This window comes from Mus musculus, chromosome 13, assembly GCF_000001635.26.
Source record: "Mus musculus strain C57BL/6J chromosome 13, GRCm38.p6 C57BL/6J".
Lineage (NCBI taxonomy): Eukaryota > Metazoa > Chordata > Mammalia > Rodentia > Muridae > Mus > Mus musculus.
In genome coordinates, this window is record NC_000079.6 from 3,535,273 (window position 1) to 3,679,451 (window position 144,179).

Here is a 144,179-nt window from a genome sequence, read left to right on the forward strand (position 1 = left end):
AAATATATATAAATATATATATAAGTGTTAGTCAAATCAGAGCATTCCTATACAAAAGAAGGGAATGGTCAGGTGTAAAGTACTGGGTTTGTTGCTCAGACTTTTCATTGTTTCTCCAAAGAAAATTTCAAGGAAGCATTGATTGATTTCCTTTTCCATTGTGTTCATTACTATTGTAAGCATGTTTTTGACCTTGCATGCGTGGCTGTGCACGGAGGCCAGACGACAACTGTGAGGTTGACTCTCTTCTTTCCACCTTGTGGGTTCTGTGGAGCTAGGTTGTCAGGCTATTGTCACAAGCATTTTGACCACAGAGCCACCTTATCAGCTCACAGCTTCTTCATCCTAATTAAAAACAAGACGTATTTACACAGGGAATCTGAAAACAATTATTTGTTGTAGTGCTGGGGATGAAATGGGTATTCCAGCCAACCAGGCCAGGGCCTTGTGCATGCTAGGTAGTAATTGTTCTAGGTAACAGCCCTTCCATTTGTCAAGGTTGATGACTTTATTTCTTTTTTTTTTATTCCAAGTATGCCTTTATAAAAATCCTCTTTTCCATTGTGGCCACTGCTTTTCCAAGGCATTTGTTTAACCTATGTCCTCAACAAATTATACATAGTTTGGGTTTATGATTTTAGCAAATGAACTTTAGCTGGTGTCCAAGGAAGGAAAGACCTGGGCTTCTTGAATTGGAAAGAACTTTTGTAAAAATAATTATTGCTTCCCAAATTAAAAAAAAAATCAAGAAAAAGTATCTGTCAAGGCTCTTACATGGATTCATTCCTCTTAACTGTACTTTCCAGTTTGACTCTTAAAATTGTTATGATTTTAACCCAGCTAGCAAATGGGACCACTTAACTAATCCGATTTAGTAAAAGTTGGGGGTAAAGGAAAGACAAAAAAAGCTGGCTGAGATTACATATGGTATGTATATAGTATGTTAATGTAACTTGTTTTTTGTTTGTTTGTTTTTTCAAGACAGGGTTTCTCTGTGTAGCCTTGGCTGTCCTGGAACTCACTCTGTAGACCAGGCTGGCCTCAAACTCAGAAATCTGCCTGCTTCTGCCTCCCAAGTGTTGGGATTAAAGGCGTGCGCCACCACACCCAGCTTCTTAATGCAACTTTTATTCTCCTGTGTAACTGTCATCTGGGAGACTTACTGCTCCTTTCTGCCAATGTAGGCCTAGTCGCAGAAGCTTCCAGCCTCCATACAATCTAATGTAGCCCTAGAATGTTTTCAGCCTCTGAGACTTACTGCTGAATAAACTCACCCTTTCTAGTTCTTTCTGAACTCTGGCTGGATGGTTCAACTCAGCTGTTCTGGTTCAAACTCCTCTCCAAGCTGACTGATTCAATCTGGCTCCTCTCTGCTTCTTCCGAATTGCTCTGCTTGACCTTTAACTATAGCAATCTGTTTTGGTTTTTCGCCTCTTCTTTGACTCATTCTGTCTTTACTTGTGTCTAATTTGTCCTCTCTGCAACCTGTCCCTTTATAACTGTCACAGTAAAACTGCTTCCTCCTCCTCTTCTGTACTGCCTCTTAAATAGCTTCCCTTCCCTCTCTCTTTTGAGAGCTGGGTATAACCTGGCAAACCTTTCTCTGATTCAGTCAAGCCACTCAATTAGACATCACTGTTAAACATGGGTGCTTCCTTCTAATAAACTAGTTTTACCTTTGGAATCAAAGGTGTGCACTTAGGGTGTGCCTGTATTCCAGCAAGATTAAAGGTGTGTGCTAAGGGCCGAGGCACAGCACAGCTAGTTCAAAGCCAGTGGAGCTTGATGTCCAAGGGGCCTGCAAATGTTGCTTTAATGGTCCTGAGGGTTACTGGAAGGTCTACTTTGCACCCTGACAATTCTGTTGTCCAAACAAAACAAAACAACTCTGAAATTAATTAGATTCAACAAAGTTTTAACAAGGATCAGGATCCAGAACCAGGCAGCACACCAAAGATGGTTCAGAAGCCCCACCTCTAGTGTGGTAATTGCATGTAGAGGCTGAAACACAGCAAACATACAAAATATAGTGCAATTCAGCATTTGCCTTTATAAGCACATTTTGGCAGCCTTCAGCCTGAGAGACTAGTTGAAGCCCAGTTGCTTGGGTACCAGGGTTATCAACTCTTAAATTTATAACCTGCTTTGCATCACAAGCTAGAATGCGGAGCATTATATAGGAAAGCCATTCTGGACCACATTTTACCTAAAGCATGGATACCAGTTTAGAACACATTTATTTGTTCGAACAGAACCATACAAGTTTAAAGCAGGGCACACAGAATCCTGAGGTCTTCCCAGCCCCGCGCGGGCAGGGGCAGGGGCAGGGCCAGGAGCCAAGCTGCAGAGGCAACGAGGCTGCCAACCTTCGGAGAGGCTGGCGTCCTCACGACTTGGCCCCGCTCGGCCAGGGCGATGCACGTACACCTCTCAAAGTCCCAAGGGCGGAGCTTGGGCTCCGTGGCCCGAAGCCTAAACAACCGTGCTCCATCTCACACCTTGGCGCGAGAGTCAGGCACGTGGTAGCCCAGCTGCAGTTTCCGCCTTGTTCCTCCTATTCAACTAGACCCTCAGCTTCGCATGTCGCCGCCCATACCACAGGAGCACAAGACGGGTGAAATTTAAAAAAAAAAAAAAAAAAAAAGCGCAAAACCGGAAGCCAAGATGGCAGCAGTCCGCCCTTCTCTCGCGAGAGGGGAACGAGGGGGGGAGAGGTGGGGTTAAGGAAATTCACCAATGAGAGAGCAGGATCCCCTTGACTGACGGCGCCGTCGGCCTCTCGCACGCCCCGCCCCGGCGCCGGAGCTCGCTCTCCTCACCCCGCGCTCTCCCCGCCTCCCCTCCCTCCCCTCCCTGCTCTTCTCTTCCCGTTGAGGTGGCGGCCGGCCTCTCCTCCTCCTCAGCTCCGTTTTTCCTCTCCTCGCTTTTTCCCTTTCCCCCCGACCCCCGGGGCCCAGAGCGGCCGGACTTCTCGCTCCCTTCTCTACGGCGGCCTCCGAGCCCCCGCGTGCGCTCCTTTCCCCGCCATGAATGAGGAATACGACGTGATCGTGCTGGGCACCGGCCTGACGGTGAGCTGCGGCGGGCTGCGGGGAGACGCGGCCGGCCGGCCTCCGCCGGGCCCGGGGGCGAGGGCGGGTCCCATCGGTGTGCACGAGCCTCGCCCGCGCCCGAACTGCCGGTGTCTGCGCCCCCTTGGGGGCCGTCCCCACTCGCCCGCGTTGAGTCTGGGATAGGGAGGTCGTGGCTTGTTGGGATGCAGTGATTTGAAGGCGTCGGTAGTGTGTTAGGGAAAACCAGGATGTGGAAGCCGGGACGTGTCCGTGGGAAGCCTGCCCATTGGGAAGTTGAGGGCAGAACCGCCCAGCAGCCGGAGAGAGACAGCCTCGTCCTCCTGCAGGAAGGAAGAGGACCGGGAAAACAGCTTGTGCTCCTTGCACTTCCCCTTTGGGTGAATGACCTCTCCCGCTTGGAAGCAGGCAAGCCCTGGACCGAGCGGGAGGGAGTCGCTGCTGGCGCCTGCACTTCCTATGTAAGTGGCGAGTAGCAGCAGCAGCAGCAGCAGCAGCAGCTTACTCAGCTAGTCTCAGGGCGCAGAAAGCCAAACAGAAGGATGATCGCTGATCGATAATTTGTCCTAGAGTTTGGCCAACTTAAGTTTCTAGAGAAAATCATGAAACGAGTTTCTTTAGGAAAAAAACAAACACCCTTTTTCTAATTGCTTCACTGCCCTCTCATCCACTCGCTTGAAATGGGAAATGAATTTTCTCAAAACTTGTCTGTTAAATACTTTTCACGTCCGGCCCGTGCTTCCCTTTTGTTTGGTTTATTGCGTGCCGCCACAGTTTCTTGAGAAGGGGGAGGCTAAGTTCTCTGTACTTGTTACACTTCTGGGAGGTTAGAAAATAAATGCGCAGTGTGAATGTACTGGTATGTAAATGTAAGGCGGTCCCTAATGCTCCAGTACGTTTTCGTCAGTATCTATCTGCTTAAATATGGGAAAAATATAGACAGGTTTTTATACTTTGTGCTTTCCCCCCGGCCCCCCACTGTGACAAAAGGGCTGATCTTTTGCAAAAAGGAGTTGGGAAGAGAACCGACCATTTTGAATATCAATTGCGGTGTGTGTGTGTGGGGGGGGTATTGAATGTGAAATTATGGGTAAATTACTTCATCTGGAACATTGATGTATGGATCCCATATGTCTATCCATCAAATGTCCAAGTCATTTAATAAGAGCCCCACGGCTTTCGACTTTGTTGAAATGCATTGGCATTTCTTTCTTTCTTTTTTTTTTTTTTCCTCGAGACAGGGTTTCTCTAAGTAGCCCTGGCTGTCCTGGAACTCACTTTGTAGACCAGGCTGGCCTCGAACTCAGAAATTCGCCTGTCTCTGCCTCCACCACCGCCCAGCTTGCATTGGCATTTCTTAGAATCAAATTAATATCTTTAAGATAAAATACTCGGAAATAACTGTTTTAGAGAAAACCTTCAAGATTTTTTATTCTACTTTTTTTCTTTTAATACTTTTAGGAAAAGCTTATTTTTCTCTTTGAAGTGATGAATGATTGCTAGAAGAGATTATTGAATTCTGACAAGTTCTCACCTTGTAGCTCTGGTTGTCCAGGAATGCAGAGCTCTGCCTATCCCTGCCTTCTGGGTGTTGGGATGAAAGGCAAGGCCAAGATGTTCTGCTCAAGGCTCAGTAACATGTGACTGCCCAGAGAGTAGACTGGAGATAGACATCATTGCTCACCTACAAGGCCATCTACTTAACTTTGAATGAATGACTGAATTTCTTTTATTTTTTTGAGGCAAGATCTTTCTCTGTAGCCTAGCTATACTGGAACTCCCTATATAGATCAGGCTGACCCTGAATTTAAAAGATATTTCTACCTTCTAGCCTTCCCAGTAGTTGGTCAGTGCTTGGATTAAAAGGCACATACTGTCACACCCAGCCATTGGAACACCCACCCCCCACCCTCAACCCCGTCAGTTGGGGAGACTTGAATGGCTAAATTAATCACTACCCAGGGCTCTCTGCAGGTTGACCTTTTTTAGTGCCTAATTGGGGGTTCCGGGCATAGTAAGTAGTTTGTGATGGTGGCCTGTTAGTGGGCCCTGTGGCTGCCAGCATATTGTGAGAGCCAATTATTTCTCTTTTATATTGTCATTGCTAATACTTCACATTTGCCCATTAATAGGGTGGGTTGAGTGTAGCTAAGTGAGCCCAGAGGCTTCCTGCAGGCTTCCACAGGCCTAGTTTAGAAGCATCATTTTGTATCAAAGATAGCACAGTCTGTTTAACAAAGTAACACCCTTTATTTAAATTTTCACTTGAATTGTGAATTTCTTAATGGGTAGTGGATACATAAGTAACTAGAATTTAGAACAGTTTCTGCTGTCTTACAGCTATGCTAACCTTGTTTCTCACTGGGCCTTCCTAGATCTATACTGGGAAATGTTTTAGAATTGTATCAGTGTAGCTTGTGATCATCATAGGACCATCATTAATAGACACAGTAATAGCAGAATGATGTTGACAATAAGAAATGACATTAGTAGAACTTGGGTGAAATCTTGAGTTAGGTTAAATCTTGAAGAGACTCCCAGTCAAAGTTAAAAGCCACAAATTAGATGTAACTTTGAATATCAGAATGTACATGGCATTAATGTTTGGCTTGTAGACATTTAGTGCTGGAGATTTCAGAACCTAGTAAAAGGGTGTATACCAAATGTATATTATTGTTATGTCAAGGACTTTGAGTGAAGGAAACTTGTTACTTTAGTGTTGCTTGGTGTTGGCATTCTTTTCTATCAGTTAACTTCACATTAATCCTCACGCATTGAAAGTTACTTTAGTAAAGAAGACCTTTAGTTTTCTATGAGAAATGGCAGATTCTGTGTAATTATCTAACATTGAGAATTATCACTTTAAAGGCTATGAGGTCATGGTACACACATTTAATCCCAGCACTTGGGGAAGAGGGGTGGGCACAGACACAGATGGACCTCTGAGTTGGATGCCAGTCTGGTTGACAGAACTTAAGGACAGCCAGGGCTACACAGAGGAACCCTGTCTGGACAAAGAAAAAAAAAAAGTAGTAGTGCTCCGCCCCCCTCCAAACCTATAGTTTGTAGACAAGCCTTTCTACTGACACCAGAGTAAGGAGAGTGACTGTCTTGGTAAGTAGTGTTTTGTGATGACTAATTTTTGTGCTGTGACATTTGAATGCATTAAGTCCCAGTGAGCTTTGTGGGGCCTTCAGCCCCTTTAACTAGGCTCAGGCTGCTTTGCCTTCTGAATTATTCAGTCTCATTTTTGCTTCCTATCCCTTCTTTGTTGGTTGGCTGGCAACTTCTGCATTTCTATGCTTTGAGCATGTGTAAGCAGACTTTTACCACATAATTGGCACACAACTCATATGGGCTTGGTAATAAATCGCTGAGTTGTGCTAGAATTACTTATTTGAAAAGAGCTGGCTCTACAGCCATTTGTGTTTCCCAAGGCTTTGTTCTTTTTTTTTTTTTTTTTTTTTCTACACAGTAAGCCTACACATTTGAGCAGAAACATGTACTTTGACATATAAACAACTCATTCTCAGCATAATATGTTTAAAGATTATTTTACATCCCAGAATATGCTCCCTATCATTTCTCTTTATTAAAACATACTTATCAAATACTAGATTTTTGTGCTTGATTTGAGAATCCTAAACTGTAATTTAAATTTGCTCAGACTTAGATTTGGTCTTGAAAACCTTTGCCATAGCTTCGAGAGGTATAAACACAGGACTTTGTATTCCTTGTGGTAGTGGTCATAGGACCAAGGAATTCAAATTCTTTTTTTTTTTTTTCTTTTTAAAGTTGAATGTTCCTAGTCTAAAGATGTTTAATTTAGAGTGCTCCAAATGAATCTTTTCGAAGCTCCAGTATAGTACCACACATGGGAATCCCATCCTGGACATTGTGTTGCTGGGTGGTTGACAAGGTGCAGGCTCACTAAATGCTGTATTAAGGGAATTTCAGGCTAGCCTAAGGAAAATTTATGTTTAGGCTTGGATCCTATTCCCAAGAAACTTTGCTATGGTTTGGTGACACTTAATTTAATCCGAGCATGTGGGTGGCTCAGGAGGTTGAATCAGACAGAATTTGAGACCAGCTTGGTCTGTCTACCTACAGAGTTCTAGGCCAACTAAGGCTACACAGTGTGACCTTGTCTAAAAAATTAAAAACAACAACAAAAACCCCATATGTATCAAATTTTTCTAAAATGGAAAAAAAAAAAAAACCAGACATTTAAAACACCTGTTTCAGGCATTTTAGATCAGGGAAGCAGCTTGTGTTCGCCTTAGATGTGTTTCAAGGACTTGAGGTTCACATATGCTTTTTAAGCATGCATACATATAGGTAAAGTTGGGTATTTGATTCAGCTGTGTTAATTTTTGTCTCATTTCAAGTGGCTTCTGATTTGAAAGGCTACTCTGGGTTAATGTGGGTTAATGTTTTCAAACATTCATCCACTCACAGGATGAGCTGCTATTATCTCTCCTCCTCCTTCAGGAGACTCTCCTGATTGAAGACTCAACTTGAAGTAATTATTTGTCCTATTTCAGTTATTTAAACTATCTGTGACTGTTGCAGTCTGTTATGGTAAATGAAAAGGTAAACTTAAAAGCTTCCTGTATTGCACAGATGCGGTAAGTAATAGGAGTGCCTTGAAAACCTCTGCGATAGGTTGGAGAGATGTAGACAAAGGACTTTGTATTCCTTGCAGTAGTGGTCACAGGACCAAGGCTTTCAAATTCTTTTAAAAAAAAAAAAAAAGAAAAAAAGTTGAGTATTCCTTTCTTAAAGATGTTTAATTTAGAATGCTGCAAATGAATCCAGACACTCAAGTTACTCTGTGGAAGAATAAGAGTAAATGTAGACACCGAGGGGTATATGCATATACTCTCAGTAGTGAGGAGCCAGAGGCAGGAGGTTGGTGTTTGTAGCCAGCATAGGCTGCATAGTGAGACTCTGTCTGACTTAAAAAAAAGAAAAGGGGAGCATGAGAAGTTCACATAGAATCCTCAGAAACTTCATAAAAGGAGGTTAACTGGCTTAAAAAGTTTTGGTAAGCCTGTTGTGATGGTATACTCCTCAGTCCCAGCACTAAGGAACTCTGAATTCAAGGCCAGCCTGGTCTACGTATTGAGTTCCAAGATAGCCAAGTCTACATAGAGAGATCTCATCTCAAAACAAACTAATAAAACAAGTATTGGTAAGCTTTTCGAGCAGGAGGAATGCTTTTCTAGTCAAAGAGAACACTGTAAGATGGGATTTATAAAAAGGATGTAGGAGCTAGTAGAATAGATGGCTTAATGGGAAAAGGTGCTTGGTGCCGAGCCTCAGGACTTGAATTTGATCACTGGGATCCATGGGTTATGAGACCAGTTCTCTACTTTCAAGTTTTTCTCTGACTTGCACATTTGCCCCATGGCATTCATGTGTACACATACCCAAGTGTCAATACAAAAAGTGCAGGACTAGGAAAATCCTACCAGTATGCTGCTTGTGGAGAGATGAGGACTTCCAGATCCCACATTAAAAAAAAATAACAAACCAAGGAGGTATTTGTTCTAAATGATTCCTTTGAAGGCAGTTACTGTCAGCTGTTTGACAAGTTTTTAAATTAATAGGCCCCTTATTTTGGTTTTTAACCTACATGTTTTAGGGCTATGGTCATGCATATTTGTAGGAGTGTGAAGAGTTAGGTGTAGATGCTATTCAGCAAAGTTTGCTGTGATTTTTGTTTTAGAAATTGAGCCCTGAAGTCTTGCTTTTATTATATGAGAATGTGATTTTTGGTCATACTCTTTAAATGCAAGAGCCTGTTATTCCACTTTCATATATGCGTTGAGCAATATATTTTAATATGGCACTAAAAGAAGCGAGGGAGCTGGGTGAAGTGGCCTACACATGTACTCCCAGTGCTGGGAGGTAGAGGGAGGCAGACCTCTGAGGCCAGCCTGGTCTACATGATAAGATCTAAGACAGCCAGGGCTACACTGTGAGATCCTGCCTTGAAAAAAAGGAAAAGAGAAACAGAGAGACAAAGGAATTGTTCTTAAGTGATATTAGGGCTGATTATTGTATTTGTAAAATACTTTCAATTCTGTTTATCAATATGACATTAAGAGAGTGAATAGGTAGACACAGGATGGAAAATGTTTTGCAGTACATATAAAGGACTTTACATTCCTAAAATATATAAAGACCTTTTTATAAGGTGATACAGAAAAGACAGAATTCTATTTAAGAAAATGGGTAAGAGCTTGAGAGGTGGGTCAGCAGTTCTGAACGCTTGTTACTCCTGCTGAGGACCTGGCTTTTATTCCCAGCACCCACATTGTGGCTCACAACCATCTGTTATAACCCCAGGTCCAGGAATGCACATACGTACATGCTGGCCAAACACTCCTGCACATAAAGTTAAAAAAGTAAAACAAAAATAAATTTAAAAATGTGTTTAAAAAATAAGTCAGTGGAACCAGTAGCTCACCCAGAAGGCTTTCTAGTCTCCAGGTGGCTTACAGTGACCTGCCTCTTCAGCTACAGGGGTCTTCTGGGCACATGTACACAGACACACATAATAGTATGTGTAATTATAGACGACATGTTTAAAAATTCAAATAAGGGGGGGAAAGGCTAAAAGTGTGATTAAATCCTAGCTGGTTCTGCCAATCATTACTCAGTCATAAAGTGTTCTCAGCCTCATTTAATCAGGATCGGTGAGGAAACCACACCCTAGTCAGAGTGACTAATGGGCCTGAAATAGGGACTTATATACTGTCACAGCTGTGAGTTTGCAGTTATAGTGGAAAGCCAGTGAGCACAGTCACTTTCTATGATGCCGACATAACAAATGGTGTGCTCGAAGTGGCCACAGAACAGTATTTTTAACTAATAAAGCACTGGCAGTCAGTGCCCACCAGGAGGAGAATGGCTACTCACATGAGCCCCAGGTGACTGTCACTTGAGAAATGCTACTCTGGTAGACGCTCTTTGGACATCAGTCCTGGACCAGCTTCTTCAACTATCCCCTAGGAACTTGTTAGAAATGCAGGTTTTCATCCCCTTCCCTTCTCTTCCCAAGCAGCCCAAGAGATGGATCTGTTTCGTTTTATTAAACCTTTGGGAGCTGTGGGTTCAACTCGAGTACGTTTCTTAACAAGACGGCAGATTATGGCAAAACAGGAGCCACACTGTGAGATCCTCTGTTTGCAGGCTTAGACAGGATTTCAGATAAGACATACTATTTTAGGTTTTGAAGGCCATGTGGGCTCTGTCACAACTGTTGTGTCACTGGGAAAATAGCCACAGTTTACATACAAACAAGCATTGTGATACCCCTGTAAAATTATTTGCAAAGCAAGTGTGCCTGCTAGATTGGCCATGTACCCAAGAGGCCCTGTTCTGTAACAAGAACAAATAAATGATTCCTTGTAAGACTTCAAACAAGTTGTATATACCTTTGACTCTAGCACTTACGAAGCAGATGGAGGCGGATCTCTGATCCAGTGCAGCCTGTTTTGACACTGTGTCAGAAGGCAGAGCAACAACAACAATAACAACAAGAAAGATCTTATTTTGGGGTATGTGAGAGGAAGACCTAGGACAAATACACTGTCAGCCCTTAAGCGCTGTCCACCAGTTTTGAGGTAGGTCTCTCACTGGCCTCAAGTTCACTGAGTAGAGTAGTCTGGGTAGCCATGGAGGCCCAGGGGTCTGCCTGACCTGACGCACCAGCACCGGGATCACAAACCTGCCACCCTGCTTGACTTTTTCATGTGGGCCTGGGGCTCTATCACAGGTTCTTGTTCTTGGAAGGATTGTGAGCCAAGTTGTCTCGTCAGCCTATCTTCTAAACACACTTGTGTTAGACTTCAAAGCAGGTGACAGACAGCACAAGGGGTAATTTATTTAGCTCTTACTTCCAGAGGTTTCAGCCATAATGGCTGGGAGGCTGTAATGAGGCAGAGCAGCCCACATACTGACCCAGAGAAAGAATGAATATCTGTGCTGGAAGGCTATTCCTCCTTCCATCCTAAATGCCTGCACCATCATTCCAAACGACAAGACTGCTGCTTTTAGCTTAGGTCTACCCCTAGTTACACTTAGGAAGTCCTAGTTTACTCTAAATAATACAGATCTTCTGGATGCTGGTATGTTTCACTTAATATGAAAAGTCTCGTCTTGTAGTATGGTGTGTTGGAACATGCCAGCACCTCAGGTATATGTGCCAGCCTGGTAGTAGGAGGACTCAGTCTTAACATAAAAATAGAAGAATCGGGTGTAAATGTAACTTATACTCTACTGTAGTCATTGTCGTCTTGAAGCCTTACTGCTCCAGTCTGCTAACCTAGGCCTAGTCCTGGAAGCTTCTAGCCTCCATGCAATCTATTCTAGGCCTAGAATGTTTTCAGCCTCTGAGATTTAACTAGTGAGTAAGCTCACCTCTTCTTGTTCTTTCTAAACTCTCCCTGACTGGTTCAAAACAGGAACCCCCTTCAGAGTTCTCTCCATCTGATTGATTCAAGCCGGCTTTTTCTCAACTATTGCTCTTCTTGGCCTTAAACTAAGTCTAGCAATCTGTTGTAATCTTTTGAGTACTTCTCATTCTCTTGCTTGCTCTGTCTTCACCTGTGTCTAGCTTGTTCTCACTCTCTGTAATCTGTCTCTGAACACCTGTCCTGGTAAAACTGCCTCTTTCCTTTTTCTCTCTTTTTCTGCACTGTTCTCTTAAGTAGGTTTCCTTTCCTCTCTCTCGTGAGAATTATTGTATTCTATTCGGTCAGATTTTTCTCTGATTTATCACTCTATCTGCTACTCAGTTAGACCTCACTTTCAAACATTTCGAACTTCTTTCTACAAACTAACATTTACCTTCTTTGTTTGAGGTTAAAGGTGTATACTAAGAGCGTGTCTATATCCCAGCCAGAGGAATTAAAAGGTTTATTCTGAGGCTGATCCAGACCACAACAGAAAAACCCCTTTTTCAATAAATAATACAATCTCGGGGTTTACAGTGTGATCAAATACGCTGCAGCAGTCAGGCGGACTAATAACCCTTTAAAAGTCCCTGTAGGTATTGGGTCCTAGATGGTAGATGAGCTTTCCAACATTGTTTTGCATTCATGAATTGTATTTTATTAGTAACAAATGATGGGGTTTTATTATCATTATTGTTTTATGTTCATCATCTTTTCCCTCAGTGTATGTTGTACACCCTGTACTGGCCTGGTGCCCGTGGAGGCTAGAAAAAGGTAATCGTAGCTCTTGGAGCTAAAGTTACAGCCTGTTGGGAGCTGCCTTGTGGGTGTTGGCAAACAACCCAGGTTTTCTGGAAGAGCAGCTAGTGTTTTTAACCTCTACCATCTCTCCAGCACTCAACTGCTGCATCCTTGCTGGGTTCCAGGGCTAGATCTGAGTGAGGTAGTTGGTGAAGGAATGAAGAAAAGACAGTCACACAGATAGGGTGGCCGGGGCTTTCTGCTAGAGAGGCTTCAGCAACCTGGAGCTCAGTGTGTGTTTTATATAGAGTTAAATAGAGATGGCCATTGCATACATCTGAACAAGGGGACCTGGTTGTTATTCGGATAAACAAGGAAGCAGCATTTACGGTTATTGCCAGACCAAGGAGACAGGGTTAGGGAAGCTCTGTAGGAGCAGCCTTTGTGGGGAACAGTAGCTGGTGGTGCTGGAAGGTATGGTGGACATTATCTGCACAGTCAGCATTACACACTTAGACAAGGAGGGAAGGCAAGGCGTTGCTATTTCCCTGAGTCTATCTGAGAGGGAAGTCCCATTAGCAGGGTCATGTTCGTCAACAATACACACCCACTCAGGACTCACTGTGGGTTTCCTCATTTCCCGCACCTAAACTGTTCTTTTTTTTTTCCAAAGATTTATTTATTAGAATAAGTTCACTGTCGCTGTCTTCAAATGCACCAGAAGAGGGTATCAGATCTCATTATGGGTGGTTGTGAACCACCATGTGGTTGCTGGGATTTGAACTCAGTACCTTTGGAAGAGAAGTCAGTGCTCTTACCCACTGAACCATCTCACCAGCCCTAACCTGTTCATTTTTAAGAGGTTCATTTCTGAAAGAATTTACCAAAGGCAAATAGTCTGTTTGTCAATTCTTTCAAATAAAGATGGTAAATCATGTAACAGGTTTTTTGTTCAACACTAAAGATTTGAGCTGGATTTTGTCAATGCAGTGTAAAAAAGGTGGGTATTACTAGTATGCTGTTAAGATAAATTTCAATGCCTCATAAAGGCCTTAGTGAATGCTTAGAAAAGAGAAACAGGATGCAGGATGCCTCTGCCTTTGCTCTGCCTGCCCAGTAAATAAACAATCCTGGTGTTGGAAATCTCATTTTCGCCTTGGAGCTCCCTGGAGTGCAGGAGAGGCCTTTTGTCATGGTGAATGAGTATTGTGATTACTAAGAAATGCTTAGTGAGATTACCTTTTTTATAAAGAAGACATTTAAGCATGTTTCGTGTGTCTTTTCTTCTTGTAACAATGCATGTTTACCTTTAGGAATGTATCCTGTCGGGGATAATGTCAGTGAATGGGAAGAAGGTTCTTCATATGGATCAGAACCCATACTATGGAGGAGAAAGTGCGTCTATAACACCGCTGGAAGATGTAAGTCTCTGACGCACACGCTTACATGTTGGCTCATTTGGGACTGTCCACTTTTGGACTCGCTCTTGGTTTTGGCTTCCTATTACTATATTTTTTTGTAGGGTAGGAGGAGGGCTTGAGACAGAATGTCTTTCTACCTAGTCCTGGCTGTCCTGTACTCTATACAGACCATGCTGGCTTCAAGCTCACAGAGCTCCCCACCTGCCTCCACTTCTGTCAGGGCTGGGATTAAAGGTGTGGAACACCTCCCCTGGCAGTTTTGGCTTATTCTGTTTAATAAGTTGGCGGCTTTCTGATTTTTTTTTTTAGGAGCTTCTAGTTTGGGGATTGTAAAATGTTAAGTGAGGACAAGGAAGCAGGGGTGGGTTGTGCCCAGTGTGCCAGAAGATGCCATTGCTGATACCTGGACTGATTATTGCCTTAGTCTCCTATTGTCCTGTATTCTTCATCGCTGTTAAGTCAGAGCTGGGACTCCAAGCTTAATCCTGTTTGCTCCGGTGTCTTTTTTCTTTTCCCTTTTTTCTCCTCCCCCTTTTGGATACAACATATGAGTCTAAGTGAGTTTCTAAATTTATCTGGAGCTTGTAAACATTTATATATATAGGGAGTGACACTTTTTTTGTGAGAATAATGTACACTTTTCCTGGAAAAATCATTGCCTGATTAATTTAATACATGTATCAAATAGTTTTTTCTTCCCTTTAGGAATATAGAAGAGTTGAAAGTATTTTATTACCAGTGTAGCAAAACCTTCCGTCTGAATCTAGCAGTTAACATTTTGGTGCAGTTGATTTGATTTGTGGGGTTTGTTGTTGTTAGTTACTTATTACTGTATTTTATTAATTTACAAGGTTTTGTTATGTAGCCCTAGCTGGCCTTGAACTCAAGATCTCCCTGCTTCCGGTGTGCTGGATTATGGGTCTGTGCCACGAGACATTACTTTATTGTGATTTTGAAACGTTGGAAGTAATAAAGACATTGTGGCACTTGACCTAAACATTTCAGTTTCCATCTGTTAAGGATGATGTTTTCTACATCATAATGAAACATTTATGAAAATTTACACTATTTATAATGTATTCATATTTCCAGCCATCAGAGTGGTATTTCACTCTTCAGTAAACTTGTTTTTAAAACCAGGATTACGGAGGGGGGGTTGGTTGTGGGGGGACTGGAGAGATGGCTCAGCGGTTAAGGGCACAGGCTGCTCTTCCAGAGGTCCTAAGTTCAATTCCCAGCAACCACATGGTGCCTCACAACCATCTGTAATGGGGTCTGGTGTGTCTAATGTCAGCTACAGTGTATTCATATACATAAAGTAATTAAATCTTTAAAAAAACAAAACAAAACAGGATTCCCTAAAGGTTTAAGCATCGTATGTGTGTTTCTTCTCTGTTCTCCGAAGCTACAAGTCTCACCACCTTTCCTTTTATCGTTTTTTTAATCTGGAGGAGTTCAGACTATGAATCTGAAAAACCTTGTTGCTAACTTCATACACTATTATACTGGGAGGCATTCATTGGAGGTGAATGTGTGCATAGTGTTCTTTGGTGATGTAATCATTGGTATGTGCTTATGTTCACACTCAACACTGCAGTTTTATACAGCAGTTGTGTTTCAGTAAAACCTCAGAACTACAAGTTAACAGGAATTAGTTCTAACTTATCTTTTCTAGTTTTACAATGTGTAACATTTATTTTTCAACTTGTGTAGCTGGAGAAGCAAAATTAGAGGGAATTGGTTTAAATGAGTCTATAGTAAGTGGGAAACAGACTTCTGCGGTGCTATTAATCTTAGCATTAGTTCATAAATTAAATACTGTGTTTAATTACATAATATGTTGAGACCTAAAAGACTTCTATGACTAAATAAACGTTTTATCTGACTCAAACTAAACTGCCTTGTGCTTTAACTCTTGGAGTTGTGTTATACCACAACCTCTGGATCTAAAAATAATTGATAACATTTGATGTAAATTACATTTTGTTACAGTATTGGTATTTTTGTTCTGCTTTTAGTTATACAAAAGGTTTAAATTACCAGGACAACCGCCAGCATCAATGGGAAGAGGAAGAGACTGGAATGTTGACTTAATTCCCAAGTTCCTTATGGCCAATGGTAAAGATACTAATGTAATTTATGACAGTGTGCTGAACCTGATTTGAAAGTAGAGACTATTACCCTAGGTCTGATGCCCGGGGGCGTGTTTATGTCAAAAATAGTTTAGTAATATGTTCCATTTAAGAATGGAGGGAAGGGGGAATATAAATAGCTCTGGAAAGAAACAAAATCATGATGTGACACAGTGCCTACCAAAATTGAAGATTTCGTAATATATAGAAACTTAGCAGGAAATTATAGACATTTCACACTTGGTGCAAGTCTGGTATGGTGCCGTACAGACCAAAATTCTAAATACAGTGTCTTAGGGTTTCTATTCCTGCACAAACATCATGACCAAAAAGCAAGTTGGGGAGGAAAGGGTTTATTCGGCTTACACTTCCATGCTGCTGTTCATCACCAAAGGAAGTCAGGACTGGAACTCAAGCAGGTCAGGAAGCAGGAGCTGATGCAGAGGCCATGGAGGGATGTTCCTTACTGGCTTGCCTCACCTGGCTTGCTCAGCCTGCTCTCTTACAGAACCAAGACTACCAGCCCAGAGATGGTCCGACCCACAAGGGGCCTTTCCCCTTGATCACTAATTGAGAAAATGCCTTACAGTTGGATCTCATGGAGGCATCTCCTCAACTGAAGCTCCTTTCTCTGTGATAACTCCAGCTGTGTCAAGTTGACACAAAACTAGCCAGTACATACAGTAACACTGTAAATATTTGTAACAGATTTCCTTCTTAATGCTTACCTGATAATCTAGATGAAACTGAGTCTTTCATGCCATTTAAAGGTTTTCTAGTTTGTAAGCTTTTGAGATTAACTTTTTGCATTAACATTCTCAGTATTTTAGGAGAGTAAAATATCTTGTAAAAGTTCTGTGGTATCTTTGTTTTTTTCCTAAGATGGTATTGAATAGTGCGCCAGGCATAGCGGTGTATACCTGTAATCCCAGCATTCAGGAAGTTGAGGCAGGATTGCTAATAGTGTTAGGCTAGCCTGTGCTAAAAGTAAATTCTAGGTCGAGCAAGTCTCACAGTGGGAGGTCCTGTTTGGGGAAAAAATAAATAAAACAAGGAAAAATTATTATTATTATTATTATTATTATTATTAACAAACTTATTTCCCATGAGATAAAGTATATGTTACTTTTTTCCCTTTTTTGAGTTCTTTATACTTTGTATTAATAAAGAGTTTATTTTTCTTTTAAATTTAAATAATAACAGAATACTTCTGGGGTAAATTATCAACAAGTTTGTATAATCTAGGTAACATTAAGTAGAAAGGGAATAATTTACATAGTCAGAATCTCATCCAGATTTGGTTTTACAGTGCTAGTGATTGAGCCACCATTTGACTTAATTATGCTTAATACTTTGATGTATAAGATACATCTATGTGCATGTGTGTGTGGCTCCAGGAAGCATGTCGTTTTCAGCCTTTGCACACAGTGGTATCTGTCTTCAGTTCACACACTTGTCCTCCCTCCCCCTCTGTTGTACTCCCTGTATACACATTCATACATGGGAAGCATTGTGGATCTTTTCCTGAAGGCCTTTGCTGCTTATTGCACGTGTGGATTTGCCTTTCCCAGTGCCTTTATTAACCTAGTATTCATTTTGTTTCTGCTGCTTTGTTATTGAAAAGTGAAATTTGGATTTTTAACATAAATCTATTAGAAAGTGGGGTGAGCTTTAGTTATTTATCAGCTTTCCTGTTTACTGATGAATTGGCCAGTGTAGTGCTCGGCATGTTCATAAAGTTGTGTTCGCCCTGCAGTGAACTCTGTACAGATTATTGCCTATCTCAGGACATCAGAGCAGCCTTCCAGCCAGCCTCTGCTGTACAGCTCTACTCCATATGTTTTCCTGAACAGAGCATTCACTGGTCTTTTCCACTGAGTTTTTGATTGTAATGTTTCCTGTGCTTAGTATACTCACTATTTTCTTTTTAACCACATGATTCTAAGAATAACAGTATTTGCGGTTAGTGATTTTTTTTTTATAGTGTCATTTTATTGCCATATAAAATTGCCTATTTACCATATAACTACATGAATCTATGGTGTGAAGTTCACCTACTTTTATCTTCCTTGGAAGTTTACCTTTTCAAAGAGGCTTGTCATTTGGCACTCATACCATATATTGTTAACCATTTTGACTTGACTTTTTATTCTGTTGAGTTCATATGCTTGGTCGCAGTGGTTTTGAGATGGTTTTTGCTAGCCTAGGCAGCATGGAGCATGGGCCTTCTTCCTCAGCCTTCTGACTTGGGTTGCCTGGCAGGCCATGGTGAGCTATATTCAATTTGTAATCATGAGTCCTAATATTGGAGCCAGACAAGTGTTCACGTACTTAAACTCTGCTGCATGAGTATATCTTCAAACTCTTCTCTTTTTTTCTTTTTGATTTTTTTGAGACAGGATTTCTCTGTGTAGCCCTGGCTGTCCTGGAACGCACTTTGTAGACCAGGCTGGCTTCGAACTCAGAAATCTACCTGCCTCTGCCTCCCGAGTGCTGGGATTAAAGGCTTGCACCACCATGCCCAGCTTCAAACTCTTTATTTCTTAAAATTTTTTTTTTTTTTAAGTTTTGGAGTTTGAATATAGTGTCTCATAAATGATAGACTCTTCCATTGAGTTATGTCTCCAGCCCTAACTTAAAAAAAGATGTTGTAATTATCCTTTCAGATAAGCATTAAAATGGTTTTGGTCTCAAAAGCTTTTGATGATTGGCATAGGAGCTAACAGATAGGTGATACTCCTAAATGTAGTTCTTCATCTGTCTGATGTCAATATTTTCTAATAAATATAGGTTGATTTTGAAATATTTGAGCCGGCGTGGTGGCGCACGCCTTTAATCCCAGCACTCGGGAGGCAGAGGCAGGCAGATTTCTGAGTTCGAAGCCAGCCTGGTCTACAAAGTGAGTTCCAGGACAGCCAGGGCTATACAGAGAAACCCTGTCTCGAAAAACTTTAAAAAAAAAAAAATTGAAATATTTGGAATTGTCTGTGTCTGATGTAGAACAGAGGGGCAAAGTTGCCTGAATTCACTTGTAGTAAAGCAGACCTCTTCTCACTGCCAGTTCACATTTCATGGTCTTTGCACAGCCAAGTCGATGAGATTCATTAGCCTACAAGTTGTAGCACTGACCTTCAGCGTGTATGTAAGGTATGTATTTTAGCGGCACCACCTAAAATGAGGCATTGCAAGTTTCTGGTAAGACCTGCTATACAGTGTTAGGACAAAGTTGGGAGTCTTTAATGGCAAGCTTTGCTTCTTTTTAAAGGTAGTAAGGTTTGAGTGACAGTTTGCATTATGTGGCTTTTCAAGGTCAGTTGGTGAAGATGCTGCTTTTCACAGAGGTCACTCGTTACATGGACTTCAAAGTGATTGAGGGAAGCTTTGTCTACAAGGGAGGGAAAATCTACAAGGTTCCTTCCACTGAAGCAGAAGCCCTGGCATCTAGTAAGTAATTCTCATTTTATTTAACACAATGATGAGATTTTTCTGGTGAAAAGGAATCACAGACATCCATTTATCTAGTCACAAATACTTACCAATTATGTACCAGTTAACTTTAATGTCTGTTCCGTTTAGAAGAGGATGGGAAAGGATATAAAACTAGGAGTTTTCTTATCTTTATCTTTCTTCCAGCTGTGTGTTAGTAGGAACACTGACTCAGAGAGAAAGCTTAGGGTTTGCATATATTGCCCTGTCTCTCTCAGCCTCTCTGTGTACATCATACACATTATTTTTTAGACAAGGTTTTAGGATGTAGCTCTGCTAGACCAGGTTGGCTGAAAACTCACAGAGATCCACCTGCCTTTACATTCAAGTGCTGAAATTAAAGATTTTTTTTTTTAAGTTTTGTTTCATTATTTGCCTGTATATATGTGTGTGCACCACATGTGTGCCTAGTGCCCATGGAGGCCAGAAGGAGGCATTAGATCTCATCAGCCTGGGGTTACAAATGGTTGTGAGTGACCATGTGAGTGTTGTTAACTGAACCTGGATCTTCTGCAAGAGCAGCAAGTGCTCCTAACTGCTGAGCTCTTACACACGTTCGCGCGACCGGCCAGGAAAGACGCAACAAACCGGAATCTTCTGCGGCAAAAGCTTTATTGCTTACTTCTTCAGGAGCAAGCGAGAGAATGGCGAAACCCCGTCCCTTTTAAGGAGAATTATCCTCCGCCTAGGACTTGTCACTCCCTGATTGGCTGCAGCCCATTGGCCGAGTTGTCGTCATGGGGAAGGCAGAGCACATGGAGTGGAAAACTACCCTTGGCACATGCGCAGATTATTTGTTTACCACTTAGAACACAGGATGTCAGCGTCATCTTGCAACGGCGAATGTGAGGGCGGCTCCCCACACTGAGCCATCTCTCTAGGCTGTGTAGAGCAGTGCACTGATTGTTTAAGATTTCATTAAAGTAAGTGACATACAGTGCAGTCACTAAATAAGTTGTGGCTAATTCTTCCTTGGTGTCTTGGTCTTTTCCCATGAGGTCTAAGTGTGTTGTAGCATTCGGAAGAAAGAAAGCAACATTCATAATTTTGGGAACTGGCTGAGTTACAGATAAGCATCATAGAGGAAGAACATTGGTATAGATGCCTTTGGAGCAATTTTTTTCAGTGTTACTTATTTTGTGCCTGATAAGATACAGAATTCAGGCTGGTAAGATGGCTCAGCGGTTAAGAGCACTGACTGCTCTTCCAAAGGTCCTGAGTTCAAATCCCAGCAACCACATGGTGGCTCACAACCACCCGTGATGAGATCTTCCGCCCTCTTCTGGTTTGTCTGAAGACAGCTACAATGTACTTATGTATAATAATAAACCTTTGGGCTGAAGCGAGAAGGGACTTGAGCAAGCAAAGTTGACTGGAGCGAGTGGACTTGACCGGAGCAAGTAGAGAGAGGTCCTAAAAATTCAATTCCCAACAACCACATGAAGGCTTACAACCATCTGTACAGCTACAGTGTACTCACATGCATAAAATAAATAAATAAATCTTTAAAAAAAAAAAAGATACAGAATTCAACTCTGAAACTATGTACCATTTACTGAGGTTCTGCTGTGCAATTGAGTGCTGTGAATGATCTGTTTAGAGAGTTGTGCAACTAGAGTCCAGGTTTTGTCATGTTGAGTCATGACATTGGTGTTTAAAGTGCCTCCACAGTCTTACTTTCTCAGTGTCTTATTCCATGTGCTTTTTGGAAAAAATATTTTTCAGGCTTAATGGGACTGTTTGAGAAACGCCGTTTCAGGAAGTTCCTGGTTTATGTTGCCAACTTTGATGAAAAAGATCCTAGAACTTTCGAGGGTGTTGATCCTAAGAAGACCTCCATGAGAGATGTGTATAAGAAGTTTGATTTGGGCCAAGATGTTATAGACTTTACTGGCCATTCTCTTGCACTGTACAGAACAGATGAGTAAGTAGGCTAATGGCTCTCATCACCTAGCTGTGCAGAGGCTGTGAGCTATTGTCTAGCAGTGCTAGGAGGTGTCTTCCTGCATGTGGCTTTAGGCAACTTTACAGTTCCTGTATTAGATCAGATATTTATTAGAGAGTATCAACAGCAGAAAAAAGGGTGAGGATTCCAGTCAGGAATGTTTGGTTTTCAGATCTGTGTTTTTCTTTAAACTTTGAACTCTGAGACTGTTAAGTGTGAAACTTAGGACTTGTATGTTGCTGTCTGGCCCTGGGAAAGAGGGTCTATTTGCAAATGAGTCTAAGACTGTTTTAATTAGGGGATAGTCCTTTGAGATTACTGCAGGAAAAAGAGTTTAAAATCAATAAGAAGTAGTGTTTTTCTAATGTTCATTTGCTTTTTTTTTTTCCCAGCTACTTAGATCAGCCGTGTTGTGAAACCATTAATAGAATTAAACTTTACAGCGAGTCTTTGGCAAGATACGGTAAAAGCCCGTACCTGTATCCGCTTTATGGTCTTGGAGAATTGCCGCAAGGATTTGCAAGGTGAGTACCTATTTTACCCATTAGCCCTGAAGACCTTAGATTTCATCCTGACTGGTGAAGGCAAAAAATGTCTCTCAATAATGAAATGCTATTTGCTTGTTTTCTATTTTTGAGATTTTTTATTCTTATTAAAATTAAATAAATTTATGCATAATAAACACAAAGCTTCAGTTAAGTGAAATATAGTTTGAAAAGTATATAGACTTTATAGACGTGTATCATCAAAAATGGTTTCCAGCCGGGCGTGGTGGCACACACCTTTAATCCCAGCAATTAGGAGGTAGAGGCAGGCGGATTTCTGAGTTCGAGGCCAGCCTGGGCTGGTTCCAGGACAGCCAGGGCTACCCAGAGAAACCCTGTCTCGAAAAACAAAAACAAGACAAACAAACAAAAAACATGGTTTCCTCCCCCACAAAGTTACCTTAGGTCAATCGTAACTAGTCCCCTTCCACATAGAAAACTACATTCTCTGCTCATTCGCCTCTGTGGCTTCTTTTTGCTTAGCAGTGTTGATGAGATGGCTTTAGGTTGATGCATGAGCTGAGGACCCACCTATATTGAGAGTCACGATACTGTGTAGATTACATGGTTATACCACACTCCTTGCTTGCGATGTCTAGGTTTCCAGTTGGGAGCTATTATAAATGAAGTTTTTATGAGAGTTCTGTGTACAGATAATATTGCTGACTGATGTTGAAAGTAAGATTTTAAAAGTAATAAGCCACTGCTTTTCTGAGCACTTGGGCCATTTTTATACACACAACACTGGGAATTTTATTTATTCCATACTTATTTGGTACTGTTTATTGGCATTAAGGTTATATTTATTAATATATGTGTGTGTGGGTGTACGTGTGGGATGGACATGGGTTCTTCCCTACGTAGTGGGTCCTGTGACTTGAACTTGATATCAGGTATATATAGTAAGTGTCTTTATCAATTTTCTTTTTTAATTAAAAGGTTTTTGTTGTTGTTTTTGTTTGTTTGTTTTTGAATTTTTGAGACAAAAGTCTTTCTATGTGGCCCTGGCTATCATGGAACTTACTTTGTTGATCAGAGTGGATTTGAGATACATTTTCCTCTGTCTATCATGGTCTAGAATTTAAAGCCTGGGTTACAGAGCTCAGTTTTATCTTTACCTTTTTTGTTTTTGGGTTTTGTTTTTTGTTTTTGCTTTGGTTTTTTTTGGTTTTTTTTGTTTTTTTTTTTTCCGAGAAAGGGTTTCTCTGTGTAGCCCTGGCTGTCCTGGAACTCACTCTGTAGACCAGGCTGGCCTTGAACTCAGAAATCCACCTGCCTCTGCCTCCTGAGTGCTGGGATTAAAGGCGTGCGCCACCAAGCCTGGTTTATCTTTACTTTTAATCTATGTTTTTGCCAGCAGTGGATATTGAACCTATGTTCAATTTCCCAGCTGAGCCATCTCACAGGCTCTATAGCTTGATTTTGCATGTCTAGAAAACTAATCTTTATCACCTTTTCATGAGCCATTTGTAATTTTGTGTTGTGATTGTCCAAGTCTTTTGCCTAGTTTTAAAGATTTGGGTAGTTTTTTGTTTTTGTTTTGGGGGTCATCTTGATGTTCCAATCTTTTGTCAGACCCGACGTACTACAAGTATTTTCTTCCAGTTGGTGGCTTGCCTTTTATAAGAAGTTTTACATTTTGTAAAGCTCACTATGTCAAACTTATTTTACATGTGTTTTGAGAACTATGAAATCTTTGGGTAGCCCAAGGACACAAAAGGCTGCTTACAACAGTTTTGCCTTTTCATGTAACTGTAACTGTTCTCATTCACTTTGAATGAGTTGATGCATAAGTGTTGGAGGGCTTGGGCCTCTCCCCAGGGCCCTGGGATGTAGTTATTCTAGCTGTGTTTGTGTGTGTGTGTGTGTGTGTGTGTGTGTGTGTGTGTGTAGCTGTGGGTTTTTCTCTTCTGTCAGTGATCTGGCTTTCCAGTTTTCTTCAGTTTTTGACAGTCTTGCTCTTTGATTATTTAGATTACTTTTAAAAGAGCCAAAATCAGAATTTTAGGTCATGATTTCTTTGGCTACTTGGTCACAGTTTGCTCACATGAGCAGTAATCTCTCATGTGCGGTCCTTGGAGTTAACCGTGTTTCCTGAGGTTGGATGATGTATTTTCATTTGTCATAAATTTCATCACGTTTTTGGGTCCCCCTTTTTTTATATAATACTGGGAATTGATCCCAGGGCTTTACTATAGGTTACGCAAGATTTCTACCATTGACTTATTCCCTTTCTGTGTGGTTCTTTTTTATATGAAAGAAAAAAGAGCTGCTTTCCTCTTGTGTTCCCAGTAATCTCTCCTGGGTTTTCCTTGCCCATTCAGTCCTCCTCTCCCACAGAGACCACATTCTACTTTGATATGGCACACATGTACATTTTTTATCTATTAATATGTCACATTATGTATGAAATATATGTATGCACATCTAAGTCCTCTGTTTGATAACTGTGATTTAAGTCTCTATTTTGCTTAACATGATTTTCAGATCTCTTTTTATACTGATACTTACATTTTTATCTACAATCTGTCACCCTTTTTTGCCTTTATTTACCTCCCAATATCTCCTTTCTTCCCACCTCTCAAATCCTTTCTTCCCAGCAATTCTGTCTCATACTTTCATATCCTGTTTGTTTATGGCCCACTACCTTTAATTAGTAGATACTATAGTTCATCTAGATTTAAGAAGGGAGATTTTAGCGGGGCGGTGGTGGCGCACGCCTTTAATCCCAGCACTTAGGAGGCAGAGACAGGTGGATTTCTGAGTTTGAGGCCAGCCTGGCCTACAAAGTGAGTTCCAGGACAGCCAGGGGTATACAGAGAAACCCTGTCTCGAAAAACGGAAAAATGGGGGGGGGGGATTTTTAACAGTTCTTATAATTGTGAATATAATTGATGAAAAAAACTTTTTTAGGTTAAGTGCCATATATGGAGGTACCTACATGTTGAATAAACCAATTGAAGAAATCATTGTGCAAAATGGAAAAGTGGTTGGTGTAAAATCCGAAGGAGAGGTAAGTAACTATTGTGAAAAAATGTGCTAAACAATGTGGTGTGGACATTGATATTACATGTTGGATATACACATGTGTGCTCTCTGGGTCTGTCTGATTGTTTAAAGTTCTTTTTTTTTTTAACTACAGTTTTTTGTTCTTCCTTCTATATCTTCCCACAGGTGTCTTTAGGAAGCTTCAGGGTTTTGATACAAAACCGAAGTGGCTGTAATACATTTGTTGCATAACTAAGTCTTAAGATGATGGCATCATCTGTTTACAGTGCTGTGCCATACTACTCCCTGCTAGCACACATATGGCAATCTAATAATGATCTCTTGAATTACTTCTGATTACCTTGCAACTGCCCAGGGAAACTTATTATTTGCAAAGCTCATTTAAATGCTTACCTGTATTTCAATAATTATGAACTTATTATGAAGAGATATAGTTGTTGGCTTGGAGATTGGTTTTGGTGGTGCTTGGGGTAGAATCTAGGACCTTATACTATGTAGACTCAGTCCAGTATTGTTTTAAAAGAAAAAAGTATAAACACTGGTTAAATTATAATTTAGCCAAATAGTTATTTTGAGTAACACTCCAGCGAGCACTGGTGTACAAATAACTATTTTCAAAACTTGCCGTCAGTTCTTTTGGTTTATATTTCAAGAGGCTGAACTGCTGAATTAAATAGTAATTTTGTTTGTTTGTTTGTTTGTTTATTGATTGAGAAATTGCCATGCTGTGACATCAACCGTATTATGTTCCATTCTCATGAGTGTGCAAACCCTGCCATCACGTTCTGTTTTGGTAGTAGGCATCTTAATAGGGGTCTTATGTTTTTAATTTGCACATTACTGGTGCTTTTAGTGATGTGCTATTTAGCTATTCTTTACCCTTTGTTTTTGTTTGAGGCCAGCTTTCTCTATATAGCTCCGGCTGTCCTGGAACTTGCTTTGTAGATCAGGTTAACTTCAAACTCTGAGATCTACCTGTCTCTGTCTCCTGATTGCTGGGATTAAAGGCATTGCCATCACTGCCGGTCTGTCCATTGATTTTACTCGGGTCTTTTTTTAAAATTTTTATGAATTTTAGCACTTCTTGATAATACGTTGACTATTACTCCCTATCAGATATATTATTTGCAAATATTTTTTGTCATGTTTCCTTTTCTTTTAACTGAATTAAAAATTTAATACATACTGATATACACAAATGTGTCTTTGATGTGCTAAAATTTCACGTCATAATAAATGAAGCTTTTACCTTATATCTCCTCTCTTCAGAATTTTTGGAATTTTAGTTCTTTATGTTTTGGGTTAAGTTTTAGATTTTGTTAGGGTATTAATAATAGTTTTACAAGGGCAATGTTTTTTTTCTGTGTTTTTGGATCTCATGCAGGTAGCCCTTGCTGACCTAAAGTATAAACAGTTTGTCCTCTAAATTCTGTTCTACCTCTAAGTGCTGAGATTACAGGTGTGCACTACAAGTTTTTTAAATTTGCCATGTCCCAGAACTGGTTTGTGAAAAACCACTTGAAAGCATGCACATTTATTTCTAGCTTCTCTTCTCTGTGTGCCAATACCAGGTACCACACTGTATTGACTGCTGTAGGCTTTAAGGGAGTCCTTAACATGTGTTCTTTTTTCAAGATTGTTTTATTGAGTTTAGTCTTTAGGGTTCAATATACATTTCAGGATTGATTTAGAGAGCTTAACTTTCTCCATGAATTTAGGACATACATATTGCTATGTTTCCACATCTTTACAATGACCCTTTAAATGTTTTGTCACAGATTGCTCGCTGTAAACAGCTCATCTGTGATCCCAGCTATGTAAAAGATCGGGTTGAAAAAGTGGGCCAGGTAATCAGAGTGATCTGTATCCTTAGCCACCCTATCAAGAACACCAACGATGCCAACTCCTGCCAGATCATCATTCCACAGAACCAAGTCAACCGCAAGTCAGGTGAGTTTTGAAGGACAGATGAGGGTAGAATTTGTGAACTGTCTTAGTGTTTTCATCCAGATTTCCTGCCTTTACTCTGTACTAGAGACCTTGTTGTGACATGGGAAGCAGACCTGGGAAGGGAAGCCAGGTGTGGTCTAATACAAGTGCACTGAATCCACTTGTGAATCCACTGCCTGGAATGTCTGCTTCATGTCTGGAGTGCATGGATGAGTCCTGTGGGCTTCCAGCTTTGTTAGTTCACTTGTTCTCTGTTGTAGCCAAGTCTGTGTCCCTGGGGTGTTAATGATTATATTTGTTTTAGCACTGTGCTAGAAAAGAATGTCATTTCTCTGATTCAAGTCAGGACTTAACTTACTTCATCTGAAATTTCAACTCCAATTTTGATTTAAGCAGTGCTTTTTTTCAATACAAGGTTTGTGTATTTTGTCTAGAAGCACCACATCTCAGATTTCAGTCAAATGTGGTTTTCAATGGGTTTATTTTTTCCTTCCACATAGAAACTAAACCTTGTAACATTTTTACTAAACTATTTTTTTAAAATGACTCTCAAGGGCTGGAGAGATGGCTCCCTGGTTAAGAGCACTGAGTACTCTTCCAGAGGCCCTGAGCTCAATTCCCAGCAACCACACTGTGGCTCATAAACCATCTGTATTGGGATATGATGGCAAAAAAAAAAAAAAAAAAAAAAAGACTCGCAAGCAGTTTCAGACCTGTAAAAACTTAAAAATTTCAACATTTGAAATTGTACTTAGTGGTAAATACATTGAATCTAGTTTATAAGCGTAATTCAACACAAAATAGTTACATAATCTATAAATATAGAATTTCCAAAAAATAAGATTCACCTGGGGAAGATCTTATAAGATGGATGCATGGTACCTGAGCACAGGTAACCAGCTATGTGGCAGAGTGTAGGCTAGAATAAATGGGATATAATCTAGTTAAGAGATGAGCCTACCTGTATGGTCAAGGTATTTGTAAATTTATTTTGAGTCTGAGTCTTATAACTGGGAGCATGGGGCTGGAAGGAAGAACTGGACCAAACTTCTGTGATGCTGTTATGAACCCCGAAAACTAAATGTAAAAATTAATGGGAGTGTCTGCAGACCCACGGCCTCCTTCTGTATGTCTGCCCACTGTCTGGAGAGGAATAACTGATAAAATAAGTGTTTAGTCATAGTCTGACCTTAAGAAAAATGTTAAAAATAATAAAACTCCTGTCTCTTTGTGGCCTATGTAAAATGCTTAAGATTTAGCTGACTTCAGACTCACCAGAAGAGGGCATCAGATCTCATGATGTGTGGTTGTGAGCAACCATGTGATTGCTGAAATTTGAACTCAGGATCTTAGGAAGAGCAGTCTTGCCCACTGAACCATCTCACCAGTCCCAATGCTTAAGTTTTTAATATAAAAATAAGCTTTTAACTATTTCTATCTTAGAATAACCTTGACTTTAGTACAAAACTACCATCTAAAATCCTTTCTCATGGGAAAGCTTTTGAAAATTTAATCATTATTAGATATATACACTATATAACTTTTATATGCATTATCTTGATTAAAATATTTTAAATTATGTAAAAAAATAAATGAGCAAATCAATACTTAATAAGTCAGCTTAGTGCTGGATGGTGGTACACATGGCCTTTAATTCCCGCACTTAGCAGAGGCAGGAGGTTTTTTTTTTTTTTTTTAGCTGAAGGCCATCATGGTCTACAGAGTAAGTTCTAGGTCTTCCAGGACTACACAGAGAAATGCTGTCATGAAAAACAAAATAAATCCTCTTAGTTATTCAAAACCTTCCCAAATGCAGGCTCTAGAGTGGTAGAAAAGTCCCTTAATTTTTTTTTTTTTTTTTTTTATTTTGAAACAGGGTCTCACTGTCTGGCCTTGAGCCCCATATATAGACAAACACACCCAGTTACTATGATTTTTTTTTTTATATTTGATGTGAGCCATACTTGGGGCAGAGTTTAGCATTTCATAGTCACATACATCCTAAGTCTCTTAATGTTTTAGTTGAGCATTTCTATGGGAAAACCACCCCAAGGAGGAGAATTTTGCTCACGTTTTTAGTCTGTGGTCTGGTGACTCAGCTGTCATTGGTCTCTGTGGTCATTAACTTATGTCAATATGAATATGTGGCAACAACTGCTGCTTATCTCAAGGAAACTAGGAATGCAAAGACAAAGGGTCTTGGGCAAAGATATGCCCACTAGATAATTACAATAGAATTTGTAACAGTGGGCTGGTGAGATGGCTCAGTGTCAAAGGTCTCGAGTTCAAATTCCAGCAACCACATGGTGGCTCACAACCATCCATAACGAAGTCTGATGCCCTCTTCTGGAGTGTCTGAAGACAGCTACAGTGTACTTACATATAATAAATCTTTTTTTTAAAAAGTTGAATGTTAAATTTACAAGGCAGAGAAAACGTGATACTTAAGTGTCCTGATGTCCAAAGTTTACAAGTGTCAGGTATGTTGTTATTTGCTTCTAGATATCTATGTTTGCATGATCTCCTTTGCACATAATGTGGCAGCACAGGGCAAGTATATTGCCATTGTAAGTACAACCGTGGAGACCAAGGAACCAGAGAAAGAAATCAGACCGGCTTTGGAGCTCTTGGAACCAATTGAACAGAAGTGAGTATTGTGCTTATTCATGTCCACTAAAATCAAAACTGAGATGTTGGTATCTGTTGCATGGTCACATAATTCTGAGAACAAGATTGCCATTGGATGTTGTGGATCTTTAGAGTGCTTCTGGTGTAGATAATAAATCAAAGCTGTGATACTTATCTGTTTTTCCCCATATAGATTTGTCAGCATCAGTGACCTCTTTGTACCTAAAGATTTGGGAACAGATAGTCAGGTGAGTGTGATGATCTAAAAAGGATGTTACTAGTCTTTACTGAGCAATGTCCATCCCTAAGTAGTCTAATTCTTACTTCCAGATCTTCATTTCCCGTGCCTATGATGCTACCACGCACTTTGAGACAACCTGTGATGACATTAAAGATATCTACAAGAGGATGACAGGATCTGAGTTTGACTTTGAGGAAATGAAGCGCAAGAAGAATGACATTTATGGAGAAGACTAACAGCAGTACATATTATGTAATAATTAGGACAAACTTAAAATTTGGCAAATAATGTATATTGTATGAAATCAATACTGTAAGCCCTGCTTTTATGATCAAAATGGAGATTGAAGAGTGCTATACCAGTGAATGCTCCTTCACTTTCTAATATCATGTATTAACTTGTTTTCATGGAATGGCTAGTCAGAATTGGTTGGTTCTGTTCAGTTTAACCAGACTGCATTTTGTTCTAAAACAAATATTGATATCGATAGAGAACTTGTATCATTTAATCAGTGTAGCCTTTGCGATTGTGTGATCCAAGAGCTGGATCCATACAATTTGTGCCACCCTGAAATTGGGACTCTAAATTGAGTATCCTTTGGTTTCTGAAGACGTTCAACGTTTTCTCTATTTTGTTATGTCAAGTATCACAGCAGGGCCAATAGAAGAGAGCCACATGTTTTGTTTATGAGGGTAGCCAAACTTCAGACCTACAACAGTTGCTGAGAAAAGGAAAGGAGCCTTAAGGTAAAGCAGGTAAAATACAGGAGCCCCTTTTATCCCAGACACGGCTCCTCCCCCGGACCAAGCTGCAATGCAGTATTAATCTGACAGAGCCTCAATGTCAACGATGCCTGTTCCAAAATGGCTCCAGATGATTTCTGTACTGCAAAATAAAGCCAAACTCTGGAAACCACTCTTGGTATTGAGTGTCTGTGTCCTGGACTAAAAGAACTGCTGTGCGCTAAGATTTTGGATGGGTGTCATTTCCTGGCTTCAGTTTAGTAGTCAGTGATCTTCAAATACCAGACAAGAAGCAACCTGTGTTTGTTTCATGGTTTGAGTGTACAATTCTTTCTTAAAGGTATCCTGGTGATGGCCTAAATGTTGCACACAGACTACAAATGACTGCATTTTCAATTCTTTATTTAAAAAAAAAAAAAAAAGACAACACAAAACAACAAAAAAAACCAAACTAGAAACTAGGTATAAAAGCCTAAGTATACAAATGGTTTTTTTCTTGTTTGTATTTTAAAGATTTAAGAAGTTTCTAATATCATAAATAAAGGATTTCTTCCTCAATTGACTTTTGTAGTGCAGCATTAAAAAACCCAAGTGTAAAAATTTGTCATTTACAAAAAATTTTCTTTATCTATGTAGTGTTTCTTACGTAACAGCAAATAACCATTACAGATTATACTTTCTACAATGTGGTAAAACCTCTCAAACATGCAGTTCTTAATCCTCTGACCATATGCAAAAACAGCTATTTCTCAAAATAGACTTAGCTTTAGCCACATAAACGTGAGGGTCTCAAGTTTTAATATTTAGATCAATTAATAGTTCTGAACGCATTATGTTTAGGTTGAAAATAATTTACAACAATATTCAGCATTATAACCCAAAGCTAATGCTTTGATGAGAAGCAAAACATTATTCAAATGACAGTTGTTTGTATGTATGTATTTGGAGTTTTTTAGACACAGGAAAAATATGAAGTTCTTGTTGATGTACTCCATGTATAGCCAACTCCCAAAATTACCTGTAGGAACACAAAAATGGTAAGAAAATGAGCAAGAAATACAACTGGGACAATAGGGGGGAAAGGCCTATGTGTCATATATCAGTTTACCAGGTCAACCCAGACTGGCTACAAGTGACATCACTGGACAAAGTTAAAGCTGGCTGATTAATCAAAGAGCAGTTTTTGATCAGCATTTTCCCCCCTCAGTGGCAGATACCTGCTGCCAATAACTCCAGTTTCCAAGGGGAGTTTTACAAAAAGTTCTTACCAATAACTACTCCTAAATGGAGCTGCTATCTTTTGTATATTTTCAGTGAAGTAGTTTACATCTGTAACAAGGATTCCATTATTTTCAAAGATTTCTGTGGAAACTGTGGGCTTGTCTGTAAAGGAAGGGGAAAAAAAATCTATGATAAAAGGCCAGGGTTTTTCATTTGTTCAAGGTAGCAGAATTCATTAAAGTGAGAAGAGAAATGAAGACTTCAGGGCAGGATGGGTAGAGGGAAGGGATATAAGCTACAACTGTACCAGCTTCAGAAAGCCAGACAGTCCACCTAAGACTTAGAAGATGTGATATAGTAAAACATGCATATGTAGGACCTGATAATTAGAAGAGTGTTAACTAGACAAACACTCCTTGGCAAGCATCCTCTGGACTTACAAGCATTTGTCAAAACACATGCTACTAGCTAAGGCATTCAATAACTAATTAGGAAGGATATTTCTACAGCTGTCCTGGGGTAGCATTAACTGAGTAGTGAAGATTACAATTTAGCTTATATTTACCTGTTAGGAAGACAGCAAACCTGGCACTGATATGTTGAATTTGCAAGTTTAACAAGCATTTAAAAATTTCAGCTTTTGTTGATGATGGAGAATCACAGTTGTGATAATGAAGTAAGTCAATGATATTTACACTCTGATATGACTTTAGAATTAGATTCTTTTTATGTGCAATTGAATCTACCCTGTAATATACAAAGAAATGTTAGTACCTTTTCTTGCTTAAAATTCATTTTAAATTGTGTATTTGAGGTTGAAAAGGTATACACGTGAATGTAGGTACCCTAAGAGTCCAGAAGAGGGTGTTTGCTTTCCTGGACCTAGTTTTAGAAGCAGTTTAGGCCATGCTGGGAACTGAATTTGGATCATCTCTCTTAACTATAGAACCATCTCTAACTGTCTTTCATTTTAAGTAGTTGTATTAAAACACTTGGTCAACAAGCCTGTGCTTTTTTCTTAATGATCTTGTATTTAATGTCCTGATTAGCTGCCTCTAAACATTATATAATAATTATATAATAATGACACCTTTGAAAATAGATTGTAACCTTGGGCCTCATTCCAAGGCCCAAGTCACAACCCATGTAGCTTCTGCCACTTCAACCATTTATGTTAGCAACTTCAAAGTTCTTAGGCAGTCATACAAATAGAACCACTTTCTCACTAGACTTAGTGGACGTTTCCACTTATTATATCAATGCTAGGGATATGTGGTGGAGTCAGTCAGCAAAGAACCTGCTGGGTAAGCATAAGGATGTGACCACAGAAAATGCCAGGTGTCATAGCACACACCCAGGGTGACAGGCTCACTGGCTAGCCAACCAGCCTGCTGCAATAGATGAGTTCCATGGTTAATGTGACCTCTCAAAACATACATTGGACAGTGACAGAAGACATCTGATGTAGGCCAAGCTCCATGCAACCTACACAAACACGGGCATATACCACACACATATAACAGATCATTGCTTTAGATTAAGGTGACTTGCCTCCTGTTAATCTGTTAAACCCTGACAACTCAATATATGACTAAGTACCCACAAAAAGCACTAGCACTAAGCTTACTGCTCACTATGTCTGCAGCTTATGGCAGCAGAGCCTGACTTAACTGTGGGTGTTAATCCTGACTCAAAATGTTGCTATAAATACTTTGCACTGAATGCCCTACTATAAAAACCAAATCCCAAAGCTAACCAGCAGACATAAACCTTAGGAATGTGACTCCCATGCTAACACTACTTTCTGGCTGTGGTGCTTGAATTACACTAAGCACAACAAACATTGGACCAGGGGCTCCTGCACCCTTCACACACACTGACCTGACGTCTTCCTTGAGATTTTTACTTTCTCTGTAGTGAAGCAGCCACTTCCATTTGCCATTTTCATTTAGTTTTTCTAGGATTTTGAGAATTTCCTTCAGTTGAACTGCAGAGTAAGTTAAGTATGAGAAGAAGTATCTTAGTTTTTGTTGCAAGGTCCATTGCCACTTATGAACAACATTTGTCTCCACTGGCAACATCAGTGACTCCACAAACTATTCTATCTGGTCATGCTATAATGGCAAAGATCATTTTATAACATGATCAGTGCACATTAATGCCATTAGGGAATAGAGATTGCCACCACTTTTTCAGATTCACTGCAGTACAGAACAGCATTCATCAGGAAGCCAAATGACCACAATACAAGCATGTAAGTGAGGAAAAGAACCTTCACTCACTGGGGAAGGAACTGAAATCTGAACAATTTAATAATTGGTCTAAATTTCTCTGCAAATTCTAGAAATATAGTTCCCAAATGAACCAGCTATTATACACCAAGGTTATATATGCAAAGCCTTGGTATCTAGCTTGTGTTACATGTTTATTGGACTCTGTTCACAATAGCTATGAACATAAATGTCCATCAATTGAATTACTATAGTAAAAGCATGTAGTGCAGCAATTGGCACAAATTAAGCCCTCAATATACAGTAAGTGATTTCTTTTTGATGAAACAGTATGTCACTGGAAGAAGAGAAACTGAACTAATTAGATTTCAAAATTAAAGACTAACCTAATGTTAAACTTTCTAGTATGACATCATCTGATACCACAAAGCCGCCTGATCGAAACAGCTCTTGGTAGGTTTCATTTACAATGTCTTCAGGGCTGTCCACTCCAGCAAAGACGACACTGGGGAAATGCTTTAGCTTCAGTAGAGAAGGAATCTGTTATGACATAAAGGGACTTCCATAAGGAAAGGCACATGCAGGCAACAATTAACATTCCCATGGATTTCAATGACCCTGAACAGCTGAAAATAAGGTATCTTCAGCCAAGATCACTAACCGACAACTTTGAAACAAAGAGTGGTTCTGACCTTCTCATTAGTGGCCATTTCTTCACCAAAATTAATTAAAAAGAGGACTTTAGAAATGGTTCATGAGAGAAGAACGTGACTGAAGTTCAGGGGACCTATAAATAGCTAGGTCATTCAAACTCACTCTGCTTCCAGCTTACCTGTGGTGCCAAACCCACAAGGCTCATGTCACTGCCTACTGACAATAGAAATATGTACCTATCCACTGTCCACAAAGTGCTTCTTGGGCAAACAACTATTTGTCAACCAGCAGGTAAACATTACAGAAGTCCTTTCAAAGCATGATTTTCTTACAGTCAGACATGAAGTACCTCTTTTCATAGTTCTCCCTCAGTTAACACACTATTAACCTGCCCTACAGAACCTGCATGATTCTATAGAGTTCCACCCTGTACTCTCAGGGATTATCTTCCCACTAAAGGATCAATGGAAGTCTGTCGGCTATACCTCTACACAGAATAGCAATGATGACTTATGATACTACAGAACAGTGTCAGTGCCTAGAACACAAAACTTACTTGATGCAAATGTGAAATGATGTCTTCATTTTTAATGATAACTAATAGTGTCTCATTTTCTCTGTGAAACGCTTGACAGAAATCCAGAAGTTCAATTTCTATATGGCCTCCTTTCTTTAGAATGCTCTGAAAAATTTACAAACAGCTGTTATTTAAAAAGGATACTTGTACAGAACTTTTTGTTTCTAGAGACAAAAAGTCTCTCTCTATAACCTTGGCTGCCCTGGAATGTACTATGTAGGCCAGGCTGGCCTCAAATTCAGAGATCCAGCTGTCTATGCCTCCAAGTGCTGGGATTAAAAGTATGTGCCACTATGCCCAGGTACAACTATTTTTATATATTAAAATCAAGCCACCAGCTGGGCATAGTGATGTATATATTTTTGGCACTTGGGAGACTGAGGAAGAATTATGAGTTCTAGGCCAGCCTCAGCTACTTAGGAACACATCTCAATACGAAGCAGACAAAAATATTTAACAATATGTTTAAAAAAAGGAAATCCTATTTCTAAGGTAGCGCAAATAGCTACTGGTCTTATTACTAAATAAACACACACATAATTATGAACTGGATTTCAGTTTTTTTTTTTTAAGATTTTTTAAAAATTTATTTTATGTATATAAGTACAGTGTGGCTGTATTCAGACACACCAGAAGAGGGCCCATTACATTACCATCAGACCCCATTACAGATGGTTGTGAGCCACCTCTCCAGCCCCCTGGATTTCTCTTTTTAGTTCAATTATTAGTGTTTTTGTGTATATATGTAAACGGATGCACACACACATGCCATGGACTGCATGTGGAGGTCAGGTGGTAACTTTCAGGATTTGGTTCTCTCCTACCACCTGGGTCCTGGGGCTCCAACTCAGGTTGTTAGGTGTGGTGTCCGGTCTCTTTTCTTACTGAGCCATCTCAGCAGCCCAAGCAAGAAGTTCATTTTAGTGATAAAAGCAGTTTATAAAATATCATAGGCTGCTTTAAAGAAAAAGTCCTTAGCCAGGCGTGGTGGCGCACGCCTTTAATCCCAGCACTCGGGAGGCAGAGGCAGGCGAATTTCTAAGTTTGAGGCCAGCCTGGTCTACAGAGTGAGTTCCAGGACAGCCAGGGGTATACAGAGAAACCCTGTCTAGAAAAACCAAAAAAAGAAAAAAAGAAAAAGAAGTCCAAAATAGTACGCATACATGAAGTTTCACATTCAAGGGAGTGAGACTGGACAGGTTTGCTAGGTGTTTACATAATGCTGTTACGTTTACTATATACCGAGAATTTTAGCAACATACCAGTAATGAGAACCAACTTGAAGAGTTAATTGTTCCTTGGCTGTCCATATCTGAATAAAAGGGTAATGCACTTTCCTTAGCCCCATCCTCCCTTACGCCTCTTATGTAATGCTTTTGCATGAAGGATTACGGCTTGCCATTGGACACCCCAACTATACTCCACGTGCAGTCAGAATGTTTATTGTCTTTGTGATGTATTACTTTGTCTGCTTTGGATCTCCCAAACAGGCAAACTGACTATTTTATTATCACGCAAAAGGGACAATATAATTTTTAATCAAGTTCTTTTAATAGTCTACTGAAATATTTAAGATTGATCTGTCACTGTTTGCAGATCCTCATCTTACAAACAGTCCTGCATCCCAACACTAAAGAATAGTTCACAACTTGCCAGAGTTATTCAGAATGTTTCCAAGTCTTATAGAACTCTGTGCTGTGAGAGTCAGGCTTCAAACCATCTGTAATTCTCCCATCTCAGTCAGCCAACTGCTACCACACCCAACACACATTGTGCTCTTGAACACATATAAATCTCAAGTTAATTTTAGTATGTGTTCATTTCTTCACTTGAAAATTGTACCTTTGTACAAACATGTTACTCTTTATTATAAACAGTGGGCTCATGGTGAAATATTTTCATTATTTTCAAACCATTCAAAAGCCGGTGGGCAGTTATGAGTTACTGGGTGGGTGCTGGGAACCAACTCCAGGCCCTCTGCAAGAATAGCCAAGTATAGCCGGGTGTGGTGGCGCACGCCTTTGATCCCAGCACTTGGGAGGCAGAGGCAGGCAGATTTCTGAGTTCGAGGCCAGCCTGGTCCACAGAGTGAGTTCCAGGACAGCCAGGACTGCACAGAGAAACCCTTTCTCGAAAAAAACCCCCCCAAAAAAAAAAAAACAAAAAAACAAAAAACAAAGCAAGGAAGCAAACAAAAAAAAGAATAGCCGAGTATTATAACTGCTGGGCCATCTGTACGATCCCTGCTAATACCTTTAAAAAAATATTAGTGAGTCCTTTCCTAGCATGGTTCTTTCATGTGTCTCCAAAGTCATCTCTTGACAGTAACCTATGTCCAGTGATGTTGACCAGCCTGTCATCCTTGCAAGCTGGGTTCTTGTCCCTTCTGTTCCCTCTGTTTTACATATTTTGTTTTTTGCTGCCTTGTTTTTGTCTGCATCACTAAGCCCTTTGTAGAATATATCTGAATTAGTATAAAAATTACTTTTCCCAAAATGTTACCATGACAGACATGCCTTCATTTCAGAATTTATTACCTACTTCCCTCCAGTGTATCATCAATGAAAAGGATATTTGGTGTGTGAGTTCTGTGTAAAAATGAATGTGGGCACCAAGGTTGGTATTCAGGTGTCTTCTATTGATCTCTACCATATTGATATAGGGTTTTCTACCTATCCCAGAGCTATTTGACTAGAATGGCTGGTCAGCAAGCCCCAGGAATTCACAAGTGTTTGGATCACAGACCACATACACAGCTTTTTGAATGAGTGCTGTGATCAGGCCTTCATATGCTGACTCACATTTTACTGCCTTTATGTGACATCATCAAAGTCCTGGAATATAATTTTTCTCTTAAAAAAAATTTGAATGGTAGGTAAGAATGTGGTCACTGTAAACTAATGTAACCATGGTCAAAGTCTGACATTTGGGGATGCCATCATTTGTTTTGATTCACCATTAGCCTTTTCACTTTTGCCCCATTGGAATTTCTGTTCCATTTGAGTTATTGACAACACCTGCCACGTAGCACACAGGATTAAAAACTATATATCCCATCCCATCCCATCCCTTTATAAGCCCAAACTTCCAAGTTTCTTACTTCTAAAATAAACTGAGAAGATAATGCAGTATATAGAGTAAGCCAGTACTTTACCTTTGTTCTTAAAAGGAATGACTTATCTTCTGTTTCAACGAGGTAGAACCAGAAAGGGCTCTTACAAGCCTCTCTCACAACTCCTTTTAGTTTGACATGCAGAGTGGCACATAAGTCTGTGATCACATCTTCGTAGGATACTGGCTGTCTTGGCTGGTATGCCTCCTGGAACACAGCTTCTGCAGAAGCTACATTTAATTCTTCATCTTGGGAAACAATTTGCTTGCTATTCATCATTATCTTATTAAATTCAGCATATTCATTTAGAATAAGTGAAATATCATTTCTAGATTCTTTTAAAGTACTGTTGTATTTCAGTTTATTGAGGTGGAATGGAACAGTCTGACTTCTTTCAGAATTTTTAAGATTTCTACTTTGGCTACATTTTTTCTTCCAAAAAGAGGAAGAACCGTCGAGACTGCTGGGTGAGCAGCCTCTTCTGTGATGACTCTGCTGCCTCGTGTCTGCGCGTACAACTGTCACCAGAATGGGGCTTCTGCTCTCGGGTGGAAGATGTAGACCTGAGGCCTCAGATGTTTGTGTGGAAGGGGATGTTCCACTTGAGATTTGGACGAGCGATTCCTTAGGGAAGGAAGATTGTTGAGAACCTCCCTTCTTTATTTGTTTTAGCTTATGATCAAAACGCAAGTACTCTAGGTCTAATGTATGCTGAGTAAGGTCATCTGTCACATGCCAGGTACTAGTCCAGGAGCTGAGAAGGTTGCAGTTTGCACTCAAATTCCGATGCCTCTTCAGGCTATGCAACCTTCTTGTGGTATCTTTGAATTCTTTTGTTATAGTAAAGTTAGCGTAAGTCTTGGGGATACCATGGGAATCTGGGATCTGGATGTAGCGTGGTATACACTTATTTGGTGAGATAAGACGTGGCTCTGTTTCCTGATCTCTGGGTGGAATGTGTGTCTCAAGCGTTGAAATTTTGCTAGAACAGGCCCAGGTGTCATCACTGTTGTTTAAGCTTGTGAAAGAGTCACAGCTATCTTTTACAGCATCTTTCTGGCTTTCGTGATTACCTCTCAAATTCTCCACATCGAATTTGCAGCTTTTACAATCATGAGAATCCTGAACATAGGCTCCAGAACGTGGTCCACAGAACATGGAAGCATTTACACTTATCTCTGTATTCCTGCTCAGTGTTTCAGCATCTGCCTTGGTTTCATGTACCATGTTAGGGCTTTCATTGAAAGTATGTTCTTTGTAGACGCCACAAATAGCATCAACAAATTCTGGGACAAAGGAAGCAGAAGGCTCTTCACTGATACTTTTACTGAAGTCTACTGTATTTTGACAAGAATGAGCATTTTGGGAGAAAACATCACCATTCAAGAACTCTTTTACTTCACATATTGTGTCCTGCAGCACATGCATTGTTTTTTGTTCATCTTTTGCAGACATGGAGTTAGACTGAAGTCCAGTAGCACTGAGATCCATCTTTTCTTCATGTAATTCAACTCCAATATTCTTAAGTAAGCTGGCCATTCTGACTACTGGTATTTCCTGTGTTTGAAACCCTGGCTCTACACTTACTGGTTTTGCATGATAGGTGCACTGAGCACTATCAGAGGAAGAAACAAACTTTGAGACTTCTGGATGAGAGTATGCCTGAACATCAGTTTTGTCAATCAAGGCAGAGTTCACTGCCTCAGTCTGCATATTACTATCAGCCTCTGTTTTTACATCACTGTCTGTTTTTACATCACTGTCACAGACATTTTTCTTAATGTTTTTAGAACTAGTCTGTTTTAATGACATATTCACTATTCCACTTGTAGTTATAGAAACCAATGTGTCAGTCAAAGATTTATTTTCAACAACTTTTCTAGGACTACATGAAGGTACACTAGACTCCAAGGCCAGGTGTTTTACGTCCACGTTTCTGTTCTCCATACAACCTGCCTCCAATGAATTTCCTGATTTCTCAAGAGGCTTAAAATTACCTCCATATTTGGCAGGTAGGGAAAGCTCATTTAACTCTGTATTGCACTGTACCTTTTCTAAGAAAGATAAATTCTCACTATGCTCACTGGGGACACTGACCTTAGTTACTTTACCAGGCATATTAACTCTGCCTTCTACTTCTGCATTAGTTGTTATCTGTAGCATTTCTGCTGAGATCTGTACTTGTACTTCAGCTAACTTATCTTGTCCCTTTGGACTCTCAGGACCAAGAAAAAGACTTTCTTTTTCTGGTATAGTTACTTCTCCTGACTTAATCTGGGAGAACTTGTTAGTTTTTTCTGACTGTGAGCTATGGAGTTTTAAACAACATGGAGACGACGGTCTGTCTCCAGGCTGTACTATGGGATCAGGACTTGAGGCTGGTGACACTTCTATTAGAGGTCCAAAGGGAAAGTCCAAGGTGACATTAACTTTCTCTGTAACCTCGGGGGTACAATTTTTTAGTAGTTCTCTGGATTCCACAGGATACACTGACATACAGCTAGCTGAATTTATTTCTCTGTTTCTTATGAGTCTCTCCTCCTCTTCTGGTTCAACCATTTCTTCAGATCTACTCTGTTGCCCTACATTTGATACTGGGGTCTTCTGGAATTGTTCAATTTCACCAGCTGCTATCTCCTCACTGGGGCTTGTAGGTGGTGATATTGTTAGAGTTAGATTAATATCAGCCTCTTCCCCTGACAACTCCATGCTAACCTCTTCCCTCTTCAGTGAGAGATCAGTTTGTTTGGGAAATACTAAACTAAATGTTTGTAAAATCTTTTCTTGGTTTAGACTACTACTGCCACTATTCATTATTACTGTAGAGGCACCTGCTACATCACTCATCGCTGGAATACAGTTAGGGGACGGCTGTTCCCTTAAGGTAACAGAGGTTGATGAGACTACATTAACTTTCGATGGTTCTAGAACCTCATCTAAAGACATGCTCAAGCCATTCTGAGTCTGTAGAGAGTCATCTTGTGGGCACTTTGTTTTATCACTGGCTAATGAATAACTAGAACTTTTAACTAAGGAGAGTGCCTCCATTATCAATCCTTCATCAGCTGATGATGTCAGAGGAGGAATCTCTTTCTGTAATAAACACAGGCTCTCAGGAGGCGTTTCCTTTTTTACTGAAGAGGCAGAAAGGCACTTACTATCTTTATACTCTGACATAGCAAGAGAAGGCACATCCCTAGAACTTTGTGTTTGTACCTCTTCCAGTGCGGACATAGGATACTGAACACTCGAGGCAGGGGATACTCGTTTAACCAGCTCGATATTAAAGCCTGTAGGTTTGTCAGTTGTATGTACTTCTGTATGTATTGGTACACTGGCATTTTTTTCAAAAGCAAGAGTAACTGGATCAAGATTAACCATCATACATTCCACATTATCTTCCCTCTTTTCCACAGAGGGCTGACATTCGTTATTTATGTGGCTGCTATGCTGGATAACATCCTGTACAGCATCTGTTTTTATCAGCGGTGATGGGTGAAAACTATCAACTTTGTTTTCAAGGTTGTCGAACACAGACTTCTGACACATCAATTCACTGCTGGCCTCATCATAAGCTGTGGTCAAGGTGGCTTGTGTGACAGAATCATTATAAGAAACCATCTTTGTGCTCTGACAGGTTTTATCTTCACTGGGAATACAAGTACCATGACTTTGGGCACTTACAACACCAGACAGCACAACATTAGACGTCTCTAGTTTATTTGATAATTCTTGTTTGGTTTTACCTCCAGTTACCTGAAATGACAAAAATTATTCTTTTAAACAAAGAGTTCACAGATTAAGAAAAATTACATATACGAAAATGACAGAGGGTAGAGCTACATAAACCCACCCCAGTAGGGATGTGTTGTTTCCTTTTTTTTGTGGTGCAGTTTGAACTTAGATCCTTGTATATATTAAGTGAGCACTCTACCACTTAGCTATACTCCAGTGGGGGTAGTGGCATGTCACTGTAATTCCAGCATTCAGGGGGTGGAATAAGAAAAGTTCCAAGGTACCTGGCTATAAAGTATGTTTCAAATAAAGAAACAAACAAGCATGAAAAAAAACAAACATCAATGACCAGAATTCTGTATTTTATTAAACCAGTCAACTAGATCTTAAATGTGCCAGGTGTACTGAGTACCTTTAACACTTGAAAGGCACAGGCAGGCAGGTAGGCAGAGAAGATTTCTGTGAGTGGGAGGCCAGCCAGGTCTGCATAGACCTTTCTTAAACATGTACGCACACATCCTACTCCCAAATTTAAATGTCCATCTGTCATTTAAGAAGTGGAGCATTAGAAAAGTAATTTTTAAATTTGCTGTTAGTGAAAAGGTAACATTTAAAGCCAAAACTAATCTTTTCTTCAATAATTTCCAACTACACCATACAACCACTTGACATCTTGTACTTTCCCACAAGATAGTAAATAATTACTATCCCATGTACTCTGAATAACTGATAACTGATAATAACTGATGCTGTAATTAGGGTAAGGGTCCCTCCTCAATTCTTAAGTATCTTAAGTACTTAAGTATTTAAGTAACCAAAATTCTAAAACACATTATGCATCTTAGTAAAATGCTAGCTGCAACAGTCTTGATATTTTTTAAAGCTGGAGAAGATTACTTTTCACTTCACTGCCTCTTATTCTATAAAACAATAGAAAATTCATCAATATAACTTCATGTGATAAAAGGACTGAGTTAGGGGCTGGAGAGATGGCTCAGCGGTTAAGAGCACTGACTGCTCTTCCAAAGGTACTGAGTTCAAATCCCAGCAACCACATGGTGGTTCACAACCATCTGAAATGAGATCTGATGCCCTCTTCTGGGGTGTCTGAAGACAGCTACAGTGTACTTACATATAATAATTAAAGAAGAAACAAAAAGAAAGAAAGAAAGAGAGAGAGAGAGAGAGAGAGAGAGAGAGGGAGGGAGGGAGGGCGGGCGGGCTGAGTTAAACAGCATTAAATGGAACTTAGATTAATATTTGGAGTATCATGCAGACAGACTGCCATGTCTAGAGGCATATGATGGAAGTGAAGATTTCTGTTTTAAATATCATAAAAACACATTTCTGACACAACCAAAGAGATAACAACTTGAGTAATCAGGAACTATGATGTCAGTTTTAAAAGGAGAACGTGAGAGAAAAGTCTTGGTGACAAGAAACCCGAGAACTTTACTGCAATCCTCCCAATGACACTGTGCCTGCAACCAAAATTCTAAAACACACTATGCATCTTAGTGAAATACTAGCTGCAACAGTCTCTAAAATATTTATTATGTTATTACAAATATATCTAAATATACATTTAATAAACATATATTTGACTACAGGTACAACGGACTATTTCTAAAATAATACCTACTTAAAAACTGGCCAAGTATACACCTAACCACAAACAACATGCTATTGGCTTCTAGTTGTCCATTTATGGAACAAGGGACGGCTATAGATCAGTCACATGTTTTTCATATGCAGGCCTAATGCTCAAGAAAGAGCACTACCCCACCTCACTCCCAAGATTCTTAGAAGCATAAGCTCGAGCATCTGTCATCTGAAAATCTAGAACCCAGAATGCTGTTATGAAAGCCTTCTAAGTGCTGACATGAGACTTAAGCTTCATATATTGAATTAACCCAAGTGTGGGGTTTTCAGTGATGGTCAATGAGTAAAGCCTGAGCAGTATGCTAAAATCTGAACATTTCTTAGTATTTAACCAGTATATACTAAAGATTATTAAAAACTACTCATTTTAATAATCTTTTTCTCACCAAATAGTAAATTTGCTAGTAAACAGAATGTTCTATAGAAACATTTTGAGTATAATTTTACTTAACTCTTAAACTTTGAAAAATATATACTATTTTTATTCTTTAATTTCATATGCATTTTGGACATATTTAGCCCTTAGTTCTCCCCTCCCCTCTTTGAAGACAGGATCACATGTAGCTGAGACTGGCTTTGAACTCCTGATCCTACTGTCTTTACATATCAAGTGCTGGGATTACAGGCTTGTGCCATGCCTGGTTTACACTTCATTTTTATAATAATAATAATAATAATAATAATAAATTATTCCTTTTGTCATGGTTCATATATGGAAATAAGAGGATAACTTCTAACGAGTTGGTTTGCTTTCCACAGAGGGCTCTAGGATCAAAGTTAGGTTGTGGGACTTAAGATGACAAATATTTTTACCTGGTGAGCCATTGTAATTAGCCTTCTTTATATTCTATTTTATGTTTTGAAAAAAAAAAATCACTCCTAAAATTAAGGGTGGTAATTGTCTCATTAAATTATTTCTGTCAAATCAAGTCCTGGTGGCACACGCTTTTATCCCAGCACTTACATAACGGGGCAGGGGCTGGTAAATCTCCGAATTTAGGGAGAGCCTGTTCTACAGTGATTTCCTGAATAGCCAGGGCTACACAGAGTCGTGGAACCACATCACGGAAAAACTGTAAAAACAACAAAAAATGATTCTGCCTTAACAAAAAGGCACTTCATAAGAAACTAATATGAACCTACATAGTGAAATCTGCCTAAGTATTCTGTTATTCTAACATACAGTTGCTCTTAATCCAATTTTATTTATATCCTTGAAAACAGGACAAAAATTTTGAAACTAATTTTCAGAAAAAAATGTACTTATATAGAAAATATTCATCAGATGTGTATATAATTATATCCAAAGATACTGACACAGAAACAAGTAGATTGTTTGGATCTAAATCTTGGTTTTGCAACTTATAATGTACATTAGACAATTTCTTTAGCCTCAGTCTCTTGATCATAGTTTACTAAGTAAGCTAACAGCTCTTTTATTCATTCATTCACTCACTCATTTATCTATTTAATTTGTGTGTATGTGTGTATACACCAAGAGTTCGGTGGGAGAGCATCAGGTGTTCTTAACCACTGAACCATCTCTCCAGCTCAAGCTAACAGTTCTCACTTTACTTGCCTTGTTTGAAAATTAACGGAGTTTCTGTGAGTAAAGGGCTTGGAACACTCCCCAATGTGAAAACAAGTTCTGTAGGTGCCGTTCAAGCTCTGTCATTCTACACTAAACCTGGGTCATGAGCTTTAGAAAATTTCTGTTACCACTTTCTTACTTATGATAGATAAAATGTGGATTATTTGGCCTGGCTGAAGGAGAAGGAGTAAAACAAAGTATGCTTTCCATACTTAGAAAATAATTACCCCTAGCTGGGCGTGGTGGCTCACGCCTTTAATCCCAGCACTTGTGAGGCAGAGGCAGGCGATTTTCTGAGTTTGAGGCCAGCCTGGTCTACAAAGTGAGTTCCAGGACAGCCAGGGCTACACAGAGAAACCCTGTCTCAAAAAAACCAAAAAAAAAAAAAAAAAAAAAAAAATTACCCACAAATGACTTTTCTTTAAAGGTGTGGTATGGTAGAACTCAATTATCTGCTTTCCAAACCAATTCAAACATAGTCCATTTTAGTCTGCTTTATCAAAGTCTACCAAAGCACTACTAATATTACTAACATTTGATCCGTGATATCTAAGTTATCTGTGTGTGTTCCTGTGGTGCATGTGTGTAAGTCCGAGGTCAATTTTAGTTGCTGTTCTTCAGGTTTTATTCACCTTGTATTTTCTCTCCCTGGCTTGGAGCCCACTGAATATGCCAGGGTCAGTAAGCCCCAGGGATTAATCTGTCTGTACCCCTGCCTATTCACCTAGTGCTGTGGTTATAGATTCACAGTACCATGCCTGGGACATGGGTGATTTGAACTCAGATTTGAACTCAGGTCCATATATTTACAAAACAAGCAATTTATCTACTAAACTATCCCTAGTTAGTCACTTCTCTTAAAACAATTTCAGAGTAAGTACTTTGCCCCAATACTACTACTAATAAGTGACTCACGCCTTAATGGGTTCCTACATATTGGATTCCTTTTTCTTAATTAAGATGGTAGATAAAACCTAGCTGTGAGCCGGGCGTGGTGGAAGCCTTTAATCCTAGCACTCGGGAGGCAGAGGCAGGTGGATTTCTGAGTTCTAGGCCCCCCTGGTCTACATACAAAGCGAGTTCCAGGACAGCCAGGGCTATACAGAGAAACCCTGTCTCGAAAAAACAAACAAAAACAACAACAAAAAACCTAGCTGTGGACAATGAGAGAACACTTTATAAAGACTAAGTTTGGTGAATTAAAATACTTAGTTGGAAGACCCATTTTTTTCCCTGAAATAATATCTTGAACACATTTACATATAAAATGAAAATTCATCAAAAAAATTAATACCAGCATTTAAAATATAGCATCTCACCTCAGTATTACAAGAATAGATGAAATTCTGGTTTCCTGAAGTATCCAGGTGACACTCCCCTGTAAATACTTCTTTCTGGTCATTCTGTACACAGAGTTCCAAGTCTCTGGTAGTTGGTGGATTAATAAAAGGAAGCACGCGGTTAGGTCCAGGAAAGGTCATATTGGTGGCATGACCAATGTGTGTTTCCTTAGTCTCCAACAGAGGGTCTACAGACCCTTCAACAGAGGGTCTTTCCACATTGGAAAAGGCCTCAATTTCACTGTGATCCAAAGATTCTAAAGACCTATTTATGCATACATATTTTGCTGGGTTTTTGTGTTCTACTACCTTTCGAGGTGACCCGATGACTTTGTTGTTTTTGCTGTAGAACAGAGCTACCCATATATGAAGTAAAAGCTTCACATCGTCCACATTTTCAGGCAAATCAGTGTTCCAGGGTCTAAGATGTTAAAGAAAATGCAAAAAATAATGCTACTTTTAGCTAACTACCATAAACAAGTTCCTTTATCAATAATTTTTGTGCTCATTTTTACATTCAAAATTACAAATATGAAATATAAGAGTTAATTTAACAAATAATTATGAAATATAACCCATTCACTTTAAAGAGAAGAAAACCAAGGATCAAGAACATTAAGTGACTTATTTCAAATCACAAAATTTATATGGAAGAACAGCTGAGTCTCTTGACTCTAAGTCTAGCATTTGTCTTTCATACCACCCAAACACAGTCTGGAAACAGTCTTTCTATTATGGTACTAATAGTTATAGCAACTCTCCAGATTCTTATCACTTTAGTTTGGCTGACAATGGCTAGTTCACTTAGTTGTCATTTGTGTCTCATAAAATAGTTGGAAAAGTATAATGATTACAATATTCTTTGGGCAATGTAGTAAAAACTACATTATTTTCAGATTTTAGTTCTAAATAGTGTTGTGAAACTACAAGGAAAGATCAAAACATTTCTGGCCTTAGGCAAAAGACAGCAGAAGGCTGAAGTAGGCTGAACTGGAGTTAAGAGAACTGCATAGTTACGCTACAGTTATACAGGATTCAGTCTAATTAGGAAGTCAACTACCTGTGTGAAACCATGAGAAGAGAGAAATCTGGTAATGTGGAATGCCATTTAGTTAATATAAAATGATTCACAAATGCTGAATGACATTCCATAGTGTTAATTCTTCTTGCTAATAATGGCTATAATTTATTATGGTGGGCAAGTCATTGCAAAAGCCTAGTAATATATTAATAACCCTCAGGACATAGCTTCCATTAAGCCCATACTCCAAAACCACCATCTAGGGGCTGGTGAGATGGCTCAGAGGTTAAGAGCACTGACTGCTCTTCCAAAGGTCCTGAGTTCAAATCTCAGCAACCACATGGTGGCTCACAAACATCTGTAATGAGATCTGACTGCCTCTTCTGGAATGTCTGAAGACAGCTACAGTGTACTTACAAATAAAAATAATACAAAAAAAAACAAAAACAATTGAACAATTAAAAAAAAAGAAAAAAACCTACTATCCAGACCACCACTGACATCATGAAACTTGTGATAGAGACCCCAGAATGAACCAGAACCTGCAGCTCAATGAGATTTCTAAGTGAGCTGTATGTACAATGAACTGAGAATCACTACCTAGAAGCACATACTTATTCCAGGTCACAAAAGGAAGTAACTAAGAAAGCCATTTTAATTTAAGCTCCAGAAAACTGTAGTGCTAGAGACAAAGTTTGGAGCTGAGATGAAAGGATGGACCATGTAGAGACTGCCATATCCAGGGATCCACCCCATAATCAGCATCCAAACGCTGACACCATTGCATACACTAGCAAGATTTTATCGAAAGGACCCAGATATAGCTGTCTCTTGTGAGACTATGCCGGGGCCTAGCAAACAGAAGTGGATGCTCACAATCAGCTAATGGATGGATCACAGGGCTCCCAATGGAGGAGCTAGAGAAAGTACCCAAGGAGCTAAAGGGATCTGCAACCCTATCGGTGGAACAACATTATGAACTAACCAGTGCCCCGGAGCTCTTGACTCTAGCTGCATATGTATCAAAAGATGGCCTAGTCGGCCATCACTGGAAAGAGAGGCCCATTGGACACGCAAACTTTATATGCCCCAGAACAGGGGAACGCCAGGGCCAAAAAGGGGGGGTGGGCGGGTAGGGGAGTGGGGGTGGGTGGGTATGGGGGACTTTTGGTATAGCATTGGAAATGTAAATGAGCTAAATACCTAATAAAAAATGAAAAAAAAAGAAAAGAAAACTGTAGTGCTAATAAATCTATTATTGTTGCCATGACTCCATCCTCTTTTTTGTTTTGCTTTGTTTTTTTATGGCAGGGTTTCTCTTGTTGCCCTGACTGTTCTTGAACTTCCTCTGTAGATGAAGCTGTTTTTAAACTTAAAAAGATCCACTGGCCTCTGCCCCCAAGGTGCTGGGATTACTGATGTGTGCTACCATCACCTTCTTAGGGAAGACTTATAGAATCTTTCATTTAAAAATAATTCACTATTTGATTAACAAACATTGTAAATGAAAATCCATTTACAAGATTAAATTTAAAGTTCTTCATGTGGTGGTCATCAACAGTGGCAAAACCTGAAATTGTCAACTCTCAGTAAAGACACTTGACATTATATTATGGCTTTATAATATTTTATCCTTCCCCAAAGTTAGCCATTAGTCTTACATCTTATTACAGATGTCAACAAAAACCTGTATCCCACATACTTACCCATGTAATGCTCTCAAAACAGTTTTCTCCAATGGGTTGCTGGTGTATTTGCTATCTAAGCTGAATACATATTCTCCTTCACATTTGAAAGTAATTTTAAAGGAGCCATCACATTTAAGAACAGTATGAGAGCAAAAAAACTCTTTAAGGGTGGAGGATACAAACAGACTTTTGTGCTTCATCAATGAATCTTCAGAATGCTTTTGTAGAGGGGAGGTGTTCTGTAGATGCCGAAATGGCATGACCTTTCCTACAGGTGTTCCAGCTTCAGGGCCCTTTATCCCATTCTTTACAAAAGCAGGGCTTGGTAGCTTTCTCTGATGCAGATGTTTCTGTGACTGCTCAGCAAGGAGCAGGGCATAGGAATGCTCCACAACAACAGAGTTCTGACTTGCATCTGACAATTCCCGGGCTTCTGAATGGGGTGCTGGCTGGGCAATAGGAAGAGGCTGAGCACAAGGTACCAAGTTTTCTTCTTGGCTACGCGTTAAATCTGACTCTGAACTAATCTTCTCATCAGAGTATGGTTTAGGCAGTAGTACAGCTTTTTGACTTTTAACTCCCTTATGATATTCATGGTCAGAGGCACCAAGCAATGGATTTTCTTTAGTGAGTAAGACATTGTTTCGTGGCAAATCAGAGACGCAGGGAAGGTTCCTGGGCTTACAAGATGGTATAGAAGCAGCAGCAGAACTTAATGCCAGATCAGCTAACATATTTAGGGCCTGGGAGTCACAGCTGATAACTGAGTTTTCAGGAGGACCTTTAGGAATCATTGAAATACTTTCTTGTTGAGATGTACTTAGGTTAAGTCCATCTTTTTGGCCATCTGATGAAATTTCTGATTGAAGATGTAAAGCAATTTCTTTTTCGGCTTCAGAATAAAACATAAAAGGACAGATGTAATGTTTGTTCTTCTTAGAATAACCTGCATATTCCTATATCTTAAGTGAAAATTAATAGTCAATTCAACAGATTTACGGAAAGATGGAAAAACAAAATACCAGAGTGTCCTCAATGTGCTTACAAATAGTTAAAGTGTAATTTAGAAATTTGAAATATAGTTTGCTAGCACAATTTCTCAGAAACCACTTGCCAAAAACCGAGTTCAAAATAGAGATGTTTAGCTTTATGATAGGTATAAAACATTACAAAAGTGGTGAGTAGTCTTCATTAATTTTACATTTAAAACTTTACTATTAGCAATCAAGGCATTATTAACTGCAAAAGAGGCAATTTCCTAATAGTTTTCTTTCTGGATGTAGAGAAAAGCCAAATGAAGTCTTTATCCTCAATCACAGGAGATGTGAAATGAATCAACAACCTGCCTACAAAAGGGCAGTTTATACATTTAATTAAGTATTGCATTTAAGGAGAGAAAAACCTCTGGCCTACCATGTAGCATTTGGAATGAGAAGAGTGTTGGAGGAAAAATTTATCAAACACAGCTTAGCTGTTTAAAATTTAAAAACACAAAACAAAACAAAAAAACCAGCCGGGCGGTGGTGGTACACGCCTTTAATCCCAGCATTTGGGAGGCAGAGGCAGGTGGATTTCTGAGTTCGAGGCCAGCCTGGTCTACAAAGTGAGTTCCAGGACAGCCAGGAATATACAGAGAAACCCTTTCTCGAAAAACAAAAACAAAAAAACAACAACAAAAAAACCTAAGAGTGCTAGGGCAGAAAGGGGGCCAAAGCAGAGAACTTTCCTGATGGCTCTCTAGATACATTGGAAACATTAAATTTATTTTATGACCTAATGTACTTAACTGACACTGATTTTGGTCTACTTCTGTTAACATTATAGTTTCTATATACTCATCCATTTCTTATATAGAGTATCACCTATAAGTTATGGCCAGTATGATAATGACTACTGATGATAAGAATAGTATAAGAATGTATTATTTAAAACAATTATTGACTTGTTACATAGTCTCAATCAATTAAAAATATAACAATGGCTGGGTGGTGGTGACCCACACCTTAAGTCCTAGCACTTGGGAGGCAGAGGCAGGTGGATTTCTGAGTTCGAGGCCAGCCTGATCTACAGAGTGAATTCCAGGACAGCCAGGGCTACACAGAGAAATCCTGTCTCAAAATAAATACATACATACATACATACATAAGTGTGTGTGTGTGTGTGTATATATATATATATACACATACATACACACACACACATACACACACATATATGTATAAAACAATGGGGGTGAGAAAAATGGTTCAAATGTTAAGAGCATTGTCTACTCTTCCTAGAAAACATGGATTCAAATCTAAGCACCTACATAGCAGTTTACAACTGTATATAACGTCAGTACCAGGAGATGGATGTGATGCCCTTTTCTGTCTTCACTGAGTACCAGACATGTATGTGAGACACAGTTACATACGTTGGCAAAACACTTACACACATAAATTTAAAAGTGCAACAATAATAATCTGTATTAAGACAAAGATAATAATACTGCCAAGTAATAATTCAGGAAATAAAAAACTGTATCACAAACTTTTAAAAGGATAGAAAATGAAGGGAAAAAAACAAAAAACAAAACAAAAAAACCACCAAACAAACCTGACTTGAGCATTTATTTTATTCAGACAGTGAAAAGTTAAAATACTATAGATCAGCCCAGTCCTGTTTCAGCTGGCTTTTATTTTTTTGTAGCAAGAGGGAGGAAAGGAGGGAGGGGAGGGAAGGAGGAAGGGAGGGAGGGAGGGTGGGTCCAAGAAGTCCCTTTTATAGTGGGCCAGGCCTACATTGCTGTTGCCAGGTAACTGTAGGGAGAACCAATTTTTTTTTGTTTTGTTTTGTTTTTCGAGACAGGGTTTCTCTGTGTAGCCCTGGCTGTCCTGGCACTCACTTTGTAGACCAGGCTGGCCTCGAACTCAGAAATCCGCCTGCCTCTGCCTCCCGAGTACTAATTTCTAGCAGATGGAAATATAGGAATAATACACTCAGCTTTTAGCTTATGTACATAAGTTTATCAAAAGTAAAATACCTTAAAATTCCATCTTTTTTTTTTTTCTTTTTTTCTTTTTTTTCTTTTTTTTTTCGAGACAGGGTTTCTCTGTGTAGCCCTGGCTGTCCTGGCACTCACTCTGTAGACCAGGCTGGCCTGGAACTCAGAAATCCGCCTGTCTCTGCCTCCCGAGTGCTGGGATTAAAGGCGTGCGCCACCACGCCTGGCAAAATTCCATCTTTTAAAGAAATAGTTTTGATTACTACTTATATTTATTTTCAGACACCCTTATAGCCTTTTGTAACTGATTATAAAACACTAACAGATACTTGCAAGCATATTTAGTCATAAATATGGATGTTTATACTTTATAAAATTCATGTTTAAAATTAAAGTAAAGGCTACTGTCTGAATCTTAGTTTTCTAAATTAAAGAGTATTTTGCTCAAACCTGTCAACAATCTAGTGGTGCAAAAGAGCAGCAATTTAACTTTAAGTTATCTTACTTTTCTTTTAAGTAAATAGTACAACTAAGAAACAGGGATAGGGATAGCTCAGTGGTTCAAAGCACGTGCTGCCCTGGCAGAGAATCAGTTTCTAGCACCCACATGATGGCTCACACATATGGCTAATTCTAGTTCTAGGGGACCAGACCCCTTCTTCTGGCCCTCACAAGCAATACACACACATGGTGCATAGACATACATGCAAATAAAACACTTATATGCATAAATCTAAAACTTATAAGAAAAAAGAAACCAAATTATTTGCAATGTGGACTGAAGTTATTGGGGTATTTCAACTGCTATTATATATTCCAAGAGGGTTTCTTACCAGGTTGGAGCTGCTTTCTGGTATTCCGACGGCCTCTTGCTACATTTACCTTCCGTTTTTGTGGAGACTTTTTCATGGGTGGCTTAGGCTGTGAGGCAATTCTACCTGGAGACTTCTCTTGTTTCTTTGCCCTTTTAGTATTTGTAGGCACTGGAGCATCTTTAGATACAGACGCTTCTTGTTTTTTTCTCTCTAGTCTGGTTTTCTGTACAATTTGTGCCGCCAGCACTTCTGCACCTTATGCAGAAAAGACAGTTTTAAGTGCGTGTGTGTAGAGTGACCCAGAAACTTATCAGCATAACCCTTCCCTTTATTTTCTTTGAGGAAGGTCTTAATAATAGGAAATAAATTAGAGAGTTCTGGGATACCATTAAAAGATTTCAAAAATAAAGTACAAGGCAGAGAAATGACTAGTGGTTAAATCACAGGGTCCAATTTAACACTCAGATCTTGGTCAGTAGTATATTCTACACGCTTTTTTCAGGCATTAACATTCCCTTAAAAACAAAAAACCAACCAAAGATTGGCAAACATTTTCCGTCAAGGACCAGAAAGTGTACTTCTGGCCATATAATCTCTGCCTTAAGTTTTCCAAGTCTTAGAGTGCCAGAGTCAGAGATGACAGATGTATGTATGAGTGGGAACCTTAGGCACATAGTGTGTTGGTTGACCCCTTTGCTTAGGAGCTCTCATAAAAAATACTATAGTTCCCTAGTTTTGGAGAAAATATAGTAAACATAACTTGAGATGATACCATATAAGTTATATAATTGGCTCTGCGGACTGAAGTGTATCTGTTTGTTACTAAGTGGTGAAGACGGAGACTTGGCACACCAGTATTGGATTCCCAGCATCTGGGTAACAGGTAGTTCTAAGTGTCCAGAGTCTGATGTCATCTTCTGGTTTCTGTGGGCACTACCCCCAATTAAATTTAAAACTTCAAATAACTTTGAAAAATGATTTTCAATTTTAAGGGGTACCAAAACCACACATGAAGTTCTGTTTGTTTCTAGGCCACAACATTTTAGCAGTTTATAAAATGCGAGTGATCCTTTAAAAACCGCTAACACAAGCTGGGTGTGATGGCATGCGCTTTTAATCCCAGCGTGCAGGAGGCAGCCTGTGTTTGAGGCCAGCCTGGTCTACAAAGAGAGTTCCAAGACAGCCAAATCCTGTCTAAAAAGACAAAAAGCAACAAAAACCAAAACCAAGCCAAACAAAAACCCAGTAACACAAAGGACTAGAAAGTGGGTTCTGGACCATTTCAAGGTGCTTAGGCTGCTGGTTACAAATGAATGCTGCCAGTGGCATGTCTGTTTTTAGAAGATCCCCTTTCTCCTACCACCTGCCAGAACAAATCAGTCACCTTTCTAATATGTGAGAATCATCTTTACTAGAGAAATGTTAACTTCCAATAGGCAAGCCTTTAAAATTTTTCTTCCTTTCCACCCCCCCTTTGGTTTCCAGCTTTTATCTAGATCACACTGGCTTACTAGTTTTCATATACATACAAATTACTGGGGGGAGGGGGGGATGGCATTTCTAACCAACTTGTAACCCACTGCTAAGTTCTAGTTCACATGGATAGTCAATAGGGTTTGTGGTAAAGTTGTAATGTTAATAATCACATACATCATTCTTACCTCTTTTCCTCTTCTGAGGAAACTGCCCTTTAACTAGCTTTAGAGTTGGGTTACACGACCTGTTGTCAGTTCTGGGTACAGTTCTTTTAGAAGTCGGGCGGCCCAGGCTCACCCGCTTACTTGGCAGTGTAACAGCTGTCGTGCTAGCCTTCCTCTTCGGCTGAACTCTCTGATTGGAAGAGGGAGTCACAGCTTTCTTCTTCACTTTCAACTTTCTCCCAGACTTTTCTGCTGTTTCCGTTTTTCTTATTTCCATCTCTGAGTCAAGAAATTCAGGATCTGGTGTCATAACTAAAGAAAATCCAGCATCACAAACCCCGTCTGCAATGCAAGGGAACTGCGGATGCTCTGCCAACAAGTCCAAAGCAGCAGACAGATCCAGAGTATAACCAGCAGGGTCTGAAAAATAACACTTCAGGTGAGTCAAGGACTCTGAAGGGCACGTTTCAAGCGGGGGAGGCAAGTCAAAAGCATGGGACAGTTTCCCAGTGGATGCAGTATCTTCCACTCCATCTTGAGGAGGGGCCATCAAAGAAAGGCTTTTGTCCACTTTGTAGAGCTCTTGGAAACTATGCTTCACTAAGATGTTTGGAGGGATTCCTTCTTCAGAAAGTGATTTCTTTGCTTCTAAAAGTGCATAACTAAGGGCAGGTAAAATAGGTATCACTTTCAAAGAGATGCCATCTTCAACTTTCAAGTCCTTTGCTCCTAAAATACACACACACACACATTAAAAATGCAATAGTATTTCAAGACAGATAAGGGAAAAAAGCTATAGATTTCAAATTTATCACCAGTTTAAATATGCTACATTATTGAAAATGAAAACATAAAGAGCAACTAGTAAGTTTTATGTATTTATTTAACGCGTATCTCCATGTATTTATATCACACAAACACATACACACATCAAAAAATGATTTGATATGCAAGTAACTGTTACAGTTATTAAAATACCTGTTAGATTACAGTTATTACAGTGAGTAAAATAGCTGCCTCAGGCTCCATCTCATCTGCCACCGTGTTCAGACACAGCCCAGTGGCCATTCACAGTAACAGCAATGCCCTAAGGACAGGAAAGCTGCTTCTATTCTTTGAGACACTACAATGAAAAGTGAACTGAAAAGTGCAAATGGCCTTAAGCCTCAAATGCCACTGAAATAACAGCTGTTATTTTATTTCTCTATATTTTACACATATTTTAAAAATTAACTCTACTCTGTAATCTGTATTTTACCTCATTTCCCTTCTTATTCTTTAATTTTCCTTTTTTAAAAATCAAATAACCTTACAAATGAAAAATGTCAGTTCTCTATGAGCTAGTTAACAAAATTCTAGAACATTTCAGTTACCAGTAATACAAACTTATAGAAACAACTCTAGTGCCTACTAAATGTAAATAGGAATTATATCTTTTTAAAAAGTAGTTCCAGAATTGTGAAATAACAAATTAGTCTTAGTTAAACATAATAACACTGCAGCAAATATTAGAAAGGGCAAAGGGTCTAATAATAAAAAGGCAAATGTAATTAAGTAGTAAAATAAAGTTTATTTCTTCAAAGCTCAGAGTATAAAAAGGAAAAGAAATATAGAAAAGGTATGTATATATGAACAGAGCTGGTCCCCAGAAGGGTGGCTTACCTGAGCTGTGGGGAAGTGCACCCAGAACTCTGTTAGGGCTAGGGCTAGGGTTACTGCTTCCCCTGGGCAGTGGTGGTAGCACACCTTTAATCCTAGCACTCAGGAAGCAGAGGAGGAAGATCTCTGTGAGTTTCTGGTCTACACAGTGAGTTCCAGGAGAGCCAGGGCTACACAGAAAAACTCTGTCTGGTGGTGGCAGGGGTGGCAGAAACAAGAGAAACAAGCAAGCAAAAAACTGAAACTGTCTCAATGAGAAAGGTATGAAAAAGTAACCAAACACTGTTTTTATTCATTCATACAGCATTCCTGTGTTTTTCCTGGGTACAAGTAATGGTTCTTATCCGATCCCAAGAGGAGAAATGAGACTGGGGAATTAAGTCACTAGGACAGGGCTTAAGAAGCATGAGGAGGCCCTGGATTCAATCTCCAGCAGAAAGGAAAGAAACCAGGGGGAGATGACAAAAGTGAAGGATATAACCATAAAGCTTTTAAGATTTTTGTAGTTTGTATTTGTGTGTGTGGTTACACACATATGTACAAGTGCTGGTATTGAACGCCTCTGGAGATAAGTTATGGGCTGAGCCACCTAATGTGGGCTCTGGGAACCAAACTTGGATCTTCTAGAAGAGCAGCAAGTACTCTTGCCCACTAAACTATTTCTGCAGCTCTAAAAAATCTAACAAAAAATAAAGTAGCATGGTATGGCAGTTGAGAGCCAGCCCTGGAATCAGGTTAATTTTGCACTCATCTTTGAAATGGTTATAAACAAAATGTTAAGGATTGCTAATCAATTATCCACAGAAAAATACATAACACAATAAATGTGAATATCCTTTATCGCTGTTTGTATAATTTGTTGTTTTAGTTGTTCCAAAGTATCAAAAAGTACTGTTCTCTTCTTTGATCAACACAATATAAATATATTTTTAAAAGTCAACTTTAAGGTGCTGTAGAGATGGCTCATGAGTTAAAAGCAGCAGCTGCTATTCCAGAGGGTCTGAGTTCAGATCTCAGTACCCAAAGAATCTCAAAACTATCCCAAACTCCACTTTCTGGGGTCTCAATGCCTTCTTCTGGCCTTCAGGGTCACTTCACGCATGTGGTGCATACATACATACATGAAAGCAACATACTCATACATAAAGTAAAATCTTTCAAAATACCAACTTTGAAACATTTCTATACTGGCTTTAAGTTTAAAGAAACACTAATTTTAGCATTATCCTTAAACACATACAGACTGATTTAAACGAAAGTTGCCTTGTTACAAATTTATCTGTTCACGCTTATTTTTTCCAGATGTCTGGAACACATATGTTCTGAGGATATATACAATGCAGCCAAGGTAGATGTGCTGCGAATGCAGCCCAGTGGTAAACTGCATACTCATAATCCCAGCATCACAAATCAAAAGCCAAACCAAGCACACTAATATATTTGTATATCAAACACGCCCAGATGTGGTGGCATATACATACCAGGTAATGTAGTCCTCAGGATCAAACCCAGAGCTTTATGCTTATGAGACTAGCACTCTACCGACTGAGTTATACCTGCATTCCACAAGTACTCTAACTACAACATCACACATGCTGCAACACTGTACGGCTGTTTAGGTACTATGTGACTTGACTTGTGGTAGTCTGAATGAGGATGTCCTTGATAGGCTTACATGTTTCAATGTTGGTCCCCAATTGATAGCAGGTGCTTGGGAGGTTTGAGGGTGTGGCCTTGCTGGATAAAGTATGTCACTGTGGGCAAACTTTGAGGTTTCAAAAACCCCAGCTGGGCAGTGGTGGTGCATGCTTTTAATACCAGCACTTGGAAGGCAGAGGCAGGCAGATTTCTGAGTTCGGGGACAGTCTGGTCTACAAAGTGAGTGCCAGGACAGCCAGGGCTACACAGAGAAACCCTGTCTCGAAAAAACAAACAGAGTAAAAAAAACCCTGTGCTAGTACGTTCTCTTGGCTTGCAGTTCCAGGCCCCATGCCTGCTGCCTCTACTCCAGCACCATAGGTCCTAGAGCTCTCTGGAATTGTAAGCCCAAATAGACACCTTTTTTCTATGTTGTCTTAGTTACAGTGCTTTATCATAACAATAGAAAAGTCACTAATATATGATTAATGTTTTTTTTTTTTGTCCTCAGGGTCAATACCATGTTGGGAATACATGGTCCAAACACAAAGTTGTAGTACATAGATAGCAAGAGTAGCCATGAAAATCCCCAGTCATAGCTTTTTGAGACACTGTGGGGGAAAAGTATGTCCTAGCTACTGTTGATTCAAATGGATTTAATTTTAGATATGCTGAATTTTTGGAAGTTTATATTATGCCAATGATATGTCAGTATGTGGAGACACAGGTCTGAAGCTTAGAGTCCACTTGCAAAGGAGGTCAACTAGGAAGGTTAAAGAAAGACAGTTGCTTGAGGAAAAAAACACAGTTAACAAGTGCTCTGTGCTAGTAAGTTGTTGGGTAAGAAGATAAGGACTGGACAGTACGCAAACCCCACAGGATGAGGGAACTGGGTAGTACTGTAACCTCCTCACCTGCTGTTTGCGGCGCATGGAATAAATGTAAACCGTGTAGGCCCATCTGCTCAGCTCCAAAACCTGTAAGAGTCAGGAGAAAAAAAGGAATGTAGGTTCATGATCTTATGAAACAAAAATATATACTTTAAAATTTTTACTCCCCAAAAAGCCTGTCCTTACCTGGTTCTGGAGTTAAGGCTGATGATGTAAATAAAATGAAAAAACTCTTATCTTCTAAGCATTTGATGAGTGCCTTAAACATAAAAAATACAGTTGTCATCCATACCATTTCCAGCTACTGAGGGTTCCACATTTTATAAAAACTGTTCTAAAGAAACTAGAGTGATGGTCAGGAGGGACTCTGCCTCTTCCCACTCAACTGGAAAGGAAGCACGTGATCCTGGCTGGAAGCCATAGGACAAACTATCACCCAGAAAAGGGCAAAGCTGGAAGGAAGGGGTCCTGAATAGCATTTAAATCCTGTCTTACTACCTAGACTGAGAAAGTAAGCTTATAGAACTCTCAATGATTAAGGCTAGCTTAAATTAATGTTATTTGCCACTTAAGAGTATTTTAATCAACACTACCATTAAGGCAGGTCACTGTCCCAAAACACACACATGCATGCCTGGTCTATTTTACTTTACTTATGTATCATCTATTATAGGAAAAAACATGAGCTGGCTTGCTTCCTTACTGTCAGTCAACATTTGCATCATTTCCTTTGGAATATTCAGAGCTTATCTTAAATGGGTGAAGCATCTATCTTCACACAAAGAACCCTGGCTAACATGACAGGCTTTTTTTTCCTTTTTTTTTTCTTTAAAAAAAAAATTTATTTATTTATTCTACGTATATATGCACACTGTTGCTGTCTTCAAAAATGCCATAAGAAGACATTGGATCCCATTACAGATAGTTATGAGCCACCTTGTGGTTGCTGGGAATTGAACTTAGGACCTCTGGAAGAGAGTAGTCAGTGCTCTTAACCACTGAGCCATCTTTCCAGCCCCAACAGAATTCTTTAAAACAGTAGCTATTCCCGAGTCTCATTTCTTCTGTTATGAAAAAGAAACAGCTTGTATAAACCCCTGGATAATGGTTAAAAGTGGCTTTCAAAGAAGCATCTCAGAAGTGGTATTGTGACTAATGCAAATGTACTAGATATTTAATGTTATCAAGAAAACAAAGACTTGTTCTTTTAGTTAGGAATATAAAATGACTATAAGCTGAGATGTAAGGAAAATGAAAATGTCAGTTACAATAGTATGTATGTTAATATTAACAGTGAAAACTCTCCTGGTAAGCTAAATAATGCAGTGAACACTTAGGTACCAACTTCCTATATAAAGGAAAAAATGACACTTGAAATTAGTGATCTTACCAATTCCTTATTTTTAACATATTCCATTAGCTTATCTATGTTTTCTCCTTGTTTGTTTGTCAATTCAACTTCATATAAGTCAAAGCATAAATCTTGACAACAAACTGTAGAGGAAATTAGAAAGATAAGAACATTTTAAATTTTAATTAAAAAATTCCAGTTATATCACATTTTGATCACATACACTCCCACTGCCCTTTCTTCAGGAAAAATACATATGTACGTACACAGGGTTTCACTATGTATTCTTGGTTGGCCTACAACTTGCCATATAGACCAGGGTGACCTTGAACTCAGAGACCTATCTGCCTGTCTCCTTACAGTTGGGATTAAAGACACATGCCACCACACCTTGCCTCAGAACTTATATTTCAATTCTCTAAACAAACAATTTTCAAAATATTTATTGTTTAAACCCTTCTTAAAATGTACTTTAATCCTAACACTTAAAAGACAGGCAGAAGCAAGAAGATCTCTGGGAGTTCAAGGCCAGCCTGGTCTACATAGTGAGTTCCAAGGCAGGCAGAATTATGCAATGATACCTTATCTCCAAACAAGATATTCTCTCTTACACTGCTACAAAATTAACAATAAATACTAGACAAAATATCAGTGCTTCATGAATTACGTAACAAAATTTTCTCATATATTTTAATTTTTGTTATTTGTTTGGAGAAAGGGTATCACAATGTTGCTCTGGTTGACCTAGAACTTTCAATGTAGCCCAAGCTGGTCTCAAACTAATAGAGATCCATCCGCCTGCTTCTGCCTCCCAAATGCTGGTCTCATATAACTTAACAATACTTAAATTCAAAACAATAAAAACTGTTGTGCATGAGAGGAATTGGTCTGAGTTTTCAGATACTTTTTTAGTATATCTGTTCAATTCTCTAAGCACTCTGTATTAAAGATAAAGTTTTTTATCATCTTTGATGAATCTGCCGGTTTGTAACTGGCTTCCAGGCAGTGGATGACATGATAACTCAACAACTTCCTCAAAAGACCTTTGTAAGAAGTATTTAAGGAGCCGGGCGTGGTGGTGCACAACTTTAATCCCAGCACTCGGGAGGCAGAGGCAGGCAGATCTCTGAGTTCGAGGCCAGCCTGGTCTGCAGAGTGAGTTCCAGGACAGCCAGGGCTACATAGAGAAACCTGGTCTTGAAAAAAAAAAAGAAAAGAAAAAAAAAGTATTTAAGATGTAAATGAATGTATGGGCCACAGAGTGGGCAATAACTGAAGAAAGCCCAGTATACAGAGGGTGCCATTACATTTCAACAGACCTTTCTGCTCCAAGTAACTCCGTCTTCTAAAGGCAGCTTCTGGTAGACTTTCTTTCAGAGAAGACACGTCCATTACATACTTAAAATCTAGTTCCCGGGGCCTAAAAAACAAAAACTCATAAAACAGTGTAATAAATACCGACATAAGCTTATCACGTTCTAATGCAAATGCAAACAAAAATATAATTATAAAAAAGTCCTTAAAAGGCTGGAGAAAGGGGGCTGGTGAGACGGCTTAGTGGGTAAGAACACCCGACTGTTCTTCCAAAGGTCCGGAGTTCAAATCCCAGCAACCACATGGTGGCTCACAACCATCCGTAACAAGATCTGACGCCCTCTTCTGGTGTGTCTGAAGACAGCTACAGTGTACTTACATATAATCAATAAATAAATCTTTAAAAAAAAAAAAAAAAGGCTGGAGAAATAGTTAAGAGAGTGTGTGTACTGCTCCTATCTTACTGAAAACATGAGCTTGGGTCCCCCACCTATACTGGGGAGCTTAGGACTCCCTCTTCTGGCCTCCTGGCATTGCACATACATGCACATACCCACAAAAGCATACATACATGCACAATTATTTTTCAAGTCATTAATTTCTGGGTTAGATTATAATACATAACATGTATTTATATTTATAGACAATATAGATTCTCACACATATGACCCACAGATGATGTATACAAACATGTTCACATTTTCTGAATATATGCATTTTTAGAATAGCCAAAATGTGTTAAAGATGTGTTAAAGAATTACATATTCTAAAACTGAAATTTTTCAAAAATTATAATAAGTTAAGATTCTCTGCAATACTGGGTTATATCATAGAATGAGTCATCTGCAGATCTTCATTCTATCATCTCCCAAGTATTTTTTCTTTATAATTTATTTTCAAATAGTATCAGACTTATGTAAAAGTTGTAAAAATAGCACAAAAAATTCCTATTCTTTATTATGCTGCTCTCTGCGTGCTTTGGTTTAATAAAAGAACTTTCTGCTTGAATATCATAAACAGGATTAAATAAAGTCAAACAAAGGTCAAGAGATGGAGCAAGCAACCAGTTGACAGGAAGTCAACATAGGATTATGAAAAGAGACACACAGGAAGTGAGAAGGAGGGACAAGGAGTTTTACGGAAGGTTTGGAGATGATCTAAGAGAAGGCACTCCTGAGACGCTGCTGAGGAGCTTCATCAGCCTCTCTCAGCAGGCTCCTAACATGTGGCTTCTGAGTTTTCACTAGTAAAAATAGAATGATTGGGGTTTCCTTAAAAAACAACACATATGGGGCTGGTGAGATGGCTCAGCGGTTAATAGCGCTGACTGCTCTTCCCGAGGTCCTGAGTTCAAATCCCAACAACTACATGGTGTTTCACAACCACCCGTAATGAGATCTGAAGACAGCTAAACTGTACTTACATATAATAAATAAATAAAATCTTTTAAAAAACAATAGGAATCAAGAAAAAGCTGCTGATCTATTTAAGGAAGATGTGGAAGAATCTTGAGGGCAGGGAGCTGGAAAGGGCTGGAGAAAAGTGAGTTCTATTTCAATTAAAAGCACAAGTAGAGCCGGGCGTGGTTGCGCACATCTTTAATCCCAGCACTCAGGAGGCAGAGGCAGGTGGATTTCTGAGTTCGAGGCCAGCCTGATCTACAAAGTGAGTTCCAGGACGGCCAGAGCTATACAGAGAAACCCTGTCCCAAAAAACCAAAAAAAAAAAAAAAGCACAAGTAAAAACTTTAAAAAGTTGGGTGATGGTTATTTAGCCTTTAATCCCAAAACGTCAGGAGGCAGAGGTCACCCTGGTCTGCAGTGCAAGTTCCAAGACAGCCAGGGCTACACAAGAGGAACCCTGTCTCAAAAAAATGAAAGACCAAAACCAACCAAACAAAAAACTTAAAAAAATACATTTTCAGTTGTCTCTTCTGCAAAGTCTGCCTTTTTAAACCTTATGATTAATATGCAAGTTGTAGGAAAATACTGAAAAATATGCAAATAACGAATTTCACCTGTTTAATCATCTACTTAAATACTATATGCCATCATTTTTTGTGTATTTAACAACTACATTGTATGGCAAGAAAGAGCTTTTCCATCTTTTAAAATTATTTTTCACAAAGTTCTTACTTGACTAATCATGAGCTATACTAACCCTGCTCTCTGTTCTTATAAATAGTCAAGGGAAAATGAACTCTGACAGAAATCCAATTATCATTATGTCAAATAAACTGCATCTATGCTTTAGTGGTAGGGAATACAAAGTATGAATAGACCAAACAAAAAGATTTCTTAAAGACATCCTTCACAGTTCCTCAGGAGAAAACAAAACAAAATAAAACAAAACTTCATTATCATAATTTATCATACTACAAACAGATTTATAACAGCTTTTAGCATTTTTTTTTCAAATAAGGGGGTCGTGTGACTATTAGAACATCAGATACTATTAATCTTAATGAGTCAATAATAGAATCGAAGGGCTATAATTTGCTGTATTATCTGACCTCTAGACAAATCTGATTTGTTTTAGAGAAAAAGCAAACTTGTAATATACAATAATCTGGTCAGGCATGGTAACAGATATAAGTAGCCCCAAGGCTGAAGTCTTGAGCCCTTGAGCCCTTAAGTTCCAAACCAACCTGGACCATATAACAAGACCCCATCTCAACTACAGCAATAGAGGTACTTTCTCTTTAAGGATTAGAATTTAGGTGGTTTGTGAACTTCATACTCTACACAATCAAAAGCATCCTAGTGTAAAACCAAGTAAAAATCACTGTATTTCACACCAATCCATTACAACATTAAAATCAGTACCCAGCAATGGAAAAACACAACATGTATAAAGGATGACAGCCAACACAATACTTACAGTTGTAGTGGAACCACTGTGCCATAAGTAGACCAAAGAGTTATATCACACAGCAAACAACCCTGAATAATAAACTGCCCTTTCCATGGAGAGATGAGAGCTTTAAAAAATGAGGACAAAAAGAAGCTGATTACATTGTGAGACATTTACTAAAACAGCAAACCCCACAAGAACTAATTTCTTACCATTTTTATTGAGCTCAAGTCTAGAAAGAAACAAAGAGTTTTTATTAGAGAAAGAGAAACAAATGAAATAAAGTATGCATTTATTATTTCATTATTACTCACATGATTTTAGAAGTGGGTGCTGCCATCTTTTAGGATCCTTGTGCTGAAAAGCTACAATTATATAAGGACAGGTCTGTCTGGGTCATTTAATAACAGTGTTGCCTGAAAGTTCATAGAGGTAATACTGAAAGAAGGAAAATAAGTATTATTAGCACTACGGAACTGCTATGAATTAAGTTTATCCCAACCTCAGCCAAATCTGAAACTTAGGACATTGGATTAAGAAATACTTTTTTAGGTATAATTTACTCACAGTGACTTAGTCTGAAGGCACAAAAATGACTTCTTTTGTAAGAAACATTGTAGGTATCTGCATCCACGTGGCAGTCACAGCCATAAGATGGCCTAGGGTAGTTAGTTACCTGTATAATTCTCAGACACAAACTTCAGCTTTCCCTAGAATCAAAACGTAAGAGTCATCAGAAATCTTCAAATAGCAATAGTCTTAACAGTAAGGTTTATTTTAAAAGTAGCCTAATAGGGATGCAGATTTTTTTTTTCATCAGTAACCTGTGCAGTAGTATTCTCCCATTTAAATGATATGGTCTGTCTGTCTGTCTCTCTCTCTCTCTCTCTCTCTCTCTCGTGTGTGTGTGTGTGTGTGTGTGTGTGTGTGCTCGCGCGCGCTCAGATATTCAGATTTGTGAAATTGCCACTAATCTAAATAGTCTAGTTGAATATTTCCCACTTTTTTCCATCTGTCTATTCAAGTCATGTAAATAGGATGTACAGTATACGGGTCTTTATTTTGTGTATGAGTGTTTTGCTTACACATATTATTTGTATACTATATTGGTGTGTGCCTAGTGTCTGAGGAGGCCAGATCCTCTGGAACTAGAGTTACAGTCAGTTTCTAGCTATTATTTGGGTGCTGGAAATTAAACCCAGATCCTCTGGAAGAGTGGCCAGTGTTCTTAATCACTGAGCCAGCATCTGGTCTTTTTTATTTAATACAATATTTTTATTAATTCTTTGAGAATTTCATATAATGTATTTTGATATTTACTCCTTTAAATATCAAAATACATTATATGAAATTCTCAAAAAACTGACTGCAACTCTAGCTAAGAACCCCTCTTAGATTCCTGCTACTTTGGGCTACATATGCTGCTCCACTTCCCCATTATCTAATTCCTTTAATGCCCCAAAGATTTTGGCCATCTACTCTTTCTATACCATCCCATATATTGATTTCATGTAATAGCCCCAACCCTGGTTTGGGTGGATCCCACCCTAAATTATTTTTATTGCTTGAAAGGCTTTGCTTCAGAAATGTAAATAAAAGGCTTAATGTTTCTGTAATTCAGGTAAGTAGTACCAGTCCACTTCCTGAGAAATTACTAAGTGTAAGCTCCTTGGCTAAGGACTTAAATATCATTTAAATCTCACAGTAATGCTACAAAGTTAACTATTTTCCAAAGGAGAAAATTGAAGCATAAAACTTTCCTGTTAATCCTGTTTAATCATTACCTATTTATATTCTTGAATTTATTGGCTTCCTTTCTCCGCATAGTACCAGTGCCATCTGGTGAAAGCCTTATATTCTCTTTCTTACCTAACATTCCGCAGTTGTCAAGTATGTTCAGATCTACATGTTCTCTATTCTTATGTCATAATGATGGTAGGATGGTATAAAAGATCCTTATAAAAGTAACAGTCTTTTGGCATTTAAAAATACCTTATTTTATATTCAACACTCAATTACATATAAACTTCTAATTGAAAATTATGACCTGCTCAACACTAATGAATCTGGCTTTTATTATAGTCATCTCAGGGAATTAACTAAACCTTATTTTATTTTGTAGAGAAGAAATTCACTTTCCTCAGACCTACATCTGGCTGGATTGCTCAAAGGGCTAACAGTCCAACAATAAAGCTATTTTGATTATATATCTTAAAATGAAATATTTATTCTATGTTTATTATAAATCTTTAAATGAAAATTATAAATCTTAAAATTTCTATAATCTATAAAGCAATATACAATTTGGTCACTGTATTCACGGTTCAAAACAAGCTCATGTAGAGCAACTATGTTTTAATTGATGATGGGGAAATTTTCATAAAGATTTTTTTATCATTTCTATTAACAAAGATGTTACAAGCAAAGCCAAACTTTCTAAAAGAAAAATTAGTATAAGTCCGTTGTACTTTTTGTTCCTATTTAGATGATTAGTTTAAATAGTAACAGGCTTTTCTGTTGTTGTAGCCCTTATATGTTAGCTCTAATTTTTAGGTTAATTCTCTCTTTGTTCCTCATAACAGTTCTCTTTTACAAAGGACCCAGACTCAATTCTCAGCATCTATTTGGTAGCTCACAACTGTCTATAACTTTAGGGGACCTAAACTTCTCTTCTGTGGACACTAGTCACACATGTGGCACACACATATATATGCAGGAAAAACACTAGAACATATTAACATACACACCCCAATCCAATTCAAAAACACAAACTCAAAGCTAGGCATGATACACTTGGCAGAGAAAGACCTGCAGTTTGATGTCAGACTCAAAACACAAACTATAAAAATTTGAATTACAAATATAGTAATATATCTTTTTTTTTTTTTTTTGGTTTTTCGAGACAGGGTTTCTCTGTATAGTCCTGGCTGATCCTGGAACTCACTCTGTAGACCAGGCTGGCCTCGAACTCAGAAATCCACCTGCGCCACCATGCCCGGGTTTATGATGTAATTTGAACACTACTTAGACTAAAATTCAGTAAGTTGTAGCTGTGGACAGTCCAATTTAAAATTTTTTGCTATATACATCTAAATTATAACTGAAATTTAATTATTGTACTTTAGACCTGGCATACTAATATTTTATCCTTGTATTATTCAAATACTCATTTCTCTGCCCCAATATCTGGTTACTATCAGGACATGGTACTGTAATGTGTACTCCAAGTATCTCCTGTCTCAGTATTGTATAAACACTGCTCCTCATTCATTTTCTACTTTGGGGTGGGGGGGGCAGACAGTGAGGATGCTGAACAACCAATGACTGAGCAGAGGTGAGAATAGGGCTGGACTTCCAATTCCAGTGAGAAGACGGATAAAGGAGATTTGGCCATGAGGTGAGGGACCAGGTAGCTACTATGAGAAAATGAATGAACCATAGAGACAGATCAACACTAAAATGCAAGTACATCAGAGATGTTGGCTCAGAAGCAGATCTATTGTTTAGAGGATTAGAACAGAATAATACTTGCTCACTTACTGTGTTATAAAATTTATTTAACAAAAATAGTCTCTGTCTCAATTATTTGGGAGGTAGTTGGGTTAGAGAAATGACTACCACTACTAAATTTCTTACAATATAGACTCAATCAGAGCTTATAACACTTAGTTTAACTGTTCTGATTTGAACCCCATCTCAATCATCTCTATGGAAAGCTAGAAAGATGGTCATAATTTATTTCTACCTTCAATTTTTGACATAGTCCTGTTCCCTGTTAATGTCAAAAATTCTAAAGTGAAAAGGGCAATGATAAAGTGAACAAATGTTTACCAAGCATCTAATTTGTATATGAATAAATCTGTAAAGTTTACATTTCTTCGAAGTCTTGGGTATGTCCTAGCTTTTGCCAATGCCCAGGAAGCTGACATCTATTCAGTTCATGCTAGGTGGTGGGAAATGCCTTTCTTTAATTCCAGCACTTGGGAAGTAGAGGCAGGTGGATCTCTGCAAGTTCAAACCAGCCTGGTCTACAGAGTGAGTTCCAGGACAGTTAGGGCCACACAGAGAAAAACCCTTCCTCAAAAAACACAAACTCAAAGTTCATACGTGGACAACTAAATTGAATTCCCTCCATTGTACTACATTTATGGATTTTGTGTTTGCTACACTCAGTTAACTCTGGTATACTGAGCCATTGGGTCAGACAAGCTTGTTCCACAGCAAAATACTAATTTGTTCTAAAAGCAGTAACATACTGAAATGCTTTTATTCCAAGTCTTTAACTACTAATAACACAGAAATTATGCTTACAGGAATAATTTTCTCTGGAAAAAAAAATCTTTTGAAACAAAAAGCAGAAATCATGTAACTGCATATTTACTTCAATAGAATAAAAGTAAAATACACTCCCTACCCTAGATTAGTAATTCATTCATTTAGCAAAATAGTCTCTATTGTAGAGAAATTAAAGGAACTCAGATTATAAATCAAAGACATGAGAACAAATATCAGTACTATAAATGTGAAGGAATATGTAGACCAAGAAGCATATTATGTTGTATTTACTATACCAAAGATCATTTGAACTTGCTAGCAAATTATTTAAATTCATACAAAATTATGTAATTATGTGCTATTTCAAAATAGCAAATAGACTTAGACATTTCCATTTATCCAGTGGCAGTTGCCTTTTTAAAAGAGGAGGAAGAACTGGAAAGTATTTCCACTGAATTAAAAAATTATATCTACAAATTATGACTTATTCATCTGACTGCAAGTTGGTTAGATTGGGTTGAATATTCAACCTTAAAAATAAATAACTTGGGGCTGGTGAGATGGCTCAGTGGGTAAGAGCACCCGACTGCTCTTCCGAAGGTCCAGAGTTCAAATCCCAGCAACCACATGGTGGCTCACAACCATCCGTAATGAGATCTGACTCCCTCTTCTGGTGTGTCTGAAGACAGCAACAGTGTACTTACATATAATAAATAAATAAATCTTTTTAAAAAAATAACTTTATATCCATTTTTCATGTGTTTTTATGTGTTGTCTCAGGCATGCTGTGGTAATATGTTAGAGGGCAACCTGAAGGAGTTGGTTCTCTCCTACCACCATGCAGGTTCAAGGAATCAAACTCAGAAAGGCCCACCAGGTTTGGCAGTAAGTGAGCTATCCACTGAGCATCCTCACACCCTCTTTCTTGATACAGGGTTCCTCTTCTTCAGCCCTACCTGGCCTTTGAACTTGCAGTGATCTGTCTGTCTTACCCTCTTAAGTGCAATATTTAACTTTTGAAGATTGTTTTTAATATTCCCCAAATTTGATCTTCTACAAAGTTTCTGATCAGCTGACATTTACAATTTTTAAAATAATTTTTTGTTTTGACATGATGCCCAAAAGGTAAATTGTTCAAGATCATGTAGTTTTGACTATTATTTTAAAACGTATCTAGTGTGATACTAGGGATCCATCATGCTAAATAAATGCTATTACTGAACCACAACCCCTAGTCCTTTATTGCAACTTTTTAAAGACATCCATATAAACTCTGTGACCAATGTTCTAACTTATCAAATTGGGTTTATGAACTTTAATGCTTTAGCATTAAACTACTAATTTTTGTGGGGGTTTTTTTGGGGGGTGCCGTTTGTTTTTCCAGACAGGGTTTCTCTGTGTATCCCTGGCTGTCCTGGAACTCACTCTGTAGACCAGGCTGACCTCGAACTTAGAAATCCACCTGCCTTTGCCTCCCAAGTGCTGGGATTAAAGGCATGTGCTACCACCACCCGGCTAAACTACTAATTTTCAATTAAATGTCTTTACCAAACTCACTGGCATGTTGAGTACCTCTCAGAAAGATATTAAGTGGTTTTTCTCAGAAAATATCTTTTTTGTTTTTTTTCCCCCCCAGGAACAACTACTTTTTAATGTCCATCTTTGATTCTTTCAGTAATTATATCTTACAAAGCAAGGGGCAGAATTAAATCATTTTTAAACTGCTTTCATCACTGTGTGTGTGTGGGGGGGGGTGTACTAAGAATTGAATCCAAAGTTTAATACAGGCCAAGCTACCCCTGAGCCATATCCTCAGCCCTGTACTTTTATGTTTTAAATAAGTACCTCAAATGCCCTGAGTATAGAGGTGAAATAGGTCCTATAACCAAATGAACTAGGCACCAAGAGCTGGTTCTCTCCTAAGGGGTCAAATAGCTCTTCTCCTAAGAGAAAGAAGCTATACATTAAAGGTGTATTTCATCAAGCAACAGTGTATTGACAATTAGCAAGAGATTTAATTGTCATATTTTACTAAATGAAAACAGAAAGTATGCCCTAGGCACATTTCTTATGACAAAAGCAGTAATTAAATCAGAAACCAATTTTAAAAAGACAAAATGAAAAGCAAAAGACAAGAAGAGAATATTGTCAAGGAGCTTAGCACCAGGCTGGGTCAAGACTTGGTTTATGGAGTGCTTTCTATAATAACATATGCCTATCTTGACTTTAAGTTACTGAGGCCAGAAGCTCAGAGCTTGGTCTACTGACACTTGTTGCTAACAGCTGAGTGATTAGGTAAAGAATTTATTGCTATTGCTCCCTTCTCTGGTCAGGCATTCAGAATCCCTTTGTTGGCCTGGCTGGTTAACTCTTTGTGACCCAGACAGGAAGGAAAGGAAAAGAATTAAAATTCTTTATACAAATATGCACAGACGTGGCACACACCTTTAATCCCAGCACTTGGGAGGCAGAGGCAGGCAGATTTCTGAGTTCAAGGGCCGCCTGGTCTACAAAGTTAGTTCCAGGACAGCCAGGGCTATACAAAGAAACCCTGTTTTGAAAAAACAAACAAAACAAAACAAGTATGCACAGACACACATATATTCATATACACATTTATATTTTTATTCACATTTTCATTTACACATTAACACAGTTAGATTTTTATGGGCCCAACCACCTGTCTCACACACTCCGCAAGTATTCATGCACATTTCCATACACACTAATACATATACACATATACACATATAGACAAGACATACATTTTAAAGCTTCTTTTTTTTTTTTTTTTATTCCAGCTAGTGGAGAGATGGTCAGTGGTTAAGAACACATACTAATTACTCTTGAAGAGCCCCAAGTTCAGTTCTTAGCACCCATGTTGGGTGTAGCTCCAGATCCATCCTCTTCTGGCCTTCATAGGTACCTGCTCTCAAGTGCACAAACCCTCACACAGATACATAACTTAAAATAAATGTAAAATCTTTAAAAAAAAAAAATTCTAGCCAGGCATGGTGGAGCATACTAGTAATCCCAGAAACTCGTGAAACATGGCAGGGAAATCCTAGGTACAGGCAGGATGAGTGACATAATGTCTCAAAAAGAAGCTGTATTCTAACAGATATTCTTTTGTACTTATTACTGGTGCTAGGAATTAATCCAAGGTGGCCCACATACTAGGCATATATTCTATTACTCAGCATTTACAGCCTTTAAAACATAAAAGTACAGGGCTGAGAATATGGATCAGGGGTAGCTTGGCCTGTATTAAACTTTGGATTCAATTCTTAGTACCACAAAATAAACACACAAAATACACAAGTGTATATACCATCTACTTATATCAAAATAGTTTAGTGAAAAATTAAAAACAAACATATTTTTCATTGGTAAAATTAATATAAATGATAAATTAGAGGTAAGATAAATCAAAACCAGTTGGGCAGTATTAAGAAATAGTCAATAAAAAATGTAAAATATTTAAATAGTAAGAGGGCACCTATAATAACTCTGACAAATACTAAGACAAAGTCCTAAAAATCATATGGCAGAGTCCTAGAAAAATCTAATTTAATAAATGTGACACCCTGAAAATATATATATACACACACACATATATATGTATATATATAAATATGTGTGTGTGTATATATATATATATATATATATATATAAACTATGTATTACTATTAGTATTAATATGTTATGTATAATAGTTACAATATGTTATGTATATATATACTTACTATTTGGAAGATCTATGCAATTTAGAGAAGCGGTATTTTCCAATGACTACTACACAAATGAAAGCCCTCTGAAGAACAAGCTCGATAAATGCAAACTATTATCAAAATTGATGAATAGCAAAAACCCCACAACTATAAGAAAATATTAATATGTCCTTCCTTTTCCAACCAGTGGACTAGCCAATAACAGACAATTTTGCCATATATTTCAACTAAAACAATCTATACAACAAAGTACAGAACTTGAACAATTAAAGGTGACATGATGTATTTGCAAACACATTGTACAATATTACTCTTATCACTAATATATTCTGGAAGGTAAATAGCCATTTTTCACCAAAAATGTTATTTAAGTCAAGATGTAATTGGTTTAGTTTTTAAACATACTAGTAGTCAATTTAACATCTAATGTAGTATGCAGTATTTTTACACCTGTAGATGTATTATAACTGGAGACTCAGTATTTTTACACCTGGGGATGTAGACCAATGCTTGTCTACAATACACAAAGCCCTGTGTCAATCACCAGCACAGCATAAATCCAGCGTGGCAGTGTGTTTGTAATCCCAGCATTTTAGAGGACTCAGTAGGAAGATCAAGAGTCCAATTCCAGCCTTTGCTACATACCAAATTCAATGGTGGCCTGGGCTATAACTTAGAGGGGGAAAAATGTGTAAAGGAGCATGGACACATGCTATAACATAAAATTTGGAACATAAAACAAAATATGATTATAAAGTATGACTTCTCTAAGTTCAAAACAGGTGAAAATATGTTAGTTAATGAAATAAAGACCATGGTGAAAGTTCAAGGAATACTTTCCTTCTAGAAAAGACACACACAATCTTATTTCTAGGTACCTGTAATGTTCTATTTAAAAAGGTGCAGAAATAGCCTGCTTGCTTTTGTAAACACATTTTCACACATAGTAAAAATATATTCTTAGAAGGAAAAAATAAAAACAATGCCTTTTCTTAAATGAATCTATAAATGTAATGAATAAGCTATACAATGCAAAAACAATTATCCCAATGTGGTTTTCCTATAGAGATTGAGATGCTTCATCTGGAAGAAACAAAGAAGGATCCTGAGCTTTCCCTGGTCCTCCCCCAAAAGAAAGTACTAATATATATCATAAAGCTACCATAGCTAGCAGGGCATGGTGGTGCACACCTTTAATCCCAGCACTCGGGAGGCAGAGGCAGGTGGATTTCTGAGTTCGAGGCCAGCCTGGTCTACAAAGTGAGTTCCAGGACAGCCAGGGCTATACAGAGAAACCCTGTCTCGAAAACCAAAAACAAAATTTAAAAAAAGCTACCATAGCTAAAACAGTATGGTAACTGTTAAATAGGGCAAAGCAGAGAGTATTCTGACCCAATTTCATAAACAAGGGATATCGGACTGCCCAAATGTTTGACTTTCTTATTCACTAGGAAAGATTAAAAGTTAAAATGAGGGGCTGGGGAGATGGCTCAGCGGTTAAGAGCACCGACTGCTCTTTCGAAGGTCCTGAGTTCAAATCCCAGCAACCACATGGTGGCTCACAACCATCTGTAATGGAATCTGATGCCCTCTTCTGGTCTGAAGACAGCTACAGTGTACTCACATACATAAAATAAATAATTCAAAAAAAAAAAAGTTTAAAAAATTTCCCCCTATTATTGGATGGGTTAAGATGTTTAGAAAACAGTGCTACCATCCAGTAGCAGAGTAATAAAAACCATACCTAAGGGGAATGAACATTAAAAAAATAAAATCATCCCAAGGCATTTAACAGTGTGTCTAGAATTATCATAAGAATTTAATTCTACAGTTATCATCACCTAAACCCTGCTTACAATAGCTGCAGGGGAAAAACACAGCTCTGTAAAGAAGAAAATCTTAAAAATGTCCACTGACAAGACACAAAGGATAAACATATCCAATAATATTTGTGCTAATCAGATATGCTACAGGTAACAAGTAGTATCAGGCAAGTTTCCTGGCAGTTTTCAAATTTCAATTTACTTAAATGTTTGAACCAGAGAGATGCCATTTATCTTTCTTATTTAAAAAAAAAAAAGTAGGAAACAAATTGGCAACACACTCAAACATCATCTTCTTTAAAACTAATTATTGACAAATATTCGTGTTTTTTTTTTTTCTAACTTGGGCTCGCTAGGTATTGATATACACTGGTAACACTGGAGCTACCCTTTACCAAACAATTTCCCAATACGGGAGGTATTCGCTTACACTATCAGGTATATGTGCTTTGTCCTAAACCTCTTCGGTAGGATTTCCAACAATCTCAGATTCTATACTATGACATATTCACCCCGCCTTCCTTTTGCTCTTCTAAGGGGAAACACTGTTGAGTCCTCAGGTTGTTTATTATAGAGATTTAGGAAAGACTTTCATTCGCTTCCCAGTTCTAAGTTTCCCTTCAGAAAGAATACAGGGGGGAGGAGCTTAACAAGAGGCGCGTCAAACTGGTAAACGGAGATTAAGGGAGACTCGAGATCTTCCGAAATAGCTCCAGTTTTGAAAGTTAAGCCACGGTTTCCTACCAAGTGCCGGTTGGTGCTCCCCTCTAACCAACCTCGGGGCCAGCGTACTGGCAGATCCCTTCACCGCTGCTGCAGCCGTCGGCTGCTGTCTTCCATATGGGCAGGCCCACTTATACGTAATAAAGAAGTTAAACCATGCCGTGCGTTGCCATAGATTCTACAGAACCCCGAACTCCGACCTGAGGGTTTCCCCAAAACCCCTCAGGGGGATGAGCTAGGCCAACCCCAGGCAAGGGAAAACTTCAGTGCAGAAGGATCCCATCCATCCCTTGGGGGGATGGAGCTGCTCTGTGACCGGTGTCACAAAACAAACCGCGCCGGGCTTTCCGCCTCGGAACGCAGACACCCATCCGGACGACCGCCACGGGCTCGGTGGAAACCCCGTCTAACCTTAGCTTCTGCAAGGCGGAGCTGAGCGGAGGAGCGGGGGTTGGGAGGGTCCCGCATCCCGGGCGACCGAGGCGTCTGCCCAGTGGCCCCCCGCGCCGCCCTGCCCGCCCACCAGTACGCGCCCCGCGAGCCAGCCACGCTCTTGCTTCCCCACGGGGGTCCTCGCCCCGGACGCCCCAACACCTGAGGGAAGGAGCGTTACCTGTCGCCGGCGCGGCCGCCTTCCCTGAAGAGACGAGCTCACCACTCGGTGTCCTCCTCATGCTTTTCCAGCCCGTCCCTTTCTCCTCCTGACCCCTCGCTCCGCCGCGTCTCCCGACCTCGCCTCACGAGCCCGGGTGTCCCGGGCGCGCGCTAGCCCCGGTCCCCTCACTCAGCCTCACAAGCGAGAAGCCGCTTCCGAAACAAGCCAGGCGCGGGGAAGGCGTCCGCTCTCCAGCCCCCGGGGAACCAGCGACCGGAAGTGAAACCTCGTGCGCACGGAGAAAGAGAGCAGGCTCCGAAGACAGAAAGTGAAAACTAAAGCGCCGTGCTCGCCTCGCCAAGGCCAATCACAAGGAGCACAGCGACGCGCAGGCGCGACCGCCGCCAGCATCCACGTTGCTCCTGCTTTTCCAGTAGGCGCAGGCGCAGGGGGGGGAGGGCAAAGCTAGCTCCGGATTGGACGACCCAGCCTTCCTTGGCTTCTCGCGAGATGTAGGCGGCGGGATCTAGAAGGCGTGCACAGGAAATGAGGCTCCTCAGTCGGAACCTCTTCTAGTGTATTGTGGGTTACTCATGGCCGCTTTTCTGGCTTTTTCTGTACCAGGTGCTGTAATGGGACAGGGCAAGATAGTACAGAGACGCTTCCATCTTGTCTCCTTGCTGAGGCCATTTTAGGTTTAACTAAAAATGATTTTCTTGATGAAAAATTACCCAGATGTTCTTGACTGGAAGCGAAGATGTCACAGCTAACTTACTTTCTGTCAAACTGCTTGCTGGTCTACACCTCCTCCTGCAGCTCCTGAGTGCGATCCAGGATGTAGTTTTGCCTTTAAAAGCCCCTTGGTGTAAGGAAGGTGTAAATGCTCAGGGCTACACTTCGTCCGAAAACCTGAGTATAGTCCTAGCTGGCAGGAGTAAAGACAGTTAACTAGCTATAAACTGAAGGTCATCTTCAGTGACTCTGGTGATGCTGGTTGATCTAACCCAAGTGCCACATCTCACTGCTGTTTGATTTTGCGGAATGTTAAATCCATACAAAACTTAAGTTCATTGTGGGAGTTCTCCAGACGAACTTGAAATTTATTATTTATATGAGTGTTGAGGTGACTATAAGTAACAATTCAAGTCTATCCTTTCTATAGATAAGAACCGCTGAGAGAAATTAAGCAGTACCAAGGACCTTGTGCCACGGTTGAAATTTTGTTACGATGAGATTTAGTCATTCAGTGGGCGAGTATACTTGTGGCTAGTTCCATATTAAAAACTGGGATTGGAGAGATGGCTCAGCAGTTAAAAGCACCGACTGTTCTTCTGAAGGTCCTGAGTTCAAACCCAGCAACCACATGGTGGCTCACAACCATCTGTAATGAGATCTGATGTCCTCTTCTGGTGCATCTGAAGACAGCTACAGTGTACTTAAAACATATAATAATAATAATAATAATAAGGGCTAGAGAGATGGCTCAGTGGTTAAGAGCACGACTGCTCTTCCGAAGGTCATAAGTTCAAATCCCAGCAACCACATGATGACAACCATCTGTAATGAGATCTGATGCCCTCTTTTGGGGTGTCTGAAGATAGCTACAGTGTACTTACATATAATAAATAAATCTTTTAAAAAATAATAATAGGGGTGGGTATGGGGGACTTTTGGGATATCATTGAAAATGTAAACAAGGAAAATACCTAATAAGAAAATAAATTAAAAAAAATAATAATTAACTAAAAATTATGGTCACCAGCAAGGTAAAGACAGACGCTACTCATATCTGAGTTCATTGTAAAGGTGAATTAAATTATAAGCTACCACAGTTATTTCAGGTAATAACATGGTGCGAAAATGAATGAAATGCTAGTAAATGAAGTTGGAGGTGGAAGACAAAAGGAAAAACACAAAACAGAAGGAAAACACCAAAGATTTAACAAAAAAATGGGATGTTTAAAAAGTCAAAATCCAAAGATGAAAGTGAACCTTGGAGGTGGAGCTTTATGAGCAGAATGGAAAACAAGTGGAAAGCACCCCATCTGTGAAAATGTGTTCAAGATTTCAGTAAGAACTGGCACAGGACTGTGGTTTCCTCGGCCGAGGAGGTGGTCGCAGTGGGCTCCCTACCTGTCTCTGCTACCGCGTGGCAGAAGCACTTTCCCTCAGGGCACCAATGAAAGCCTGAAGAAAAAATAATTGCTTCCTTTAAAGCCATGGCATATCAGTTGTACAGAAATACAACTTTGAGGAACAGTCTTCAAGAGAGCCTTGATGAGCTCATACAGTCTCAACATATCACCCCCCAGCTTGCCCTTCAAGTTCTACTTCAGTTTGATAAAGCTATAAATTCAGCATTGGCTCAGAGAGTCAGGAACAGAGTCAATTTTAGGGGCTCTCTAAATACATATAGAGATTCTGCCATAATGTTTGGACTTTTGTATTGAATGGTGTTGAATTCAGAGAGGTGACAGAACTTATTAAACTGGATAAAGTGAAAATTGTAACCTCTGATGGTAAAAATACTGGCTCCGATACTACCGAATGAGTAGAGAAATGTGGCTTTTTTATGCCACCTTCTGTTATTTTCATCGCTTTTTGAAGAGAAACATAGAAGAGTCTTTTTATTTATTCTCACGATACAGAAATGACAACACTGTGCTATATATACTACCCAAGAATCCCACAGAGAGAAGCATGTGACTCTGTTCTCTTAAATGACCTTTAGTACACAGCATAAAGAAATGTAACTTTTTTTAATGACAAATCAAAAGTGGTTGCCTTCATAAGAGTATTCTTCAAAGCTGGGCATGGTGGCGCAAGCCTTTAATCCCAGCACTCGGGAGGCCGAGGCAGGCGGATTTCTGAGTTCGAGACCAGCCTGGTCTATAAAGTGAGTGCCAGGACAGCCAGGGCTACACAGAGAAACCCTGTCTCGAAAAACCAAAAAAGAAAAAAAAAAAAAAAAAAGTATTCTTCAATAAACTCGTTTTAAAACTTAAAGAAAAAAAACTTCAATAAGAGTGCTCTGAAAGTGAAAAAAAGCAAAGAATATTCATAGTATCCAAGAGCTAAGAAGAGTCAGCAAAGTGCCTATCAGACAAGCATAAGGACCTGTGTTCTATCCCCATAACTAATGTAAGGTGGAAAGGTGGCCCAGTCTATAATGCCAGCACTGAGGAAGAGGGAGCAAACAATCCCTGTCTAGTCTACTTGTGAATCTAAGGCCAATGAGAGACCCTGTCTTAACAAATAATTTGGACAGGTCCTGAGAAATAACATCCAAGGTTGGCCTCTGATTTCTACACACATTACACATATGTACCCACAGACTTACAAACATGCACATCAACACATATCTCTCACATACACACTTACACACATTATAATACCCATTCTTAGTCATTGTTCTATTGATGTGAAGAGACACCATATTTTAGAGTTTTACTGCTGTGAAAAGATATGACAAAGGCAACTTTTTTGTTTATTTTTTCAAGACAGGGTTTCTCTGTGTAGCCCTGGCTGTCCTGGAACTCACTCTGTAGACCAGGTTGGCCTCAAACTCAGAAATCCGCCTGCCCCTGCCTCCCAAGGGCTGGGATTAAAGGAATGCACCACCACCACTCCTCAGAGACAAAGGCAACTCTTTTTTTTTTTTTTTTTGAGAGCCTGAGAGATGGCTCATTGGTGAAAAGTGCTTAACTGCTCGTGCTGAAGTTGTTGTTTTTTTTTAAGATTTTTGTTTATTATTATAAGTACACTGTAGCTGTCTTCAGACACACCAGAAGAGGGCGTCAGATTCCATTATGGGTGGTTGTGAGCCACCAGGTAGTTGCCGGGATTCGACAGGATCTCTGGAAGAGCAGTCAGTGCTCTTACCTGCTGAGCCATCTCACCTGCCCCAAAAGACAACTCTTACAAGAATATTTAATTGAGGCTAGTTTACAGGTTCAGAGGTTCAGTCCATTATCATCAAAGTGGGAACATGGATGGCAGCATCCTGTCAGGCATGACACAGGAGGAGCTGAGAGTTCTACATCTTCATCTGAAGGCTGCTAGCAGAATACTGGTTTCCAAGCAGCTAGGATGAGGATCTTAAAGCCCAAATCCTAGTGTCACACCCACAGTGCCAAGACTACTCCAAGGCCACCCCTACTTCAACATCTAATAGTGCCAATCCCTGAGCTGTGGGAAGCCGCCTTCACATTTGCCATTATAAGATGGCGCTGACAGCTGTGTTCTAAGTAGTAAATAATCTGCACACGTGCAGGGGCAGTTTTCCCGCCACATGTTCTGCCTTTCCCGTGATGACAACTCGGCCGATGGGCTGCAGCCAATCAGGGAGTGACACGTCCTAGGCGGAGGATAATTCTCCTTAAAAGGGACGGGGTTTTGCCATTCTTTCTCTTGCTTTCTTGTTCTTGTTCTTTTTCTTGCTTTCTTGCTCTCTCTTGCTCTTGCTCTTGCTCTTGATCTTCCTCTCTTGCACTCTTGCTCTCTTGCACTCTTGCGCTCTTGCTCTCTGGCTCCTGAAGATGTAAGCAATAAAGCTTTTGCCGCAGAAGATTCCGGTTTGTTGCGTCTTTCCTGGCCGGTCGCGAACGCGTGTAAGAGTTGGTGCTGAGACCTGGGACGAGAAGACCTGGGACGAGAAATCCCGGGACGAGAAAACCCGGGACGGAATTTACCATCACCGGCGCAAGGAAGATCCCTCATTCCGGAACCAGAACTGCGGGTCATGGTAATGAAGTGTTCCCGTAAAACAGACTGTTGAGAATGATCCAGCCTGGATTCAGAACTCCTCAGCTGGGGAACGGTGGTAATGAAGTGTTCCCGCAAAACAGACTGTTGAGAAGGATTCAACTGCGTGAATTCAGAACTCTTCAGCTGGGGAACAGGGTACCCGTAAGTATAGCTTTACAAGGTAAGTCTGGCCTTGAACTTTCTAACGAAATTCAAGACAGTCTATCAGAAGTAAAGTGGGAAATAGCTTTACAAGGTAAGTCTGGCCTTGAACTTTCTAACGAAATTCAAGACAGTCTATCAGAAGTAAAGTGGGAAATAGCTTTACAAGGTATGTTTGGCCTTGAACTTTCTCTAGTGTTAGGAGCCTTTTTGTTCCTTTTCACATGTTATCAAGTGGTTAAGGCAGGGCTGAAAATTCTGGATGAAATTCAGGGCAATCTATCAGAAGTAAAGCGGGGAGAGAGAGTAGGAGCAAAGAGGAAATATGGCGCACAAAATAAGTATACAGGCCTTTCCACGGGTCTTGAACCCAAGGAAAAGTTTAGGTCAGGTAAGAATACCTGGGGAGAGATTAGAAGGAAGGAAAAGAAAAAAGATCAATTAGCGGAGGTCTCTAGGAGAAGGAGCCTAACAAAGATCGTCCAGAGACCTCAGGAGTCATTCTCAGATTTTGTGGCCAGAATGACAGAGGCAGCAGAGCGTATTTTTGGAGATTCAGAGCAAGCCGCACCTCTGGTAGAATAGCTCATTTATGAGCAAGCCACACAGGAGTGCCGAGCGGCCATAGCCCCAAGAAAGAACAAAGGTTTACAAGACTGGCTCAGGGTTTGTCGGGAGCTTGGGGGACCTCTCACCAATGCAGGCTTAGCGGCCGCCATCCTCCAATCCCAAAAACGCTCCATGGGCAGAAATGATCGGAGGACATGTTTTAACTGCGGGAAGCCTGGGCATCTTAAGAAAGATTGCAGAGCTCCAGATAAAAAGGGGGGGACCCTCACTCTGTGCTCTAAGTGTGGCAAGGGTTATCATAGAGCCGACCAGTGTCACTCTGTGAGGGATATAAAGGGCAGACTCCTTCCTCCGCAGTCAGAGAGGCGACCCAGGAAGACCCACAAGGGTGGACCTGCGTGCCGCCTCCAACTTCCTACTAATGCCTCAAATGAGTATTCAGCCGGTGCCGGTGGAGCCTATACCATCCTTGCCCCCGGGAACCATGGGCCTTATTCTCGGCCGGGGTTCACTCACCTTGCAGGGCTTAGTAGGCCACCCTGGAGTTATGGATTGTCAACATTCCCCTGAAATACAGGTCCTGTGCTCAAGCCCTAAGGGCGTTTTTTCTATTAGTAAAGGAGATAGGATAGCTCAGCTGCTGCTCCTCCCTGATAATACCAGGGAGAAATCTGCAGGACCTGAGATAAAGAAAATGGGCTCCTTGGGAAATGATCCTGCCTATTTGGTTGTATCTTTGAATGATAGACCTAAGCTCCGCCTTAAGATCAACGGAAAAGAGTTTAAAGGCATCCTTGATACCGGAGCAGATAAAAGTATAATCTCTACACATTGGTGGCCCAAAGCATGGCCCACCACAGAGTCATCTCATTCATTACAGGGCCTAGGATATCAATCATGTCCCACTATAAGCTCTGTTGCCTTGACATGGGAATCCTCTGAGGGGCAGCAAGGGAAATTCATACCTTATGTGCTCTCACTCCCGGTTAACCTCTGGGGAAGGGATATTATGTACCATTTGGGCCTTATTTTGTCCAATGAGAATGCCCCATCGAGAGGGTATTCAGCTAAAGCAAAAAATATCATGGCAAAGATGGGTTATAAAGAAGGAAAAGGGTTAGGACGTCAAGAGCAAGGAAGGACCGAGCCCATATCACCTAATATCTAATGATTGGGCAGTTTTAGTTACCTCCTTTTCAGGACAAATAGATAACCATTATCCAAAACATCCAATTTTACAGTTTGCCCAAAATCAATCTGTTGTGTTTCCACAAATAACAGTAAGAAACCCACTTAAAAATGGGATTGTGGTATATACTGATGGATCAAAAACTGGTATAGGTGCCTATGTGGCTAATGGTAAAGTAGTATCCAAACAATATAATGAAAATTCACCTCAAGTGGTAGAATGTTTAGTGGTTTTAGAAGTTTTAAAAACCTTTTTAGAACCCCTTAATATTGTGTCAGATTCCTGTTATGTGGTTAATGCAGTAAATCTTTTAGAAGTGGCTGGGGTGATTGGCAGCTAATTTGTCAAAAAGTCTTTCTCAGTATATGTTACAGAATTGGACAGCTGAATTTGAACAGACCCTTCGGGAATTGAGAATTGCCATCATTCAAGTCAACTCCACGCGCTTGGACCTGTCCCTGACCAAAGGATTACCCAATTGGATCTCCTCAGCATTTTCCTTCTTTAAAGAATGGGTGGAATTGATATTATTTGGAGATACACTTTGCTGTGGATTAGTGTTGCTTCTCTGGTTGGTCTGTAAGCTTAAGGCCCAAACTAGGAGAGACAAGGTGGTTATTGCCCAGGCGCTTGCAGCACTAGAACATGGTGCTTCCCCTGATATATAGTTATCTATGCTTAAGCAATAGGTCGCTGGCCACTCAGCTCTTGCACCCCACGAGGCTAGTCTCATTGCACGGGATAGAGTGAGTGCGCTTCAGCAGCCCGAGAGAGTTGCACGGCTAAGCACTGCAGTAGAAGGGCTCTGCGGCATATATGAGCCTATTCTAGGGAGACATGTCATCTTTCAAGAAGGTTGAGTGTCCAAGTGTCCTTCTCCCCAGGAAAAACGACACAGGACCAGACCAGGACCCCTCTGGGTGATGAGCCTGGAAGGAGGTTATGTGTACGGCTCCTTTACCTGCACACTGGGGATTTGACCTCTATCTCCACTCTCATTAATATGGGTGGCCTATTGCTCTTATTAAAAGAAAAGGAGGATCTGTGGGAAGCCGCCCTCACATTTGCCATTATAAGATGGCGCTGACAGCTGTGTTCTAAGTAGTAAATAATCTGCACACGTGCAGGGGCAGTTTTCCCGCCACATGTTCTGCCTTTCTCGTGATGACAACTCGGCCGATGGGCTGCAGCCAATCAGGGAGTGACACGTCCTAGGCGGAGGATAATTCTCCTTAAAAGGGACGGGGTTTTGCCATTCTTTCTCTTGCTTTCTTGTTCTTGTTCTTGTTCTTTTTCTTGCTTTCTTGCTCTCTCTTGCTCTTGCTCTTGCTCTTGCTCTCTTGCACTCTTGCTCTCTTGCACTCTTGCGCTCTTGCTCTCTGGCTCCTGAAGATGTAAGCAATAAAGCTTTTGCCGCAGAAGATTCCGGTTTGTTGCGTCTTTCCTGGCCAGTCGTGAACGCGTGTAAGACTGAGCCAAGCATGTACAAGCCATCATGCACCCATACTGAGGAAGTATTTATATAATTGAGGTCTTGCTCGTAGTTCCCTTCTCATCAAGGCAGGGAGCATGGTGGTATGCAGGCAGATGCTGGAGACGTAGCAGAGAGGTAAGTCATGATCTTAGGCAGGGAGAGAGAGGGGAGGGCTTGTTGAAACCTCAAAACCCACCCACAGTGACATGTCATTCCACCCTTACCAAAGACATGCCAGATTCAGAACTGGTAGTAACCAGTATTTCTCTAATTGGATTTAAGGCTTTCTCAATAAGATTAGTGCTCATGACTGGTACTGGAAACCTAGCCAATTACTAAGGGCTGGTGATGTCATGGATCTTGGAGAACTGAAAGACCTCCAAAGGGAGACTCTCATTCAAGTCTCGGGATAATAGCGGACCCCAAGAACTCACGAGAGACCAAGCTTGATGCAAAACACATGAGGCTTTATTCGGGGAAAGCCAGAGCTCTGGGGATGACTCATATCCCACGCAGGGGTAGAGGAGTCGACCACGAGGGGAAAGGGGTCCCAGTTTTTATAGGCCCTCAGGGGGGAAAGGAGAAGGGGGGAGTAGGGGATTTCCAGATCTAAACAATGTAGAATGATTGATTTCTCAAGAAATGGGTATGGGAGGGAAACAAGGAAAGAGCCTAATGCAGGTGCAGTAACTCCAGATTGGCCCTGGCTGTGGTTGCTGGGGAGATTTTCTGACTCTATCTTAGTAATCAATATCATAAACACCTGGCAGTGAGGTGCAGCAGTGGGCACACACCTGGGTTCGAGGAACGGTCAAAACACTGGCAGACACACGGGTTCAAGGAGCAGCCAGAGCATTGTGCACCTCTATTTTTCTAAATCAGTGAAGCTACTTCTACTAACAATGAAATCTATTTTGCCAATTTCAGGGCTTCTGTGACCTTTTACTTTCTGTCAGGATCTTTCAGAACTATAAGCACCTCGTTACCAGCCCAATCCCTAACTACATTCTAAATATTTATTCCTATACCTCCCAGATAACTGTAGTCCTCATCCCATATCAGGAAAACCTTTCTGTGCAACTGATAGAGACCATTACAGAAGATCACAACCAATCAAAATGCAGAGTTTTGAAGCCCTGTCTCAATATACAGTCTCTACAGTACAACTCTAGCACCCAAGACTCAGGGAGCATTGCGGAAGAGTGGATGAAAAGACTGTAGAGCTAACACGAAAGTAAGAAATCCCAGGAGGCCTCAACTGTACAGGAAGGATTACAGGCAATGAAAGAAGACTGAAATCAAGAGATATTGTTTTCCCTGGAAAGATCACACCAAATTGGTTATTCAATAGTATAAATGGTCATCCCTGAAAACATATAAGTAACATACAAAAAGGGAAGGTTGTACTTCTGTATTTAGGAGTGTGTGTGTGTGTGTGTGTGTGTGTGTGTGTGTGTGGTGTATATGTGTATGTATGTAACAATAGTTAAAGAAAAGGCAATGAATTAGAAAAAGCAAGGAGAAGTGTTGTGTCCGGCCAGCAGATCACAGCCTGGGTTCTAGCCTGGAAAGGCATTTAGGAAACAAGGAAGAGAAGAGGGGCTAGGTGGCGAGAGAAAGAAATGCAGCTAAGACAGACATTCTGATCAAAGCTCAATTTTACTGTTCCGCACGCAGTTATGAAGCAGGGGAAGGGGGCCCAGTTCCTACCAAATAATCTCGGGGTCCAGTCGCAAAGCGGCAGGTTCCAGCAGTGGGCGTGGCAGAACGATTGAACGGGAAGCTACACCCCTGAGCAAGCAGGTTTCAGGCTGGGGGAAGGGAGACTACAGAGAAGTATAGGGGAGTGGTTGGAAGGAGGAAAGGGAAGGGGGAAATTATATAATGATATTATTCTCCAAAGAATCAATGAAATAGGTGGGTGTTTTGTTTTGTTTTGTTTTGTTTTGTTTGTTTGTTTGTTTTTGAAAACCCTCAGCCAGGCAGTGGTGGCGCATGCCTTTAATCCCAGCACTTGGGAAGCAGAGACAGGCAGATTTCTGAGTTTGAGGCTAGCCTGGTCTACAGCGTGAGTTCCAGGACAGCCAAGGCTTTACAGAGAAACCCTGTCTCGCAAAACAAAACAAAGAAAGAAAGAAAGAAAGAAAGAAAGAAAGAAAGAAAGGAAGAAAGAAAGCAAGCCCTCAGCTGGATGTGGAGGCAGAGGCAGATGAATCTCTGTGAGTTCAAGGTCAGTCTGGTCAGTTCCAGGACAGCCAGGGCTACACACAGAAAAACTCTGTCTCAAAACAAAAGAAAGAAAAGAAAGAAAGAAGGAAGGAAGGAAGGAAAAAAGAAAGCTTCCTGGGGGTCTGGAGGACCCAGGTTTTATTTCAAACATCCATGTGGTGAGCATGTGGTGAGTTACTGAAAGACCCACAATGTGAGGACTCCCCCACGTTCTGACTCGGAGAGGTGATACCCCAAATCACTCACTAGAAACGGTCTTGATGCAAACTGTAAGAGGACTTTTACTTCAAGAGTGCTCTTGAGCCCACAGTCACACACCACGCAGGGGTAGAGGACCATGGCCCATGCAGGTAGCTGGGTAAGGGGGTATTTAAAGGAAGAAACTGGGGCTGGAGAGATGGCTCAGAGCTTTAGAGCACTGACTGCTTTTTTTTTTTTTCCTTTGGTTTGTTGAGACAGGATTTCTCTGTGTAGCCCTGGCTGTCCTGGAACTCACTCTGTAGACCAGGCTGGCCTCAAACTCAGAAATCTGCCTGCCTCTGCCTCCTGAGTGCTAGGATTAAAGGCGTGCACCACCACCCCTGGCCTGACTGCTCTTCTAGAGGTCCTGATTTCAATTCCCAGCAACCATATGGTGGCTCACAACCATCTGTAATGGGATCTGATGCCCTCTTCTGGTGTGTCTGAAGACAGCTATACTGTACTCATATACATAAAATAAATAAATCTTGCCGGGCATGGTGGTGCATGCCTTTAATCCCAGCACTCATACAAAGAATCCCTGTCTCGAACCCCCCACCCCAAAAAAGGAAGAAACTACAACTCAAGGGGGTGGGGAGGGCGTTGTTGGAAAATACCAAAAACACCAGTTAAGGGTCACGAGGAAGTGCAAAGTCACATGAGTCACAAGGAATACTGGTAATTGTGTGGGTTATTTCTCAAGACAGTTTCTATAAGCCCCTAACAATAGCACATTTGCATAGCGGGTTCCATGAATGGTCAGGGTGGTTCTTTTGAACAAACACTCCCTGAACCCAGGAAGCGGATGGGTGGAGGATCTTGGCTGTCCTGGAACTCACTCTGTAGACCAGGCTGGCCTCAAACTCAGAAATCTGCTGCCTCTGCCTCCCGAGTGCTGGGATCAAAGGTGTGCATCACCACGCCTGGCTTCAGGTCTGTTTAAATACAGACTGCACAGTTAAAGCTGGATGCTAATGATCAATAGCACTGTCTACTTTGGGCCATTCTCCGGCCCATATGTTTAGTGGTGGTAGGATCCTGAAGAACAGGCACTGTCATCTGTCAGGCTGGCCTCGAACTCAGAAATCCACTTGCCTCTGCCTTCCAAGTGCTGGGATTAAAGGCGTGCACCACCACGCCCGGCTTTCATTTTCACTTTCTCTTTTCTTTTCTTTTTTTTAAAGATTTATTTATTATATGTAAGTATACTGTAGTTGTCTTCAGACACACCAGAAGAGGGCGTCAGATCTCATTACGGATGGTTGTGAGCCACCATGTGGTTGCTGGGATTTGAACTCAGTACCTTTGGAAGAGCAGTCAGTGCTCTTAACTGCTGAGCCATCTCACCAGCCCCCATACTACACTTTTTCACTGCAACCTTCTACAACTCCAGTTCCAAGGGATCAGATGCCTTCCTCTGACTTCCAAGGACACTAGGCACACAAGTGGTGCACAGCCATATGTGCAGGCAAAACAGATACATAATTTTTTTTAAACTCAGGTCTCCTGGTGAGTCCAAGAAGTGACTACAACAAAGTAAAGCAGTATATCAACAAAAAAATTTAGATCAGTAGCAAAAATATGGCTGATGTGTAATTATCACATTATTGGAAAGTAAAAGAAAGGTAAAGTAGACAGAGTCTTAAGCTATAGTGTAAGAATCAGTCCTACCAGGGAACAGATTGCTCATTTTTCCTATTAAGAACAGCTTATGCAGATCTATAATGAAAAGGAGAAAGCTGAACAAAGTGTAAAAACAAAAGAGGCTCCAGAAGAAAGGGCCAAAGTCTGGTTGGAACCAAGCCCCTAGATCATGGAGACAAAAGTTTAAAGAAAAGCCTGATTCTAAATAAAGGAAGTGGTGACTTCAGGGCAAAACTCCACCCAGCCAAGCTCCCAAACTTTGAAAGGATCAAAGCGAAGCTTAAGCTGTGATGGAAATCAACAGAAAGCTCATTCAAATCAAACTGTGGGAGGGGTTCAAGCCCCATCAGGTAGCTGGGCAACTTCTGGGAGAGATGACCTGAGTTTTAGGAGATTCCGGGTTTATGGACAAAAATACAAGAAAGGGGTTGTGGAATTTTCCTTTGCAGCTAAGGAGAGCTGCTGAGGCCAAGCCTGCGTCAGGAGTGTCCCTTCTCGGAGGCGCAGAGAGGCCACTCTGTAACCTGAGAAGCTGAATACCTAGTGTGTTAGAGATCCCAAGATGTTGGAGATGCCAGACTTAGGGGATACCGGCCCACTGAGCCCCAGGAGAGGGGTTACAGTCAACAAAGCTGAAAAGAGTTGGAGAGCTGAAGAGCCCTTGAACCTCAGGCGTGAAGACTCAGAATTTGGGGTTTGCCCTGTTGAGGTGACATCAGTGCTTTAGGCCCCTTTTTTCCAAAACAGATGAGGAAAATTTTTCAAAATTACATTATCATTAACACCTGATACCAAGGCAAGTGAGTCAATTAACACTTGGTATTGAAACGTGAGGACTCCCCCACATTCTGACTCAGGAGAGGCAACACCCCAAATCACTCACGAGAAACGGTCTTGCTGCAAACTGCAAGAGGACTTTTTTATTTCAAGAGCGCTCTCGGGCCCACAGTCATACACCACACAGGGGTAGAGGACTGTGGCGCCCCGAGTAGCTGGGTAAGGGGGTATTTAAAGGAAGAAACCACAACTCAAGGAAGGTGGGGAGGGCGTTGTTGGAAAATACCAAAAATACCAGTTAAGTGTCACAAGGAAGTGCAAAGTCACAAGAGTCACAAGGAATACCTGGTAATTGTGCGGGGGGGGGGGGGGGGGGGGAGGAGTGGGGGGGGTCATTTCTCAAGACAGTTTCTAAGAGACCCTAACAATAGCACATTTGCATAGCGGGTTCCAGCAATGGTCAGGGTGGATCAGGGTGACTTTCTTTGAATGAACACTCCTTGAACCCAGGAAACGGGTGGGTGGAGGAATGTCGCTATCTGTTTTATGATTAGCATACCTTGGAGCATTGAGTCACAGAGGTCACATTCTCAAGCCTGGGCCTAAAGGCCTAGAATTTTGCTTTTACGTTATACTTTTTCAGTATCAGGTGATACCAAGACAAGCAACTATAATAGGAAAATTACCGACCACATTTCTTATAAGAAAAGATTAAAAAACTCACAAAACAAAACACCATGGCAACTTGTAGCCAGTGTCACATGAAAACTTAAAAAGACCAAACAGCATAACAGAATAAATCAATCTTATTGCAAGGGCATTTTAGTACCAATGGCAATCAACACGATACCAAAGTACAATGTATGGTTATTACAACCAATTCAAAATGATGTACTTGGCAAAATACATCCTTTCATGATTAAAAAACCTAAACAAAGTAGGAATACTAAGAAACTATAGAGAGATGTCCAAAGTACTCCTTCTAACAGGCTTTCTGGTGAACCAGTGAATGTCTTCCCATTCTGGTCAAGAACAATCTGTCTGTTCCCAAGAATTCTCTTCAACATTGTATTATAACTTAAAGCAAAGACAATTTGGCAAGAGAATATAAAGAAATGCATTTATATGAGAAAAGAAGTAAGATACCTTTATTTGCCCTATTTGTATATGCCCCAAATCCTACAGAATGCATATGAGTACAACCACAATTAGAACTAGTAAGTGAAATCAGTGAGGTTGTAGAATACCAGTATATATTTTTTTAATTTTAAAAAGATATATTATGTACATTATAGCTATCTTCAGACACATCAGAAGAGGGCATCAGATCCCAATACAAATGGTTGTAAACCACCATGTGGCTGCTGGGAATTGAACTCAGGACCTTTGGAAAGCAGTCAGTGCTCTTAACCTCTGAGCCATCTCTCCAGCCCTTCCCCTCCTCTTTTTATTTTCGAGACAGGGTTTCTCTGTGTAGCCCTGACTGTCCTGGAACTCACTCTGTAGACCAGACTAACCTTGAACTCAGAAATCTGCCTGCCTCTGCCACCCAAGTGCTGTGATTAAAGACATGCACCACCACTGCCCCCCCTTTAAATTGTTTATTTGTATGAGTAAGTACACTGTAGCTGTCTTCAGACACACTGGAAGAGGGGATCAGACTCCACTATGGATGGTTATGAGCTGCCATGTGGTTGCTGGGAATTGAACTCAGGACCTCTGGAAGAGCAGTCAGTGCTCTTAACTGCTGAGCCATATCTCCAGCACCCAATATTTATTTTAAAATCCATTACCACCCGGCGTGGTAGCTCACACCTTTAATCCCAGCACTTGGGAGGCAGAGGCAGGCGGATTTCTGAGTTCGAGGCCAGCCTGGTCTACAGAGTGAGTTCCAGGACAGCCAGGGCTATACAGAGAAACCCTGTCTCGAAAAAAAAAAAATCCATTACCAATCATGGTTTCTACATTTCATACCGAAGAACATTAAATTTAAGAAAGCCATTTCCAACAGTCTAAAAAACTAAGGTATTTAGAAATAGGTTTCATAAAAGAACTGGAATACCAAAAGCTACAAAGCAATTTTGAAAAAAAGTAAGACAAATAATTGAGCAGTTATCCCAATGTCAAAGGCTGACTTTTACACCACAGAATTACACCTTTTAATCCATGAAGGCAGAGAGGTGCAAAGTCGGTGACTGGGGTCAGAATGGCACTGACAGGAGTCAGAATTAGAAGGACATATGGAGAGCATTTCAAAGAGCAATCAACAGAGGGCTGCTGCCTATGGAAGCTAGTGATTAGAGAAAAGAAAGACATTAGAGAAAAATCACACACACACACAAGGCAATCTCCAATAACTTCACACATACAAATACATACATACAGACATATAGATAGACTGATGGACAGACAGTGAACGGATGGAGCAAAGCTTCAACAAGCAGGCTCCAACCATTTTACACATTCACATGTATACATCATATATACATGTATACACACTTGATGAATGGAACAAAGCTTCAACAAGCTCCAACCACTTTACACACACACACACACAATTTGGTGTATGGGTGGAACAAAGCTCCAACAACCATTTTTAATCCCACAATTTATGTATCCCAGTGGAATCTTTTAAGTAGTAGAGCATTCTGTTTTTCCTCTAGTGAATGACTATGAAAGGACATTATGTTTCCCAATACCTATACATGAAAAAAATTACATAATAATGGTAAAAAAAAATCATTCCCAAGAACCTAAGAACATTCATAACCAATCAACTTGCTACAGATTAACAGAGTGTGAGCAATGAAGGTTATTTTCACAACCAGTTTTTCTTATTGGCAGGCAGCAATTTGCAATAACTAAGTGTGGAGCTCCCAGCTTGGGGAAATAAAGGGGTGGGAGAGAATCCTAGTCCTGCCAGAGTTCCGGTGCTCTGGGCTGGCAGACTCGGGGACTTCTGTGCGCTCTTCATACAGCCCAGGGTGTGTGTGGGGGTCTGGCTGTGGAAAGACACTGAACTTCAGTCCTTGGGGAAGGAGAGGGAGCAGTTCAAGGTCTCTGGACCTCAGGGAGGCCAGAGATGACAGGTTCTCGGTCTCAGACATCCCAGATGTTGCTGTACATCGAGGAAGAGCTGAGAACAAAGTGGGAACCCTAGCTCGATCAGTCCCCGGGCCAAAGGGAGAAGGGGGCGGGGGGGGGGTCTCGTTCCCTCTCAAGCAAAAGTCCTTGGTCCGGGTTGGTGGCTGGAACACAGGAAGGCCTTCCGGCGGTAGATTAGACACGGTTTTTCAGAGGAAAGCCTGCTCTGTTGCCCCAACACAAGGAGTCTCAATGAGCAGAGACAGTTCATGGTTTTAAAGCGTTATTGTAGAAAGGCAGAGAGAAAGAGAGAAGGTAGGAAGAGAGAGGCCAGCCATGGCCACATGGAGAAAGTGGGTAAGGGTGGGGAAGAAGGAGAGCTGGAGATGAGAATAATAGAGGTGAGAGCTTAAGAGAGGAGGAGCCAAGCAGCCCCTTTTATAATGGGCTGGACTATCTTGCAGTTGCCAGGTAACTATAGGGAGGTGCATACCTGGCTATTGTCAGGTAACTGTGAGGGTGGAGTTTAGCCAGAATGCCAGGAGCTTGGGACTTTGTCTTTGTGATATATAGGATTATGGCGTTGGGGGCTCCGTGGTGTCAGGCTTGGAGCATGTCTGTCCCTTGTAGAGTTTCTATTGGGTCTCCAGAGTATCTCTCTCGACCAGAAAACAGGCTGCCTTTCACAGTTTAAACTAAGAAAGGATTAATTTTTTTCACTTAAAAATTAATCTTATAAAAATCTTAAAATAATCATAAATCTGAACTTTCATATATATAAAAAAAATCATTGCTACTTTAAACCTTCAGAATGCACATGTATTCGTTAGCAGTTCTTATTAAATCCTATTAGGAAGCTGAGGGCAAGAATGGGTTGAAGGAGTCAATCGTCACCAGTCCAGCCTCGGTGAGAGTCACAGCAGCCAATGGCAGCAGCTAGACTGCTACTGTCCTTGTTTCCTAACCTCACAAAGGCCCTAGCTCAAGGAATGAGAGGACTTTTTTTCTGAACTTTAAATTGCTCTCTAAGATTTTCTACATTAGAGCCAGTAACAAAAATATCTTAACCTAGCTTCACTAACAATTTTACTTTTCCAAATGCTTTCTAAGGCTGGTGGTCACAGCTGACCATCTACATCTCTGAGTTCTTTCCTAGGGTGGTGACTGAATCACAACTAGCTCCAGCAGCAATGCCTGAAAGAGATCAACCATTATTAGTGTGAATTCCAGAGATACTGCTGGAAGCCCCTTAGAGTTTTCATACAGTTCTTAGATTAAGAGGGATGTGAAGGCAAAAACACAGGAAAACCCCACAACAGTTTTCAAGAAGTCTTCAGGACATGTAGTCTTCCACCCCCACCCCTCCCCCCACCCCTCCGTGCCGGTCTAAGGCACACCCATAGTGATTGAGCTGGGCTGCATTCCAAGAGTTGTTCCTCCTGCATGACCCTTGACACTCCTACTTTGGTGCAAAACATTGAATACTCTTAAGAAGACAGTGCCTCCCCACCGACCTATAGGTTGTTAAATGCACTCTTGAACAAAATCCCAACTGATTTTTCTGATGGTCAAAATAAGCAATCTGATCTTATAATTCAGGTGAATGCTACAGTTCTAATATAGCTATAAAAACGTCATGAAAGAATGAAGTTGACTTGCATTTCTTGATTTCTGAATTTATTACAAAGTTATGGTAGAGAAGGAAGTAAGAAAGAAAAGGTAGAGGAGGGGTGGAGGAAAGGAGGTAGGGAAGGGAAGGAAGGAGGATTGGAAGGATGGAGGGAGAGATAGAGGGAAGGGGAAGGGAAGGAAGGAAGGAAGGAGAAAGGGAGAAAAGGTGGTAGGGAAGGAGGGAGGGGGTAAGGTGATATGGAAGAGGAAGGGAGAGAAGAAGGGAAGGAAGGAGGAAGGGAGGTAGCGAAGGAGAGAGGGAGGGAGGAGGGAGGAAGGACAGAGGGATGGAGGGAGGGAAGGTAGAAAATGAGGGAGACAGGAACTAGTTCAAGGATTATTACATCATTAAAGTCTACAAGTAAAACCATGGAATTTCATAAAAGATTTCTGCTACTTTCATAAATGCATGACTAATGGAGAGAAAGATAAGATTCTAAATTAGTTTTAAAAGGTTTGAGGGGAAGTGTTTCAGGCTTATACAACCTTTTTAGCATCAATTTTGTTGAATGCAAAAGAAGCCCCTGAATTTTGGACATTTACATATTTCAGAAATCTTACATTTAATGCCTGAGTGATGAGTATTTCCGTTTTACAGAAGAAAAGCTCAGTAAGATTTGATCATTAAAAACATACAGTGTGGTCTCTTTTGCCTAAAGCCTGCTAATACCTTCCATGGCAGTTGGAATGAAGCTCAACTTCTTTTTTAAAATCACATTTCTTACATTTACCTCTGAGGAGTGGCCCTTGTCTACAGTGACCCGCAAGGATTTATCAGTACATTAGACTTGAGAGCTGTACCATTCTGAGTAGCCTTTCTGAAATCACTTGTTGAATAAATTATCAGTTAGATGCTAGCTTCTTGTCCCCTTTTCCCTTTCTGACAACAAGAAGTCAGCCATGATGTGATAAATGCAGGACTTAAAGCTTTGGAGTGGGAGAGAGAATGTTGTCCTGGAGGCCACTCTGGGAACTGATCTGACTCAGCTTCGTCAAAGTGGTTTATACTCATTCATCCTTTAGCCAGTTATACATAACAATTAATTTCTCGTGTCCTTGCTATACCCTGTTATTGCCAAACTTTAACGTTGGTGCCAAGTAGACAGGCATAAAATGGCGTCTCATTGGCCAACCAAACATCATTTCTTTCTCTGAGAATTCCCATTTCTATGTGTTGATTAACAGTGCACAACCTTCCACCCCCACCCACTGCTCTTTTGTCTTTTTCCCTCACTGTTCTGGAGACCTTAGCTTAAGGCAGGGCTCAGACTGATGCTTATCTCATGCCCCCAGGGGCCTTCTTTCTTTTCTTCTAATGATTTATTTATTTTATGCATATGAGTACACTGTAGCTGTCTTCAGATACACTAGAAGAGGGCATCAGATCCCCTTACAGATGGTTGTGAACCACCATGTGGTTGCTGTGGATTGAACTCAGGACCTCTGGAAGAGCAGTCAGTGTTCCTAACCGCTGAGCCATCTCTCTAGCCCTATGCATGCATTCTACCTTTTTACTTGTGTCTTTTGTCCTTCAAAACCTTCTGGTTGTAGTGTAGCTAAAGTAACTAATTATTCCCTCTCTGCCTTTGTATTTGTGTGTCTTTTTTTTTTTTTTTTTTTTTTTTTTTTTTGGTTTTTCGAGACAGGGTTTCTCTGTGTAGCCCTGGCTGTCCTGGAACTCACTTTGTAGACCAGGCTGGCCTCGAACTCAGAAATCTGCCTGCCTCTGCCTCCCAAGTGCTGGGATTAAAGGCATGCTCCACCACGCCTTGTGTATTTGTGTGTCTTATATAAGAAATTTTTATTATGGTGACACAACAATCTTCTATCATTCCATTTTCTTGGAATTTCAGGTTTTTCACACCTGGTTTAACCCACCTGGAACTAATTTTGTGATATAAAATTTTTATCTTTTTTAGTATAGAATGGCATTGAGTTCAGCAGAAGTTGTTGATTGAGTCCTTTTTCTTTACTTGTTAAATGTTTTCTGTTAAATGACAGTTCTTCCATGTGAGTTGACCTATTTCTAGGCCCCTCTCTCCAGCATTCCATGCTATCATACTGTTTCAGCTTCTGTGCCTCAGGGTAAGTTTTGGATTCCAATACGCAACCTAGCCCTTCAAGATATCTCAGTTCTGGGCAAGCTAGTGCATGCCTGTAATCTTTTAAACTTGTGAGGCAAGGAGGGAGTGTGTGTTTGAGATTAGCCTGTCACAACACAGTGATATAGTGCCTCACTGCAGAAAAACAAAATGCCAACTATCCCTCCAAACACCAAACCTTAGTTCCCGATGTGTGGGAGTCTCTCCAATTAGCTGCTATCATCTTTTCAAAGTCTTGCCACAGAGGTATGATTTTGAAAAACGCATAGAAAAATAACGGGTGTGCTGTATTGTTTTAGCTTTCTATATTTGTGACAATACTTGAGAGGACAACTTAAATGGAGAAATTGTTTTGGCTCATGGTTTCAGAGGTTTCAATCCATGGCTTGTTGGCTCCATTCCTCTGGGCACAAGGCAAGACATTCAGGCCATGAGGATACAATGTAGAAGAGGAAGCTATTCACTTCATAGTGGACAGGAAGCACAGAGACAGAAAGTGGCAAGGTCCAGGGCAAGATGGATACCAAGGACAGTTCCAAGTGACTTATGTCTCTAGGTAAGCTCAAGTCCTTGTAGGCAAGTCCAGCCTACGGCCATGGGCTGCATGGGACCAAAATATAAATGTGACCCAACACAAAATAATAAACTTAGATACACCATTATGAATATTTTGAGACTTGATTTCACAGTTCTGGGGCATAAACTCTATATGACCTTGCTATATTTCAGTGTGAAAAGGCTGGACATTTCTTTGGGTTTCTAGCCCTTCTCCAAATAATACCATCAGCTTGGGACCAGGGTTTTAGCACATGAGTATGTGGAATATATTTTATATTCAAATCCTAAAAGTAGTTAATTTAAAAATTCACTAACTTATTCAATAAACGACTGTGCTAAATGAATATTAGATTTTTATTAATATTGTACAGATACTTTAATAGGTTAAAAAGATAATGAGTTTAACATGCAATTAAAGGAGATTAATTAATACAAACATGGATAAATGGGTTACTATTTAGTAAATATTTTGGGAATAATTTCCTTTCAGTTCAGAGAACTCTTAACTTAAATCTTATATTTTCTTTCTTTACAGAATAACAAATTTCAAGTCAGTCATTCCGTCAAAGAATATAATGAAAAAAAAACAGCATAATATCCATATTTTGGTCCTTGATGAATATATTTTGGCTGTTGAAGAAAAAGGACTGTGGTAGTTTGAATATGCCTAGCCCAGGGAGTGGCACTATTTGGAGGTGTGGCCTTGGAGTAGGTGTGGCCTTGGAGTAGGCGTGTCACTGTGGGCTTGGGCTTTAGAACCCTCATCCTAGCTGCCTAGAAGCCAGTCTTCTACTGTTTGCCCTCAAAACAAAATGTTGAACTCTCAGCTCCTCTTGCACCATGCCTGCCTGGATACTGCCATGCTCCCACGTTGATGATAATGGACTGAACCTTTGAACCTGTAAGCCAGCCCCAATTAAATGTTGTCTTTAAGTTGCCTTGGTCATGGTGTCTGTTCTCAGCAGTAAAACCCTATGTAAGACAAGGACCTATTTTAGAGAATGTACTTTTGAATATGTAAACACTTTAAAAAAGGGGGTGGCTGCTCATGCCTTTGATCCCAGCACTCGGGAGGCAGAGGCAGGCGGATTTCTGAGTTTGAGGCCAGCCTGGTCTACAGAGTGAGTTCCAGGACAGCCAGGGCTACACAGAGAAACCCTGTCTCGAAAAACCAAAAAAAAAAAAAAAAAAAAAAAAAAAAGAAAAGAAAATGGAAAAAAAATGATTGCTTAGGAAACCTATAACAAACATTTATATAACACATGTACAATATACATGTATATATTCATATGTGTTCGATATAGCCTATATTCACATTTGCAGAATCCGTGTCAGGAAAGAAATGCTGAAGAAAATACAAACATGCAGACCTACCACACAGACAAGAAGGAATACCGAATCACAGAATCTCACTGCAAATGTGTGAAAATGAAGCCTATTTTTATCTGCCTAAAAACGTAGAAAACTTGCAAAGAAGCATGTGCAAGACCTGAGAGATGGCTCGGTCGTGGGCTTGCTGAGCCATCTGACAGGACCAGAGCTTGGATTCTCAGAGCTCAAGAAAAACTGGGCAATGTAAGCTGTCATTCATAATTCCAGCAGTCTTGCACCGTGATGGGAGGAGGAAGTGGACGGCTCTCTGAGAGCCCACAGGCCTGCCAGGTGCAGCGGTGAATAGGAGACCCCGTCTCAAACAAATCAGAAGGTCCTCAAGGACTAACACGGACTGTATCCTCTGACCTGCAAACACACATGTAGTCACATACACTCACATATACATCAAACAAAGCAAAACCAAAACAAATGCCCCTGCAAAACAAAACAAACAAAAACAAAACCACAAGAGCCAAAATTTGATAAACAAATGGCCAAATAGATACAGATCCTTTTACTAAAAGATTTGGAATTTTATTCCAAGGTTTATTCCAGAAGTTCGGGTTCCCAACAGATACCATTCAAGGTCTCCTAAACCTGTGGTCCAAGGTGCAGATGAAGTTTCCGGCCATCCAAGCATCCTTACCTCAAAGGATGACTTCTAGTGCTATTTCCAGTGATTCTGATGTTATCATGTTCAAGTCACGTTGTATTTCCTCCGTGAGCCTCTGTACTGGTCAAGATGAGAGTGTCTCCCAAGTATCTCACGTTTTTGGTTGACCTGGAACCCCCTGGGAAGACTGGTTTCTCCTTTCTGCTAGGTTGCTCATAGAGCTCCAACTCCTTCTGCTAAACTGGTTAGTGAAACACCTGATTAAAACCATTCACCAAGAAACGTGGTTTTCTTCAATGAATACCAGCTATTTGAAAGTTAAGATTTATTTTGAAAGAAAGAAAGAGAGGGAGGGAGAGAGGAAGGGAGGGAGAGAGAGAGAGAGAGAGAGAGAGAGAGAGAGAGAGAGGAAAGAAAGAAAGAAGTTAGGCATTTTGATCACCATCTTCAGTGAAAACGTTTTCTTCAAAGTTTCAGGCATGAAGAGACTGAATACTTTGCTCAGCGGGATCAGTGTAAACCACAGAAGGCCAGTTTTGGCAGCTAAACACTTTTTGCACATGGGCACGCGTTTGAGGAGCTAAACATTTTGCATACGAACGTATCTTTTAGCTAGGACACCGGGATTTAAGCTTTTCTGCCAAACACAGGAGTTGTTAATGGACGTATATTCACTGGTGTCAACACGGACACATATTTTGCACTCTTCTGATTTGCATGTCACCCTTCAGCAGTGACAGCGGAGTGGGGACGCTCAGGTGGCACGCGGCGGATACAGAAACTACAACTCCCAGCGGTGGCCATGGTAGCAATCAGGCCCCGCCCAGCGGCCTGCGCTCCGGGGTAGGTCTCGGTTTAGGTCCCGGCTCAGGTCCCAGAGCTCTGAGTCACAAGGCCGGTAGACAGGGGAGCCCAGCGGGCGAGCAGCATGGAGCCGCGCGCCGGGGACGGCTGCTTCCTGGGAGATGTGGGTACGTGTTTCGCGCCGCAACCGCCAAGGACACCACACCGGGGCTGGAGTCAGGACCAGGAGATCAGCACTTGGGGACAGAGCAAGCTCATGGGTGGCCTTTGTCCCAGAGATGGGCATCGCGCGCCGTTCCAAGTTGGTGGTCAGAGGCGTTGGGGTGGGGTGTAGTGATTCGAGTAGGGCCCGGACGATCCTGGTCATCTCAGACCGACGTTTAATGTCTGTCGCCCTGTTTCTAGCCGGTGCACTGTGCAGCTGGTCTTCTCTGTGATGCACCAGGTATGGGATTCAGAACCGCCAGTCTACCAGAGCACCGCACACTTTGGGGAGCATGCGGGGTCGTTGCCCAATTCACCCGCAGAGTCTGGAAAGTGTACACTGGTTGGCAGCCTCATCCGGAGCCTACTGCGGTCACTGCACCACGTTTGGTGCAGTGAATTGCTTGCGGGGCTTAAAGCATCCTACACATACCCTGTAGGTTGCAGCAGCTGCAACCAGGGAGTCTGCTCCAGAATGAGGTCATGGCCCAACACTGGGACATACCTGGTGCTGAAGAAGTGTCCTCTGTACCTTTGGGCTGTTTTAATCCATAAAATGAATTTGAAGGCAAAGGAGCATTCTTTGGAGAAGTACATTTTTTTTCTTGTTTACAAAATAATAATATGGTAAATAGAAAGGACAATGACATTGTGCTTCAATAGCTTGAAAATAAATAGAAGAAAGAAAGCCAAAATGTTCCTTTATGTGAGTTAAAAAAAAAGTAATGTAAGCCGGGCATGATGGCGCACGCCTTTAATCCCAGCACATGGGAGGCAGAGGCAGGAGGATTTCTGAGTTCGAGGACAGCCTGGTCTACAAAGTGTGTTCCAGGACAGCCAGGGCTACCCAGAGAAACTCTGTCTCAAAAACCAAAAAAAAAAAGTAATGTAAAGAAAATCGAGTTAATTTAGCTGCAATTTATTATGATTGTAATTACAATCATAACAAGGTAGATAGATCTTTTAATTGATTTCTTCAAAACAAACTCCTTCAGAACAATCAAAGCCTCTTTAATAAGCACCTGTTTTTCTTGGCACCCTTGGCTGGCACAAGACTTTGACCCTGATAGCGTGGTCACTATTTGATTCGTGTGACTAGGCAGTGGATGGCTAACCACAGAAGCCTACTAAGCATACATTTTTTTGTTCAGATAGGGGTTAGTCTGGCATCAGAGCCTGGCATGAGGGCTCTTACCTGTAATCCTAACCCTCAGAAAGTAGAGACAGTGGGGCTGTGAGTTCTAGGCCAACCTAGGCTATATGTCACAATATTTTCTCTAAATATTTTTTAAAAACACCACTCCCAAGTATATTTTCTGCATAGCTTGTGGAGAAATCTTTTTTTTTTTTTTCCTAGACGGGGTTTCTCTGTGTAGCCCTGGCTGTCCTGGAACTCACTCTGTAGACCAGGCTGGCCTCGAACTCATAAATTCGCCTGCCTCTGCCTCCCGAGTGCTGGGATTAAAGGCATGCGCCATCACTGCCCAATGAAAATCATATTCTTGATTAGCGGGTGTTAGGGTTCTTGGCTATTTTTGACACTGTAATTTAAAAAATTTAATATGTGTCCCCAAAAATGTGCCCTGCTGGTATTTGTATTTCTGGCTTAAACTGAAGGTGCTGGATCCAAAACAGTACCACTGTTCCAGTAAAAGTGGAACCCACCACAGGGAACTTTAACTGTAATATTCTGACTTCTAATATTATATTCCTGCTGAATGGTAACCAGAATATTTATGTATAGCACTTTTAGATTACTTTCATTTGCTTATGTAATTTTCTCTCGATTTCATGAGGTCTTTTTTTTTTTTTTTTTTTCCTCGAGACAGGGTTTCTCTGTGTAGCCCTGGCTGTCCTGGAACTCACTTTGTATACCAAGCTGGCCTCGAACTCAGAAATCCGCCTGCCTCTGCCTCTGCCTCCTGAGTGCTGGGATTAAAGGCCTGTGCCACCACACCTTGGCTTCATGAGGTCTTTGGAGAGAAAGGAAAGAAAAGATCTTCCATGTGTTATTAGGAACCCTCTGGCTTTACCATTTTTATCCCTGTGACATGTTCAGTCTTAGCAAGGATTCAGGATGCTTTTCAAGGCTTAGAATGAAACTTTGAATGGTTAGAATGAAAACGTGGGGCTGGTGAGATGGCTCATCGGTTAAGAGCACTGACTGCTCTTCCGAAGGTCCTGAGTTTGAATCCCAGCAACCACATGGTTGCTCACAACCATCTGTAATGAGATCTGACTCCCTCTTCTGGAGTGTCTGAAGACAGCTACAGTGTACTTACATATAATAAATAAATAAATCTTTAAAAAAAAGAAATTGTTTAATAAAAACAGGAATTCAAAGAGAACTTGTTGACAAACAAGCTTGAAAGCATACCGGAGGCCGAAAAAGTTTAAAGAAAATAATAGTCAAGTAATAAACACGTTTATGAACAAAACAGCACGTTAATATCTTTTCTGTAACATGGCCCTGTGAAAAGTCACCTCCTTCACAAGAAAACTAAGGTGGCTGGTTGCCAATGAAGCCTTTTCTCAAGTTCTTCAGAATGAAGAAAATAAGCCAGGCCTGAAAGTTCTTACTGGTAATCTCAGCTAGGTGGCCCAGATACGCTGTGAATTTAAGGCCAGCTCAGGCTACTACCAAGGACCTCTCTCAAAAAGTAAAAAAACAAACAAGAAAAGATACTTGGCTTGAAGCCCAGGCTCGCTGTGTTTTGTGATCGAACTGTGGGAACTAAGGGAGTGTACCCTCACTTAATAAACATACCAGGATGACTAAAGGCAGGGAAGGAGGGCGATCACGTGTTCTAGGTGTTCTAAGTGAGCTCCTTTTCAGCAGGGAGAGGAGTCGCTCTTTCTGCGCCCCGCCCGCCTGTCCGCCCGGTTTGGTTTCCTTGTTCTTTTAACTTAGTTGCCAATCTGTTTCACTTTCCCCTACTCTCTTTCACTTTCTTTTCTTTACTTAGTCTTTCAAGTTGCTGCTCCCTGCCCCTCTTTGAAGGCAAACATTTTATTTTATTTTTTACCTCATTGTATGTTTTTAAAAAAAATATAGACTGTGGGAGTAGTTGGGTTGGTCAGCAGGGGGAGGGGGAGGGGGAGGGGATAGCAGAGGGGATAACATTTGAAATGTAAATAAAGAAAATATCTAAAAAACAACATAGACTGAAACAATAAGGCAATATTGCCCCCCCCCCCCTTACATTGAGTGCCTTTTAAAGTCACATCACAGGTCATTTGTATCGTGTTTTATTTTGTTTTGTTTTGTCAAAGACTATTTTGGAGATTCATAATTAAAACATCTAAAAAGATACGCTTGAGAACTATCTTAAAAGCTAACAAAAGCGCCCACATTTAAAGTAAGGCAGGGTTTCTCTGTGTAGCCCTGGCTGTCCTGGAACTCACTCTGTAGACCAGGCTGGCCTCGAACTCAGAAATCTGCCTGCCTTTGCCTCCCCAGTGCTGGGATCAAAGGTGTGCACTACCTCACCCGGCTTCAGGTCTGTTTAAATACAGACTGTACAATTAAAGCTGGATGCTGATGATCAATAGCACTGTCTACTTTGGGCCGTTCTCGGGCACATATATTATGTTTAGTGGTCGTAGGATCCTGAAGAACAGGCACTGCCATCTGTACAGTGGGGAGGAGGGTAAACCCTCAGTGTACAGAGATAACCAACCTCAGGAAGAGGCTGGTCTGTTCCTTCGCCTGTACCAATGCTTGTGTTCTTTGACTGCCTTTGTAAGGAGGTTTGGGAAAGTAAAGGGGTCATACATTTGGCTCTCCCTGCTGTGTGTGTGTGTGTCAGTTGTATAATATCTCTGAAGTCCTCAGCTCTAGAATTCATTGTTAGTGACACAAATCTTAGTTTTCCAAAGCTTTGGGGATAAGTCACTCAGGACCCTGGACTTTTCCCTGAGAGCTAAATAAAGATAAGTGTGTCTTGAAGCATCCCCTACAGCATCTTGTTCCCAATCATAGGCATTCAGTTCTTTCCTGGTGGTATCCCCGCATGTGTAGCTGGCCCCTTCTGTATCTATATTTATTTATCTTCATTTGCTTATTTGTTTTTCTAGATAGGATTTGTCTGGGTAACAGATCTGACTGTGCTGGGAACTAGCTCTGTAGATGAGGCTGGCCTTGAACTCACAGAGATCTACCTGCCTCTGCCTCTCAAGTGTTGGGATTACAAGTGTGTGCAGGCAGACCCCCTTACCCCATTAAATACTTTTATTTTTAGTTATTACATGGTGCGTGTGTGTGTGTAAATTCAATGCCTACATCAGACCTCCTGCTGTTGGAGTTAAAGGCAGTTATAAGAGACTTGGGAACCAAACTCAGGTCCTCTGGAAGAGTACTATGTTCTCTTAACCACGGAGGCATCTCTTCAGATCCAAGCACACCCTGTTTTATGCAATGCTGGGGGTTAAGCCAAGCTTTGTGCATGTAGTCAAGCTCTCTACCAACTGAGCTTCAACTCTAACCTTCACATCCCCTTCAGTGACTTACTTGGAATAAGATTGCTGATTCATATCACATCGAAGAAGGCATCCCTGAGGTTTGACCCCCATTCACAGTCACAATGATGGAGCACTTTGCCCTGATTATGTCCTTGGTGGGTTTGAAGATGCTCTCTTTTTGGAATGGGCTGCTTCCTACTGAGAGATGACAGGGCTGGAGAGAAGCAGTTTCAGTCACAGCCACGATCCCTGTCAACGTTAAGGTCAAGTCCAGCCCAGCACTGGACATATCTATAGTATATTGTGAAGGAGGGTCTCTAGAAAGTTGGCTTGCTCTGCACCAGGCAGGATGGGGAAGGGCAGCTACAATCCTAGTTTTCTTGGACAGTAGCTGGGCCTGGACTGTACAGATTCTTCTTGAGCTCATGCAATTAAGCCCTATGTAATTAAGTGAGATGCTAAAGAAACCAACAGGGAGGAAGCAGGTAAAGAAGAGACTCTTTTGCTGCTTGTCCTGGTATGAATGCTCACACCACAGCTGCCCGGTCAGAAGAGTCCCTGCTGTTTATCTGGAGCTCACCATTTGTATGTAAAGAGTGTGGACTCCATCTCAGAGGACCAGGACCCGAGTAGATAAACAGGGTAGGAACTCAGTCTGCCAAGGACAGTGGAAGCCAGAGACAGTGATACCTATGGAGTGCTTCTCAGAGATTTCCCACTAAGGTAAAGCAGGGATTCTAGAGGAGTCAGTATGAAGTTTGCTAAGTTGAGCCAGTTGAGGTTTATTAAGATGTGATAGAATATGTTGGCCAGTTGGTCTGTCCTGGTTGGTGAACTCCAGTTTCAATGAGAGATTCCATCTCATAAGACAATAGAAAACACAATTAAGGAAGACACAGGGGATCAACCTCTGGCCTGACATACATGTGCACATATGTACACGTGAACCAGCAGCACACATACAAAAAAAATAGAAGTCCCTGGAAGACTATGACTGAAGTCCCACATGGCCATCTTATTATTTGACTCCCTAAGGAGGAGGGGAGGTGGGAGCAAGCTGGTAATGAGAGAGCAATTATATAGCAAAGATTGAGGACTGAGCCCCAGCCCCAGAGGGAGCTTGCTAAAACAGTACAGGGGCTCAGGTTTCCAATGCAGCACTATATTGAAGGGCATAATGCTGAGATTCAGAAATGGAGCAATTTATCATAACTGGGTTCTTGGCTCTGGGTTGGACCAGCCTGAAGTGAAGCCTAAGCAGCCAGCCAGTTTCCAGTTGACTGTGTTTTCTGTGTGCAGTCTTCAGGAATCTATTTAAGGTTCACATCCACATGTTATCTTTACCATACTTTTCCCCTTACCCTTCCTGATGGTTGTTACTGGTCTTTATGAAGAGAATGTCTTATTCCTCCCTGGTTTATGAACCTGGAGGAGACATCAGTGGTTCGGAGTATCTGGTGAAGCCTAGATGACAAATGTACTTCTCGGCTGTAATGCTATCTTTGTTCTGATGTCAGCGAGCGTGTTCTTCTCTGGCTTGTTGTTACTGAAGAGCTACTATTTCTTATTTAGACTCGGAATAATCTGGGAGATACACCTCTGGGTATTTCTGCGAGAACCTTTCCAGGAAGGTACAACTAAAGAGGGAAGACCCAAATGAATGTGGGTGACTCCAGTCCACGAGCTGGGGGTCCCAGACAAAATGGAAAAGAAAAAAAAAAAAAAGCAGAACGTGAACTGATGCCTAGCATTCATCTCTCTCTGCTTCCCGACTGTGCACACAGTGTGTGAGCTACCTCCTGCTCTCAATGCATGCCTTCCCTGCCAGCATGGCTTTCCTCTCTTACTCTGAGCCAAATTAAAGTCTTCCCTCCTTAAGTAGCTTCTGTCATGTGTTTTGTTATTGCAGTGAGAAAAGGAACCAATACAGTTACTCTTAAAAAATTTAAAAACATTTTTTGCTATGAGTGTTTGACCTGCATGTATGTTTGTGTACTACATGTGTTCAGAGGCATCAGAGGCTGGAAGAGGGTATCCGATCCTTCAGGGCTGGAGTTAACATGATTATGAACCCTCCACGTGGGAGCTAGGAATTGAGCCCAGGTCTTCTGGAAGAGTAGCCAGCACTCTTAACAGCCGTTCCATCTCTCTAGCTCTCCTCTAAACACTTGAATTGTGGTAAAGAGCATAGAGCTAAAGGCTACCATCTGGACATTTTCAGATGGAGAGTTGTTTCATTACGTTACATTGCACAATGAGCACAGCATTTATCATGCTTCACCCACAGAGCTCTTCATCCTGCAAAACTGACCTCGTATACCCATTAGATGTCATATAACTCTCCATCCTCCTTGGTCCCGTCATGCTGCTTTCTGTCTCTACAATTGTGTTTACTTTAGATATCTTGTGTGAGTGGAATCATACATCATATGGCCTTTTGTGACTGGCTTATTTCACTTAACATAATGTTTTCAAGGTTTATCCATGTCTGCTCCTATCTTCTCCCTACGTAAAGCTAATGTTTGTATAGCACATTTTGCTTATCCACCCATTTCTTGCTGAACACTTACTTGTATCATTTCTATATTTGTTGTGTTTACTTACAGGAGTGTGGGTGAAGGATTACTAACAGAATCAGAGATAACTCAAAGGCAGTTGCATGTTGACCTGGGCATGGGTGATAGCATTGGAAAGCTACTACTACTCTCCTCCTTTTTCTCTCTCCACTACCCCAACATAAACTTAAGATTTACCTTATCTTCTTTTTTTTTGTTTTTTTGTTTTTTTGTTTTTTTTCGAGACAGGGTTTCTCTGTATAGCCCTGGCTGTCCTGGAGCTCACTTTGTAGACCAGGCTGGCCTCGAACTCAGAAATCCGCCTGCCTCTGCCTCCCGAGTGCTGGGATTAAAGGCGTGCACCACCACGACCAGTTCCTTATCCTCTTTTTAAGGGTTTCATGAAACTTCTCTTACTTGGGGTTTTTCACCTCTCACGTTGACTTTAAGCTGTTAATTTGCTATTTTTCACTATCCCCTCAAATTGTATATTGCCACTTATGGAGCACTTCCCTTTTGGTAAGGTACAACATACAGAAGTACACATGTGGAACTGCTGGGTGCAGCAGTGAGCTATAAGGCATATAGCTGTAAGAGACCAGGGGCAAGAGATTGGCTCACAATATGAGCCAGATTCATAGCGCAGACACCCTTATATGCCCTAGCAAGAACTTTGAGCTCCACCCTCTAGCTAGTGGGGGTTGCTTATGGATTTTAATAAGAGCATTGGGACTAATTACATGATTACATGTGGTGTCTTGGCTGCCAATGGGCCTAGGAGCCTTTGTTTTGATGGAAGCAGGAGGGTCTTAGTAAGGATTCTGTTTCCTCTTTAGGTTTCTGGGTGGAGCGCACGCCCGTTCATGAGGCGGCTCAGCGGGGTGAGAGCCTCCAGCTTCAGCAGCTGATTGACAGTGGAGCATGTGTTAACCAGGTCACTGTGGACTCGATCACACCCCTTCATGCAGCAAGTCTGCAGGGCCAGGCCCAGTGTGTGCAGCTGCTGCTAGCAGCTGGTGCCCAGGTGGGTGACCATTCGGCATTGACAGCCACCTAGTGGCAGCTCTGGGGGTTGGTGGGACAGGCTCAGTAGAGCACTAAAGAAAAAAAAGACTGTAAGGTGTGCAAGGATACGGATAGACAGGTTGCTTAGGGTACTGAAAGCCATGGGAGGAGGCGGGATGGTTGTTATTGACCAGAGCAGGTTCATGGATGGGGCACTTTTAGCAAAGTGGTTTAGCACAACTCTGCTCTCAGATGACCAGGTAGACTCTTTTGTGATTGCCTGGGCCCTGGGCTGAACAGCTGCTGTGTAGGTTTGGTTGTGTTTGTTTGTTTAAGGAGGTCGACTAGTTGTCCTTTTTATTAAAAGACGAGTAAGTGCCAAAAGGTGGCCTGTTGCTTTAAGAAGCGTAGAAGGAAGGAATCCCTGTGTAGGTTTAACAAACAGAGTTCTTAACTCCAGGATATACAGTGTGAGATGCTGACATAACCTCTGGGGTGAGGCAGAGAAAATAAGTTAACAAAACAAACTTCTGACCTGGCTGCCCTTGCCAGTGTGCACATTCACAGCACAGGTAGATTTTGCTGCTGGTGGTTTCCATTCTGCAGGTTATCTGCCTGCTTAGCAGAGCTGGCGACATCTTCGCTGTCCCATGTGCCTATGGAGAACACAGGACTCTGGTCTCTGAGCTCACCATGTGAGGGCAGAGTGAACACAGCACACCATGTACCCTTCCCCGAAGCTTGGGATGGAACAAATGTCACAGTTTTCATTGTGAACCCACAGAAGCCTAACTTGGATAAATTCTAAGTGTGTCTTTCCAGTTTAGGGCGTTGGCTTCTTCCTGGCCTATGGTTTTCCATGCTAAGCAGTCTCTAACATTTTCTTTTAGTCAAAGCTCAACTTAAAATCCATCTTGAATCTTGCTTCCCCAACCTCAGGCTCTCCTTTCTGCCCTATGTTTACTATTTGCTTGGGGATGGTAGTGAGGGTGAAGCAGAGTTTTATCCTGCTCTGGGCAGGAAGAGACACTCCAATGAGAGATTTCTGTGTTTAAGAGGCTCCTACATTCCTACCCCAATCCATGCACCTTTCTCTTTGAACTTCCTCCCATGGCTTGTTTCAGACCAGTGAACTGATAATTTTAAGATATCTTTGCAATGATGGACCTGCATAAAGATTACAAAGTGTCATTGCACTCATTTGCCTTACCCTTTGACATCTGCTTCTTCTGTTGTTTGAGGTGGACGCACGCAACATTGACGGCAGCACCCCTCTTTGTGATGCCTGTGCCTCAGGCAGCATTGAGTGTGTGAAGCTCTTGCTGTCCTATGGGGCGAAAGTCAACCCTCCTTTGTACACAGCATCCCCGCTACACGAGGCCTGCATGAGTGGTGAGTCCCTATGTTAGAGACCAAAATTACCCAAGTACAAAGCGCTAAGAGCCCAAAGGAGGAGGCCTGTATAGATACCAGGTGTCACCAGTAGATAGAACCAGTACAATCTCTTGGTTCTTGTCTCCTTTTTTTTTCCCCCGTTAAAGATTTATTTATTTATCTTATGTATATGAGTACACTGTAGCTGTACAGATGGTTGTGAGCCATCATGTGGATGCTGGGAATTGAACTCAGGACCTTTGCTCACTCTAGCCCAAAGATTTAGTTATTGTTATATGTAAGTGCACTGAAGCTGTCTTCAGACACACCAGAAGAGAGTGTCAGATCTCATTTCGGATGGTTGTGAGCCACCATGTGGTTGCTGGGATTTGAACTCAGGACCTCTGGAAGAAGAGTCAGTGCTCTTAATTGCTAAGCCATCTCACCAACCTCGGTTCTTGTCTCCTTGAAGAAAATAATTCAGTCAAGAGACATAAATAGTTTAAGGAGAAGTTCACTTATCAAAGCTAATTGAGAACAAACACTCCACAGAGAGATTGGAATGTGCCAGCCCAAAGTATAGGCAGCCCAGAGAATTCTGAGGTGTGGATCTTAAAGACGGTTTTTATGAATATTTGTGAGGTAGGTGGCATATTTTCCTCCTAAACTATGGTGAACCGACCATACTTTTTATTTTAGGATACTTCTCCGTATGGTCCCCTAAAGGGGGGGAACCCACAAAAGAAGGGCCATGAAGAGTTACCAGCCACTTCATATATTGAGATATAGCTATTTGCCCTTGGTTTCTTGATGGGCCAATGTACTGGCTGGTTTTGTGTGTCAACTTGACACAGCTGGAGTTATCACAGAAAAAGGAGCTTCAGTTGAGGAAATGCCTCCATGAGATCCAACTGTAAGGCATTTTCTCAATTAGTGATCAAGGGGGAAAGGCCCCTTGTGGGTCGGACCATCTCTGGGCTGGTAGTCTTGGTTCTATAAGAGAGCAGGCTGAGCAAGCCAGGGGAAGCAAGCCAGTAAAGAACATCCCTCCATGGCCTCTGCATCAGCTCCTGCTTCCTGACCTGCTTGAGTTCCAATCCTGACTTCCTTGGTGATGAACAGCAGTATGAACGAACGTGTAAGCCAAATTAACCCTTTCCTCCCCAAATTGTTTCTTGGTCATGATGTTTGTGCAGGAATAGAAAACCTGACTAAGACAGCCACCTTTTCAACTGCTGTTCATCATGGCTACCATTTCCAGTGTGTGTATTCATGAACGTCTTCATCTTTTCCCCCACTTTTTTCAAGGGAGTTCTGAATGCGTGAGGCTTCTTATTGATGTTGGGGCCAACCTGGAAGCCCACGATTGCCATTTTGGGACGCCTTTACATGTTGCCTGTGCCCGGGAGCATTTGGACTGTGTCAAAGTGTTGCTCAATGCAGGTATGTTGCTGTTTGCCCAAGCTACTATTTACCTGAGTGGATAACTTAGCTGCACCATACTAGCAGATGGCTGGGTAGCAAAAGCAGATAGACAGGTTCTTCCACTTCACAGGGAGACCTTGGCTTTGGCCTCTGTGTCTATGAAACTGGAAAAGTAAAACTTATTTTCCCATATGTTGGGAATATTCTCAATGTTTTTATAGTGCCTGGTATACAGTCATTGCTCAATAAATGCATCTGATTACTGTCTGTCTGTCTGTCTGTCTGTGTCTGTGTGTGAAAGAGAGGGAGGGAGGGAGGGGTGGAGAGAGGGAGGGAGGGAGGGAGGGAGGGAGAGAGAGAGAGAGAGAGAGAGAGAGAGAGAGAGAGAGAGAGAGAGAGAGGTATACGGGTGCCTGCAGAGTCCAGAAGAGGGTATTAGGTCCCTGGAGCTGAGTTATAGGCAATTGTGAGGACAGCATTTCTCAGTTCGTCAGCACATTACACTTTAGGGCTCTTTGGTAGCTTTTTCAGAAGAGGGAAGTCTCCTTTCCAAGTGTCACCAGTGTACCTCCCCTGACACTCCACTGGCTTAAACTAGGTCTTATCCTTATAGTCCAGCTTTGTCAAATTTAGAAGGAAAGAGATTGTACTACCCTGGAGCTATGGGTGGGTCTGTCTTCTCACCCTACCCCAACTTTTTCATTGTGTACTTTTTCATTGTGAAGTATTTCCATCCTGTATAGAAGCTGAGAGAAGTAGCATGGTCCTGTGGACTCACATAATAAGCTTTACAAAATCAACGAGATTCTAAGCTACTGAGGCTGAGCCATAAACCTGTTGGAGAACCTAAGAGAGTCACATTCCACATCTTCCGGAAAACATGCGGCAGGTGCTTGTGCAGTGAAGTCAAAGGTCCTGGCTCTGCTGGCGGATCTATGACATGTATGAAGTGGTCATACTGTACTCCACACGTGGACAAAGAGGTGGCTGCTCCTTTTCTTTTTGTAGGTAGAGATGCTGAGTTAAGGAATTAGATTGTGTTTGCAGAGGGAGAGAGCTGGTGGGATCAAAGTCCACTTGCTATGGTTAAGTAACTTTTCACCTGATCACTAACAGTAAATATTTAAACTCTTCTGGAAGGGTCCAGAGGTGGCAGATGTGGATTAATTACACTTCCATCTCCTTGGCAGAGCCCATGTTCCTGGGCACTGGGTCACTTGTGCCGATGGCCCAGGTTTGTGGCCATTTTCAGCTGTGTGCTAGGGTGTGTTAGGGCAGTCCTCACCTCTCTGGCTTCTGTTTTACTCCAAATCTCATTAATCCTATTTTGTTTTGAAGTAAAGATTTTGGTAATGAGCCAGCTTTGACTTCTTTCTCTGAAGCATGGAATTGGCCAGAAGGAGCTGGTTGTCTTTGATATGTTAATTAATGTCATATAATATTAATCTAGAAATATTTTGAGCGGATAGACCAGACAGCAGACCAGGCCAAGGTGGTTCTACATGGGAGAGGTTTATTGAGCAGGGATAGGGGGGTGGCGAAGCGGGTAGAGGGCAGAGAAGAAGAAAAAGAGAAAGAGGGGGTAGAGAAGAAAGAGGAGAGAGAGAGAGAAGAGAGAAGAGAGAAGAGAGCAAGGAAGGGGGGTGATTCCCTAATTTATACGGAAAATGACGTCACACCTGTGAGGGTGGGAACTGAGCCAAGTGGATTGTGAAATTGAGGGTTGTTGTCCTGGTAACGCAGGACAAGGGTCACATAGTTAGGCCGGGGCTTGGAGTGTCCTGGTGCTAACAGTCCTACCATCTCCCTGCTTGGCCAAGACACGAAATGACCATTGTGCAGGGTTTGAGTATATGGGCTATTGGAATGCCAAGATTCCAGGAGACTGTTTCCTTGAAACTCTTTGCTTGTGACTGCTTCCAAGCTTTTAGGCCTGTAATGCGTGTCACTACTGGTGTGGATGTAGCAGTCTCTCACTATTCCCATTTTCATTCAGCACTAGTTGGGCCTAGACGCATTGCTGTGTGCACACTGGAACTGATGTTTTCAGTCAGTTTCCCTCCTCATTGACCCTCCTTTCTATCCAGCCAAAGAGTGCCAAGAGTGGTGCTGGGGCTGGAGAGATGGCTTAGTGGTTAAAAGTATACTGGCTGTTCTTCTAGAGGTCCTGAGTTCAATTCCCAGCAACCACATGATGGCTCACAACCATCTATACTGGGATCTGATGCCCTCTTCTGGCATGTAGGTGTACATGCAGATAGAGCACTCAGATACATAAAGTAAATAAATCTTTCCTTTTTAAAGAATTATTTACTTTGGGAAGGCCACTTTGGAAGAGTCCAAAAACTTATCAAAGAGCCATGGTAGCCAACAGCAAGGAAGGAGAGGTGGATGTTCTAGATCTTTCCTACTTCTTTCTCTCCAACCTTGAGGAAGCCTTTTGCTTCCTTGTGCCTCTTTCTCCACCGTTGAAAACCAAGATAATCCCATCCTTTCCTGGTTGGCTCTTGCCAGAATATTGGAAGAATCAATAAGAAAAAGCCACTAAATTCTGTGAGCTCTACAATTTGATTTTCATTACAAATCATGTATCCAGCATGAAAAAATTGTTTGTGTATGATGATTACAGCAGTCTGAAAAATATTTACTCCTGTAAGCTGGTATTGAAAGGATACCATCTGAGGCAAGAGAGTGATAGAAGTGTTGGCCAGGTTTTCCCGACTGCCTTTTCATGGCACTCTGTAGCTCCTCTGTGTTGTAACTCAAGCCTTCTCCTTGTAGGAGGAAACGGTCAGTCCCTGGTGATGTGAGGTCTCTGGATTCTGCCAGGGAGAACAGAAAGAGTGTTCTCAGGACCACATCGTGGCCATTGGGATAACACAGCTCTTAATCCCTTTAGAGGATTAAGCAGATTTTAAAGTAGGGTTTTCCAGCTAGGAGCAAAGGAACCAACATCTAAAATGACCACTAAACACTGGCACATTGCCAGCATAGCTCTGATTTTATGACCTTGGCTTGAAACTGTAATTTGGGCAATTTGTGGATGCTAAGATATTTGCTTGGTTTCTCTAAAATACTTTAATCTTTTCCTATTAATTGTTAGCTATTAATTCTTTACTGGTTCAGGAGGAGCCTTCAAAGACATTAACATCTTCTTCCAAAGGAGCTCTGAGACCTTAGAAAATCATTATATAGAACTGGTGATCGCTATGTATCAAGAAGGACATTTCACATAGGCCTTTTTTTTTTTTTAATCAAAATTTAAAAATTTTAAACATTTACCTTAAATTTTTTAATTTATTGTAATTGTATGCATATGGCTTCAGGTGTGCACGCCAAAGTGCATGCATGGCAGTTGGAGGTCAGCTGGCTTTGAGGAATTTGTTCTTCCCTTCCCTCTCTTTGTGGTTTCTGGGGATCCAGCTCAGGTCACTGGGCTTGGGCTAGACCATCTTGCAAGCCTCGAAATTCTTTTTTTTTTTTTTTAATGTATTTTAACATGCTGAATTTAGCCATGTTGCCCTGGAAGTGCCTGCTGTGGTTTGATCTCAGAAGCTAAGCAAGATCAGACACAGTTAGAGCTGGAGGGGAGACCTAGGAAACCAATGGCTGTAGGCTCAGAATGCTGTATCCAGCTGCTACTCCCTGAATCTTTCTGTGCACCCCCAGGAAGACGAGGGGAGTGGAGGGAGTTCATAGCCAACCTTTTAAGCAGATTGTCTGTTTCTTCTTTATCTCTCCCAGTGTATAAAAGAGTATATTTAAGGAATTTTCATTCTTTTATCCAGCCAGTTAGTTTTTGAGCCCAACATGCCTGTGACAGAGCAGCTGTGTCATCTGTGTCATCTGTGTCTGTGTCCACAGGATGAGCCTCTGGAAATCTAGGGACCTACGAGAACAGACTACAGCGTTCCTGAGAACAAACATTTAACCTGTTGAGAAGCCCTTTACTTTGCTGTGTGTATGTGTGTGTGTGTTTTGCTTTTTGGGGATATATCACATATATATATATATATATATATATATATATATATATATATATATATTTATATTTATGTCTTATATATATATATTATATATCTTATATGTATAATGTAACCCTCACTCTGATAAGGAAAACAATAAGTATTAATCTTGAATTTTGAGATGGTACAGTGGAGTCTGTTATTTTGTTTTCTGGGCGGAAATTGCTTTTGCCCTCTGACAAAGGGTGATGTGTAGGTCAGTCTCCTCTTGGTTCCACACACTCTCCTTGGTGACAGACATTCTCTGCTGTGGTTCTCCAGGGGCCAATGTGAACGCAGCCAAACTTCATGAGACTGCGCTTCATCATGCAGCCAAGGTAAAGAACGTTGACCTCATCGAGATGCTCATAGAGTTTGGAGGCAACATCTATGCCCGGGACAACCGGGGCAAGAAGCCCTCGGACTACACGTGGAGCAGCAGCGCCCCGGCCAAGTGCTTTGAGTACTATGAAAGTAAGCCAGGTTCTGTTGTGCAGATACTCCCATATCCCATGCTGCCAGGAACCACTATCATTCATCCTGGTCCCCAGTTTGCTAGTTCTTGACTTTATGCTGACCGCTTTGAGCTGAGGTCTGAGCTCCTGTCCTTGATCACTAGGATGGACTAGGAATACTTCTGTCCCTGGGGAGCGTATGTGCTGAAGCATCAGCTTCTGTTATGTTCCTGTAGCCTAGGGGTCCACTGAGGAAAGGAGCCTAGAGTTCATGAGCTAGCTGCTAGCACCTCCCGTGGATTAAACCCTTCGCCCATGCCTGACTTAGCTGGATGGGTGACAAATGGACCTCTTAGTCACAAATCAGTTCTTTGCTAAGTCTATTTGCTAGGCAGTCCGTGTCAAAAGCAAATCAACGACACCTCCCACAAAACAAAAGACCCCTGTCTCTAAAGATCCAATCCCATGAGATGAAACCCCTGTGGATATCACTGGGATGTTATTGCCTGGCTTCTTGCAGCTGGTACCTGGCTATCTGACTTTTCAGAGATGACACATGTTCCATCCTAACTCGTGGGCTCTTCCAGTTCTACCTCCGCAGGTTACAGGGTGTGCTTCTTCTAGAAACCTTTCTCATGCATTCCCTTGATTCTTTTTCTCATGCATTTCCTTGATCCTTTTCCTCCAGAGACACCTCTTAGCCTCTCCCAGCTCTGCAGGGTGAGCCTGAGGAAGGCCACCGGTGTCCGAGGACTAGAGAAAGTCGCCAAGTTGAACATCCCTCCCCGGCTCATCGACTACCTTTCCTACAACTGAGCTGCAGGCAGGGGCCGGAAAGGCTGATGGCTGGCCCAGTTATCACCTTGCTTTGCCTAGCCCTGGGCATGGTATGAGTTCTGCCTGTTTCTCTGAAACACTAACATTGCTGTAGATTGGTTGATGCTCCTTCATGTTCCTTCTGGTTGTCCTTTTTGATGTCTTCTTCTGAACCCAGAGAAGATCTCTGAAGCCCCAGAAGGCCAGTGTCTGGCATCACAGTTGTGGATGTAACCCTTGCTAGTCTCCTGGAACAAATGTAGTCATTCTAGGACAGGCTCAGTTCTCTGTGTTTCTCTTTTCACCGGCCACCCTCAAATAGAGACAGTTCAAGGTGCACAGGGGAATCTGGGGGCTCAGAATGCTGATGTCGATGGTTTTTATCTGGGTGCCATGCCACAGAAGCATCAGGTTCTAAGCACTTGACCCTGTGGACTGGGACACTACTCTGCTGGCATCGTGCCATTTGGATGGTTTTTCTGGGGCAGCAGCTGGCACTTTCCAAGGTCTACCTGTACCCAGGTATATCACTCAGGGGCTTTACAGATCAGAGTTTGTACCCCCACATCAAGCACTGTTTTGGGGGGGGGCGGGGATGACTGTCTCCAATATTAGGACTCAAATCTGTTAAAAAAAGTTTATGTTGGGAGCCTGGAGAGATAGCTTGGGGCTAGAGTTTAGTTTCCAGAACCCACATAAGGCAGCTTACAATGGCCCATTACTTCAGCTCCAGGGGATCCAACACCCTCTTCTGGCCTCCTCAAGCACTCAGACATGTATGTGTATACACACACACACACACACACACACACACACACACAGAGAGAGAGAGAGAGAGAGAGAGAGAGAGAGAGAGAGAGATAAATAAAATAAAATCTTTTAAAAAGTTGGAGACCCTTTAGATTATATATAGATGTGTATATATATATATATACACATACATTCATGTATATGCTGTAACAAGATTTGCAATGCAAACAATATAAACAATAGCTAATATGAAAGTGCAAAACTTTATCCAGATGGGAATGAGATTCTTTAGCCAAAGCAGAAAAAGGGGTCACAATTTCTTCCTATAGTAATAACAATGAGTCCTGTACATTGTGGGTGAAATACTAAGTCTTGCATTCAGACTGAATTTTCCGGATTGACATTCTATATTTTAACAATACTGATAATACCCCACATACAATAGAAAGAATTAGAGAATTTTCCAGTAGTCATTCTCTACTGAGAAAAGCCACCTTCCTTCTGTCAGTCTCTGGTACAAGTTCTGAGGAAATCCATGTTTTTGCATGGAATAGTAATAGCAGTTATTTTCAGAAAGGCACTGGAGTCTGCCTCTTTCGTCTTTGTAACAGAATCTTGCCTCTAGCAATAAAACCCAATAACAGCCCATCTGCTATATCTTTTGGTAGAGAATAAGGTTTTCTCACCATTATTGTCCAATAAAAGTGGTTGGATGAAGTTTGTCCCTGTGTCTTATTTTTGGGGACAGTTATGCCAGGACAGGCTTCATACTGTGTGAGATGAGAGAAGTTACTCCTTGTCCTAGGCACCTGATGACTAGGATTTGGGTCCTTGTCCACTCTTGCTTTTCCTTTCTTCTTTTGAGATAGGGTCTCACTATGTAGCTCTAGATGTCCTGGAACTCACTTTAAACCGGGCTGGCTTTGAACTCAAAGAGATCTGCCTGCCTCTGTCTCCTGAGTGCTGGGATTAAAGCATACACTACAACACCTGGCTCCTATGTCCATTATTAAGCGGGGCTATGGTGATAAAAAAAAGTTTCTTTGCTTCTCTGGGCCCGAATTGTCTTAGGTATAAAGTTGGAATAACCGGTCAGGCTTAGATCACAATTGATCTTGACCGTATCATTGGCTGATCTCTTTAACCTCCAGGTGAGGGATGAGAGCCCTTATCCTGTCCTAGGCTTTTGTGGGGCTGAAGTTAGGTGATTAAAGGCTGCTTTGATAAGGTCAGAGTGCTCCTCATGCATGAAAGGCATACGGTTGTAATTGCTCTCTGGTCGTGTTGATGTTTGCAGATCTTACACCTGTATAAATCATTCTCTTCAGACCTTGGGAGGGTGCCATATATTTCATAGGGGTACTGTTGATATCTTGAAACTCAATTCAAGTTCTGTTGACAGTTTGGAGAAGACATTTGTAATATATACAATAAGGAACGTATTCAAAAATATAAAACTAGCTGACTATGGTAAAACTCTAGGAGTTTGAAGCCAGACTACATAGTCAATATTACATCATGAGACCCTGTCTCAACACACACACGCACACGCACACTCTCATGCCAAACCCCACACGCACTACCTCCCCCACAGGACCCCTCCACTTCCCCCCCTCACATAAATACCACACACCACACATGTATGCACACCCCTCTGTGTGGTGTACCCCCTGAAATATATGATACCCTCCCAAGGTCTGAAGAGAATAATTTATACAGGTGTAAGATCTGCAAATGTGAACAAAACCAGAGAGCAATCATAACCATATGCCTTCCATGCATGAAGGGCACTTTAGGCTTATCACCACCCCACTGCATGCATGTGCACTGCATGAGTGTGCAAGCGCGCGCGCGCGCACACACACACACACACACACACACACACACACCACACATACATACCACACACAGCACACACACACACCACACTCACCAAAGACACACATACACCACTCACCACATCCACACACTTACTATACACATACCAAACACATTCACCACACATATATATCACATATACACATCACACACACACACATAGACACGAATCACACATATACACCATACCATACTCCCTTACATCACATACACACACACATAGCACATACACACATATATATAACCACACACACATTCACCATAAACACACATACACACACCATACACACTGTACACACTCACCGTACACACACACTCATCATATACACACACACTCACCACACATTCAACACACACACACACACAGACAGAGTAAAGAACACATGGCCTCAGAAGGCATTTTTTTCCGATGCTGTAAAGCTGCCTGGCACTGCTGGAGCTCGCCTCAGCGGCTGCACTCACTACGCTGCCTGTGACCCCAGATAGCTATGAAAACCAAGCCATAGCGTGTGTGTGCGCGCGCGTGCGGATGGTAAGGAAAGCCCATGAAGTAATGTATGAAATGCCCTAGTTGTAATTGGCTGAATTTAGTTTAAAAACCTCCGGTCTAGCACAGCAACTCGCTCATATCCCAGGGCCCAACAGAGAAACATCGTGCCAAGAGATAATTCACACGGACTCCACGCGGACACCTGCCAGAGGACAAGCCTGCTCCGCTGTGGTTCCTCTCCAGAGGATGGAAAGCAGGAAAGAGAGTTGCCACTGATCCAGGCCATGCCAGCCAGATCCGAAAGGGTAGTGAAGAGTGTGTGAGTGAACGAGTGCAGGCCCATTTCACCATTTGTTTGCTTATTGCTGTTTATGAATAAATAAACTGTTAGAACCTCTCCTCGAGTTCGAGGATTTGCTTTCTGCCTCTGTCTTTTACCCTGATTTACGACAATTTGCAAATTTGCTTTTTTTTGTTTTGTTTTGTTTTTGTTTTTTTTCGAGACAGGGTTTTTCTGTGTAGCCCTGGCTGTCCTGGAACTCGCTCTGTAGACCAGGCTGGCCTCGAACTCAGAAATCCGCCTGCCTCTGCCTCCCAAGTGCTAGGAATAAAGGCGTGCGCCACCACGCCCGGCAGGCAACACACACAGACACACACACACACACACACACACACACACACACACACACACCCCACTCCTATTGTTTGGTAAAGTGTTAAGAGGAGGGGTCGTTTCTAAGTCTGGCAACACATGTCTGTAATTTCTGAACTTATGAGGCTGAGACAGAAGAATCACAAATTTGAGATCATCCCTGTATACATAGTGAGACCTTCCTTATCTCAAAAATCCAAAATAAAGCAACAGTCTAACAGTCCAATAAATATAACTTAGCAAAGAATAGGAAATATTAACAAAAAATGTTCAAAAGGGAAATCTTCAAATATCCAATCAGTAAATGCAGGCAAATGAGTATGTAATTCAACAAAATGATATTATAGGTCATCGTTTTATTCAGACAAGGTGGACCGTATGTCCCAAACTGACTTTAACCTATCTGTCTAGTGCTGTGAGTACAGTCATATGCCAGCACACCTGACTGCATGGATCATCATAAGGAAGATCTGATGGCCTTTATATGCTGCTAGATCATGCTGGCAGATGGAAATGCAAGATATACTCACAGGGGACATGCTGACAGGTTCATTCTGGAAAGCTACTGGATGACACGTGGTATGATTTAAATGAGCATATGGCATGCTTGAAATAGTTCTGCTTTTATATAAATATATACCCTCATGAGACTTTCAGGCTTGTAAGAAGATGTGTGGAGGATGTTTGCTGAAGCTGTTTATAAAGGACAAGTTTTTAAATACTTACATGCTATAAAAGTTAAGATGAGGGCTGGTGAGATGGCTCAATGGCTAAGAGCACTGACTGCTCTTCTGAAGGTCCTGAGTTCAAATCCCAGCAACCATATGGTGGCTCACAACCACCTGTAATGAGATCTGACTCTCTCTTCTGAAGACAGCTACAGTGTACTTATGTATAATAAATCTTTGGGAAAAAAGTTAAGATGAGTTAGTCTTAACACAAACAGATCTCAAAAATATAATGGGAGATTTTAAAAATGCCAAATCTTGTCTAAGAATTGTATGCACCTACTCAGTACATTTACATGTAAACCAGCCTAAGTGACTAAAGACACCTACTGTAAAGTAGCAGAAACTGAAGAGTTACCCTTGCCCTGGTGACCTCTGGGAAGTGAGTAGAGACATGTGACTTCAGGAAGAAAGAGAATCTCAATTCTGGTATTTCCTGTCTGAGACAGTAAGGTGAATCAAACACAATGTAATACTGTTACTAGTTAATATTGGGAAGCAAATAGAAACGTGGTTGTCTAAGCTGACTGTGGTGGTTCATGCCGTCCACCCCAGCATTCAGGAGTCTGAGGCAGGAGAATCTCCAGTTGGGGACCAATACAGTGTGGACTGTGTAGCAAGAATCTGGCTGAGACAAGACAGAGAGAGCAAGTTAGAAAGGAAGAGGGAAATAGGATATACACACATTTACACACACATTCACACTCACCACACACGCGAGCACACACACACACTACACAGAGCGAGAGAGGTTAACAATGAATTTCAGTGTTTTTTCCTTGTTATTTATTTTTAGTTTTTGAGTTTGATTGTATGTGTATGGGTGCTTTCCCTGCATGTATGTCTATGTACCACATGTGTGCTTGGTGCCAATGGAGGATGCAGATCTGCCGAAACCAGAGATACAGATGCTTGTAAGCTACCATGTAGACGGTGGGAATCAAACTCAGGTCCTCTGGAACAGCAGCCAGTGCTCTTAACTGCTGCGCCACTGAGCCAAATCTGCTCTTCTTAAAAAGCTACTGTATATAGAGAGAAGCATCATCAACAGGCAGAATGTCTTTTTTTTTTTGGTAAAGAAACAAAAAGGAGAGAACTGTGATTACTGTAAACTGGAGTCTCTGTGCTGTGAAACAGTGGTTAGGGTTATGTGATCTCTGTTTTTCCATAGGCATTGACTCTTATTTTAGACCTACTCTAATATAAACTAAACCTTGCAGTCCTGCCTATCCTGCTTGGCTCACAGACGTACCCTCATCTCTGAAGAAAAGGGCTGGTAAATGCCATTCAGGTACCACTGCTTCTAAGTGGCTCACCCCTGAGATGATGACACGCCTTCTATTTTAGATGTGCTCTGGACAAAGTCTCTAGATTTAAACCCTGCATTTGTAGAGAAAAAAAAAACAAAATGAAAAAAACAAACAAACAAACAAAACCCCCAAAAAAACAATGCTCTAAGTAAAGGCCGATTGTGCAGTTGTACTAGCTATCTCAGCTGTGTGTTGGACAGCCCATTCTTGGGTGCCTTCAACCTGCCTGTGGGTTTGAGGCATGGGGCTGGGGGAAGGGGAGAAGAAAGGTCCTGTTGGATCCCAGAAACTGTTTGTATCTGGGTACCTTATAGTCTTCCAGGTAAGTCTTACTTTTTCCTATACCTCTGAAATTCTACCATCGATAATCCCTCTAGCAGCTAGGTAAGACTTTAGAGAGTTTGGAAATCATTTGGGACAAAAAAAAGAATGCCTTTGCATACTTGGCTCTTTCTGGTTTTTTAGGGAGTCTGCTTTCTTTCAGGGGTGACACTTTTTCCCTTCTGAGCAGGGGAGTTATTTTATTCACAAAGAGAGTATGAAAATGGGTCTGAGAACAAAGCTCTCCAGCTCACATCTATTACAAGCAGCTGAGCTGGTCCACAGGCTAAAGCTGCACCATAAGGGCAAGCTATGGACTGTGTCTGCCCTTCAGGCAACTCTGTTTCCTGGAAGGGCCTAGAAATTAGTCCCAGTCCCTAGAGTCTTTGCCTCCTCTCTTTTATCCACTATGGTACCACACGGCTTTGACAGCTAGACTTCACAATATAATCTTATATTATCCTAACAATTGGAATGAAAACATGTTTTCAGTTGGTCCAGTCTAAACAGCATCTCTGAAAAGCTCACAGTCTCCAAATGATGAATAAGGGAAGACATTCCTATTCAGTTTTGCTCTCCGTTATTTGTTTAAGTAAGATTTTGCTTCCCTGCAGCTGGTCTCCAGGTGCGTGATTCTTGTGATCACAGCCTTTAAAGCTGAGCTGGGCAGAATTTGCTCCTAAGCACTAAGCCAGGACATTTCCCTTGTTTATGCCAAGGGCTCAGAAATGGCAACTCCCACTGCTTCTTGGTATTAACCCAAGTCCTTGAGGCTCATTCTGCTCCACGAGGGACACAGCAGTGAGGCAAGACAGGAAGGGACATTCACTCGTTACCATGCCTCTTTCCCTCCTTAGCTAACCTTTTATCCCACCTTTACCAGTATATGTTCTCCAGTAAGCAACAACGATCTTTCTATCTATCTATCATCTATCTATCTATCTATCTATCTATCTATCTATCTATCTATCTATCTATCTATCCCATAGAAACAGCTCTCACCTTAGAGTTCAGAGTTGCTTTGCAGGGAGAGACACAAAGAGAATCCTGTGTGCAGCCAGTGGCAGGCAATGGGCTAGTTCCACAGGTTGGACTCTTCTCTCCCAATGGGGGTGTCCCAATTAGGACATGAAGCCTCTGGGAGTAATGAGGCTGTGGCGGGTGGAGCCTAGTTATGACTAGTGCTTTATTAGTGACTTTTTTCCTTACTGTGACAAAAACACCTGACAGAAGCAACTTAAGGGAGAAGGGTTTACTTTGGCTTATGGTTTATGGGGATAACAGTCATGGAGAGAGGCTGGAGCTCTGAAGCTTGCTTCACATCTGGGACCACCAGAAAGCAGAGAGAGAGAGAGACAGAGAGACAGAGAGACAGAGAGAAGGAGGGAGAGACAGAGAGAGAAGGAGGGAGAAAGAGAGAAAGAGCGAGAGAAAGAGTGCTCAGGCCATTTTAGCTGGACTGGTTTATAACTCTCAAGGCCAGTAAGGCCCTATCTTCTAAAGTTTTGCAATTTTCTAAAACAGTGCCATCATCTGGGGACCATGTGTTCAAACATATGAGCCTGTTTGGAGAGGGTGTTACATCCAAGCTATAATAGTGCCTGTGATGGTTTGTATATGCTTGGCCCAGGGAGTGTCACTATTAGGAGGTGTGGCCTTGTTGGAGTAGGTGTGGCCTTGGAGTAGGTGTGCCACTGTGGGCTTGGGTTTTAATACCCTCATCCTAGCTGCCTGGAAGTGAGTCTTCCCCTAGCAGCCTTCAGATAAAGATTAGAACTCTCAGCTCCTCCTGCACCATGCCTGCCTGGACTCTGCCACGGTCCCTCCTTGATGATAATGGACTGAACCTCTGAACCTGTAAGCCAGCCCCAATTAAACACTGTCCTTATAAGAGTTGGCTTGGTTATGGTGTCTGGTCACAGCAGTAAACCTCAGACAATGCCCTTTTAAAAGAGTTACTAGAGAGCTGCTGTGTCCTCTCTGTCACACAGGAACACAATGAGCAGTGCCATTCATGAACCAGAACACAGTTCTTTACACAGGCAGATATTTTAAGTGATTTTGGACTCCTCATCCAGTCAATTAACAATGCATGGTTTTGTATTCAATTAACAATTGATTAATATAATTAACTGACTATGACAGAGCTTAGGTTTGGCTACATCTCGTCCAGGTAATAAAGGAGAGCTGCCAAGCCACCAAAGGTACTGTTCTGCCCAGGGCTGTGGGGAAGACATCATTTCTGAAAGAGATTATGTATTTGAATGATCAAAGAGTGAACAAACATGATTAAACTTACCGACTGTAAAAAGTACAATGTAAAATACAGGCTTTTACTTTATGCTGAACTTGGGGAAAGCAGGAGGATGCAAGGAGAGGTAAAGTAAAGAGGCAAGGAGAAAGCTTCATCAAAATGCTGAAGGCTGTAGCTTGAATTTCTTCAAGCTATTTTGAATTTTTTTCAAAATACAGAAATTCCTTGTGTCCAGGAGATAGCTTGGTTGGTAAAATTCCTGCAAACCCAAGGACCTGAGTTTCATCCCCAGAATCCATTCAGAAACAAAAGCTACATGGTGGGTGGTGTGTGCTTGCGATTCCAGTGAGGGAGAGGGAGAGGACAGTGCGTCCCTGGCTTCAGGCTCTTCCTATACTCTCCTGAGTTCGTGGAAAAAGTAGTCCTTACAGTAGTTACTTTTCTCAGAGTAGTCACCTGGGAGCGTGCTGCTAGCTGGCAGACAGTCTGATTTCCCCGAACGACCAGAGGTCCCAGTTTCTGTAGAGGAATTTCCCAAGAAAATAACATGCAGCCGAGGGCTTACTCTGGTGTTCTTATGAGGAAAGAAACTGTCACTGCTCCGTTGCTTGTATGGAAGCAGTGGCTTCCTGACACATAGAGCCATTACATTGTGGGATTAGCAGTGACATGTGAGGCTGTCCAAAGGTGTCCATCTGGTGGGTAGGACATTGCTATGAGTTATTGTTTCCTGTGGAAAATAGAAGTAGCTCCCTCCTCGTGAGGGCGCTCAAAGGGAAAACTTGATCCACTGGGAGATATGATATACAAAAGAAAGATAGTTCAAGATTGCTTATCCTTATTCGTCCACATGATAGAGATATGGAGAACACTTGTGGATCCCTTCCATTCATCAATCATTTATTACAGTGTTCGGAACACGAGGAAGAAAATAATGGTTCTCACCTGGTCTGAGAACCATCTGTTATCCATGGGCACAAAGTACAAACAGTTACAGTGCTCAGTTACGCAATCTCAAATGCTTGCCTGAATCGGGAAGTCTAACAAGGTGCAGCAGATGGCAAAGTGAAACCCAGATTTAAGATCTGTAAAGCACAGTTCCTAGTTAGGGGATATTTCTCCAGGAAGCGGACAGCAGAGTTCATAGTTGAAAAGTAAGTAGCTGTGGCCTAGTAATTTAACGTGGTAAGATCTGAGCAGCAGGCTCTCTAAAACGCCAGACAGTACAGACCACCAGTTAAACTGAGACCGGAAGTTCAAAGGAGAGAGGATTGTGTAGAGGAGAAGGATAGCCCCTCTGTATACACACCCCACTAGCACCTCTGGAAACCTAGTAGAACGTTAACCCCTGGGATTCATCTGAGACTTACTTGAAATGCAAATGGTGAGCCTGGGAGCCTGCATTTTAACAAGGCCCTTCAGCTACTCAGATGAAAGCTATAAGTTTAAGAAATTAAAATTCTAGCCTGACATGTACAGAATCCTACACTCAGATTGCCCAGCACTGCTTAAAACAGGTGTGATAGATAACACACTCCCCAGTCCCAGCATTCAGGAGGTGAAGTTAAGAGGATCAGAAGTTTCAAGTGATCTTTTTGAGCTCTATGTCAGTTTGGACTGTATAACACCCTGACAAAGAAGAAAGAGGAGGAAAAGGAGGAGGAGGAGGAGGAAGGAGAGGAGGAAGAGATGGAGGAGGAGGAAGGAGCAGCAGCAGGAGGATAGCAGTAAGAATGGGAGGAGAAAAAGGAAGGGAGTGAGGGGAGAAAGAAAAGAAAGAAGGTCTGCTCTGTGAATAGAGCCTTCTGCAGCTTTGTAGCTCTATGTCCAGTTCATTGGCTATGATCCTTGTCTTAATGAAGAGAATTTGACCTCTGTTTTTCTCATTTTCCTCTGCTCTCATATCTTGTAAACTCTAAAGAGTCAATGTTACACTAATCTAAGAGTAACAGATGCTGATCACAAGGAATCTCTGGTCTTAAACCAGAAGTTTTTTTTTTTTTTTTTTTTTTTTCCAGAAAAAATCTGGAGGTGGTAGGCCGTGCTGCCTATAGTTTATTGCAGAAGCTGGTGTTTCTTCTTCTTCTTCTTCTTCTTCTTCTTCTTCTTCTTCTTCGTCTTCGTCTTCGTCTTCGTCTTCGTCTTCGTCTTCGTCTCCGTCTCCGTCTCCGTCTCCGTCTCCGTCTCCGTCTCCTCTTCCTTCTGCTGCTGTCAAGGCTCAGATAGTTAATATTTTTAGCTCTGTAGTCCACATCATCTCTCTCTCTGTAGCTACTCTGTTGTTTGTGACCAATGTCAGCCTTAGGTCAGTAAGCATGAGGCTGTGCTTCAATAAAATCTTATTTACAGAAAGAAGTGGTGAATCCAGATTTGGTTCATGTACTGTAGTTGGACGACCCTTGTAAAAGCTCAACTATATCAAGTAAAGCATTTTTATTATTCTCTTAACCATTCATAGCTTCTTAATGGCTGCCATGGCACCAGTCAACGTTACCCATGTTCTACCAGGAAGAGAAAGGAAGAGCTGGAGTCCTCATCTACAGCGTTGGTTTGTTGTTATTTGTTTCTTGGTTCATTGACATTCATAAAATGTAAGTTTCTCTTAGTAAGAAAGACTAGAAAGTAAGCAGATCATAGCCCAGCAGCTGCTAACACAGCTCTCCCGCCCCTCCATTAAATCTCCCAGTTCTTCCAATAGTGCTGTGTGAAGCACAATGCAGGAAATTAGTCCATAACACCTTCTTAGTTACCTGATTCTGGTCTCTCTCACCAAACTTCATTTTTGAGTTCTTAGAGAAGAAGTCAACCTCCCAGTCTAATTTTCAAAAAGATGACTTAAAATTTCCAACCCTTGTTTAAAGAATACAAACCACACCAAACACGTCAACAATCCCTTTCATGTGACATGGAGTGCCAGGTGGAGAGCAGAAGGAAGGAGGAAGCTGGCGAGGCAGGAAGAGGATATTAAGTGTTGCTCATGGGACAGTAATAGTTAGCGGCTTTAGGAGGGTGGAGTGTTGAGCTCAAAGCCACTCCGGGCTGTGATTGATGGTGTGTGATGGGTACCAGGAGGTACCTGCCCTGCTCAAAGGTTCGCAGAAGTAGTTTCCATGATGCCTCTTGATCACTGATTTCAATGCTCTGCAAAAGCATTTTAATCAAAGGCAGGACTTTTACTCTAAACCCAGGTATTGCTGCTTCATTTTCCACAGCCTTGCCAGATTCTCTCTATATCTCTCTCTGTCTCTCTTTGTCTTTCTCTGTCTATCTGTCTCTCTCTGTCTGTCTCTGTCTGTCTGTCTGTCTGTCTCTCTCTCTCTCTCTCTCTCTCTCTCTCTCTCTCTGTGAAATGCTGGGGACTGAACCCAGGATGGCCTTGCCTTGTGCATGCTAAGCAAGCACTCAACCACTGAGCTACATTCCCAGGTGTTGTAGAAATCCCCCCCCCCCACTCTGCCACACAGCTTCCCTATCTTGGCTCTTTCTTATCACTCCTTTCCAATCTCCCAGAATGCTTCTTTTAGTGAAAAGAGGACAGGGTGAGAAAAAATATGCCTAAGTCATCACTGAATCAAGTAGAGCTGACAGAGAAGGAGGACAGGACATGCTCCTTAAACTTTCCTCTGTGACCGAGAAGCTGCCTTAGATGATGTATTCTCAGTCTGTGTTCAGAATGTCAATGTTCAGTCTGTGACACTTTGATATGGATGAAAATGGACTCATGCACACCCTCCCCAGGAGTTCTGCAAGGAGTAGGTTTAAGTGTAGGTCTATGGTTTTAGGGGCTGGTTTAAGTAGGTCTCTGGTTTTAGGGGCTGAATTGTAATTTCTGATACAATCTGAACACTTCTTCAATATCCATGTGAACACAGTGTAAGGGGAAATCTTGATTGTCAACTTGTATGGATTTGGAGTGACCTAGGAGAAACACCCTCGCTGAATGTGGGCGTCATCAGCCTGTGGACTGATTAAACATAGAAAGTAAGCATCAGCCTTCATCCTTCATCTCTACTCGCGTCTTGACCTTAAGTTGCTGTGCCATGCCTTCTCTGCTACGACGGATTGAATCCACTCACACTGTGAGCCAAAATAAATTCTCTCATGCTGTTTCTTGTTAGCTACATGGTTGCAGCAACACAAAAGTTATATACATGCATCCATGTGTGTGTGTGTGTGTGTGTATTTTTATAAGAACAATAGGGCAGGGCAGTGGTGGCACATGCCTTTAATCCCAGCACTTGAGAGGCAGGGGCAGGCGGATTTCTGACTTCGAGGCCAGCCTGGTCTACATACAGAGTGAGTTCCAGGACAGCCAGGGCTACACAGAGAAACCCTGTCTCAAACAAACAAACAAACAAACAAACCCTCCCCCCAAAGAACAAAAACAAAAACAAAAACAAAAAAAGAACAATAGGTGCCCAGGCATACACTGCCTGGTCTATAGTTCACTCTGAAAAGACTTTAGTGGGCATAGACGCTTCTTAGCTACAAGGAAATCCTTTCTTTTTCTGGGCTCAGCTGATTGACAATTCTGGCGCATCTCCTTAGACGATCCCTGAAGAATCAGTTCCCTTCTGGGTCTCCATGGGCATGGCTTGTAAATATATCCAAAGCACCTGGCTTTTGGATTCATGACAGTCACACTCATACTTGACTCTAATAATTTTCTTTCTTTCTTTTAAAAAAAAAGATTTATTTATTATTATATCTAAGTATACTGTAGCTGTCTTCACATGCATCAGAAGATGGCATCAGATCTCATTATGGATGGTTGTGAGTCACCATGTGGTTGCTGGGATTTGAACTCAGGACCTTCAGAAGAGCAGTCGGTGCTCTTAACCACTGAGTCATCTCTCCAGCTCTCTCTAATAATTTTCTTTTTTTTTAATATTTATTTATTTTATGTATATGAGTACACACTGTAGTTGTACAGATGGTTGTGAGCCTTCATGTGATTGTTGGGAATTGAATTTAGGACCTCTGCTTGCTCTGGCCAACCCCACTTTCTCCGACCCAAAGATTTATTTATTATTATAAGTTCACCATAGCTGTCTTCAAACACACCAGAAGAGGACATCAGATCTCATTATGGGTGGCTGTGAGCCACATGTGGTTGCTGGGATTTGAACTCAGTACCTTTGGAAAATAAGTCAGTGCTCTTACCCACTGAGCCATCTCAGCAGCCCTCTCTAATAATTTTCTAATGAGCCTTTTGAGGTATTCACACATGAAGTGCTTTGTGGTTGGGAGCCAGGTTCTGTGTACCACCGTCCCCAAATCCTTTCCCCAGCCCATGGCCTGGCTCCCCAAAGGTGTTTGCTGAGAGGAGGAGGGTAGCAGGAAGTGGTTCTTGTGGTCCCTGCCTATACCTGCCATGTGGGAGGCAGCTTACTTATCCTTACGAGACTTCTTTCTGAATCCTACACATGCTCCCCATATAACACAGGCCCCAGCATCTCAGCAGCCTTTTTCTGCCATTCTCCAGATAGACCCAGCTTTGATATTGGATGGTTGGTGGGGTGCTGTGGAGATGCCAAGGTGTCCAAAGGTTCCTACACAGAGAGGGTTCCCAACCACACCATTTCTGGGGTCGATTGGTAAAGGTTTCAGCAGTATTTGAAATCTGGAATCTAAATTTTAGCCACATTGTGGGGTTGAGGGATGAATAAGTAACTGTTCTGAGTTGGTTGAAACCCAGGGCAATGAGGATGTCTGGCAGAGGGCCATGGACTTTGTGAGCCCAGCCTGCCTGCAGAACAGGGTCATAGACCCTATAGTTCCCTGTCTCAGTCCAGAGTCAGCAAGGTTAGAAACAGAGTAACGTTTAGAACAGGACCTGGCCACCTGGGTCTCTTGTTTCTTCTCCAGACTCTCACTGCCATCTGCCAGTGCCAAGGACTTCCATGGCTGCCTTAGGGAAAGTTCAGTGCCAAGGCATACCGCTCCCTGGGCCCTCCTCCCTCGTGTCTGGCTGATGATGACCACATCCCTTTGCAGACCCAGCACAATCACCTGCAGTCACTGAGAATAGCAGTTACAAACCCTCGGGTTGGTTTTCTCTTTTTCCTTTATTTCTTATTGTTTCTTGGGTGGACACTGAGCCGTGAACAGCCATGGAAGTCCTTGGCACTGGCAGATGGCAGTGAGGGTCTGGAGAAGAAACAAGAGACCCAGGTGGCCAGGTTCACTACGTAGTTATGTACCCAGAAAAGATCCCATGCTCCAGTGGACAGTCCCAAGCTAATGGTCACAAGATGGTTAAACACAACGGGTCACTAAGCAAACCCAAAAGTCATGAATCTAGGAAAGGGACAGATGGGGGAGCAGTTTGGCTGAGTCAAGGAATCACTCTAAAATATTGTCAGCCAACAGTTAAGCACAAATTTGTGATCCTGAGTTGTCAATATGCACACATTTTCTGTTTTCTTTCTGTCTGTCTGCCTTCCCTTATATATATACATATATACTTAGATATAATTTATACAATATATTATATATAATGTATAATATATAATGCATACCTATATATTAAATTTATAAAGTTATCTTATATGTTATAAATTATATTAATTATAATATTCATATGTTAATTATATATTAAATATACATTTAAATGTAGGAGTTCTCTGTCTTCGTCTACATCTACTTCTGCATCTACACCTACATGCCAGAAGAGGGCATCAGATCTCTTTATAGGTGTCGTAAGCTACCATGCGGTTGGGGGTGGGTGGGTTTGACCTCAGCACCTCTGAAAGAGTAGTCAGTGTTCTTAAGCACTGAGCCATCTCACCAGCCTGCACAAGAGTTTCTTAATGATTTTGGCCATGCTCTGAAGGACAGGCGGCCCAGACCTTAATTTGTAGCCAGTTTGCTGTTCAAACATTTGGCCACATGGAGGCACCAAAGCACCAGTCTGGTCAAAGTACCCTCCTGTCTGTCAACTCATGGGAACTGGTAGCTGGGGTTCTCGAAGTTGCTTGGGCCTGCTGGTGTTCTTCAGATGTCCCTCACTGCTGTCCAGTTAATAGTCCATGCAACCTCTATGGCTCTGGGACAACGGATACAGTTGCGTCCTAGTAGTTGGAGGTGGACAGAGATCTCATGTCATAACTGAGCTAATTGACTTTAGGAGAGTATTACCTCCACGGCCATTAGACTATTTACTTGAAATACTAAGGGTTCAGATAAGGGACACTTTCTGTTCTCGGGGTTCTGTTTTTGTCTTTTGTTTTTTTAAAATGAAATTTAAATTTCGAGACATTCCCCCAGCTTTGTAGAACTACAATTGACAACATCCTGTAAGGTTTAGGGGTACAATGTGATATTGTGGTATGTACCTGCTGTGCAATGATCACTACAGCTAAAGTAGATATTGTGTCTGGTGTGGTTGGGAACCCCTTAGGAAGACTCAGCCAACTTCAAGGTTACAACACATGGTTCTTAACTATAGTCACCAGGCTGTGCTTCAGTGCTCAGGGGGCTCGTTCATTCCGTGTAATGGGATTTTTTCACACTTTGGCTAATTCAGTGTGCATGTGTGTGTGTGCATGGGTGTTTATCAGTCAGTCAGTCTGTCTGTGCACGTGTATGTGTGTGCATGTGTGTGTGTCAATCTATCAGTCTGTTTCTCTGTGTGTGTGCATGTGTGTATGTGTATGTGTGCACGTACGGTGTGCTTGTGCGTGTGTCTGTCTGTGTGCATGTGAATGAGCCTAGAGTATTGATCCTCAATCATTGCCTATGTTTTTCATTTAATTTAATTTTAGTTTTATGTATATGTGTGTGCACATCCATATGTGCCAAAGCCTGAGGAGGTCAGAAGGGGCATCAGATCTCCTGGAACTGAACTTACAGAAGGTTGTGAGCTGCCGTGTGGGTTCTAGGCGAGCACAGTAAGTACTCTTAACATTTGAGCCATCTCTCCAGCTCTTCCATGTTAGCTTTTGATACAGTGCCTCTCCCTCATCCTGGAGCTCTTAACATCTGGGCTGCCTCTCCAGCTCTTAGCTTTTAATACAGTGTCTCTTCCCCATCCTGGATCTCCAACTGGGATAGGCTATTGGTTCACTGAACCCCAGGGATCCTCTGTCTCTGCCTTTCCAGTGCTGGAATTCAGTGTGTAATTATAGCCAGATTAGAAAAGGTTTATTTTTTATTACTTTTAGTTGTGTGTATGCATAACTAATATGAGTGTGTCTGTGTGTAGGCATACACATGTGATTAGAGACACAAGCAGTGGCCAGAAGCATTGGTTTCTCATGAGCTAGAATTATAGGTGGTTCTAAGTTGCCTGATATGTGTGCAGGGACTGCAACTCAGGTCCTCTGGAAGAGAGGGATGTTCTCTTAACTGCTGAGCCATCTTTCCAGCCTCCAATTCAGATTTTAGTCCTGCAGGAAATAGGCCAGGGCTGAGCTTCTGGTTCACAGAACCTCTGGGTTCTGATACCTGTTTGGCCTTTCCCTTGCCTGTGCGACTTTAGGGAAATCACTACCTTTGTCTATTGCTAGCCCTTTTCTGTTGGTGTGCCATCAACCTGTCTGAGAAAATATAGTCTGTTCCAAGCCTGTGAGCCGAGAAAGGCCTTCCATTGGAGTCTGTTTTGGGGGATGGTAGTCGGAGATGACATCAGTCAGAGATCTGAAGTTTCCAGAAGTTTTGCTCTAGGGGTCAAGTTGAAGTGGTTGGAAATAAGGGTGGGAGGGTGGCTGAGTTTTGGTAGGGAAAATATTCAGACCAGAACAGACCAGAATAGAGATCTGTCTGGACACAGATTCCACACATTCCTTGTAACAGCACAACAGGCCAACGATACAACAGAAACTCTAGGTGGCTCTGTTCGGGCACCTTCAACCCTTCCCTGGCAGATGAGCAACCTTTCATGTAAAGTGCCTTTTACATGGGCTGGAGTGATGTCTCAGTGTTTAAGAGCCCTGGCTGCTCTTGAAGAATACTTGGGGTCAATTTCCAGCACCCACACAGGGGCTAACAACCTTGTGAAACTCCAGTCCCAGAGTTTCTGACACCACCCTCTTCTGGCTTCCAGGGGCACTACATGCGCATGGTGCACAGACATGCATGCAGGTAAAATATCCCTATGCACAAAATAATAAAATAGAATTTAAAGTGCTTTTTAGGACTCTGTGGATTGTTTTGCGTTTAAGCATCTAGATCTCTCTCTGGGTCCCTGCCTCTGAGCAGTGGTTCAGAGAATCACGGGAACTTTTGACTGGAGACACACAGTCCTAGATCACACCTTCGTCTGGAGTGATTCTGTCAGTCAAGGATGAGGGGTCCAAGAATTTGTATTCTTTTAGCAGAGGTACCCAGAATACTATGGCAATGGGAGGAGGGACTGACTCCTTCTCACTTGTGGGTGTGTTCCCGGCCCTTTGCTCTCTTTTGACTCTGCCTTCTGATTTGAATTTATATCTTAGAATATTGTAATTCTGGAAAAGGGATGTAAAAATAGCAATTCTTTGCAAGCAGTGTTTTCTTGTCTTCTGTTTAGTCTAGGGTGGTGTGCTGGCTGTTCCAGGGCTGTGGTGGAATGCTGCTGGTGACATGTCCCCTAGCTCCGCACAGCCATCCCTGTGCACACAGCTCGGATGATCTTGCTGTCAGTCCTAAGTGTGGGGCTGGTAGGGTGCCTCCAAATGCAGGGTTGACCCAGGATACTCATTTCTTTGGTCCCCATGGGCTCCATAGACTGGAACTGAAATTTTGCTTTTGTATTATTCTAGAAAAGTGAGAAATGAAGGACTCCTGGTGTGTAAAATGTAGTCTGAGCTTAGCACAGTCCAGGATACAAAGTAAGTGCTTCAGATGGTCCCTCATGCATGATACACTCCTAGTCAACACTGACCGTAATGCTCTCTCTAGGTGGTCTTCTTCACTTTCCTGTTATTGCTCCTGAGATTGTATGGTACTCTCTGGCTGCTCATTCTCTTTATCCAAGGCCACTTGTGAAGGTTAGTACTGTCAGCTTGACAGAATCTAGGCTTTCCCAAGAGACAAATCTCCAGGCATAAGTGTTAGAGAGTTGCTAGACTGGGTTAACTGATATGGGAACATCCACTATAAATGTGGGTAGCATGATCCTATGGGACGCCTGGGGACCTGACTGGAATAAAAAGGAGAAATCAAATTGAGCAACAGCATCCATCTCTCTTTACTTCCTGATTGTGGATGTAATGTGACCAGCCATGTCACATTCCTGCAGTCACGCCTCCTGCACCATTGTGGACCGAACCCTTGGACCAGGGACCAAATAAATGTTTCTCTTCTGTAAGTTGCTTTTGTGAATCTTTCTGTTACAGCAATCAGAAAAGTGCCTAGTACATTTTCCTTAAGGCTGGGCACTCCTCGGAGGAATACTGGCCACTTTCCCCAAACCTGTAAATTCTGTTTTCTCCATGTACTCTAAAGAACCAGTCATAACAAGTTTATGGAAACAGGAAAGGGTAGAGTAAGTCAAAACATGCATTTTGGTCTCAAAACAAACCCAGAAACAGATTCACTTCCAAACCATTTCAAGCTATGATGTGGTAAGGCTCAGATGCATGGCTTGTGGGTTCTGCGTCAGTGGGGTCGTTCCCAGCCTTGAAGAAGGGGTCAGTGTTGGGAGTTTACAAAGATGGGGGAATGCAACAGCAGAGGAGATGGTCCCTCATACTGGGGCTGAGAACTTAGTGTTCCCACAGGGCTTCCCACTCTGAGCCAGCCAACAGAGCAGTGCAAACAGCCACCTGGGAGAACAGGGCAGATGGCCTCTCCACTGCGCTGACTGAAAGGCAGTCTTTTCAGGCATACTGCCACACTCCTTCTTTTCCTTGGCCCTCAGGTAACCACAGCCTCTCTTGAGATGGCTTGTTGGTGGCTTTTCCTATTGAGTCTTTGTAGAAGCTCCCCCAGCCTATTTAATTAGTTAGCCCTTTCTTCATAGGCCCCAGGGAGAGTGGGGCCAAGGCCCAGAAACACCCCAAGTCCTGGCTTATTCACATCCTTCTGCATAGAATTGCCCTTTCTTTCCATTTGCCTCTGCAGCCTGCTCTTCTACAGCCAGGGGCATGGTGCTGAGGTTGATGCTGTCTGCTCAAGTGCATGGCCACTGGCTGTACAGTGGAAAGGCAGGCATGAGCTCTTCCTGCAGGAGGAATGACCTGGTGGAGGGTCAGAGGACTCTCTGCTCTCTGACCTGTGAGACCTGGACATGGAACTTATCACTCCCTTCTCAGCACAGGGCTGGGAAGCCCATTAGGTTGAGCAATGGCTCTCCTGAGACCGTGTTTAAGGAAGAAAGAGGTAGAAAGATTCATTCATCCATTGACTCACAAATCCATCCTTTCAGCATTGAGTGGGGGACCTATGTCATTCTAGTCTCTGTAGATTGACAGGAACACTAATCCAAACAGCTGGCTCAAGATAGTATGGGGCTCTGTGCTTGGGGCTGTAGTGGCAGCCCTGAGCTCCAGATCAGCCAGACTGCAAAACTGTGGGGGAAAGAACAGGACTGGAGCCTTGACCCTTGGCCAACTGAGGCTGCAGCTGTTACTGATTACCATGCCTGCCTCATCCCTGGAGGGCTGGCTGCCCTTTCTCCAAAGAGGAAATGCTGATGCCTCCCACAAATTATAGAGAAAAAGTACAAGCTTGTGGTTTCATGGAACCAGCCAAGTCTGCCTCCGAGGCCTGGGCCTTGTGAGCTGGCTCCTTCCACTGCATGTTCAAGGGCCTGGATTGGGAGAACACTATCGAGGATTCAAGCACACGACTTCCTTATCTCCTGTCCTTGTTGAACATGAGCTGCTTTAGAAGGGTCAATGTTCGATTGGCCTCTTCCATACTTGTGATGAGAAATGGGCTACCAGAGACTTTCAGAGCAGGGAGGTCCTTGCCATGTTATTTAACTCTCCTAGCTTCTGTTTATTCTCCAAGGGACTTATAGGATAGCTGTACTTTTGCCTCCAATATTCTTGTGTGTGTGTGTGTGTGTGTGTGTGTACACATTTGTTAGCAAGTACACATGTGCATGTTGAAATAAAACAGATGTCAGCCATCAGTCTTGTTCCTTAGAACTTATTCACCTTCTCCTCTTCCTCCTCTCCCTCCTTCTCTTCCTCCTCCCCTTCTTCCTCTTCCTCCTTCCCTTCCTCCTCTTCCTCCTCTTCCTCCTCTTCTTCCTTCCCTTCCTCCCCCTCTTTCTCCTCCTCCACTTCCTCTTTCTCCTCCCTCTCTTCCTCTTTCTCTTCCACTTCTTCCTCCTCCTCTCTCTCCTCTTCCTCCTTTTTTCTGAGATAGATTCTCACACTGTAACCTGAGTTTGGGGAATCAGACTAGGCTGGCTGGCCAACGAGCCCCAAGGACCATCCTGTTTCCACCTCCTCAGTACTGGGATTACAAGTTCTACACTACCATTCCTGGTTTTTTAATGTAGATTCTGGGGATCAACTTTGGGTTCTCATGATTGTCTGGCAAACATTTCATTGTTTGAGCTATATCCCAGCCCAAACTTCAAAAATTCTTTCAAAGCTTTCATTATTCGATTGAAAGAAAAACAACCAGCATCTAACTAACTTTAGTGGAGCCCTATAACATGCAAAGTGTGGTTCTAAGTCTTTTCCATGGATTAAAATGTTAAATTCTAAGACTATCTCAATGGGCTAGAAATTCTTGTGACCTCCAGATCATGACTAAGGGAATCGAGTTCCAGAGAAGTGCAGAAATGCACGCCAGACACACACTGTTTAAGGCCGACCCTTAGGATTCCCACGGGGACACTAGACCCCAGAACCCACACTTTAATGGAGTCCATCTCCCAGGGAGGGACCAACCATCCAAGGCTGCCGTCTTCCTTTAGAGTGCCACACTGGCTTCCTCTTTAAAGGAGAATTCTGAGTTCTGTCTTGGTGCTACCTGTAGAGTGACAGACAGTATATGAGCTGTCTGGCTGCAGGGCAAGGACCTTTGTTCTTAAGTGTCTTCAAGGTACACTTTTTTATTATTAATTATACCATTTTGATTTATGCCTTGAGAGTTTCATACCTATAGCAACACTTTTTGATCCTATTCACCTCTGTTCCTGCCTCCAACCCCTCCCCACTCACCTTCCACACCCCTCTCCTATTTCTTTCTTTCTTTCTTTCTTTCTTTCTTTCTTTCTTTCTTTGTTTGTTTGTTTGTTTATTTATTTATTTATTTTTAAATAACCCATCACACTTATTTAATGCTGCTTATATATTCACGGGTGTGGAGTCCATCCACTGGAGCATGATTAACACACCAAGGGCCACATCCCCACAGAAACTGGACTCTTCCTCCCTTGGGAACCACCAACTGTCAATAGCTGCCCAGCTAGAGTTAGGGGCTGATGAGCCTGTTTCCTTCCATGCTGAAATGTTGACTAGCTTCATCTTGTGCTGGTCTTGTACAAACGGCCAAAGCTATTGTGAGTTCACGAGCGCAACAATTCTGTCAAGTCTATAGTTCATTGTTTCTCTCCTTAGTCTTCCCAACTTCTGAGTCTTACAACCTGCACCCTTCCTCGATGGTCTGTACAGATGTTCCTCTCAGGGCTGAGCACCCCACAGTCACATATTTCCCATACTTTGAGGTACTTGTTTGACTGTTTTGAATGTCTCTTACTTACATGCTGCCTCTGGAATGCCCTTTACAGGGTGAATCCTTCTGCCTGTTTTAGTTTTTTTTATTTTTTTTTTTTAAAGATTTATTTATTATTATAATTAAGTACACTGTAACTGTCTTCGGACGCACCAGAAAAGGGCGTCAGATCTCGTTACGGATGGTTGTGAGCCACCATGTGGTTGCTGGGAATTGAACTTAGGACTTTGGAAGAGCAGTCAGTGCTCTTAACCACTGAGCCATCTCTCCCAGCCCCGTGTTTTAGTTTTTAAAAACAGGATCTTACTACAGTGTCCTGGCTGACCTGGAACTTAACCATGGTAGACCAGATTAGCATTGAATTCACAGAGATTCACTTTTCTCTGATTCAGAAAGTTGGGATTAAAGGTGTGACCACCATGCCTGGCTGAATCTTCCTGCTGTTGATTTTTTCCAAGCTCCGTTGACATCTTGCTCAGAACTCTTGGTTCTGAATAGCAATGCCAATGTCTTTGTGTAGTATTGAAGGCCCTGTCTGTCTGCCCATGTTTTCCAACCCTTCTGCTGCTATCTATTTTGGTTTATTTCTTAGAGTTTCATATAGGTAGCAATGCATTTTGATCATATTCACACCCCCAATCCTGCCTCTAACTCCTCCCCATTCATTTCTCATTTCCCTCTCCAACTAATGTCTTAAATAACACACTGAGCCTAATTAATGCACGGGAAAGCCAATGTTCCATGGCCTTGCCTCCAGTAGCTGGCTTTTTCCATTTGGCTGAGACATCTGTAACCCTCTGTTTCTTCTACAATTTACACATCCATTCTCGTCCTCCTGCTCCAGTGGCTCCTTCAGCTGGTGAACCTTCTTAAGTCTTTTCCTATTCCCAGACAGGGATGGATATCTCATAGGCGAGAGACTAGAAACAAGGGCTGAAAAGGGATTTATCTTCTAATATCAAGAAGAATCCACGTGAGAGGTGGAATTGGAGCCCAGTCCTATGGTGTCTGGGGTAGAGTTGTTTAAGGAGCCCCTTGGGGTTCCCCATCAACAGCCACCTGAGTGCAATGAGAAACCATTAAATGGAAACCCCACATAGCTAAAGGTCAACAAAAGATCCAGAAAGCCCGAGTTACTCTACTCCCAGTAGCACATTTCCTACAAAGAAACCCACTGTCTTCTCCTTCCTTAGATCCCTACATCCAGACAGATAGAGGGACTGCATGAGGGTAGAAAAAGAAACCTATCCATGCATCCTCAGTTACCCAGGCATCCTTTATTGAAGTTATCTGAAGGATTAAATGATTGGTTGGGGACCACACGTTTAAAAACTCTGCTCATGTACTCAGACCTGCATCTAGTCCTGAGGGGAGAAACAGCATGGAAAGGCCAGAGGCCAAGTAAATGGAAATTTGGCAGGCTGCGGCAGGCTGCTGTTGGTGGCTGTAGCCAGACAGGAAAATTGAGATGGTGTGAGCAGAAATGCGCTGGAGGGCTAAGGCTTTTCTAAGAAGTGATGGAAGGATCCTTTTCCATGGGACTGGGGGGCCTCTGCAGACATGATCTCATTACTCTCCCCATGGTCCCCCTGCCACTGAAAGTCAGGGGTCTGGGCCAGTCTAGAGCTCAAATTTAGCTCATTTTCCTAACAAGGACTCTCCCTGACAGCGAAGGGATTAGACAGTCTCTCAACTCCAATCCATGACAACTCACCACAGCAGGCTCCTCAAACTCTAAAACATTTGAATTCCTGCGCGCGCGCACACACACACACACACACACACACACACACACACACACACACACACACAAGGGCTGTGGGAGGTGGGGAGAGGGGCAGCTGTTCAAAGAAAATTGTTTCATTGAACAATTGAAGGATTGCCTAGCTTACCTTGCTTTGGCAAAGGAGATGCTAGCCACTCAGTGAGGCAGTCATCATTAGACACACCTTCAGAGCTCTCTCTATCCCTCTCTCTCCAGAGGCATTCTTGTCCACTCTCTGTGTGGTATAAGCCGACTGACCAATTCCAAAGGCATTCCTGCCCTCCATCTTAGTCTTTCAAACACATACCCCATACATTGTCATAAGCAAAGCATGCTCAGAAGGGTATCCATTGTCTTTTTCTTCTTAAACCATGGCTATAAACTGACCATGCTCAGGAATGTGCCCCCTTCTAATATACTTTCCTATATGAGTATATAGTGCACCCTAAATGAATTCCCATAGTACTTTGGTACTTTGGAAACAATTCCCATGGTCGTCTTACCTGCTGCAGGTTTAAATGTCCACTCATGTCTGTTGGCCAGACTTTGGTTGCATTTGTACCCACGGAGATGTTAATCCATTGTGGTCAGTTATGGAGAAAGAAGAGGAGGACCCTGTGGAGTAGATGGGGGATTGAGAGTACCCAGTGTTGTGGGTAGAGAACATCCAGGATCAGTTGGACAGTGCTGTTGTTTTTTATCTTTTCTGGAACACAACACTGTTCTGGATATGGTAAATATAAGGTATCTTACTGAAGTTTTACTCACGACAGTGGCTAAATGAGACTCACAGAGTCTGGACAGAAGAAAGACCTTGACAGCCATGAGTGGTCTGAGAAAGTTTCATGAGCTGTGGCTATAAGCTGGTGCCCATCTCCTGGGGGTCAAGCATGTGCCAGACATCTAAAGACATCATCTTGTGTAATCTGCATCACAATTAGAAAGGCTGTTTTGTATCACTACTAATGGGCATTTGCCATCTTAGTAGCATCAGATCCAGGCCACTGGTGTTCTCAAGGGAAGAATGACATTGACAGAGGTGCCTAATACAAGTCGGAGATTATGTAATTACGATTAATAAACTAGTTTAGCCTCATGGATGGAACCCAGAGATTCATGCAGGATAATGTTTTCTGTCATTGACCTATACTTCCAGCCAGAAGATGGAAACATGCATGTGTGCATGCATGTGTGTATGTATGTGCACATGTGTGTGCATGTGTGCGTGCATATGTGTGTGAGTGTGTGTACGAGTTTGTGAATGTGTGTGTGTGTGTGTGTGTATGAGAAAGAGAGAGAGAGAGAGGGAGGGAGAGAGAGAGAGAGAGAGAGTATGCATGCACGTGAATGCCAGAGGGCAACCTCAGATGTTTTTCCTCAAGAGCTATCCACATTTTTAAACTTTGAGACAAGCTCCTTTACTGGCCTGGAATTCACCAAGTAGACAAGTTTGGCTGGCCAGTGAGCTCTCAGGAATATCTCTGACATCCCCGTGTGCATCATCATATATGGCTTTGGCTCTAGACATCAAACTAACATCCTTGTTCTTGAAGACAACCACTTTACTGAGCTATCTCCACGACACTGAAGCAAACACATTTGATTGAGGAAATCAGAGTATGTGCTTGACCCCTGCATGGTTAACCATGTCCAGCTTGGGGTCTTCCTTACTCTTTTTTTTTTTTTTCTTGCATCCTGCCATAGAGCAGAGAGGCTCACATTTGAGATGGCAGGGCAGGCAGAAGGATTGATTTCTCTGAGCCTGTGGATCATGGTGCTCTGTAGTTTGAGGTAGATTAAATACAGTATTTTCCAATGCTACAATGCCCCCTTTTTGCTGCCAATCTAAAGAAACTTGAACATCTTCACAGCGAGGCACTTAGGGGAATGGCCTTAGTCCAGCTGGGGTGTGCAGCTAACATGAAAATGGAGTTAGGATAGAGACTGTAGAGGAAACGGTATCAGGCAGCCCCTCCCTTGGAAAAGCCCTGTTCTGTTCCAGTTTTCGATATTTGTTTTGGCTCTAAGCAATATATGCCACTGGGGAAAGAAGAACCCGATGGAACAGAGGCAGGGAGGAGGCCTTAGAAAACCACAGGCCTAGTGATGAGGTGGTACAAAACACATCTAACCAAAATACTGAGTTTAGGGTGGGTTAGGTATGTGGAATTCTGGACAGTTCCATGACCACTCAGGTCAATGTGATAGTGAAACACACCCAGATTCCTGGTTCCTGGCAGATCTGGATTTCCTGAAAAACATTCTACAAAATGGTCCCAATGCTAAAAATCAAAACAAAACAAAAAACACATGTAGCCTCCTCCTTACCGAATCTCAGAAACAGTAGCTCTTAGGCTGATGAATTTGCACATCATAAACACAGTTCTTAAAAAAAGATTGGTAATTTTTAAAAATTTATTTACATATTTATAGAGAGGGTCTCCTGTACCCCAGGCTGACCTTGCATTATGTAGCCAAGGATGACCTTAAACTCTTGATCCTCTTGCCTCCACATCCAGAGTGCTGGGATTATAGGTATCCAGGCATCTGGATTTGCGGAGGACTAGGAATAGGAATGGAACCAGGGCTTTGTGCATATCAGGTAAGCAGTGTACCAACAGAGCTCCATTTCCAGTCCCTATTTGTCTTTTAGAGCTAAGTTGTTCATTTCCACAGCCCAAACTGGATCTATAGTTTTTCCTTGAAACCAGGCAATCTACTCAAACACTCAGATGAGTTAGGCAGCATACACTTCCCCTCCAGCCTCCATCTCCTGCATGAAGCTTTACAGAACCAGAGTTCTCTTGGAGTGGAGTAAGGAATGAGGAAACCCCGTAGTGCTATCCAACTGGGACTCTCTCTCACCCAGCCATTTATTTTATTCATTGTTTGTAGAGGGATGAAGGAGAGAGGAGAAATGGGGGTGGGGCCTCGGGGGAGACATTGGAGCCCGTGGGATCCAGTGCTGAGAAGAAGGTTTTAAAATGGAAGAATGGTGACCGTCAAAGGGCTGCTCTTGTAGCCTCTCTTCATGCTGCGGCTTTCTCTCTACAGTCTGGCATGAGCTGGGAAAGGAAATCCTAAGATGTTAGCTTGTGTGTACAGACTGAAGTTCTCTGACAAAGCTGCATCAATATCGAGGAAGCTGTAGACTTCCTGATCTCAGCCGTCCAGGACTTCATGGTTGTGGAGAGAGAGGAGTCAAGAGCCAAAGCTGGCTTGGGCTATCTCGAGGCCCTTTTAATAGTGGTTAACTGCCAACCTCTGCATCGTACCTTGAATCCTCATGGCTACAAGATAACTCTGGGAATACAACACAAAGACCAACCGACTGGCCTTCGGAAACCCTCTTAGGGATGTCGATACGATGACACATGAGTCTTGTAGGGCAGATTGCTTTGCTGTTCTGGAGTTTATCTGCCAATCCCATCAATATAGCTGACAGATGTATTGTTTTATGATTTCTTTTGTTCTGTGACTATACAACTTCATGTGATGTGGAACATGCTGTTTCAGGGTAACTTGGATGCATGACTCTGAGCTACAGTCACTTATACTTGGCTCTAAATAAACCATTTTTTAAAAAAAAGTTGAATTGTTATTTTATGTCAAAATTTGTGTGCATACTCTCAGCAGGAAATCCTTATACGGAGTCTGCTCGCTACTCAGATGTGGTGCTTGCTGTCTCAGCGCTGTGATCAAATATCTGTCAAGAAGTAACTTAAGGGAGGAAGGTTCGTTTCTGGCTCATAATTTGAAGGTACAGTCTAATGATAAGAAAGGCATGGTGGCAAATTCCATGACGTGTCAGAGGCAATGAGAGAATGGAGAAAAGACAGACACATGGACACACATACAGAAAAGGTGCGATCAGGTGGGCCGTGCACTCTGCTGGAGATGCACCAGTGCAATCACAGAAATTCACAGTTTATTACAAACCACTGAGCAAGGAGGTAGGTTTGTTGTATACAGCTGACTAAGGAGACATGTTTATTGTATACAGCTGAGTGAGGAGACATGTTTATTGTATACAGCTAAACCAGTAGGAGATGGGCTAGCTAATCTGGGTAAGAGGTCTCTGTAGGGAAGTGGTCCTCCACCTATGGGCCATGATCTCACAGAGGTCGCATATCAGATATTTACATTATAATTTGTAACAGTAACAAAAGTACAGTTATGAAGTAGCAATAAAGTCATTTTATGGTTGGGGGTTACCACCACAGGAGGAACTGTATTAAAGAATCACCACAGCATTAGGAAGGTTGAGAACCATTGTTTCAGGGGAGCAGTTTTGCCTAGCACACATGAGAGAAGGAAGTTTCTGCACACAGCATTTTCAGCTAAAAGTCAATCATTCTTTGTTTTTTTGCATTTATGCATTTAATTTTATTTGGTATACATCTCTATGTCCTTTTTAATATCAGGACTTGGACCAGAGGAAGGCTTTGCCATTGCCACGGGTCTGAGGCACTGGTGTCTTTGACACCATGTGGCCATTCATGCTCATGTCAGTAGAAGCTTACTTAGGATTTCCATCACTCACCACAGGAACGTCAGGCAGCTGACCATACTTCCTTTCCAGTTAGAAAACAGTGATGGATGCGGGTGTTCAGCTTGCTTTCTCCTTTTTATTTACTTTGGTACCCGAGTCCAAAGAATGGTAACATTCATTCAATGAACTCAGTGTAGAATACCCCCAGAGACAGAGCCAAAGCTTTGTCTCCTAGCTCATTCTAGGTTCTGTCAAGTAGACTGTCAGAGTTAGCTGTCCCAGAAGAGTCCTTAGAAATAATCCAGGTAGTGTTTTTAAGAACCCAGCAATCACCTGGTGACCCTATAAATGAAGTAAGTTCAAAGAGTTTAGGAGGTATAACTCAGGCTCTAAAATGCAAACTTGGAGGTTCCTCTGTGTGACAATCAGCACTCAGTACAAGCTGTCACTCAAGTAGAGAGGAGGAGATGGAGTCAAGAAAAACCCCACTGCCTTCTGAGGTGGAGAGTGGGTAGAAATCCAGAAGTAGGGGCTGAACCCTACACTTAGCTTTGTCATTGATTAACTCCTGGTTTTCTTCTGTATCTTGGCCTCTTCTCTTTTAAAGGGCTGCCATATGTCACTCTTCCACAAGTCCAAAAGTGTATGGTAGCAGAATACTCAGATTCCTGGGAAATGAGGAGGCTGAGCTATTACTCTGTTTCCTCTAATCTGTGAGTCACTCAGTGCTGCAAACACCAGCTGTGCCAGGAGCTCTTGTCGACTTTGGGTTGTACCCATTGGCTTTGAACTATAAAGCTAGGACTTTCTTGATGGCTTCTGACCACATCCTCGCTTATCACGATGGAGGGCATTGTGGAAAGCTACTGGGCCTTGGCCTTTGG

General features: G+C 41.6%; 3 protein-coding genes and 1 pseudogene across 10 annotated transcripts; 3 read left to right on the forward strand and 1 right to left on the reverse strand.

The window, feature by feature from the left end:
- Nucleotides 1–2,802: 2,802 nt before the first annotated feature.
- Nucleotides 2,803–30,989, forward strand: Gdi2 (guanosine diphosphate (GDP) dissociation inhibitor 2). The gene is made up of 11 exons (NM_008112.4): nt 2,803–3,071; nt 13,591–13,698; nt 15,717–15,816; nt 19,140–19,274; nt 21,042–21,240; nt 21,654–21,785; nt 24,720–24,819; nt 26,594–26,765; nt 29,268–29,412; nt 29,587–29,641; nt 29,724–30,989. The coding sequence occupies exons 1-11, from the start codon at nt 3,027–3,029 to the stop codon at nt 29,868–29,870; spliced, it is 1,338 nt and encodes a 445-aa protein (NP_032138.3). The 5' UTR covers nt 2,803–3,026; the 3' UTR covers nt 29,871–30,989.
- Tasor2 (transcription activation suppressor family member 2) lies at nt 30,763–77,612 on the reverse strand. 6 transcript variants are annotated; one of them, NM_001360838.1, is made up of 20 exons: nt 75,518–75,836; nt 64,920–65,062; nt 64,667–64,790; nt 64,565–64,584; nt 64,380–64,479; nt 61,505–61,605; nt 60,225–60,328; nt 59,021–59,093; nt 58,859–58,921; nt 54,669–55,376; nt 53,026–53,262; nt 49,228–50,101; nt 46,810–46,921; nt 38,215–41,928; nt 35,040–35,165; nt 34,216–34,369; nt 33,480–33,585; nt 32,164–32,345; nt 31,646–31,760; nt 30,763–31,395 (listed from the first exon to the last, which is right to left on the reverse strand). In NM_001360838.1, exons 3-20 carry the CDS (start codon nt 64,690–64,692, stop codon nt 31,392–31,394), a joined length of 6,819 nt encoding a protein of 2,272 aa, NP_001347767.1. In that variant the 5' UTR covers nt 64,693–64,790; nt 64,920–65,062; nt 75,518–75,836; the 3' UTR covers nt 30,763–31,391. The 6 variants fall into 6 exon arrangements, with proteins under 6 accessions (NP_001347767.1, NP_598824.3, XP_006516523.1 ...); NM_134063.3 differs by having other exon boundaries at nt 46,480–46,921; XM_006516460.4 differs by lacking the exon at nt 75,518–75,836 and adding an exon at nt 74,958–75,013 and having other exon boundaries at nt 46,480–46,921.
- On the forward strand, nt 77,576–78,502 carry Gm20277 (predicted gene, 20277; annotated as a pseudogene).
- Asb13 (ankyrin repeat and SOCS box-containing 13) lies at nt 98,317–118,550 on the forward strand. 3 transcript variants are annotated; one of them, XR_003950427.1, is made up of 7 exons: nt 98,317–98,903; nt 106,793–106,980; nt 108,203–108,353; nt 109,644–109,778; nt 113,625–113,721; nt 114,047–114,238; nt 114,908–118,550. XR_003950427.1 is itself a non-coding variant. In NM_178283.4 (6 exons), exons 1-6 carry the CDS (start codon nt 98,861–98,863, stop codon nt 115,033–115,035), a joined length of 837 nt encoding a protein of 278 aa, NP_840068.1. In that variant the 5' UTR covers nt 98,760–98,860; the 3' UTR covers nt 115,036–116,507. The 3 variants fall into 3 exon arrangements, 2 of the variants coding, with proteins under 2 accessions (NP_840068.1, NP_001254653.1); NM_178283.4 differs by lacking the exon at nt 113,625–113,721 and having other exon boundaries at nt 98,760–98,903; nt 114,908–116,507; NM_001267724.1 differs by lacking the exons at nt 106,793–106,980; nt 108,203–108,353; nt 113,625–113,721 and having other exon boundaries at nt 98,760–98,903; nt 114,047–114,102; nt 114,908–116,507.
- Nucleotides 118,551–144,179: the final 25,629 nt, after the last annotated feature.

Coding starts and splice junctions, on each gene's coding strand:
- Gdi2 (NM_008112.4), top strand. CDS start 3,027: ATGAATGAGGAATACGACGTGATCGTGCTGGGCACCGGCCTGACG. Junction 15,817..19,139: donor CAAGTTCCTTATGGCCAATG/GTAAAGATACTA, acceptor TGGCTTTTCAAG/GTCAGTTGGTGAAGATGCTG. Junction 29,642..29,723: donor ATTTGGGAACAGATAGTCAG/GTGAGTGTGATG, acceptor TCTTACTTCCAG/ATCTTCATTTCCCGTGCCTA.
- Tasor2 (NM_134063.3), bottom strand. CDS start 64,692: ATGGCAGCACCCACTTCTAAAATCAT. Junction 53,263..54,668: donor TCCTCAGAAGAGGAAAAGAG/GTAAGAATGATG, acceptor TTTCTGCATAAG/GTGCAGAAGTGCTGGCGGCA. Junction 46,922..49,227: donor GTTTTGAGAGCATTACATGG/GTAAGTATGTGG, acceptor TTAACATCTTAG/ACCCTGGAACACTGATTTGC.
- Asb13 (NM_178283.4), top strand. CDS start 98,861: ATGGAGCCGCGCGCCGGGGACGGCTGCTTCCTGGGAGATGTGG. Junction 98,904..106,792: donor CTGCTTCCTGGGAGATGTGG/GTACGTGTTTCG, acceptor TTTCCTCTTTAG/GTTTCTGGGTGGAGCGCACG. Junction 106,981..108,202: donor TGCTAGCAGCTGGTGCCCAG/GTGGGTGACCAT, acceptor CTGTTGTTTGAG/GTGGACGCACGCAACATTGA.